Genomic DNA, 144,179 nt, shown 5'->3' with positions numbered 1-144,179 from the left:
ATATAAAATTGTTTGAATGTTTATCATCATACCGTTTTTCCCCCTTAAAACTGCTACTACTTCTATAAAAAATCCACCTGATAAATAACAGTTGTTGTTTGTTTAAATGCCTAGTCCTCACAAGGAACAAAGTCGGAAGCAGCGTAACCCTATTTTTAGCCAGACCTCATAGGGAAGCACCACGGACAGTATGAAATATGGACGTATAGTCTCCGTGACGTCACCCATAGGTTTCACAAGAGCCGTTGTGAAGTTCAATGTGGGTGGCTGCATCTCTGCAGTGAAGACACGGCTTGACTCGCGACCTATCCTAAAAAATGAGCAAATGGGTGGATCGACGGTGGAGCTGATGACGCAGCCGAGGAGACGGCACGTGTCGAGCGACCTGAGACGGCTCCCACCTGTCGCCCATAATCATGCATAACTTTAAGCCTTAATATACTTTAAACGAGTGAATTGTATAAAGATTAATCAGAAACCTATGGGTGACGCCGCGGAGACTTCGTCCACATTTTTTTTTTACAGTCCATGGCCTAAACCTAACCAAACCGTCACTATAACGGCAGCAGATTAGCAAACAGTGATATGCCGACAACAATGTTTTACCGCTGATAGGGGCGTGAGAATCTACAAAACTCATATGTGCCAGTTATGAAAGCGATGATGAACAGTGCCAAACATCTCCAACTGTTAAAGCAAAAGTTAAAAAAGTGATGAGAAAATGTAATGTTTACTTGCAGAACCCTGACAGTGGAGTAAAACAAAATGGAAAGTGAAGAGTCAGTACAATACATATTCATCGGCACATCTTTAGGGGCCAAAGAAGCAATCAGCAGTGTCACAGCTTTAATAATTATAACAGTATGTACTTCCCAGATTCTTCCGACCTGCATATTAAGTCAGCTCAGTCTTCGTAATGCATCTAAACAGCTCTGTCTCAGAGGCTCTGCTGATGCTGCTGCTGTGATTTAGTGGTGTAATGTTTTAATGCTCAGCAGGCTCAGTGAACTTAACATGATACTCAAGATTAGATTCTGCTAAATTAGTTTGTAAAAGCTTTTTGCAGTGGGGGAGTGAGTGTATTTCACAGCTGCTGTGAAGTAATTATAATTACCTTGGGTAATTTCTTAAGTAAAAAATGTGTTTCACAAATTAAAGCAGATCTGACATTGCTCTCCCTCGTCCCCTTGTTCTGTCACATTGGTAGGTCTGCAAAGTGCACTTGATGTGAAATACGTCAGTGTAATTGCATGTGAAATCTTGACTTGAGCTCTTCAACGCAGCCTTAATTGTAGGCTCTGTCGCCCAAAATCAGTGATAGTTGCTGTACATTTGGTTATAGTTAACAGAGAGGAATACATCTATTCCTCTCTGTTAACATACACATCTCTGTTATCATTTTTGAACAGTGAATTCATGTATCAGGATTCTGATCATATTGTTTATTTTCTGTGACTTCATTTCGGATGTGAGTGGGTACGTTTGATCAAAAGAGTTGTGCTTTGTCTTGTGGTGGCGCTTCACGTTGCTGCTTTTAACAATCGTCACGATCTCTGAACACATGAGACACACTGGTTTTAAACTGCCCGTGGTAAGAATAAACATAAGAGTCTGTCGATTCTTGGTTAAAGACTCTGGTCTCACTGACCACTTTTTTGGAGAACGCGATCTGAAATAACTTCTCGGACTCTCGTACTATTCTCCGACTACTTGGTCTGTCGCCCGTCTCTCCCGCACTCGAGTCGGGAAGTTTATCAGAATACATATATTTGATTGGCTGAGCAGCACCACGTTGATGTGATTTACAACTCATGTAATTGGTCGGTGTGTTTCCTGGACAGCTGGACGAGTGCCAGAAAGGCTAGAAAAGCTGAGCCGGTTAAAATAGAACCACTCCGCCTACTAGTGACTCCTGCAGTACACGCTGTCAGCTGACATGTTCGTGAAAACACATCTGTGACCTTAATACAATAAAACTTAAGTGTACTCCACACTTAAACATTTAAGCTATGAGCTAAATGATATGACTGTACTATGATGATACACATCAATGAATCAGCATTTCATGTTTGAAAATGGCTCAAAAAGCCATCTTAAGTTTTAAATCAACCTTAATCTTGTAATTCAGAGATAAAGTCGACAGTGTTCGATTAATCAGCGTCATGAAATAAATTAATTTAAAAGCCCTCTAATCAGACCCTGCTACACCTCTCCCCACAGTGTTTTATCATTTTTACTTTTTGGGTAACCTCTGTGTGACAGTACAATCACAGTACAAGCCTGTTTTCTCCTTCTCTGTGAACTGAAAATGAAGCTTTCAGCACTTTACAAGTGTGTAGCTCAAGCATACGTTTTTCTCATTTAGTGACTGTGTAGTAAGCTAGCTGACGCTTGCTAATTCCACCAGTGGCGGGCCGTGCATTTTATACCTGGGCCTTCTGTGCTGTCCTACTACAGTTGAATTACCTCCTAATAACCTCATTATGACACATCAATCCAGCAAACCTGCAGCGGATCCACGCATTCCACCACACAAGAGCACGAGCCATTCAAATACTATTCATACAAACGACACGATAGACAAATTAACAGTAGTAACGTTACTATGTAAAAAAACTGACGGAGTTTGTGACTTACCGAAATTTAAAGAGTTTAATCCCAGTACATCGGGATGTCCTCAGGTTAGCGTAGCATAGCTCCAAACCCAGCCATAAAATGTGCAACGCTTCTCCGACACTGTCAGCAAGAAATACCGTTCATACAAATCCTTTTCCTGGCTGAGTCAGGGCTGCCAGCTGTGGCATTGACTGACCATTTCTTACCATGTCCAGCTTTTCCTGGAATGTCTTTCTTGATAAAGACGTTGTCAGTAACTCCGCCACTAAATCCGTTTCTCCTTATTCAGCCATTGAGTGCTAAAAAAACAAAGCTAGGTAAAAAAATAAATAAACTCCTCCAACTAAGCTCTGCTGGCAAGTTAAGTTTCGTTTTCCAATAGTCACGTGCTCGCCCACTGACCAATCACAGCCCACACTGCACCCCATGCTGACTTAGTTGTAGGCCTGCAGGCCGCTCTGGCGCGGCTAAGAATGTTAAACTAAAGATCTGATTGGTTGAAGACTATGACAATCAACAATATCGTCCCCATTCACTTAAACTGCACATGGATTCACTGGTGAGTCTGCAGGCCTCGGGCCTCTCTTCTTACCTAGAGACACAGAGATGAAATCTGATTGGATAAAAGCTCTACTTAAAACAAGCTGCGCTGGAAACAGAGCAACTGAGGAGCACAGTAGCTGTGCCATGAGAACATAAGATAATGGGAAAAATATTTTTATAAATTATGATACATGTAGTGTATTTAAGAAAAATTGTTAAATTATAAAATAGCTATAACTTTGTGATTCTGTTTAGGCCAGCAGAGAAGGCTTTGCAGGCCCTGACGGCCCGCCACTGAATTCCACCATGTTTCCATGCTAACACTGAAATGAGTGGAACAGCGGGCTGGTGGTTAGCAGCAGCGTTGGGTTCCTGCAGCCGTGACGGTCTCTCTCAAGAGTTGCCGTGTGTTTCACCGTCTTTATGAGCTTCAGCCATATCATGGTCTTCATCAGTGGATGAAGTTTGCTGCTGAATTTCAACCCCTCATGAAGACGTTGAGATGCAGATACAAGTTCGAAAAATAGTAACTGGACCTTCACTTATTAAGAAACATTGTTTCCAATGTATGACACTATTAAGAAGCCAATACTTTTGAATCTAAGCTTTATAATAACGTCATTATATACATGGTACATATATATGAAATGTAATCTCTGCATTTAACCCATCCTGAGCATGTAAGGAGCAGTGGGCTGCTAAGAAGCACCCGGGGAGCAATTACGGTTTCTGTTTCTTGCTCAGGGACACATCGGCACAGAACACATAAGCCAAGGATGGAACCACCAACCTTGCGGTTACCGGATGACCGTTTGATGTTTCAAAGAATACTCAAACATCAACTGTAGATGCCTCAACGTAGTACTACTAGGCCTTCCCATCTCCGATGTTATTTGTAGCTTAATCAGCCCCTCTAGGAATTTTTTATCCTACAATTACAAGACTTTGAAAAAATTATTTGCAGAACAGTGCGATTTTGTTCAATTATTGTGAGGCTTTCTTTCCAGAAGGCCAAATTGAGAAGAATGCCTCCAAACATTAATATTCACCGCCGTCTTCACATAAAATGAACCAGCTCAGAATCACTGTGATCAAATATAATCAAATACATGCTTCAATAACCCAACATCTTTGTGAATGCAGTCATGTGTAACCGACTTTCCTTCCTCAAAAATCTGCTTTTCAGGTAGTTTTTAATCCCATGCTGCATACTGGCCTCAACATATTTACACATTTGAATCTTGTTTCAAACAGTTTCTGACCTTAAAATATAACAACAGCTGTCTCCTTCATGGACATCACTGGGAGAGTACATTCAACTTGATGACTACTTTCCACAAAACAGTTGTATTTACCTATCATTACCAATAACAATAAAACTTTAGAAAACTTTTTTCACCACGCTGACCCTAAACAATCAGTTATGGAGTGATAAATCTGTTTGCATCTTGATGATTTTTTATCATCAGTTGGAATAGACAGAGTGTCACTGGTTTCACCCTGTCCTAGCCTGCCCAGTGGATGATGGATGATACGCTCATCCAAAGCATCTGCCCTGTTTCAACCAGAACAGTAAACAGAGGCGCCTTTTGACATTTGAGCTGGCAGAACATTCTCACATGAACGGCCTACATTTTCTGTGGCTCCAGTATTTCTTTAAGATGTTGCCACGGACTTTCCAGTATGCCTCTGAGTTGAAGTGATAATCCTTTATATGTTTCACTATATAAACATTTGACTATTTTCAGATGCTGGATGACATAATATATACTTCCAGCTCATGAAAGCTTTTTACATGTGCTGCCCAACAACCTCTTGGTAGATCCTCTTGCACACGGGAAGGTTATGTGTATATTTCTGCCAGAAGCAACAAGGATTTAAATTAATAATAGCAAGCCATTAGCAGCCAGTGTTGTTGATCAGACAAAGGAAAGACCTACAAAATCTCAAACTACATCAACAGGAAATCCCAGGGGAAAGAAGTCAAGTCTACTGACCACAAAGTGATTATGCTCTCTTGGAATTGTTGTGTAAAACCAGACTGTTCACGTGAGTCCTTTTCATTTATATATAAATTAACACAAAACTGTCCAACACATAACAAACTCCTTTTCAGATACTTTATTTTTCTTCTAATCTCATTCTTTGAACAACAGCTGATACAGTGTTTAGACATTATTAGATTGTCAAGAGAACATTTTTTATTTTTTACAACCATTATTATCAATAAGACATTACAGCCGTCTCATCACTTATCCTCAGTCTCCATGGCTACAGGACATAGCACACTCTTTGTTCCCTTCTCTTCTTTTTGGAGACCTAATTAGGCATAAATACAGACGAGTGTATAGATAGGTCGACAGATACAAAACCTGAAGAAAAGAAAAAGAAAAGAAATTCCTGTAATTTCCAAGGAAACAACCTCTTCTTACATCTGGGCTGTATAGTTGACCGGAATGGTATTTCCATATCTTAATTAAGGAAATACTGTTGTTGGTTTTTAATGCATCGTATACGACAGCCCTGATTAACTAGGAAGATGTTTTTGAGTCTCTCAGTGGAACTGATCTGGTTGTTGATTTGGGTCAGCAGAGGAATTCAAGATGACCGCTTGTAAAATGTCAGCATTGGTGTAGTAATTGTTTGTGGTATTTCAATAAGTGCATTCATCTATAGATATTAAAGCAACATATATTAGTCATGATGTTGAGGAAATGGATTGTTGCTTTTTTATCATGAACAAACTCCGTCGTTTCAACCTGCAGAGTTACAATCTATCGGCACCAGACGAGGGCCTGAGGCATGGAGAGGCTCTGGTGTCTGCAGCCTGTGTGTGGCCAGCAGGGTTTTAAAATAGTTCCTGGGAAAGTGATCATCACTGCTGAGCAGCAGTGAAAACCATACAGATGACATTTCTCCTCCATATTAGAGTGAGGTGAAGACATATCGGGCCTTGTCAGCATTATGAAACAACACCGTGGATTAGCCGTTGAACCCGAGTCATTTAAAAGAGGATCTTTTTCTTCCACTGCAGATCGCACAAAAACAGACAAACAGGATGCACCGGATTCCTCGAGACGTGTAATGTTGTGTCTGGTGTTGCCACTAGATGGCATTGTTATACTTTGTTGTGTTGCGCCGCCATCTGAGGACAGGCATTCCCTCAAAGCAGGGGATGAGATTAAACATTAATAAAAAATAAAAACTTGCGGAGTCATCCGGTCAGAATGTATAGATCCTGAATAACAATGCGGTTTTGAGGCTGTGCTCCCATTGCATTGATGCAGTTGGTGTGGCCATGAAGTATTGATTGCATTGTGAAATTCACTTAGATGATAAGTGGTGTCTTGGAATATGTATATACATAAACAGAGAGACCTCCATTCCTTAATGGCCATTCATTTTTTAGCAGACATACAGCAGTGTGTTGAAGGTAGAGGTAAAATTGGATTGCATTGCCATGGGGAACGTTTTTTTTTCCTACTGTTCCAAGCCTTCATCGAGGAGGAACCAACACAAATGCTTTTTTAATTTATTTTTTAACACATTAACCATTTCTCATGTGGATAATATACTGGAGGTGACATTGAATGACAATTTATGAATTCAATTTGTATAAAATGAAAATATGCAGATTACGAGCTATCACAGAGCATTATTTTTTCTCTATATTGGGAATAAGGTAATCGTGACTCGACAAAATTGTTAGTTGTTGAAACATAAATCAACGATAGTAGTGTTTTTTTTTGTACTTTTGTAAACAGATCTACCAATGACTTATACGTTAGGAACACTCTCCAACAACAGTAAGGGCTTTGACAACTGCTGGATGAAAGGATTTTATTCCTACATGTCTTGAGGCAACATTTTGAAACATGAAGCTTCAATGCAGGACGTCGGCCACGGACATGATGAGGAAAAATGCTTTTTTAAGTTGCTTGAGAATAGTCGTGCTTTTACACTGATGTGTGATTAAACAATAGGGTGGTTCTTGGCTGCATCATGAATAACCCCACAGCACGCTTCCAAAAAGATTAGCATATTATTCCTTTCTAGGAAAATGACCTTAAGCACCAAACTTCAAAATTGTTTCCTCCTAAAAGCGTGAGGTAAATAGATATACTCAGGAAGTATTTATCCTCATCTAAAACAGTAGTTTACTGATTGGTGTAATTAAAGTACTTCTCTAACCTTCCCTGCAATCTGTTGAATCGTGTCAGACGTACCTCACCATCTATGTGAAGTGTAACATTTGGTCAATTGATGTGCGTTTCGTTTGCTGAAGAACTCCTGAAGGCATAAAGCTCCCAAAACAGCTCATCTCCCTCCAGTAGTCAACGTTATCAAGACCTGTCATCACAATTGGTGAATACATAGTAAATGAATAGCGATGCATTAAAAGCTGATAATAACTATTGAACTCTGATATAAACATTGCAAACATGTCATTCTCCAGTATATCAGATCTAGTCACGTGCAGTGCCATTAGGTGAGTTTCCATGAAAGTATCACAATAAAGTGTTGACTGAATTGAAAAAGTTCATATTGACAGAAATGCGACTAAGTGCAGTGAAAACAGATTTAGTGAATAACTCGTGATGTATATAAAGCTTGTGACTTATGTTTGCTGCAACTGTTTGATCTACAACATTTTTGAGGTTTGACTATCGCTCTTTAAATTGCATTATTGCCCTCCTTCATCTGTTGTGGTTTAATGGTATTCAACGGGAGAACTAGTGTCACCGGCTGTTTATCACAATGGGCACAATGTTACTGGATAGAAATGCACATTATTTGGCATTTTCTTTTGCTAATTTGACATAATACTTTATTATTGCCATGCAACAGAGTGGGTGGTAGTTTTTTGGTACAGCGTCTTCTGAAAATTGGGTTCCATTTTTTCTTTTTCTGTTGATTATTTTTGGGGCATTTTTCAACTATTAGTACAGCCGAAGATAGACAGGGAAAGGGAAGAGAGATGGGAGGACATGCAGTAATGGACTGTAGTTACATTTTAATCCCAGTTGTGGTAAGGACTCGGTTTTACCCAAATGGCGCTTTCGTTCTACCAGATGAGCTACTACTTTGGTTTAAATTTGTTCTACATTTGGATTGAAAATAGGTACTTCGTATATTCTTTAATATATTGCAAATATATTATTAAGTATAAGTCAGTATATCAGGTCTATAAATATCCACCTGTCTACTTTCTAAACTTTTCCTGCTTATTCTGTGCATGCCTGCAAGGAAATCTACATATATGTAAAACATAGTTGGCAGCTTACTAATAGCCATATTCATGACTCTCCACTAAAGGTTTGTTTATATCCTCTTCATGGTGTAGTGATGGATGATGGGATAATAGAATAGAGCACACCTTATATGTTAGAACCAGAAATGATCTTAACATTATGTTCTGTTTTTTTCACCCCCACCTTCTTCTTTCTCTTAGCTTGTCGGCCTGTCTGATATACCCAACCACCCTGACAGACTGTCTCGAACCTCCCCTGTACCGTGCCACGGCTTTTTAGTATATATCACAGCCAACCCTAAGTACCAGCAAATAAGCCCAGGCAAAGCAGTAATTCATCATGTGATGCTTGGCCGTTATATATCTCTCTGTCTTGGTCACCATAACTCTTCCTTATAGTAGCCGTTTGAGCACTGCAGTGTTACCAGAAACAGGAGCGATAACTCTGTTGTAATAATGGACCTCTGAGCAGCCATGATGATAGACGAGCCCCCCTTGTAAGAATGTATTCTTAATAAAACACACTTCTTTAATAAAGGTCCTTTCTGCTGGAAGTCTCATGTGGGTCAAAACTCAGGAGAAATGAAATCCCCACGCCCCTCCTGTGTATGTCTGAGAGGCCCAAGGTTGTCACTATATGCAGAATAATTTCCTGTCCAGTAGCGCTGGAGAAACTTAATAAGTGTATTTCATTCACCAGTTGGAGTCACATTTGAGCCTCACAGTGTCAGAGGTCAATTTTGTGAAGCTTAGCCATTATTTTCTCTTGCATGGAAATGTCGGTCCGTCTGGTCCACTACTTTGGTTCAGAATGATATAGCTAAACTACTATGAGATGTATTGCCATGAAATCTTGTACAGACATTCAAGATCCCCAGAGGATCCACCCTACTGACTTTGGTGATTTGATTTAGTTTTCATCTGCTGCCACCAGCAGCAGCTCACATATCCATGTGACGGATTGGCAGACAGTTTGGTATAGACATTCATGGTCCCCTCAGGATGAATTGCAACAACTTTGGTCATCCTTGACTTTTCATTTAGCGCATCATCAGGTCCTTATTTTACTTTGACTTTTACCTGCAAGCTGACATTAACATTAGCATCAGCTGTGGTTTGTGTTTAGTTCTAATGTGCTAATGTTAGGTTGCTAACATGCTATGTGATAACATAGTTTACATTGTACCTGCCAAAGATCAGCAAGTTTGCATTGTCAATATGAGCATGTGAGAATGATGCCATTCGCATTTAGCTCAAACAGGCCTACTGTTCTAAACATATCAAACATTGTCATTGTATTACATTTAAGCACATGCAGCAATATCCCTTAATCATCTTCAAAATATAAGAAATAAGGAGAAATATGCCAAACTCTTTTACAGCCACCTATTATAAATATTATATATTTGTGCTGCTGTTGCATTTATTTTGCAGCAGTCCTACCAAACAACCTTATCCTCTGCAGTGGGAACTAGTGGTCATCATTTAGGCTAATATCTTAAGGTCCCCATCTCAGGCTTTGCTTACGCTGACTGCCATTCTTCTGCGTGTAGCTGATGAGCTGTCTGATAAACCTTATAGCAATGGCCCTGTGAGATGCTTCCCCATCTCTGCCTCTTGTTATGGATCAGTTGGAGAAAAGGGCAATTGGAATATGAATGAGAAAATCAGATGGCCTTTTGTTACTTCACCTGTGAACCCCATCAAGCTATTCAGGCATGTGAGTCATCTTTTGGTAGTTACAGAGCATGTACTTCTGCACAGTCAGCCTGCAAGGAAAGTGAAACAACCATACAGTACAGCAGCTTACAATCACTCTGAAGAACATGAAAAAATCCTGTACCTGCTCCCTGTTTAAAACTCAATCTCAAACATAGTGGACTTGTGCAAAGGAAGCCTCCTTTTTTTCTGAAGTGTGATGGATTACCAGTTTAAGAGAATAAATATGGTTTCTGGAAGGAATTAGACAAGAAGAAAAACTCAACAATTGAGCTTTTATATGTGAAGTACAATTGCTCATTTAATGCTTTCTGCTGTCTATGCTTTTTTCTCACCTTGGAAACAGCCAATAAAAAAGGAAAAACAACACCTCTTGTTTGTGCAGTCTATCATCTTCGATCATAAAGACCATTTATACTGTAGCCTGGCCGATCCAAACTTCCCTCACTGCAAATACACAACAATACAAAAAAGCAGCAAGTCAGAGGAAGGAAAAAAAGATCTGTGCGATATATGATCAACCAAACTATCATATCAAGCATGAACATATATTTAAGATGTTACGTACATCCAAGTCCATGCAGTGTGAGTCGGTGAGAAAGACGAGCGTAGGCCTGAAGTCAGAGGGTATGAAACTACAATATTACACTATTGTAGAGAGCATTGAAAAAGCAGTCTCTCCAGGTTCACTACTTGTCAAACTGTGTCGAGTCTTCACTTATTTTTAAGCTCCTCAAAAAAAATAGGGGGGAAGAAAAAGTGTAACATTAATAAAGGAACTGCCCTAAAGCCAGGATTGGGGATGATTCCCCCTCAAGAAAGTCAGTATGAACTCATCGCATGACAACAGTAACGGTGGTACTGCTAAGAAGAATATCTGTGTAGAAGAAACACAAAAGTCTAAACTACCTTTCAGTGTCGACCGTTTCACTAACACTCACATTTCCTGTACATTACCTTGTCATCAGTGTTTGGGCATCATGTTTCCTGTCTGCAGTGCATGCACTTACCATTAAAGTTGTTATCATGTTCTCTCAGCCTTGATGTTCAGCTCTGACACATTTACTGTAAAGCATAATTTCAGAATATGAGACGGCACATGAGAATTATGAGTGGAGAGGTGTCTTGCAACACCTTTAGGACCAGGGATTTACAATGTGTTTTGAACCCTGATGTTCTGTTTGGGCTCCTCACACTCTAGTCTCTCTTTAACAGTGAATACAAAACATACTAAGCATTATTTTTACCAGATTGATACTTTGGGACATTGCCTAATGGTACAAGATTCACTCATAAACATGAAGTTGATCTGATCTCTAGGGTCTCGTGGAGCTTAGAGATCAGATCAACAGTATGGCAGCATTCTGACCTGTTTTGATGAACAAATTGAATGTGTATGTATGTATGTTCAGGTCTTCTCACATTTTTCTCTGACCGAGTATTTGTGTGCTATAGTCTATTCTAGATCTAGTAATCGCACAATGAAGAAATCTAACCTATTGGCCAGAATATTAGATGACCTTGTTTCGAAAAGTCAAACATTTAAAATATCACGTATATCACACAACCTTTGTGTAGTTTCTCACTATTCTTTCCCACTTTCTCCTGTCAATCTCTTGCTAGCAGTCAAACTGATTTCTACTTTCCTCATCACCTATGACAGCAATAATTCTTGGCTGCTTGAGTCTGTCTCTCGTCAAATTTTCACTAGACAGGAATTCATTTGGAAGCGGTGGAAGGAACACTTTGAGGAACTCTTGAACCCGACCAACATGTCCTCCGTGGAGGAGGCAGAGTTTGAAGACTGAGGGAAGACCTATCCATATACCTAGCAGAGGTCGCTGAGGTGGTCAAAAGTTCCTCAGAAGCAAGAAGAAGCCAGTTCACCCTGAGAGTTCGGGGACAGTGCCTGTAGAGTGGCAGACTGGGGTGGTGGTTCCCGTTTTTTAAAAAGGAAGCTCCAATCATCACACAGCTCAGCCTCCCCTGGAAAGTTAATTCTAGGGATTTGGAAAATAGGCTCTGACCAATTGTCGAACCTCAGATCCAAGAGAAGCAATGCGGATTTAGTCCTGGCTGTGGAACAGTGGACCAGCTCTTTACCCTTGCAGGGCGGTTGGACGGATCATGGGGAGTTTGCCCATCCATGTGTTTTGTGAAGAAAATGTCAAAAAAAAAATATTTTATTGTTAAATACTTAGTACCAGTAAGGTACAAATTCAGTTTTGTGTTGTTAATTTAGTTCACTTCATTTCAATCCAGCCTCCCTCTTTTCTTTTAACAAAATAAATTCCCTATGCTCTGCACCACTAATTACCACAACAGTGATGCTAATCAGACATGCATTATGTTTTATTTTCCAACAAGATTTTTAAAAATTGTATTTGACACTACAAAACAATTACAATCCCCCTCGAGATCGTATCGCTGTGTACTGTGGCCCCCCTGCTGAATAGGAACTTCAGTGCTTTCATCAAGGGCAATTTGACTAATTTCCGAGGAGAGGGACAGTATTACTCATTCGCTTCACCCACCTGTGTCTGTAGATTATGAATCATGAGTCCATCTGATGAGGTTCATTCATTTCACTGTGCATGCAAAGCGAAGGTGCATCTTCCTCTGGTGCTGTTTGTTTCCTTGTCAATGTCGTCAGTCATTAAAACCAGATTAAAGCAGTTTGTCAGCTTCAAGGACTCATGATTGTGCTAAAACAAAAGCAGCAGGGAAGGCTCTCCAAGGAGATGACAGGCAGTGCAGTGAATTACCCAAGCACCTGCAGGCTGTTAAAGTGATATACTCCACCCAAAACCTACAGTATATTTTGAAACACTTAAACTCTGTAGACTTGATAGGTGGCTGTAAAAAGTTTTCAGCCTGCTCTTTCATGGAGAAACGAGGCTGTGAACAGCTTAAAAGTCCAAAGAAATGTCTAAAAACAGTCATGCAGCATTGGTCTACTTCTGTCCACCCACATGCTCCCAAAAACTCATATTTTTATTCAGATATCTTTAAATACTCATCTTCCATCCTAGTGCTGACATAAAACACAGTTGACATCACAAGCCAACCCATTCTCACTCCCAATGCATTAAAAGGACGATGCCTGGTCAGTACCCTTTGGCGTCTGAAACAAACAAACAAACCGAGGCACCCTTTAGTATCTGGGCTTTTAACTAACTCCAATATTAACCTAATCCGCATCATTATTAGACGGTCAGAGCGACTGACATAGTATAAAGAGCGAGGTTGTCTGTGAAGAGCAAGTGGAAGGGAAGGATGGACAGGTCAAATTCAATTCAATTTATTTTGTACAGCCCAAAATCAAAAATCACAAATTTGCCTCAGAGGGCTTTACAATCTGTACACATGCAACATCCTCTGTCCCGGGACCCCCGGGGACTCCGGGGAAGAAGCAAAATTCATACAGAAGGAGATAGAGAAGAGGAGAGAGGAGCTCAGTGTATCCTAGGTACCCCCACAGTCTAGGCCTACAGCAGCATATCTAGGGGCTGGTCCTAGGCAAACCTGAGCCAGCCCTAACTATAAGCACTATCAAAGAGGAAAGTCTTCAGCCTACTCTTAAATGTGGTGAGTGTGTCTGTCCCCCGGACTGAAACTGGAAGCTTGTTCCACAAAAGAGGAGCTTGATAACTGAAGGCTCTGGCTCCCATCCTACTTTTTAAGACTCTAAGAACCACAAGTAACTCCGCATTTAGGGAGCGCAGCTCTCTAGCAAGGGAATATGGTACTATAAGCTCCTTAAGATATAAGCACAGACATATGTGTCCCGTGTGAAACCAGGTAAATGTTGGGTTAATTAGTTTTGTCAGAAATTGCGTACATACTCATTAAACCCAAAACACAATCTTTTCCTTAATAAGTACTTCTGTTGCCTAAACCTAACCAAGTAAATCTAGATTGTAAGAGGCTGTATGCATGTAATAAGCAGTAACTGACATTCCGTCCCTTATGTCCAAAACTGACTCTATGTCATCTTTAAGTACCCATCGTGTGGCGCACACAACACACTACACATGCTAGCTTCATTATATTTTGCCTGAAGCCCCAGATACTCACCAGTACTCCTTTGCTGGAGTATAACAGTACCTGTCACCAGGTTTGCCCCTTGCCAGATTGGTTTGTGATACTTAAATAATAAAGGTCTCAAAGGTAATTTGACGCGTTGGCCCCGCTATAATATAGGGCCATAAGATACGGCAAGTGTCCATAGAAATGCTATCCATATTGGATCATTCCACACCTCATCATTTCCATCAAGTGCCAATGCATGAAGTAGTTTGTTTTACATTAAGTGACAGGTGTGGAGGTCAGGGTGATAGATGTGCATGTAACATGTCAGACTTTCCTGCAGGATACTGTTGTTTAGGTCCAGTCCAGGGTTTGAATCTAGCCCACCAGCTATTTATAAACTATTTTCCCACCCTGATCCAGGCGCAAACCTGCAATCCATGTTCACCTTTTTATTAATTGTTTTGGCTTTCCATTCCATTCCTTCATTGCCTACCCTTAGTTGATTTACCATTATCATATTTAACAAACCTTAAAGGTTCTCTTAGCTATATTCAGTCATTTTTATAGCAGCAAACCACTATTTTATTACGTAAAGATGTAGTGGATTAATGTCGACCTTAGCAGAGAATGAAGTTCCTCACCCACTGTGTGTGTTGTAATCCGAGTTTCACTGTGCTTTGTTTACATAACCAGCCGCTTGTGTCCCACTGGCTAGCTCCAGGCTGCCACTCTGCACTGCTCTCATATGGTGGTTACAGCTGATAACGCTGTCACGACTGATAGCGTCGGCGCGGAAGCATAGCACCCACCTTCCGGTTCCCCCTCAGGTAAACACTGTAAACACTGTTGCAGTTGTTTGCAGTGTTAGCGCTGTTAGCTGCAGCAAACTGGATAATGATCTGGATGGCCAATCATGGCTGCATGCTCAAGGACCTCTCATGGTTGCGGTGATTTACACTTTCTCAAAACACCTTTTAAACTCCCATTGACTGCCTGCTGACCCCTCACTCACTACTCTATGCATTGCAGACCCCCTTTATTATGTATTCAAAACTTAAACTTTTGAGTTTGAATGAAGTATGTTTTTTGACCCCAGGTCTAATTGGTGTCTAGACCTGGGGTTAGCCAATTGTGGGTTGGACTCATTCAATCACACAATGTATCTGCACTCTACTGAGTACACTTTTCTTCCTATCGGACACATTATTATTATTATTCCATGTATTTTAATATGTCTTAAAAAATTCATGTCTAGAGAGGATCTGTGATCTATTATCACAACCAACTGCACACAGTCTGGAGCCCGAAGGCTATTGCCTGCCGTACCACGTTTTTTTATTTTTGCATGTTAGAGCATGTTTATTAACTGGTGCTCTTCTATTAGGTCAGGACCTAACTCACTCAGTGGGTATGTAGTTTAAGGTGAGACACGCTTCCATTATTTAGTTGTTTATTTTACTTCACTTTTGTTTCCTTAGATTTCTCCTAAATTCACCAGAGGTTAGAATTAAATAATGACTCATTTGCACATTTAATTTTGAGTTAAATTTAACATTTCAGAAAACACTTTTAAAACCTATTCACCTCTAGTGTCTTGCAATATGCAAGCAATCTTTAATACACATCTTTTAAGGCCAAAATTATTATTTGAATGGCTGACAGTACTTTCTGAAATGTGATATAAAGAGATCGCTCTGTTAAAATCTTTGATTCTAATATGTCACCAGAATGAAACAAGAATCTGAATTTGGCTTTATCCAATGTTCAGATTTCTGTTATGGAAATGAAAACATATTTGATAAGATAATGCCTCATTTGAATATTTAAACATAACTTTTCAGAGAACTTTATTAATGGTCTAAGAATTGTCTTAGCGTAAGTTATCAACTAGGGATGTTTCATGGTGATAAAACCCTATTCACCCAGTAACTCCCCTTAAAGTTGTATTCTGTTGCTTTTAAAAGGGTGTAGAGTTTACTTTTTAGCTACAAAATGTAGTTTGTCCATTTTCTTAAACACAAATGCTGCTCATTATTTTGGTAAGACAATGTATACATGTAGAGATGCTGTACATTATCTTCACAAGTAAAAAAAACAAACCGTTAAATGTTTTTACAATTAGGATGACAGGTTAAATCATTCAGACACAAACAGCATTGATTCACTAATCTGTTTGACAGAGCTGGTCTCTACATGGGTATAGTGAGTAATCTAAAACCTCTAATTGGACAGTGATGATGCTTTCAGACACTGGCTGTTTTCCACAGCTGGTTTAATCTCTTCTAGCAGCACTAAGCATACATGCCGTAGAAGTAGGCTGATGCAGTTTATCACCTGTCCTTCAATTACTGTATCAGTCAGCAGGTCGGTCGTGTCAGATCCCAGCAGATAGTGAGTATGTTGCAGAGGCAGAATGAGACAGTAAGGAGGAACTCCAGAAAAAACAGGAATGGAAAACATTTATTTTCTTTGGCCTCAAAACAGATACATCTGTGTCTCCTTGACACGTATTCCCTGTACTATCTTTTAAACGGTCTTTAGGAGGTAATATCTATTGGCAGCACAATTTTCAGGTGAAATCAGACAGAGTGAGAGTGCGAGGAAAACATTTGTAGGTTGTCACACCACATACGAGTGAGCTGCAATGATTTCCTGTGATATCTAAACTTCCCCACATATGCAGAGCCGTTCCCTAGACTTCCTTGAGTCATTTTAACAGTGAGCCCTGTGAGATGTGTTTGGCCTTCAGACTGTGTCAATGTTTTATAATCGTTCCAGAGTCTTCTTTAGACTTCTTTGCCCTCCTCAAGAATTCGGCTCAGAATCTTTTGAAATAATCTAGGTAGTTGATTTATAGGATGCTTAATTAAAAGGTACAGTTCACCCCAAAATCAAAAACAATTATATTCCTCTTACCTTTAGTGCTGTTTATGTATCTAGATTGTTTTGGTGTTAGTTGCACTCGAAAAACATACATTTGAAAAGCACAACAGCAATATCTTTTTCAAGTCATGACCAAGTCACTCGCTATAATGCACAGACTAAACCGTATCGCCACCCAGAGGAAGCGTCCATCTACACTCGATGCTGCTAGCTCATCCAGCACAACTGAGCTAACTAAAGTTACAGCTCAGCTGAGGATTCATGATTCAAAATGGGACTGATTTTAGAATTGTAAATTACTAAAGACATGACCGAGAGATTGCTTGATTTTTATTTTCCCCCTGCTTTTGCTTCTTCTTAGTAGCACTAGTATTTTAAGGAATTGTTCAACATGTTAGGACATGGGCCTGTTCTCTTTCTGTCATAGAGTTAGATGAGAAGAATAATACCACCACATGTCTGTGTGTTAAGTATGGAGCTGGAGCCAGAAGGCAATTAGCTTAGCATAAAGACTGGACATATGTTTAATCTGTGCACAAACCGAAGTGTAAAATCAACATCTTCCTGGAGTGGAGGCGATACAAATTGGATAGATGGATACACTGTTACACATAACTCTGAAACAACAAATGTAGCATTTTTTAAATTCTGTACACAGATTAAACAAACAAGATGCAAAGTGTTATCTAGTGAGTTTTGGAGGTTATAGACATATGTTTAGCCTTAAAACAGAGCCAGGGTAGCCATTTCTCTGTGTTTCCTATCTTTAAGCTAAGCTTAACTGACTACAGGCTCCAGCTCCACACTAGATTCACACAAACATTAAAGTGGTATAAATCGTCTTATCCAACTGTCTCCAAAATGTTGACCTATTCCTTTTAAAGCTGCAGTAATCTGTATTTTTATATTAGTGATGGGTTTGATGATAAAGGGGTTGTTTGTAGTGATAAGCCAACCCTTCAGTTTATTTTAGTCAGGAGTTGATGGAGAGATCAAAAGCATTCATCGGGTTGCCAGAAAGACGCCTCTACATGAACGATAATGTTCCTTAATGTCTGTAGGCATGTTACAATCCAGCCTCTTATTTCCCATTAGGTGACGTCATCATGTGCATTACTCTTCACATGGAGAGCAAGAACTAAGATCTTCATTGTATTATGAATATCTTCCTAATGCAGTAACCAACATGTCAACCCCTAATACACATCTTAGACATAGCATTGGTTCGCCTTATGCCACAGTTTGTTTGTCAGAGCTCATTGTTTAGGAATCTCCAAACAAATCGTTATGATTCCTCAGACACTATGCAGATGGTGGTTGATAATTAGGAGGCTGAAATATGTCACTTTCATGAGCGTTACATTTGGCTCTGCTGTAGAAACCCCGAAACCAGACTGCACGCTCTTATCCCTCACACTTAATTGACACATCAGTGAGGACTGGTGTGGTTAAGCTCTTGATGAAAGATACAGTGAGGCTGCAGAGAGAGTGCCCATTACCTCCACAGTAGATTTCTCATTTTAGCTCAGCGCCTCAGCTTATCGCTTAATCAGCTGTTTGTATTGGCTTTTGATTGGAAGACATCTGGTTTCATAAGCCATTGTCCTTTAACCAGCATTCGTGTTGTTTTGTCCAGTATGTCTTCCCATGTGAGAGTGGATAGGAACATTGACGTTTGTTTCTTTTCTTTTAAATTCTATTTGTTTCCGTGATTGTTACTTCCATGATCTAACTTTGTGAATAGCATTTGTCACAGATGGTTGAACATACACTTGGTTTAGCATTTGGAGACCTTGTTCAGACCCAGTGGGGAATTTAAAATGTACCTTGAGGCAAAAAGCAATAGTGTCATATTTTCTTGCAGCACAGGGGAAAGAAATACAGTATAAACTGTGATACCCGACAGCTATATCAGCTTTAGGTTTGACACTTGTACTGGAATTATAGTAACGTAGGAAAAGAAAAGCTAAAGTGTCTTTATTTTTGTCCAGAGTATTGTGTAGCAGGTTCATTATAAATTGAACTGTGTCCTTAAGGTCATGACACAAATCATTAAGCTAGAGCTAGGACTTGTAAGAAGTGAGTCATGAACGCTTCAGCTATGATTTGAAACATTTAAAATAAGATTTTTATTGAATGTTTCTTTACACAGAATATATTTCAGTTTTATGAATTATGTGTTTTGATTGTTTTCTTTTTTTGCTACCTCACTCGTACACACAGACCTTAACACAAGTAAGAATAAATGATAACACTTTGGTGAAGGGTGCAGGATAATTGTTCCACAGAGTGAGAAGAGCTACAAGCAAAGAATCTGTATCAACACATCAAAGAGTAATTGTGCAAAGGTATTTTAAGTGGAGCTGTATTTATGGCTACAAGGATATCCTGATCCAGAAAATATGAGCGTTTAATATTAATCTCAATAGAAGGTTTAACAGCCCATCAATCCAGTGAAATCGTCGTTTCTGGGGTATAAAAGTGAGCCTGTTGGAAATAAACATTCCCTGGTAGCTCATAATAAATATAGTTTGTTGCCAACCTGCCTCAATGGAAAAGCGTATTCCCTGTTGGGCTTTAATTCTTTCAGATGGGAAGGACAAAGCTTTGTGGACATAATCAGAGCAAGTTTTTCTCAACGTTAACCACATTTGTTGAAACGTGAGTCATGATATTTGATGGGCCATGCTGACTATTTGCCTAGAAAGTGGAACAGTACGTTAAAAAACGTGGAGTCATTTCCTTTTGTGCATCTTGTGCTCTCTGTGTACATATATTACTGTTGGAGCTGCTATCCTCTCCATGATCAGACACACTTCTCTGCTTCTAAAAGTAGAATGCTTTTTTAGCCTATGCGTCACATTTACCTACAGTGTCATCCACAGTGTCACCGGTGGTGACGGGGTTTGAATGGCTCACAATAAATCATGATTTTTAACGGCTTCAGGGACGGAGTTTGGCTCTATCTAGACTTGACCTACTTCTTTGCAAAGTCCACACAAAGTAAGTTGTTGTAGAATCCCTCATGGAAACGACAAATACTCATTGTCCAATTTGTCGTTTTACAAAGTCCCTTAAAAATATATAATTTTTTGAAGTATGGAGATTGCATGTATGAGTATATATAAAAAGAAAATGTTCAATGAAATATGATATATTGATATCTCTGATATTTTTCACCACTTATAAGCCTATAAAATAAAGTAAACAGAATTATATAATGAGTTAAGCGTCTGTATGGTAACTATTTGTGACCGTGTACTCGTTTTATGAGTGCTTCTGGGGGAACTCAAATAAGGTTTTCTTATCACCTATATTGTAAAAATGATTTCATGCTCCTGTAAAAGGACAGTTGTAATAGTTGTAATACTGAAGATGTCAAAAAGAGTTATTTCTAACATTAGCTGAGATGGACGCCCAGATTCATATCAGAGAGAACAACGGCTGTCTGTACGTCATATTTATTTTACAGTGTGGGCTTTAGCTTAGTCTGTCTGAAAATGTGTGAGCTGCTGATGTGTTGGAGCTATTAAGCGCAATAAGTAAATCTTGGAGTATACTGTAGCTTCAAATCAAGTGATCGAGTGTAAGAGTTCATTTTATTAAGATAATAACAGCAGTTGATTGTGTACTTATGTGCTTTTCATGGTGTTGGGGAATTCTTTTTCATGCTGAGTGAAGTGTTGTATTAGAACATCTCGTCCATTTCCTTTTGTGTCTTGCATTGTCGGAGATTAGCATGAGAACCGTGTACAGCGCCCTCAAAAATCAAAATGTCATCCAAACCAATAGTTGTTAAGATATCTCAGTCTGGACAGAAGTGGTGGACTGTCCGACATTGCCATTTCCTTTGTCAGAAGTGAAACAACGCCCTGTCAGAATCCCAAAGGAAATGTATTTACCATACAATATGATAATGCATTTGAGGTCCGCAGAGCGTAGAGGAGAGAGTGAAATGGTGCATAGCAAATGAAAGCAATATTGGCAGTGAATGTGAGAGACCCTGGCTTGCTGTATACCACGCTCTGTATTCTACTGTCACAGTCTTTATCATTCCTTGTTAGAATGGCCTAGTTTCATTGTAAAGGCTTTACCCACCTCCTTGCACTTGTTTTTTTTTCCTTCCCTGAGGGAAACATGTTACCCGAGTGTCTGTCTTTAACCTGGGGATCTCTACATACAGCACACGTCTGGTTCCTCTCTCTCCCTCGGGCTCAATTAGAAGCGTCGTTCAGTGGACTCAACATGTTGAGATGATCACTGGCTGTGTGTTAAAGACAGACGGGTGTGTACTCTTTAAAAAAAAACCAACCTCAGAGATAAGTCGACGAATGACATCTTTGTCTGCTGTGGATCACAGTGATATTTTGTTCTTTGTGACGGGAACACACATCTGCTACAGAATAGTTAACGAAATGAATGAAATCTAAATCAACTTAATTAGTAGTGAAGTGGGAGGAGAAGCCGATTGTTGTGACACAGGAACAAAAGTTTCTTATTGTGTTATTTACATACATCAAGACTGATGGTGTTATAATTCTAATAATGAGAATACTTTTTCTTAGACTATCCTATACTACAACAATAAGATACAACTTTCTTCTTGCCAAAGAAAATATATGGCCCCCAAGTTTTGGGGGCCATATATTACGTATACAGAAAATGTACTTTAAGCTCTCTCTGGTACAATACAGCCAATGGTAATGTAATGTCTAATATTGACATAGTCCATTGAAATCAATAAAATAAATAAATTAGAACAAATTAAAGTTTAATGTGAAATCTACATAAATACTTGGGATGCATGATATACCAGTTGCTGATGAATTATTCATAGATACATGAGAAAATGTATTATTCTTTTCCGTGAATGGATTTTACGCCAATAATTACGTCCGATAATTTGGATCCCTTACTATCAATAGCTAAGAATCTGCTGTGACTGTGAGTTAACAATGCAGGTATGATAATGGAACAGGCCGATAGATGAATAAAATGAATTGCATTACGGCCTGTTAGCATTTATAAGGAAAATGTGGTGATATTCTATATTTATTTAGTGTCAACAAATCGCATTAGACGACCAAAAACTATATTGAATTGGTTTTACTAAAAAGTCTGTGTAACTGATATTACTAATTTATCTTTGCCACAGCCCTCTATTGTTGTCCAAAAACCATTAAAACATGTAAAACAACTACACTGTTGCACTGGGCAACATGTTCCTTCATCCTGATGAACAGGAGTGCAGTAGTTCATTTAGAGTCAATCCCAGATGCCTGGTCCTACTGTTGTAAATACTCACTTGCACAAGAAATGTGTATTAGTCCGCAGCTGAAAATAGTCCCTGACAAATGTACTATTTACTCCTGTTTGAGAAATATTAGCTAAAAGCTCCAGTGCCCAGGTGTTTCAGGAAATTAAATAGCTTTTATCAACTAGTTTTAAAGATTGATGTCTTCATGAGTGCCAGAAATGTGATTGAAGTTGAAAAGTATAAGAGTCAGAAAACGCAGCAGGGCTCGACATCAACGCTTATGCTCCGGGCAAGTGGAATGCCTCCGGCAGTCGTCCGATTGGGCAAGTTCAAAATAAATGTGATCTTTATTAGGGATGCCCCGATTGATCGAGTAACAATTGTTACCGGCGGATATTTGGTTAATATGTTATCGATAGATGTATAAAACATTTCCATAAATATAAGGTGTGAAGTACAAATGGTGAATGAGGAATACACATGAATGAAAAAGTAGTATACTGGCTACATTGTCACACATCACAAGTAATAGATCTATTGTACAAAAAGGTGCATCCATGTTACCATGTCCCAATACAACCGCTGTGTTGGAAAGTGCATCTGTGTTATGCATACAGTATTTATAAATACATAATCACATAGAAATATTTATGTATGTGTTTCCTGTAAGGAGGTACCCTTCCAACATTTTGCTTTTTTTAGGCAGCCAGTGAACTATCAGAAGATTACTCCTTTGATGTGCAATAACTGCAGGGTATTCATGAGCTACTGTTTCCTAGCAACATAGTGTATAAGATGCAGTGCCACGTCTCCGATCACTCTTCACTATCGAAGACAGAAGGTGAATGAAATATTAGTTGAATATCTGAGGAAAATGTGAGACTATAGGCACAAACAGGTCGTCATAAGAGCACTGCTGCATTGTTTTCAGATACCTTATTTCACAAATACTTTTTTCCTTGTTATTTTGCTTCATGCATACGTTCAGTCACTTCCTTTGCTTCAATTCGCTCTTCTATCAGCATCCACAGCGAATTGCTAGCCTTTTGCAACCAGCGCTGTCTCTTCTGCTGGAAGATCACTCCTCTAGATCAAATGTTTTAACAGCAAAGCAGGCCCCGTCAGTGTTCTGTTTATGATGGTATACAATAGTGCACAGCTGAGAGAGCTCAGTCAAAGGACCCTTGAGAGAAACATCACTGCATTGCTTCTCTTAAACCTGCTCTATATTGGTGCTCAATTATAGACAAATGTGGTCCTGTGCTCATTCTGTCATCTGAGGGCAGTTGTATTGTATTATCCTCAGGTGCACAAGGAAGAAGGACTGGATACACGTTGTATCTGCTAAGCTATTCATAATTTCATGAGGATTGCCTCAACATTGGTGCTTTTTTGCTGAAGATGGCTTTGACTCCTCGTTCCTAGCGATCAGACACAGTGTATTATGATTCATGAAATAGAACATAAATTGGAGTTTGGAATAATATTCCACCCACTTCATGTAGATATATTCATCAGTTGCTAAATAAAGTAATCTGTTGGTTTTATTGGCAAGGAAATGTTAAATTATATTGACTCTTGGCACTGTGTGTTTATTCACAAAATATAAATATACCAGTACACATGTATATCCAGGGTTACAACCTTCTGTATTCAAGTAACCTTATCAGATATAATGGATCTAAGTCTACCCTGCATTTTAATGATGATGATGATTCCTCTCTTGCCTCATCAGGTCATCAAAAAACCTTTTCTTTTGTGTGAAATAAAAGCAGCAAAAGAAATGCTAGTAATGAGGTGGAAATATCTTCATGATCAAATGAACCATTGGCTTTCATCATGTTATAATGCAGGCTGAGGAGCTCTGGCTATAGCAATGGAATATTTAAATCACAACTATAGCCACATTGTAGATTGTATAGCTATGCTGTGTGAGGATTATAGATGTAAATATATATACTGTATGTTTATATTCAGTTTTCTTGATTTTAAAGAATGCTACAAATGACACAAGCAGTCATATATACTAATATGATACACAATGTTATGTATTACCCTACATATGATCTACCAATGTAGCCCACTTGTCCATGTAGGTTAACACGTACATTTAATGTTCAAATTATGGTATACAGTAACCCTCAATATGTCCGTTTCTGTGTCTCCCGTATCGGTATTTAGTAGGGGGGGAACTAAACACAGAAGGAGAGGGGAAATAATAATAAAAACTAAGAACTCAGGTAGCTGGAGAGGGGCGGGAGGGTCAATTAGACAGATGGGAGGGAGGATTCACACCATTTTCCATTTTTCTGTGGGAACATAATTTGTATACATTTATAATAAATGTGATTACCTTAGTAAGTCATAATAAATATATATATTTATGACAAAAAGTCATACAAATGTCATAAAAAAGGCCTAGCATACTATAACAGAAGTAAATGGTGAAGTGTCATAAACGTTATGGTATAGTCTGTAAAATAAAAAAAGGTATATTTAATTATTATTCTTTATTAATGTGGTTAAACATGCAGTGGAGACCTGTGTCTATCCCTTCTGGCAGTGAGAGTTATTACAAAAACACTGTCAACATGTGGACAGCTTTGTGTACGCCAACTGGCTGGTCTCACAAAGCAAGTCGCTCCTCACAACTCAAAAACACTGGCGTTAATGTGTTATAAAAGTCATAGTAGAGTATGTCATAAACTTGTAGAATATTATATTCCACAAAGTCATAAGGTCATACTGTCGAATGTCATAAAAACTCATAGTATTGTTGTCATGGGTTGCAGATTCAGGGAGCAGGGGGAAGGGCCCAAATGCAGACTGCAGAGGGAGGCGGATGCATTAAACACTTTAGTGAAAAAAACGGGCTTACAGAATGAGAGTCCAGGTGGCAAGTAACAAGCAGGTAACAGCAACAAAGCAAAGAAAGACGAACCAACATCTAAAAGAGAAAAGACCATAAATACACAAGAAACTAATCAAACAGGACACAGGTGGGCAGGCTGAAAACTCTTGGGTGGAAAAAACAGAGGGAACAGAGCAAGGCAGACGAGACTATTACAACACAGGTGATGCACAGAAAAAAGGAGGGAAGTCAAACAAACACAGGACATAAGGGGCAAGGAACAAAACAGGAAACAGACTTAACAAAAACCCAGGATCATGTCAATAGTTTGGAATAAAAAGTGATAGGATTGTATGTCATACAAAAAGTCATAGAATAGTATGTCATATGTAGTATGTTATAAAAAAGGTCAAATATGTCACGTAAGTAATCAAAAAATCATCGTGTAGTATTTTTTGAACAAAGTCATAAAAAGTCAAAGTATGGTATGTTGTAAACAAGTAGTAGTGTATTAAAAAAGCATAGTATAGTTATCATAAAATAGTCAGAGTTAGCCGTCACAACTGTAACTGTGCCTCTGCATATTTCTCCTTGTCTTGCTGAATCACAATGTTCACACTCACAGACTTTGAGGTGCTTTCCTTCGAAATCTGTAAGGGCTCACGGCTGTCCCACTGTCAAATCGTCAATTCCTTGAGGGCTCTCTAGCAGACATTTTGAGCCCTTTACTCACACTTTCCGTCAGTCTGCACACTTAAAAAAAAAACTTTAAAAAAAAGACTGCCACCTGCAAAAGTTCTCTGACGACTCTGCAATCGTCGGCCTCATTTCTGCCAGTGATGACAGGGAATACATAGAACTGAACCAGGACTTTATAGGATGGTGCCAGCAGAACCGCCTCCAGATCAACTCTGGTAAAACCAAAGAGCTGGTGATGGACTCCCGCCGGGGTAAACGCTCTCCTCCGTACCAGTGAACATCCAGGGAACGGACATTGAGATCGTGAGATCTTATAAGTACCTGGGTGTTTACTTGAACAATAAACTGGACTGGACTGATCACACACATGGACTCTATAAAAAGCTTCAGAGCAGACTCTATCTGCAGAGGAGACTGAGGTCTTTTGGAGTGCAGGAAGCACTCCTGAGGACCTTCTTTGACTCTGTGATGGCAGCCATCTTCTGTGGAGTGGTCTGCTGGCGCAGCAGCATCTCGGCAGCCGACGGGAAGAGACTGAACAAACTTATGAAGAAGGCCAGCAGTGTGATGGGGTGTCCACTGGATACGGTGTAGGTGGTGGGAGACAGGAGGATGATGGCTAAGCTATCATCCCTGATGAACAACACCTCCCACCCCATGCGGGATCGCCCTGGTGATCCTGTGAATTTCCCCACTGCGGGACTAATAAAGGATTATCTTATCTTATCTTATCTTATCTTATCTTATCTTATCTTATCTTATATTATCTTATATTATCTTATATTATCTTACTTTCCTTTTTTTTTGTGTGTGGGAATTGTGTGTCAAAAAAGGTCAAAAAACATCCTTGTATAGCTTGTCAAAAAAAGTCACAAAAAAGTCGTATTATAGAATGTCAAATAAGATACAAGAAAGTCATAGTATAGTATTAGGGGTGTAACAATACACGTATTCGCATTGAACCCTTCGGTACGAGGACACAAGAGGCAGGGAACAAAATAAAACAGGAAACACTAAAGAAAAATCCAAAATCAGTATAATAGTATGTCATAAAAAAGTCATAGTATAGTATGTAAGAAAAGTCATAGTAGAGTATGTAAAGATAGTAATACTAAAGAATGTTAAAGTAATTCTAGAGAATACAACAAAAGTCAGAGTATAGTATGTTGTCAAAAAGTCATAATACAGAATTTTATAAAAATGTTTTAGTTTAGTATGTCATATAGTCCTGTATATTATCTCCTCTATAATGAATGTCACAAAAAAAATGATGAATGAAATTAAATGATTTAAAATGACTTAAACCAAATTACTTTCTTGGAGGTTTCTTGTGGGGAAAAAACATTTTCCGTTTACATTTTTGAAAGACTTTGACATGATCCAATTGTCCCTAGGAAAGTGTGCCAAGACCATTTCAAGAACGTATGACAGGATTAATTATTGCACTGTGATACAGTCCTCGTGTGATTGGTTTGTGTGGGTACGTATGCTCATGTTAATATTTCCCACTGACGTACTGAGGAAGCAATCAATTTGCTTCACTAATCTGAAGGAGCTGTCATTGTCACTGTGATCACACAGCGATGAGGAGGGGTCGAAGCTCTTCTTTCTTTTTTGCTGCATTTTGTTGTCTGATTTCACATCATGAGACCATTAGGTGGTGCAGCTTCTGGTGTAGAAGTCTTTAGCTTGTGTCTAAATCTCTCAATGTCATCGGACCTCTCAGCAGTGGTGTCAATGTAACTGCCCACAGAAGTGTGTTTCTGAATGTATTTTGCCATTACTCTGCCAAACAACGTCTCAAGTTGTGCTAAATATTCTTTAAGTACATTTGAAAATCGCTGGCTTTCAGATTCAGATGCATTGAAGCGTAGAGAGGCGAGCTGTGAGAAATAATGCATACTCACCTATCTTCTCCACAGTCAAGAGGGAAGTCCTTGGGTATAGAAACTGGAATCTCTGCTGACTGGAGCCGATGTGTACGGTGCCAATTCTGGTGCTGCCATAATTAAAAAGTTTTTTTTTCTCCTGCTTTCTCTAAAGTCCATCAATTCATAGAAATCTGTGTATCATTGAGGTCAAGTACATTTGTTTAATCATTAAATTGTAAACATCTGCAGATCTGATATTAGGACTAATTAAAATACACATTGTGTGCAGGACTGTGCTTTGACTGGTTCGTGCATTAAAAACAAACAAAAACACAGACCCACTCATACAAACATTGCTCTATATACCTACTGGTCTTCAAAAACGCCATAGAGTACATTTAATGTTTGCTGACATTGTGTACAAAAGCTGCTGGGTCAAATCGGTTGTATTGGTCACTGACGCATCACAATGGGTGGAGAAAAAAATAAATAAAAAAAAGGTTAACATATCAAGAAATGCAAAACTCATGTCATCCTCCCAACATTGTTGGTTTGAGTTTGTCTTTCGAACAAAAACAGCACATAATGTACAGTTTAACTGATTCATTATGCTCCCTTCTCTTTCCTACTGTTGAATGAAAACTCCGCTCCTCCCTGCAGCTTATTCACAGTAAGATGTTGCCTTAAGCTTCACTGTGAAGAAGCCACAGGCTTCGTTTGCATGACTGAGGGTCAGAATGATCTCATCGGTAGTAGCTTCACACGTACACCATCAGTGACCATCAGTGTGCTTCTCCTTATGTTGGGTCGTTTACTGTTGTCTCACTCATACGGGAAACATTGGAGCCCTATAATCTTATGACACTTTAGATTTATGTATTACGGTTTATGTTATAGCCGTCTCATTGGATACATTAACTATGTCAATAAAGTATTTTATTCTGAAGTGGAAGTGTATTTTTTGAGCTACAAACTGTATATGCTTTTTGTTAAGTAGATTTAGTAGATAAAATACAATGTTTCATTCTCCTTAACGTGTCTTTTTTAATCTGTAGATTTCTTCCGGAGAAACAACCGCAAATGTATTAATTTTGTTTCCCAATAATCGTGTCTGTAAGATTCATGTGGGACTGATTATTATAGTCTGTCGGTCTCGAGGAACAAGATAGTGGTTATTTGCAGCTTATATTGGCCATAGCCAAGTGTTATTTATTAATAATATATTGATTTACTGATTTATTTAGTTGGTATCGCACATTAGTGCCCCGCAGTGTCCCTCATACTGTATATAGATGTTTATTTGGCAGTCAGCCAAAAACTGTATAATATATTTCTTCCTGCCACAAGTGCCAGTGGTGCATTAGAAAGTGATTCTTGGCGAATAAATATGAAGACGGGACTTTATACAAAATGTGTCATCAAATACCGTCAAAAAACACCGTCAAAATTGAAATGTGATACCTAGTTTTTCCCAGGCTAGTAATATACTTTTAATGCTTGATCATTTACATACTTTTAATTAAACAGCTAAAAACAACAACAACAGTGTGTGTCATGCAAAACCCTGTAGTCTCATGAGACTAAACATTGCATCTTATTCTGTCTCTGAAGATGATACGCAGTATATACATTTGGCAACCTTGCTAAGCAACACTTGTTATTGCCCAGCCTTTTGTATAGCAGGCTCACAGTATGAGGGAGGCGTGGAGAAGCTGATGGCTCCTGAGAGCTTGCTGCAGGCAGAGGCCTTAGTTTCAAGTAGAGGCAAACCATTCATTTGATATAATTTCACGTTTCCCTCCACCAGGAGTGTTCTCCGCCTTTCTGCTGCTATTATCAGAGCAGTAGTGGCAACATATTATTCAGAGGATGGCAGCCATTCTCTTTTTTTCTTCAGGGCTGACAAACTGTTTTTTATAATCTGTATTATTAGTTTACATCAGGAAAAAAAGACACACACAAACACCAACACACACACACACCAACACACACCAGCCAATCCTTTAGCTGAAGATTATACATGTTTGTTAATGTACAATTCCGTATGCATTGCATGTATCGATAGTAAAAGAAAGTGTTCCTCTCTTCATGTTTAACGCTAAGGGTCGGATTAATGATGAAAATAACACCTAAAAAAAGAGCCTGAAAACGGATGTTGAAGTTTCGAAACATTTTTAATAGAAATAAAATTTTGTATAAAAAAAACTAAACATGCTTCACACACTTCATTAGTTTTCATGGGGTTTTACAAATACATATTCAGATAGCCAGGCACTGTATCTTTTTGTACATTTACCCCAATTGTAGGATATGTCAGGACATAAAGCAGACATCATCAATCTATTTAATAACATACATTAACTTGCCATTTAATTTGGTCAGCACTCACATTTTATTCTGCAACACAAATGGTGTTGAAAGTAATACAGAGGGAGGTATGAAGAGCAGCATTGAATTCACAACACAAATGACCCCATGATGTTCTTCCCCAAGACATTAGAGGGCTTTATACTTTACGAAGCCAACTATTAATCTGTTCAGCGAGCTGAGGGTGATTGATAGAGATATTTTATACTTTTGCAATTAGATTTTCATTTGTTGAAAAGCCTTACACCTTCCCGACACCTCCCCCTTATCATGAGAGTGCCGGAGGAGGACATGTGTAGTAATGAATTTTCTCAGTAGCTGGTCCATTATGGATATCACCTTCAGGTCATATTGCACAATCCTCTCAAGGGCATACTTCATCTTAATTCCCCTCCTAATGGATCTCTTCAGCTAAGCTTTACCCTCACACTACGTGTGACCAAGAGAGAAGCTGGTGGCAGTGATGGGAGGGTCATCCTGGACGACAGCTTACAGTAACATCTCCTGGATAAAAATACTGTTGATTTTAACCACGAGCCACTGTTTCAAAGCACATACAGGTATGTGGAGGGCAGTGGCAGCCTTCGGCTAGCTGGTAATACAAATCATGGCCTCACTTAAGCACAGATAAATAATCACTCACTAGACCTTCACCATTTGAGAACAGTTTTTAAACGTACAGTAGGCTTCGGGCCCAAACAATTGTTAACAACGCTGCAACAGAGTTTAAACGCATTCCAAAGATATAATTTTTTTTCATTTCGTTTTTTTCTTTTTTTTTTTAACAACACAACACAGGATGTTGAAACTGGCATGCTCAAAATCGGCAGAGACCATCTTATATGTGTACTCCTTATTGTGGAACAGTGGAAACCTGAAAGTGGGAACAAAAAAATAAATAGTCTGGCACAGATTTGTTGCATTGTTGAGATGATCACCATGTCCGGTCGTTTGACTCATGAGACCGGAATACATTTAGAAATAAAAACAAAACACAAGCCTCCTACCCTCTTCAGAAATCCATGGACAATGTGTTCATGCCTTTTTGGTGTTGATTGTTGATTAATCCCTTGTGATGCCTTGAGGGTTTTAAGATTAATTACAGTTTTCAAAACTGGCAGACGACATTGAGAACACCTGAACATATTCTTGATTTTAGTTCCGTTTCAGTCAGCACTGCTCACGATGACGGAGACGTTTTTGAAAGAGGGCATAGCTGAAATGTAAACACTCAAAAGGAAAGCTCCATCCATCGGCCTCTGCCATGCAAGTATTTTTTATTTTTTATTTTTTTTTCGTGTGTATTCTTGTGAGGCAGACAGGCAATTGTACCATTATCTGTTCTGGTCCCCTGTTTTGTCCATCCCTGTGGTCTCTCTCCTCGCCATGTCACGTCTTTGGGCAACACTTCTATGATCTCCAGCCGTTCAATGACACATCCATTTTTTTTATGCCGGCTGTGTCAAACTCCACCGCATGTTTTTCTCCCGTCAATGTGGAAATTATGATGACTACATTTGTCCATTAGATTGCATGGTTGCTGTAGCTGATGTAGGTCTGCTTTGTTGGGAAAGCTGAAAGAGAAGAAGAAGAAGAATAAGAGGGTATATTGAGATTAAAATGTAGTCAAGGATAACTATTGTACTACTGTACTATTGATGAGGAAGATGAATGAAGCGCATGTGGGGGATTTGTTTAGCCTTGCTTTCCTGATGCAACAAGTGGAAGATGAAATGTCAAATAATGGCAGAAAATGTGTCTAGTTGCTTTTTTAGTCCCCAGTAGATATTAGTAGTAAATCCCTCAACTCTCGAGGTATGTTTTTGTCCATGAATACATACATGCCTGTATTAACTAGCAGATGGGGGGGTTTCAGTGTAGCCAACTGTCCCCCATCACAGCTCCTTTCCCTTCAGCTATCAGGCTTCAACTTTCCAGTTGTCTCCCCAGCCTGTGTTAGCTGATTCGCTGAGGTGGAGCAGATAAATCCTGACATATCGCCGCCGAATCACGGCAGTTGTGGGAGCTGGCCCAGACAGGAATTTTTCAATTTCATCAAGCGATACATCCACGGTGGCGATGACAATGACAAATGGTGCTTATTCAAATAGCCATGGACTGTACAGCGCCTGTAAACGGTAACCCCATCAGGATAAATTGCCGCTGGCTATCAATTCTGCGCCTTTGCCTTCTGACTTATTGTACAAAAAGGCCCTATTAACCCTCCACAGGAACTTGAAGCAAGATAGGAATTAATGTTGCAATGTGTGTTTACATGTATCTATTCTGATGGGCCTCACCACAATATGCCATTGTTACTATAGTGCATTGTCACAGTGTTTATATTCATTTCTGTATTAACGGTACATACGCTGTCAGCTCTTTTATTCTCCTGTGAGGGGAAACATTTCTCACTACTGTTGAAAGGTAAGGACTGAACCCAGCTTTAAAATGTGTGACAAAAGGCTCAATTTCCCTGTTAATACTACGCAGAGAAAGCATGAACGTTTATTAAGAAGTCATTATCCAGCTGCTTCAGAAAGGATAGTTAGATGTTTGATTAATACGTATTTGATTTTCTCTTTATTTACATTTAGCTGCAACTCTACGGCTTAATTGATGAGTTGATTGCCAGTAATTTAAAGGGTTATTGTTTTGATAATAGATTCATTGTTTTAGTAATTTTTCAGCTTGTTTGAGCTGCTTAAATGTGAGGACTTTATGCTTTTCTTTATAACATCTGATAGAAAACCGAATACATATAAGGTTTTGACTGCTGGTCAAATAAAAACAAGCTAGTTGAATAGGTCACATGAAGCTCTGGTAAATTACAAGTCATTTTTCACTGTCTTCTGACATTTTATAAACGTACGTTATCACTGGATTTATTGACTGCAAAACGTATCAACATAAACACTTTATCTATGACTAACAGTACCAGGAGAGAACATTCTAGTTATTGGAGTTTGAAACATGTGACTTAAACTATTCAATTATCAAAATTGTTTTCTGACTGGTCAAGTAATCAACTAATTGTTTCAGTACTAGAAGTGTAAATACAGAGAGCAACAGCCAAAAAAAGTAAGGTACCTTTTTGGCATGTGATGTTAGATTTCAGGTGTAGCCGCTAAATTCAATGAAACGATGAAAAGAAAATGACAATTAAGGTTCTCCTGAAGTAGAATTAATCTATTATTGAACTGCAGAATGTGTTCTGGAGTTCAGTAATACGTAGTAAATCAACAGTGGTTACTGGATTCAATGAGGTGTTAAATAACATGCCACATATCTTTTAATAAGTAATTATTTTTTTACTCTGCTTCATATCTCTCCCCATGTATTGCGTATAATCTGCAGACACTGAAGGACAAAACATGGCTGAGAAATGACGGAACAGTGGGCTGTTAGCCAGAGGCTTCCTCATTTGCATTTTTGTACTTACTTTGTGTTTCGAGGCTTTCACACAGCTCGGTCTTGGCTTCTCCGTTGGGTCTGAGTCCGGCCTTGGGGTTGAACTTGTTGGACATGGTGGCGGCGGTAACCACAGCCTTGAGGCTGCGTGTGCGCTTGGGCACATTCTGCTCGGGGTGGAAGAGAACCACGTAGACCTTGGGCATGTAGAGCAACCCAAGGGACACCGAGGCGCTCAGGCTCACAGAGATGGTCAGTGTGGTTGTTTGGATGTACAACTGCAAGGGGCAAACAACAGACATGCAAAACACAAAGAGTTTAGCCCTTCTTTGGCACTGGAGATGGACGATTTGTCTATATATATGGGTAGTGACCTGTACGGTACAAGTGACATCTGCTGTGCATCGTTCTAATTAGATCATCCAATGACCCGTTAGTTGGCCAAGCTGTCGTGGAAGTACTTTCTATTGTGTCCGATAGAGGCTTTCAAAACTACATACTGCTGGTGATGTTGTAAAACTTGTTTTAAATCAGCATCTCATCTGCTTTTACGACGCGTACTGAAACAGCCAAGGCCAACTTGTTCGTTTAATTTTCTGCCATACTAGTTTTAATATGGCCATAACGTCAACCCGAAGACACATTTGATAACAGCAGTCGATTGGATCCTATTCTGACAACAAGCAAGCCAATAAAAAAGATACAAGCTTGTGAAAATGTTACACATGGTCAAATCCTCTGAATCACGGGGGAGGATAACGCTCAGTAACTCACTCATTCCATTTTAATTGTTGGCAAAGCTGCAGCAAATGAACGAGTCATCTTCAGGGAAGCATTGAAGTAGAAGGAAAGCTTCTGTCATTTCTATACATCCTATGTTGTCACTGCAGGACTGGCCATTTGAGAAGAATTACTTTGAAAGCTGCGGTGCACAAGTTACAGTTTAATGACTGCAGACTTCAATGCAAACGTTGACCTTCTTGACAGTAGTTCGGTCAAACTCAGTATTTTAGCAACACAGAATAAGCAGATTGAGTAGCTTAAGTGGTTGATGACGATCAATACTTATGACGAGTTTAGTTCAAAATCAGTATCCTGTTGTCCTGAGCTTGACATGGAGTGATGATGAAAGATGCAGCAAAGACAGACCTTTCAAGGTAATACCTTCACAAAATGGCAGATCGACAGCCTAAAACATTATCTAGTATTTTACTTTACAATACATTATTAGTTTTTGGGGCCAAATACTGTAACTTCTGAGGCAAATGTCTGGTGGCTATGTATCCGAACACTGCGTGGGATTTGAGAAATACTGCTGCGTGCGAACCATCTAATAAGAAAGTGTTAATGTACAACTGAACCTGTACATGACAATAATGTTTGAGGCAGAGGCTTCTACTTCCTGCCATGTGATCCGTATTCAGAGTTATGAAGACTTAGAGGGCTACAACACAATGTTATAGTATATTCACTTTAACACGTGCAGGAGCTGGCAGCAGTCAGCACCATCATCTCAGGGAAAAATAATTCTCATATGAAAACACATACAGGCTGTTTATATTCCACTCTATTGTGCAGATAAATGTATTGCCTTTCAGTAAACAGCACAAAATTGTGAAATTGATAATTGAAGTTTAAATGTAGTTAGTTTATCTTGCTTGTATGTCTGAAAAATAAAATAAAATTGCCACTTCTAATCCAAAAACTTGACGTTCCAGCATCTGGTCTGCATATGTTGCTATTGTAAACAACATAATCTTTTTTTCCACTTTAGATTCTTACTCTGCCTCAAGCGGAAGCTGTTTGTTTATGACATATAAAGGCTTTTAATAAGGCACACGCTCAGTTCCTGTCTTCTAAAAGCAGTTTATTAAATAGTACAGCAACAGAAATATACTTCTTCAAATCAAAAAACAATTCCCAAAAGGGAATGCGTTTTATTTTCTCTGAAGGAACGAAGGACAAAGCAGATTTTCAATATGAAACACTGCTGCGGGAACTGATTTACAACTGTAATTAAACCACCGCTGACTAAAGTATTCCAATATATGATCTTAATGCGTGCTAGCAGATCAGCATCAACCATTTTCGGGGGCCATGATATATGATGCAACTCAAATGCTGCTCTCATTTAAAGGCTTTGTGCCTTTTACTGTAAATATTTGTATTTAATTATTTTAGGGTAGCACCTCTTCCTTTTTCAGCGGGGGAGGTTTCATCAGCCCCCCACCCCCAGTAGGTCCTTGCTGGTTTTGCATCAAAGCAGAATAACATTTAGCTCCCCAGATGTGACCTCTACTTGAATATCTTATCTGTTTGTTTATATTATTTGTGACTCTCTGTCGTGCTTTACCCCCAAAGAATGGCTGCAACTCATCTCAGCCAGTCCATGTGGGACTGCTGGCTGGAGAGAAGGATGGAAGGATGGGGGCTGTATGATGGAGGGACAGCTGCAGTGGTCCCCTCCCAGCTGTAGGGAGCGTGAACCAGTTCACTGCCGCCTCAGGGACAGACTGTTGAACCCGAGCTGCTGCTCGAATAAACAGAGAAAAATAAATTCTCTGCCGCTTTTCAACCAACAATAAAAGACATTCTCGTAGTCGCGGAGTGTAAACTGTAGGATAATGAGGGAAGAATGAAAAACATATTGGACTTAATTTAATGTGCAATATTCAGGATTCACAACTATTTTCTATGTAAAGATATAGTGGAGTAATGTCTATCTGAGCAGAGAATGAAGTTGTTCTCTCTGTGTGTTGTAGTCTGAGCTTCTCCCTGATCTGTTGAAGTTGTCGGGCCGGCTTTTACCACAGCTATCGCTGTTGAGTGCATCACAATGTTGAGATTCATTACATTACATTACAGTCATTTAGCAGACACTTTTATCCAAAGCGACTTACAATTCAGATTCTATCACAATTCTACACCGTAGGCACAGTTTACAGGAGCAATTTTGGTGGTTAAGTGTCTTGCTCAAGGACACATCAACATGCAGCTAGTGGAGCCTGAGCCGGGATCAAACTGATTAAAGGACCCTGCTATCCACTTCGCCCCAGATACGTTTTAAGGCAATCTAAATGCTCCAAATCTTGTATATAACACCTTTGACCCTAATTTGAAATATATTTTAAAATAGAAAATACTCACAATTCAATAAAATGCAAGCAAAATGTTTTCACATTAATGTATATTTAGCATTCCAACCATAAAAAAAGTACAGGGTACAACTAACAAAAACGACTTCATCATCAAATTGTTTCAATCTATTGTCAAGATTTTGTCAATCTATTGTCTACAAAACCAATTTTGATCCAACCAATAGTCCAAAACTCAAAGATATTTTATATAAAACACACTTTTACAAAAAATAGCAGTTGCTGATTCATTTCAGTCATTTGACTAAAGCATTACTGAACTAATTGTTTTAGTTTTGCTTAAAATTGTATTTTGTTTCTTCAGGAACAAGGGTCTAAAAACCAACCAGACAAAACTAACTTTACTAAGAAAATAATATAAAATCAACTAAAACAATCTAAATGTAGTTCAATACAATCAACTGGCACACGTTAGATTAGATAGACTCTTCACACATAAATAAAAACCCTGTTATTAGTGAAAGGTTTAATGCTAGTGTTGGTATTTATTTACAGGAATCAGATAATGATATAGTCGTTGATATTCATCCATTCTTTACACACACAAATAACATAAACAAACACTTTTCATTAAGATACTTTAAATCAGTTAATAACGAATTATGTCTAAGAGTGTGATATTGAAAAGAAAAGAAAAAAGGGATTTAAGTGAACAAACTATGTAATGGCGACATTGTTTCTAAATAATCTAAAATCTTTGCCATTCTTGTACTAAGTTTCTTGGTAATTCAGCACAAGAGATATGTGGCGATACAATATATCTGTTACAAACTAATCTTGGCTGATATACCGGCCTCGCTAATTAACTAGTTTAGCTCAAAACACAACACACACATTTGACCACATTGTCATTCAATCAGCATTCAATCCCCCCCCCCCCCCCCCCCCCAACAACAACAACAGAAACCCTAATGCAGTGCTTCACGGAGCTATAGTTCATTGTGCTTCATTGCTCGTTTTCAATCTAGTCATTTGTTTCCTCCTGATTCCGATGCACCCGACGTGCACGGACCAGACTCCTCAAAGCGAGCTGTTGTGTACCTCACACACTTATCACGTTGCAATCAGCAGATCTTGCCTGAGGCAGAACATAACATAGGAGCAGCAGTGTATGGCAGCATGAATGACTGAACTAGACGCGGAGGAAAACAATGGGGATCTATCATTACATATGATGAGAGGAGTTAATGACAGCCCACATCGCTGCCTACAGAGAGTGCGACACAACTGAGGGAGAAAGGCAGTGTTCACTGATAACGTAAGATTAATTTGAGGGTTAATAAATGTAAACAGATTCTATTTTCGACCAGCGACTCTAGAGAGCTTCTGCTGCAGGATGCAAAACTACTTTCTACATTCAGCAACTGCCTTATTTGTCAGCCTGCTATGAAAATGTTCAGCAGAGGGGCTTGCTACATGAGATTTCACTATAATTACACTCTAATTAAGCTAATAAACAAATAGAAGCCTTAGGGGACACAATATAGCTTCATGGGAGAATGTCATTTATAAAGATCACAATTCTCCGGCCTTGATTAGCTTCACAGCCTGTTATTATTATTATTGGAGCACCCAGGGGTCAACAGGCCACGACCCAGAGGGCTGCTCTGCTGTAGGCCTAATGAACGTAACAACTGCTCTCCGAGGTCCGAGATGTTGCTGCGCTCCCTCTGCGCTGAAGCATCAATCTTCATTGTGTGTTACTGGGCCTGCGGGACATTGCTGCGAATAATGCTGTTTACCTTTGTACTGAAAAGGGAAACAGAGAGAAATGGAAAGGGACCGGGGGAGGTGGTTACAGGTAGCGGGGAAGAACACGTCTTGTCTGACATCTGGTCCTGTTGAACTCACTGCGACTCCCGCTCTTTGTCTGACGAGTGCACTAACAGCAGTTTTTTGTTGCGGTCGAGTCGACAATGCCAATAGTGTGACGGAGACTTCACAGAGAAATAAACAAAACCACTCAATTCATCGGTCCATTCATGCACGGCAACGGCAAGACCTCTTTGTGTGGGCTGATTGCATTTGAACTTAGCCCATTGTGCTGAAGCCTCATTCCCATGCATGCTATTGTCCGTCGCCTCTCCCCCTGTCTTTTGAGGCAGCCGCTGATTTAGACCGTTTCTCCAGGTAAGCAGGTGTCACGACTATTCCCGATGCTAGCACAACGCTCGGTGATCACGCTCCCACAGATAGACCAGATGTCCCCGTTTGAATGATAGAGAAAGCCTCCCGTGGCATTTGTTACATCTATCCTGGCACCAGATGACAAATAAATGACTGTGTGCTTGTAATGCTGTGGCAGAGGCCCGCTTGTAAAGTGGTGATGAGCACATATAGCTCGATAAGGCAAATCAAGACCCGGAGGAAGTGGAGCATTTAATTGCTCTGAAAGACGTGTCAAAGTGGGCTGTGAGGCTTTGTGCGGCCTGCCATTTACAGTAAAATGATTATGAGGTGTGTTTGCTTTGACATGTTAATTCCTTTTTATGTAACCGCTCAACGAATCAGTCTAAGGTTGTTGTTTTTTTTAACACGAAGCCTATCACTGGCTACTTTTTTGTTAGGCAGTAAAAGGCAATGAGTCCTCCAAATAAAACAAGTAAATACGTTGTTACATATATATGACATATATATGTTTTCTGATCTATCCCCACGATGACACTATTTGCTCTTCGCTTCCCGCAGAAAAATAAATCAGTTTTCAGGGGTGGAAGAAGCACTCAGATCTTCTACGTGAGAGACAGTAGTGAGCAATACTACAGTGTAAAAATACTGCATTCAAAATAATACTTAAGTAAAAGTACACAAGATATAGCATCAAATTATCATTACAAGTAAGAGCAATACATGTATTCATTTAGCACAATGGCCAGTTTCAGAATAATATGTATTGTATTACTGGATTGTAATTATGAATGTATTAACGTTGCAGCTGATCAAGGTGGGGCTAATTTGTTTTTACTTATTTATGATAACTCTCTACTTGAAGGTTGAGAGTGCCTTTAACCAGTAATCATAATCATAATCATAATACAATTATCTAAATCGTATTAGTAACTAACTAAATCTTTAAAATAAACATAGTGGGGTAGAAGTATGAAGTACCATAAAAGTACCTCAAAATTGTACTTAAGTACAGTACATGAATAGTTCACCACTGTCTCTTTTATGGTCATTATGGTTTGTGATGAAATTCCTACTTTCTCGACGTGGTTACAAAGACAACCACTGGCTTAAGGCTGATTAACAATCATGGTTAAAAGAAGAGGGAAGTTGGACATAGGAAACAAACAGCATACTATCGTCACAATGCTTCCTCCTTTGCTTGGCTGTCACGTCAACATAAACATAAATTGATTTGTAGGGATTGAGGGTCTGTTTTCTTGCAAGGACAGTCTTCAACAGCAAAGTAACTTGCTGCATGGTCTGACTAGACAAAACCATATTAGAGTGGTTATATATTAAATATGATTATTCTCTCTCAAATGAGGAGAGGAAAAAATGTAGGACATTTCCCTGCAGCAAGATTTCCGTTTTGTCTTCCATTTCATGTCTTACCTTAACAACGCTGAGGGCAATGGCAGAACTTTTCCAACTGATAAAAGTAAAACTATCTCCTAGACATTGTTTGTTCAGCTTTCTGCAGGAAATAATTATTAACGAGGGAACAATATCTTGTAGAGTGCCTTATATTTAAGCAGGGCGAGAGAAGTTTCTCAGGGTTTGTAAGTAGAAGAAGAAGAAACAAAAAGGAGGACTTCACATAACCTTCAATTTACTTTTTCACTTCTATTTTACTATTCAAAGCCATGCTAGCTAATGGATTACCTCATCCTCCAAAAAAGCTGCTCACTCTTTGTGATTGTATAATTCCCTTTCATCTTCAGAGAGAGGAGATGGAATGATTAAACAAAGAACTCGCTGATATCCACGGCTGCTGTTGACATGATGTGCAACAGTCGCATTAAAAAATAAAGTGCACTTTGAACTTGGACTGCTTTTTATTTACTGTGTGTGCTGATTAAGAGATTGACATTTTACTACATTTTCCTTGATATATTTCAGTAAATGCAGCGTAACAAGCAGCATCTGGTGAGCGCAGCAGGTCTCTCATTGTTTTCAACATGTTGCTGCTGTTGCTCAGTTTTAGTGTTAGCAGCAGGAGATTTATGGGGTAAGAGAAGGCCAATATGCAGATTCACAGTAGTTTGAACTCTGTGGTTTTAACACAACATGCAGCATATGAAAATAAGTCATTGTGCTGCTGGTCACATACTACATTATTAATGTAATTCAATTGGCTGCAGTCATATGCAGATTTCCTGCAATGCAGTAGTAGACTATACAGTGGAAATTATTTTTGGGATGCTGAGCGTGACACAATGCGCACAATCGGTCTCTCTCGAGCTCTTTCCCACAAAGGTAACCATCACAGCCAGTTTTCAAGGCCAGCGTTTTGATGCATTGTTTGCTTTAATCCCTAAAGGGAGGAGGTACGGATTAATTTGTTGCATCTGTCAGACCCATGCTGGCACCACTGATATTGTCCATGCCAGTTTGAGGATTTTCCCCTCACCGCTGTCCTCCCTTGTAGCGACTGAGCCCGTTTTGTTGCTCTGCCAAAATACCTCTTTCAACTGGATCTACACATTTCTACTGTCATTGTTTTACCCCTTTGGCTCCATACCCAGACTGTCTCCACTGAATGCGAGTTCCAAGCCCAGCCTCCATTTCCATGCCTCTTTTGGATCCCACTTGACCTGTAGCCTCCCCGAGTTCCTACTGGATGTGATCCAGGTCCACGGTTCACGAGGTCAGGCACATCGATTTGACACGGGAATACGAGTGTGAGCTTGTCTTTGTGTCAACAGCTCAGGGGTCTCTAATGCACTGTGGCATATAGACATCACGTATACGTGAGTCATAGACGTGCATGCCATTATCAGAGAATGCACTTACAAAACTCTGTGTCCTCATTCGGTATGTTGTTAGTACATTTGAAACATGAGGCTTCTGCATGACATCCTGTGACATTGCTCTGGTCATCAAACAAAGGCAGAGTGAAGTATACAAATAAGAAACAGAACATTGGAGGTCTGCCTGGGACTGAAAGACACATGTAAACATTGCTGATTAAAAAAGTAAAAAGAAGTTGACTTATGTGCAGTAGTGGAAGAACTACTTATAACTTTAAATAATGGAGTATTTTCAAATTGTGGTATTACTACTTATATAAATCTGACAATCAACTTTTTAAGCAAGTACAAGTACAGAAGTATTAACAGCAGGATGTACTTTCTACTAGTTAATGTACTGAGTATTAAAGTAAAAACACTCATACAATACCAAACCCCCTGACAAAGGTATATTATATATTATATTATTAGATAATTTCTATTTATCCATCAGCATGTAAACATGTAACTGACCTAATTATAAGTGCCTACTATACTGTTGGGTAGTTTAATCCAACAGTTCCCAATCTGTGGTTTAAGATCCCCACAAGAGGTCATCAGACAAATGTGACCGGTCAAGAGGAAAGCAGAAAATAAAACAAGGATGTGAGTACTGGTTTTATCTTTGACAATGCTTCAAAATTTACTTGTTGATCATGTTTTTTTATGCAAAATACATCCTGCAAAGTAACTAGTAATTATAAATGTCAAAGAAATGTAGTGGAATTAAAAGTACACTGTTCTCTGAACTTGTAGTCAAGTAAAGGTATAAAGAAGAACTAAATGGAAAATGCAAGTACCTCAACATTGTACTTTAGTACAGTACTTGGGTTGATGTAGTTAATTAATTACTTTCCACCAATGGTGTTGTGTATTTCTTCTTTATCTGCAGCTGCACTCTCCTGCATTAATGTTCCAAACATTCTTGTGAACAAACCAAGAAGAAGCAGGAAGCAAAGAAAGAATTTGACATAGAAATAAAAAAGGCAACCTAATAGGTTTGGTATTAAAGAAGCTTTTGTGTGCCTGTGATGATTACCCTTTAAAGTACTTCTATGAGTTAGAAAAAAACTACAGGAATAGTCGCACGCTTACCTTTTCCGTGGACTGTGAAGTGCCAAAGAAGATTGGGATGAATGCCAGCCAAATAATGCAGGTGGTGTACATGGTAAAACCAATGGGTTTGGCTTCATTGAATGTCTCCGGCACTCCTCTGGTTTTTATGGCGTAGACCGTACAGGTGACCATGAGCAGCATGCTGTAGCCCAGCAGGCAGATGAGAGACAGATCAGAGATGTCACACTTGAGCACACCGCGAGCCATCACCGGGTTAGAGGTCCTCTGGTCCTCGTAGTCAATAATGGCCTTGGAGGGGTCCACGCCAAACCAGATGCACACCCCAAGCAGCTGCACTGAGGCCAGGGTGAACGTGATGGCCAGCTGGGAGGCTGGAGAAATTAACCTGGGTGCACTGACAGACATGGAACCCTGCTCAAAGATGCGGTAAATACGATTGGTTTTGGTGAGCAGGGCGGCGTAACTAATGCTCATGCCCAGACCCAAGAAGATCCTCCGGAGGGAGCAAATTCCCACATCAGGGGTAGAAATCATCAGGAATGTTGTGGCATAACAGAGGAAGATGCCAGTTAGCAGCACGTAGCTCAGCTCTCGGCCTGATGCTTTCACAATGGGGGTGTCGTTGTAGCGGACGAACGTGACCACCACGAACACAGTGGCCATGATGCCAAAGACAGCAATAAGCACGGGAAAGACTGCCCATGGAGAGCTCCACTCCAGCTTAACAATGGGGATTGGAACACAGCCGGTGTGATTCACGTTGGGCCGCAAATCAAAGCGACACATCTTACACGTGTAGGTGTCTGCCTGGTACTGATAGCCATCACAGCGCTCACAGTGCCAACAGCAAGGCATGCCCTTCACAATCTTCTTGCGCTCGCCGGCCTGACAGGGATGACTGCAGATTGAGGAAGGGATCTGACGGACACCGCCGGGCCACTGCATCGTACGAACCTGCGAAGGAGGCAAGGGGACACAGACAGACATTAATGGATGGAGAGAAAGATAGAAGAGGGGAGATTTGTAGAGAGCGAAAGTGTTCATATCCTTTAAAATGTTGTCATGTAGAGAAAGTGATGCTGTATTGATCCCCCCCCCCCCCCCAAAAAAAGATCCCTAGCACACCTGAAGGTCAAGGAAAATCTAACCGGTGGCTACTTGCTGTGTGGGTGTTTGAACCTGGCCCCGAAGTACCATTCTGTATGCTCCCATGATGCTTGGTTTTATGTATTTATTTGGGTGTGGGGTGGGAAAGGGCAAACTCGGGGTTAAATGTCTTCCAGTTGGAGGTCAAATTATCCAAAAGGTAAGACACAAGAGGAAACTGCAGGCCTGCAGGGAACTGACAGTGTCTCTCTTTGGTAAATTGTTGTTTGAGTTCAAAAACTTCAATACTCTGCCGTCTATGATCAGAAGAAAAATAGATTAATTCCGTTTCAGGATACTACCCCCCTTGTGGATTTTCCTCCTTTACAAGCATACTTGTACAGATAAATTAAATACGTAATTTCAAACGTGTCCGCTCTCTTTGATGTGTTATGTTATCAATTTTATTCAATTGTGGCTGTTCATTCAAAGCCGGTAAATGTGTCTCTAAATGTGCATTTAATTAAGAACTCAAAGAACACTAATTAAATACGGCTTTAAGAGTCAGAACTGGCGCCTTCCACAGTAGGTGCCCACCACAAACGTTGCTTTTTCACATGATGTTGAAAGAGGTAAAGAAGGCAAAGCTCCTCTCAAGCTGCTTCATTTGTTCAATTCTACTGTCTTCTGGCTGCCCAAGGCTTCCTCTTCATTTTGTCAAAACATAATTTGTTTGGTTCCTTTATGTAATTTACGGTTATAATACCGTTACTTCATCACACCCTCTGCCCACAGTATTGTTTTTTTGGAAGTCAGTGATGCCGTCTGGAGAGATGATATTAAATATGTCTATCCTTAAGCTCTCATGGCTTTCTTTTCATCACAGTCCGCTCCGTTAATCATTTAAAGCGCCCTCTGGATATTTACACCTTTGAAGATGGCACGAAGCGCTATCAAATGGTTTGGGAGGAGTCAGTGAGCAAACACGCAGCTGCAGAGCTGGAGAAAACAGTTTTTCAGCGAAGGACTTTAACAGCAAACACTAGCACAAACAAAACAGGAATGGAAAAGGCGACGCTTACGTTGAGATGGAGTTGATCCGTCCAGTGGCCTATTATTTTGTATTCGGCTGTTTGGTTTCTGATCTGGTATTGGTAGATCTCGTATCGTCCAGGAGCGTCTCCATTTTCATTAAAGAGCACTGGGTTTCCAGCAATGCCTAAATGAGAGAACAATCATCGTCATCATCATCATCATTTACTTCACATCATTGAGTTTCGTTCTGTGTAGTGAGCGTGAATCTTTGAGAGCAAACTAATGTGTTGTCATTGATACTACGGTTATTATTCCACTAAATTAGAAAGAAAAATTATGCTAAACTATTTTATTTTCTCTCTCATTTGGCAAGATGGCTGAGAACATATTGACACTGTGTCCTAATGAGAACATCCCGCATAGACACAAGGAATTATGTTGCTTTTGGACAGTTTGAGTGCATATGATTCATTTTCATTGCCAACTTGCAGAGCTCAGCTATGTTACGATGTGGAAACGTGAGGGTGGGGCTATTAATTATTGTCATCAAGTCCGGGTTCATGTTTTGAAATCACCACCCGTATCTCAGATTTGATCTGTGATTCAAATAATAATAGTTTTTCTCTTTGAGAACTGTTTGTTCCCTCTGGGTGGATGATTGTTGGAGAAAAAATCATCCACCCAGAGCTTTGAAGGTGGGATTGAGAATGACGACATAATCTTTCTAAACAGGTAACTATCAGCCTAGTTACCTCCATGAAAAATGGGTCATAAAGTCATAAAAATGTGTACCGCTCCTACTCATCGCTACCACAGCTTCTGTGTTGAATGAAATTGATGTCAACAGATAAATCAATTGTCACCTATTGGACAAAGAAGAAGCAAAACAAAACATCCCCCCTCATAAACAGAAATCAAAAAGACAGTTAAATCTGATTATCAAATTAGATCATACAGAATACTGTGGTTGCAAATTACAAATATTGTAGAAGGAAAGCAGCGTTGTTAAAAAATGTCATTGAAGATAATCATAGGTTTTAAATCAACAATATCTGGCGTTGAACTGCAGAAGAGCCCCCAAACACACACACACACACACACACCACTCATGTGTCCCCCTCCTTGTTATAACAATGTATTCTATTCCTGTGTGCCGTTTTTTTTGCATCACAGAGAAAAGCCCACCACAGATTTCTCTGTAACTAGGCGAACCCCACTTCCAGTAAAGCGATCCATTTAATAATGGTAGAACGTGGAAAGGTTCTCCTTCGAGGGAGAAGAAAGGAACTTCATTGTCGAATTGCTTTTCACATCAACTTTAACAAAACCTCTATACCTTCAAACACTGATGAAAGCAGCTTTATTAATAAGTAAGAACAAAAAGTTTAACGTGGCCAATTGCTGCTGATGGATTTCTGCTGATGAGAATTTTTTTTTTTCTGTTCTTGCTTTTTGTTTCGAGGTAGAAGGATGCAGCGGCCTAATCCATATCTCGATGAGTCAGCCCCGCTGGATTACAGCGTTACTGTTTCACTCAGCCTCGCATCTGGGACAATGCCGCCCACATCACAAAGCGGTGAGTGATCATGGGAGGATTACAGTGACTTTATAAAGCAGAGAGGCAATATGTTTACATCAAAATATTAAACACATCAACACTATTTGTAAGCCGTCATATTTTCTATCAGATTTGAGTTGTGCAAAGCTTTTTTTCTTTTTGCTCTCTTTCACCATTTCCTGTGCTTTTAAAAGCGCTTTGACACGCTGTCACGATTCGGGTTATGTGCTCGAGCCTGTAAGTGCTCACATGGACACTGAGAGAGGAAAATGGACCCTAAACACCACCATGGTGGTTACTGTATGATTATACTGTATATAATAGCTTTATGGGTCTTTTTTGTCATGCTTGCTTTTCAAATCCAGACCTTTCATAGATTGACAGCTCTCTCTCTCTCTCTCTCTCTCTCTCTCTCTCTCTCTCTCTCTCTCTACTGCTGTTATTTGTTTGTTGTATTTTTGTAGTAAGAGTTTAAAGGCCTAATCTTTATTTTCGGACCACAGAAGTTACAGGTATATGTGCATATGTAATGTAAGAGGTTGACCGGTGTGTCTGTTTTTTCTTAATTGTTCATTTGTTACAGGTTGTTGAAGACTGTTGTTCAAACACCGCTCATATCATGAGAGCTGCTGCTGTGTTACATCAGGTGTCGGAAATGTCTTTCCTGCGATAAGCAATCTTCATTACATGTACGTATGTCTGACAGTAATGACAGCAGTATAAAATAAATCAGTGAGGTAATCACCAACAGCAGCAATAACAACCAGAAATTGAATACAGGATGTATCACGCTGTTGGAATCATTTCCAGGAAGCGTAGCTTAAAAATAAAACAATGTCCCCAAATATTACACTTAGTAGTTATCAAATACGCATTACTTCTTTACCAATTTGGTGTTTTCAGCTGTAGTCTGTGTGTGTGAAATCAAAATAACTTTGTATTGAAAATGTGTGTTCATTTATCTTAACACAACAGATTGAGATGGTTTTATGTGAGGACAGACAAAAAAGTAGAATAGCTCTCTTTAATGCAACTTTCATATTTGAACACACCAGAAATAGTCGGACGGTATTGTGTGCTGGCACAGAACATCATACAGCTCCTGTGGTACTCAGAATGGTAAAACAAATGGAGAAGACTAATCTGGCTTCTTTGTCCACAGCAATGAATTGACCGTTTAAGGAACTATGGGGAAATACTGCCCCGGGTCGCTGTCATTGTTCCGGAGACAGTGGCGTTGTCCTCTTCATTAGGAGCGAAGACAGCGGTGAATTTTGGGGCATATGGTCAATGTTTTTTGTTGCAGATGAGGAATTAGGCCTGTCATGTGGCACAAATTGCTTGTCTAAACAGTCCTCTCACTAGTCAGGGGCATAATGAGTTCCACAGAGGCTTCTGCCACCGCTGCATTGTGCTGTGCACTAATGTGACAGCGGAGCCCGGGTTCGCACAGGCGGGTACCGCAGCACTCGTCTCCTCTCAAAGAAACGTTGGGGTTAATGAGGTGCTAGTGATTATATGTAATATTTAATGATTGTTGTATTGCCCCACCCCCTCTCTCTCCATTTCTCTCCCTCTCTCTTCCACACACCTGAAGAATTACCTGACTGTGATCATTAATCCAACCGGTGCTTGTTCCGCATGGATGCACAACCGGGACACCTTAGTGAATGACGGCACAGCTTGCTGCCCTCTACTCGGTCATTAACTCTTAATGACTTGTATGCAGGCAAGTCATGCAGAATTGACTACAGATACACTTCACCCACACACATAGGGGTGTGTCTTTCCTGCTGCTTCATCACTGTCAATACATTTGCATGATTCCTCAATCACAAGCTTCTGCTATATACAAGTGCTCTCTAACTGGGCGAACCATACATGACATGAGGTGAATTCAGCGCAATAATCTGGACATTTCCACAGCGCTAATTTCATCAATTTGCTGCTCATAGTTTCTCCTTACTGTAGATGTTTCATTTTCAAAGCCTGATGGGAACGGGATGATTTACACTCATTAATTCACATGATGGATTTCAATGTGAAACATCCGTGCAGGAGGCGTTGAGTTTAATTGATGGTAACTTAACGATGAAAAGAGTATTTTTGCTACAGAAAAAAAACTCAGTGCAGTTAATATGAGATGGAGTAGTGAAGTCGAAATGCACATTGTCCTACGACGACTACGTAAAGATAGATGAGTGCTCCTTTAATTTTCCAAGATAAATTTAAAGTTCTGCGATACAACTTTGTGCCACGTGAAAACGATGTCTAACTGAAACGGCAGCCCTACAGACTAGTTGTCTGTATCTGCTGGAGGAGGAGATGTGAAGCAAGGGTTGAGGAGGTGACGCGTTATGGTCGTATGCTTTAATAGCATTTTAAAACGAGGGGAGGATCACAAAACAGGGAGTTGCTACAAATAAAACATAAATATGATGAACTCCTATAAAACTGGAAAATAAAGGCCTACCTCTTATATAAGTGAGCCTTTTTTTAAAATAAAGTCCGGGTTCTCTCTTCTGTTGAGCAAAGTCATGGCCTTAGCCACTATTTGAGAATTTACAGGACTTATCTATATCTTTTTTGGCAATTGCACATCTTACAGTGTGTGTCCGACCGGTTTTAGGATACTACACTATGATGAATGAGCTTTGTATCTATTGCTGTCCATTCTTATCATGTTGAGATGCTGATAGTCACATTTTTGTGAATAACAGGCCTGGGTGTCATGCAAGGGAAAGAAAAACGTCAAAAAGATATTTTCTCTACCAGAAGCATCTTCTTAGTTGCACAACAATAAAGACTTTGCACATACTCGAGGTGAGAGAGAGGTAGGTGTGCAGCGGTGGGAAACCCTCAGATCTCGACTTTATTCCACGCTCAAAACAGCTGTCCCTCGTGAGAATGACGGCGGAAAGGCCACAGCTTTTCAGTCTGCGGCAGAGCAAAAGCACTTTTCCCTGACGTGATAGCAAGAGACATGAAACACTGATGAGAAGCTTCATTCAATTGCGGCTTATTGAAGTCTGAGCAACTCCTCGACACATCGAATGCCGAGGTGGGAACAAGAGAGAAGGAAGCTCTGAAGACAGTCAAACAATGCACAGAGACTGGCGGTGTTTGATTCTTCTGCTTTATCGGCTGCTGCTGAGTGAGCAAACGAGCACTTGAAAAGTTGAGGATTTAGAATTAAGCTACAACTTTAGAGACATCCAGTGGTGGAAGAAGTATTCAGATCCTTTATCTAAGTCCCAATACTACCACCACACTGTGAAAGTCCTGCATTCAAAATATTACTTAAGTAAAAGTATTATCAGCAAAACATACTTAAAGTAAAATAACTCATTATGCAGTAAAATGGTCAGTGTTTTACGATTATACATTATGTTTTTGGATTAATATCACTAGTGCCTCAATGTGTATGCTGCGTTCTTACTGCTGTAGATGTTTACGGTTGACCTCATTTTAGGTAAGGTTGACTCCTTTATTCATCGTTGGGTCTAAACCAGTGGTTCTCAACTGGTCTGGCTGCGGGACCCACCATCACTCTAAGGGGTGATGGTGGGTGATGATAAGCCACGACCCAAATCGAGGAAAATGTTCAACTTCTCAAATGTATTTAATGAAAAGATGGTTGCAGTTTGAACCTGAGATGAAAATGTCTTCTGCAGTCGTAGTAGTCGGGAGCTCTCTTGTGCAGAGAAATTGTTCCTGTCAGTCCCCGTCCCACACATGTTAAGGAGTGTGAATAGATGGCACTCTGCTGCATAAAAAAATCCCCTTCAAAATAAAAAAAAAACACAGGCAAGACCCACCAGTTGAGAATCACTGGTCTAAACCACAGCAATGATCATATGTTTGTAGCAGCGATGTCCTGTGAGCACCACGCACCTCTGAAAGAAAAACAGCCCTGTTTTAGCTTGTTGCCGATGCATTTTCCAGGTAATCAAAGCAGGCGTTTAATTAATTTCCTTAGGTTAAGAAGTAGGATAATGTACTCCATAAATGAACTCATTCAGCAGAAAAAATAAATAAATCAAATGTGCTGATACATGGTTTTCACTGGATGGGAAGGGTATGAAGGATTGTAATCTCAAAAGCAACTCAAGTTTTGAGATAAATGTACAATATTTGCCTCAGAGATGTGTTGGAGTAGAAGGATAAAGTTGCATAAAATGGAAAGTACAAGTACCTAGAATTTACTGTATAGCATTTGAGTAAATGTACTTACATATAAAGGCTCTTGAGAAAGCACACAGATAATCCCAGACTACTGAAAATATCCCAGCGGAGCCAATGCTTCTGTCAGATTACTTTTCATCTTTTCTAAAAGGTTATCTGTCACGAGCTAGCTTACTGTGTCCCCTGTTGAGACCCCTGACAGCCCACTGAGATATTAAAGATAAATGGTTTTGTGAGCGTGCCAGGTGTATGGCCACTGTGAGCACCTTTGGTTTAAAAAGAAATACAAAAAAAAATAGCTCTTTGGCATTTGACCTTTATCAACAGAGTTTCATTACGTATTCAACCTAAGACACAATGCATTTGCTGTGGATATAGTCTAACTGGACTCTTGAGGGCTGTGCAGCTTCTGCAGAGGAAGAAATGTGAATTATTTTTAGCAGATGTCCACTAAAACTGCTGACAATAAACAGAAATGTGTAACAATAGATTCTTGCTGGCTCAGCCTCAAGAATGACTCATCACAATAACAAAAAAATGACCTACTTTTACATGCATTTCTTGCGATTGCCATTCGTTTGTCAGAAAAAAGGGATGATTGCCCTGCGTGTTTACTGGTGCATTACATAATAACACCACAACACAGAGAGATTTATATTTTCTTCAAAAAATAGAATTCACAATCCAGCAAGTCCAATATCAGCAGGCTATTTTATGTATCTGGACAAGTTCAACATAATGAAGCGTGCTGATGCAGTTGTATGGAGTGTGCAGCCTCTCTGCTCAGATCAAAGCTCAAAGGGATCTACTGCACTGGAGCTTTATGTCCCTGCTAGGATGGGCACTTTAGAACAAGGCACCACTCAGTCCTCATTCTGCATTTAATATTGAATGAATGTGGATTCCTGTGATGGATGCAATTCCAATCTACACATTTAAATTAGATAGCGATTTCAATTCTTGCATCAAATACCCGGTGCTCTTGTAATATCTGTATTGTTTACTATTTTGAATATTGAATCCCTTATGTGCTAACTGTATGTACTTTTTTATTTACTTATTGATTCTATTATTTTTTGCAATATCTTGTTTTAGTTGGTCCAAAACTCCAAACACTCCTTGCAGAAGAAATCAAACGTCAGTGCTAAAAGGGAGGGAAAAAAGCGGCCATGTTTCCCCAGAGTGGTTGCAAACTCTGAACTTGTGCCAGGCTCAGTCGTGTAAAAACAAAATGATATATAGATGGAATAAAACATTTTATACTGTGTATGCGAATTGAAAATCAGCTTCGTAGACAGTATAAACCTAATTTATCTAGACAGAGACCATCAGAAACAGCAGCTTTGTCTGGGAAAAAGAGACGCTTTTTTACAACAGATAATGAGAACCAGTGAACCCAACATACTGCCTGTTGTGAACAACAGCCCATCAGTTGTTTTTCTCCCGTACGCTATTGGATTCTCAGCAGCTCGGTTGGTGAAGGTGGAGGTTAAGGGCATCTGAATGGTTGTTGTTGTCGAAGACGAGTACTTACTTTTTCTACCTGATTTACTCAGAGGCTTCACTTTGATCTGAACAAATGTTGAGTATCATGTGGAAGGGAGGTTTGTTTGGACTTTAAGAAAATTCCCATATACTCAGTATAATACACACACACACACACACTGATCTTTTGAGACGCAATAGCTTTCAAAATCGCCCATTCAATATTTTTACAGAAATACTTTCTTTTACTTGTCAGATATGAATTAAACATTAAATTGACATTTTACCAATGCAACAAGTAGATATTAGAATGACAAATTAGCTTGAAGAGCAGGAGTTCTAGTGAATAATTTATCTGTACAAACACTGAATACTCAAGTCTCTGAGACAGAATTTTAATTGTCTTAAACTGCTTCAGTGTCTATATAATGAAACTAAGGACCACTGCTCTTTTTGTCAAAGCAGTTAATTATTAATATGTCAGTCATGACTGTGAACTTGACTGATAGCGGGGTATAATGTAAGGCTACATGGAGGAAATGGAAAATGGTTCATGAGACAGCATAAAGTAACTACGGTGCTGGTTTGTGACACATGAGATGTTGATGACGTCTACGTGGAGAAAATGTTTGTCTGATTGTGCCAGAGATGCTTTACAACACCCTCAAGGTAACGTAAAGCGCATTAAATACATTAGGTTGTAATTGTACGATGGTTCGAAATGGTATTTTGCGAGGTAAACTGAGATGGTGAACGTGATAAATGCTTAACAAGCACATGTTAGCATTTTTAGTGTAATGCCTATAGTGCAGCATAACAGGAAGGCTAACGTGGCTGCAGACTCTTACTCTTGTTTTCCCATCATGGTAAAACATTTAAGACCTGATTTTGAGCCACCTTGATTATCAACTGTACAATCCGCTGTATCATTAATGTATGACCACAAACTAAACTGACTTGAGTGCCTTAAAAAGCTCAGGTAACAATGCCTCTTGAGTTGAGACAAACATGCACTCCACTATCAATAAATGTGACTGACCTGCAAAGTTTAGACGGCGGATGTGCTTCAGCAGATGAGTGCCATTGATGGGATCCATTTTAGCGCAGAGGCCCACCTTCCCTGGGCAGAGCTCCTGGTGCATACTGTGCAGGGCGTGAGCCATCGAATAGACGGCATCAATAACAAACTGCACCTTTCCTTCCTGCTCGTAGTTCGAGTCCTTTCCTATCCGCTCTTGATCTGGAAGACACGGAAAGTTGTAAGTTAGGCTTCTGCATTATTATACCGTATGTGTGCGGTTTTACAACTCGCCTACATGCAGTTAAATCATGGGTAATGCATCCTGTGTGGTCACTCGTTCAGCTCATAGTGAACCATGTCAAGTGTGAGGTTGAGTCCCACATTTGTATCCATGTAGTTCAACAAGCCAGAGGGGGAGACTGAAAAAGGATTTCACAAGTGTATTTGAAATACTCCCATCAGTAATTCTATCAGCCACATCATGCAATCAAGAAAAATGTGTTCACTCAAGGACTCAAGTGGTTTCAATGAACGGGTACAGCTTAAAGAATTATCTACTTGTGAGTTTGTCTCTGACCCTTGTTTGAAGTAGGCTGATGATGAATAGCATATTTAGTGCTTGTCCCAGACAGCTAATATCCATAATGGTAGCAAACATTTTTTTTTGAAGAGATCCATCTAGAAAGTCCATTATAGAATAACTTGAAGGTACTACTTGTGTTTTTTGTCACTAAAACCTATCTTTTCGACACTTCTACCCTCGCGTCACACCCACTTTGGAGAGCAGCTCAGAGAGCAGCTCAGGCTGGACAGGACAATTCTGTGCACTTGCAATGAGATGAACCTTTTAAATGGAGGGTGTGGCATCAGTCCAAAAGCAATGCTGTAGAAGAAAATGCATTGCTCCTCGGTGAGTCTTATTCTTTCTACGCTGAATGGGTCTTGCCTCTCGCAATTAGCTAGAAGGTAAATATCTGGACCGCTGCAGAGGAGCAAATCAATTCCAATATCTGGAGTGCAAGGTTTTCTCCTCCGGGAAATCTCATCAGTTAAAAAACAAAAACTCGTTCACGTCTCTCCAGCAGGAATACATGGATTTACCTCTGAGTGATTCTGTACACATTAGGACTCGGACCTACATGTCTATTCCATTAGCCATTACTCACAGTATATGCCTCATGCCATTTTTCAATAGCAACTTTAAAAAAATGGACAAATGTTCCATTGTGATCGAATCCTGACCTGCTTGACTGAGTGTCCAACTGTGAATTAAGTGAGTGAGGAATCAGAGAAACCAGGAAATGGAGACATCCATTCACAGGACAGGGGTAATTCCCATCATAGGCTCAATGTAATAACTTGTGATAGGAGTTCACTAATCCTGGCCCAGGGTGTTCCATAGGTTTTTGTGATTGTTAATTGCTGTGAGGAGGTGGGGCCTTAGAGGGAAATACAACATGCCAATCCCAACTTCTCCTTTCTCCTCACGAGCCTCAAATCGCAAAGCCGTCTCAATGCAACTCTGCTTCATGTGCAAAAGAGATTATTAAAAGCAGGTGTGTTCAGTTGAGATTAATAGTAGACTAATTACCAGGGATGAGCTAATGACAGAGCCGCGTACATTTATAAATATGCCAAATTAAATTATTAATTAAGCTTTGCAAGTTAATAAGCACACAGTGGGGAATGTGCTAGTTTCATTTTTTTAAATAAATGCTTTAATTGTGGGTGCAAAATTACCTGATGGTGTGTGGAGCTGTTTTCCATCATATTTAGCAAAACAATTTGAAATAGCTCCTATTGTGGTAAATAAGATATTTCATAAGCCTTTAGATGGATTACCATGAAATGTGGTAGAGATATCTATGGTGCCCAGAGGATGAATCCAATTGTGTTCAAAGTTGTTAATAATGTTGGTTTGACATTATAAATACGAACTTGATAGGATAATGTTTTGGAAAGCCAGAAAGCTTTTTTAAATTGACACTGTACAAAATACACGGCACAGCTATTTGACATAGTACAAAGTACAAAGTTGTACTTAATAGATCAGAAACAAGGCCAAAAAGAAAATTACAACTCGTTAAAAAATGTGTTTCTCTTTATTGGGGGATATTGTGAAAAATAAAAATGTGAACACAAATTGATGTGGGCTTAATCAGGGGCTAATGTAAGAAATACAAGGATGTCATTCTCTATTTATTGTTTTGCAAGGATTAAGTTACTCATTTTGGAAGTTATGAACCAAAATGTGTTGATTTCATCAAATGTAGTTTCTGCTTTTCCAGTCCTAATTATGGTACCTTCTTTGGGTATCGGCGATACTGAGTACAGATCTAATGATCTAATTTGTTTTTGGAAAAGTAGCAGGTCACAGACAGGCAGCAAAATACAGTAAAACCTTAAATTAAAATCTATGTTGTAAAGGAATGATTGATCTTGTTGAGTAAAACGTATACAGTGCCCAAATGCTGAATGGAACCATGTGACACCAGGAAAACACGGATTGTAAAAACATTGTAGCTGCTTTTTTATAATGACCATAATTACCCTTATTCCCTGCGGTGTGACATTAAGCGTTATTTCTATTGGTATAAGATATATTGAGTGTTCATGTGGAAATACTTTCACATTTTCTGGCTCAGAACCTTTGACAAATTATCAAATTTTTGTACATGTTAACAGCGTGATTCACTGTCAGTGTAGCCCAAGTTGATGTAAAGATTCATCTTTGTTCATGCTTCTGGTAAGGTTCTGGACATGTAGGTTCCAGCGATGCATTACCAAACATTTTGTGACAGATCAGTCATACTTTATGCAACATCTGTCCTCTTCAAGTGCAAGCAATTTTCAAAAGCCACTTCAATCTGAAAGAGTGCTATCCCCCGAATCAGCAAAGGTCTCCTTCTGTTAGCCATCTTTCACATCTTTAGCTCTTGCTTCAGATCAGAGGAGTTTTAATGCCCCCGATTATCTCATGAGCTTTTGAAATGCATGAATTATTGTTGGGGGTTACGGCTCAGTAATTAAGGGCCACAGGGCATTGATTGGACAGAGATTGTCACAGTTTGGCCTACATGCTTATGCCACGGGGGAATCTTGCGAGCCAGAATGGGAGTGAGAGTGATATTTCTCTTTCAGGCTTGGCAGGCCACCCACACTAACTTTGTGTTGTCTCTTCTCCATAAGACCATTTCCCTTTTCCCCCTCCGTCTCACTCTCTAGCTCCCTGCTCATTGGCATTTTGGCTCCCTCGCACACATTTTTCAGGCGGGCATTTTGCTTTCAGAGAAATCCATTAAGATTAAGCAGAAGTAAAATGTGAAGCAACGTGTGGGTGTCTTCCACTCTGAAGTGTCACACAAGACATTTTGTGACAGTGTGTGTGGGCTTAGACCTTTGACCATTTTTTCATCTTGCGATTGGCCAGAGGCCATCGGGTTCTTTCCTGCCAACACATTTGGGCTGCCTCTTAAATTAATCTGACACTGGCGCTGCGGCTGCTCTTCTTTATTTCATTATTTGGTTCATCTTACAATTTGACATTACGTTTTATATGAATTGACAGCTAAAGGTGCTCTTTGATTTTTAGGTCTTTTTAGGGTTGGGGTTTACAATTATTTTCATTATTGATTAATCTGTAAAAAAAAAAAAATTTATTAAAATGGATATTTATTGAGACTTTAAAATATCAAAAACAGTGAAAGATGTCAATCACAATGTCCTAGAACCAAAGATAACGTCTTCGTTACTTGTTTTTCCAATTAAAAGGCCAAAGATATTACATTTACACGGATCTAAAACAGAAAATAGCTTTATGTGAGAAGGAATCAGCAAATGTTTGGCTTTTTTTCTTCATGAATCGCAAACAAATAGTTTTCGATCAACTAAGTGAATAATCGATTGCACTTCTACTTTTGGGTAGTAAAAACTTACCTTTTTTAATTCCAAATTGGGTTTTAAAGAGTGCATGCTATTTTATAAATGTATAAATTACACCATTCATGTCTTAACAATACCTCTGGTCAGCACTGGTACGTAACGCCTGCAGGAAATACCCAAGATATTGCCCTCAAACACCTTAATTTTATGTTGTATTCATTTTCATCATACAAAAAAAAAATGCCCCATTTCTAACACAATGCATGGTGGGAAAGGCTCCAGCCTCCTGCAACCATGAACAGGATAAGCGGTTTAAGGAATAGATGCTTGGATGAAAAGGCAAAGCACATGCTTGGTTTATCTGCATTGCTGTGTTTCCTGCTGTGCCCACATCATTAATATGCAGGAGAAATAAGGAGCCTATGAGATAGGTCCCTGCTCTACCTCACCGCTCCTTTCCACATTAATCAATGTCAGTTTTACGTCTCCTTCATTCACATATAAAAGACAAGTCTCCCTTAGATTTTCCCCTAGTCACTCATGCCCTCCTTATCCTTTGATCTCGCTGAGCAGTCTAACTCTCTCAGGACACCGATAATTCTGCAGCACGCCCCATGTTGTTCTCTCACAGCTGCCTCCGACACTCGGCAAAGCTCCCCACCAGTGGAGAGGCACCGCGAGTGTCACACTTTGACCTCAAACAAATGCTGCAAGACTCTCCCTCCCCATGAAGCAGAGCCCATAGATATGTTTCACAGTTAAATGTCTGTAATGAGAACGGCATGACATAGACGAGCTCCTGACTGCATCGTGCAGGTACCTACCGCAATCTCTCCTGCTGTAGAGTGTTTACCATGTTAAGAGTCATAAAACTAACCCCTGCACCGAGGGTTTGTAATGAGTAAATTATGTAAAGTACATGAACATTTAGAGTGCAAAGATTTAGTCAAAACGTGTAATCATTGAAGGATCATTAACTCGTACATTAACTTTGACTGGGTATTTGAAGTCTTACAGCATTAGTGATCACTTCAGTCAATTATTTGGTTGAGTGCTCAAGATTTAGTTGCCATGTGTCTCATAATCAGTTTATTCAACATTGTGGCCGATATGTTCATTTTCCCTATTTGCAGTTTCATTCTTTTGTAATTAGTCTGATGTCGTCGTGGTGTTTTAATGCTTCTTATCTTGTTTACAAAACTGCTGATAAAACCCAAATCTAGTGAACCGCTTCACCTTTTCAAGCGGCCCATCTTTACTATACAAGATAGGTCTCGTGATATTTTATACTTCTCTCTCTTATTAAAGACCCTTGCCTTATTCTATTTTAGCATGTATGTATTTTCTATTCTCTCGGCTTATCAATATGTTTTAATGGTATCTAAATGTCATAATGTGTTTCTTGTGCGTCTTGATGCTTTTGATGTTTATTGTAAGGGGCTTTTATTTGCCTTGTTGCTGAAATGTGCTATATGAATAACCTTGCCTATGTAGCCAAAGTCTGATACTCTATATTTTAAATTGTATTGATCTTTGCCATAGCACTCCATAGTTATCTAAAAACTATTATAGAATTGTGAAATATGACTGCATATATGACAAAAAAAAAGTTGTACAACGCCTTTTGTGGCATACTGAGACTGAGCTACGCAAAGTCTGATTAATAGCCTCAAGCATCAGTTTGGGGCTGAAGACTACAAGTTTAAAAATGTAAAAATCTGGGCATGTGGACTTACCGTAGGAAGAAGAGAGCCTACAAGACCTCTGTCGCCTGCTCCTCATCTCAGCTCTTTGAGGCTCGTAGCCTGAGGCTACATTAGCCGCTACTAGTATAACTCCTCTAAATATCTGACTGAACAGTGGCATTGTTTGCTTCTATTTATCTACTATTTCATGACCTTTAAAACCTGGTGGGATGTGCATTAGTACATTTCACTGGAAAACTTGTTTTTCTACTTCACTGTTGTTATGAACTAATATAGATACTTGTAAATATTCCAGTAACCCTCTGTATTATGACTCCAGGGACAGATGCATGAAACTCTGTTTAAATCCAACACCAAAAGCTTATGCGTGCACAACAGAAATACCTTGTCCTCAAGCACAATGTAAGCCCCTGCATATGTTACACCTCAGTTATTGGGAAGATGTAAACACGTGTTTTGAGCGTTATCCAGAGTGCTGATGAGACGGCACGCTCATGAACCGTCACTGAAGCTCCCCAAGGAGCTCGCCGATGTTCTCGCCAGCACTCCCGCTGGCAGGTAACCAGGGGTCACTTCTTCCAATCTCTAGACTAACTCATCTATCAGCATTAGTGTATCCACCTGAGCGTTCCCCTACAGCACACATAAGCCTCTGTGTTCTCTCTTGTGCTTAGCGTTGGGACTGTGAAGACGTTGCCAGCAGTTGGTTTTGAAGCCCACCTCTTGAGTAAAAGTTGTAGTTTCTCTCCAGAGCATGTAGTGAGTCTGTACCGTTTCCGCATTACTGTGTTAGTTGTTTACCGTTTTGCCAAGATCTTCCTTTTTCAAATCATGAGTCTATAAATAAAAAAGCAACAAGACCCTCCTGAGTTTTGAATCTCTGCACAAGACTGCTTATCTCTTAATATTAGTCTTTATTATAGGCATCATTATAGCAAATACATGAGCGTAATGATCACTCCTACACTGTTATACTATTTTTAGCAATGTAAACGCATCTTCTAGAAGCTTGACTGACAAATATGTTTTATAGATAAACAATCAGATGGAAATGTGTGACGGAAGGGTCAAGGTTAACAGAAACATGGAGAACACATTACTGCCAGCTTGTGACATCTACATCTCATCCATTACTGGCGCATTCACCATTGTAAGGTAACGGAAGTCATTATGAAAGAAATATATGAACAAATGTCCTCTTATTTTCCTTCGTATACACAATTTGTTTTTTATTTTGTTCGTACATCAGCCACACGCCTCCGATTTATGATCATTCGGCACACCTGGGTAACAGAGAATTTGGACTGTTGTGCATCTGGAGTTGACTTCTCTTTTTTTCTCTTAACAGAAAATGAAGAAAAATTGAAGAGAAAATTGAAGAGAATGTTGCTGCGTGAGACTCAAAGTACACTCAGCTGCTAGTTTATTTGGTAGAACTAGCAAAAACAGCTGGAGTGTAATACATTATGATACAATTGATTGTGGATTTTTAAAAGCAGATATAAAAGCAATAGTTTGAAGCAAGTAAAAGCAAACTAACCGGCCAACACCCCCCCTTTCACTTATTACAGACTGTACAAACTGGGTAACTGATTAACTGAACATTCAAAAATCACAAATCAATCAATAAATCTAGATAACTGAACATCATTACCTAATGTTATTATGAGTTAATCACAGGCACACAGACATGTTCAGTGTGTGTAGGATGTAAAGTGGTGATGGCTGGTGGTAGCTGCACAGCCATAGGACACTGTCAAAACCCACTAACACATAACTATTGTTTGTCAAATGTCCGATCTGCGCCGGCCAAACTGAATAATCGGTCCTGACATGATGGTTGCAAGGTTCAGTTTTAAGAGAAAAACATTATCACATTATTTAATTGTTGTTTTGAATGCTGTAGATTGCGGTGCTGTGATTTGGATTGGGGTTTTCATTATCGACGTGTAGAAAGAAGAATGTTGCTGCACACATTCATGAATGCTGCTCTGGAATACAAACCATGAAAACATAAAAAAAAAAAAAACACATGTAATAACGCATGGGTGAACATACTGTTCGCATGGCATATCACGACATGTTCCTGTTTGTAGATACCAGTATCTGTGTGGGAAGTATGCAGATTGTGCATCCACACATCTGCCTCCAGGGCAGAGTGGTGGCTCAGTGGTTAACACTGTCACCTCACAACAAGAAGGTCGTTACTTTGATTCCCTGTGTGTGTGATTTCCACCTAAAGACACATTATTCAGCTGGACAAGAGATTTAAAATTGCCCTTAAGTATGAATATGAGAGTGGATGAGTTTGCAACTGTGTGTCCCTAATGATGTGCTGATCTATCGGATGTGTCTCCCTCTGCTTCTCCCTCATGTGTACGCCGCACGGGCCATGATTATGTTATGAAACAAAACTGTTTTTCATTATCTTTATTTGTTGCACATGACTCTGTTCTTGCTGTAAAGTAATCCATATTATTTAAATTTCAAATACATTTTGCTGTCATTTCAAATTCGTGTGTGCATAATGTGGGGCTCTATGTCATATACCCCAAGGCACGATCCTGCCATATTTGAAAAATAAATAGAACCGTAATTGAATTTTTTCGTAAATGTAAATTCAAACTTGATAATGGACTAAAATGCATTAGAATGACTGGATCTAGCTTTGAGATCATGGTATAAGCTCAGTCCTCAGCTGGCCTCTTCACTTTGGGAAGCAAGCATCAGTGATAAAAAGCAAGTCAAAGGTACACGACAGAGATCTATGATTCCAACAGGTAGCTCGGGAACTCGGAGAATCCAATTACCGAGCTTTAGGTTCTGTCGTCTATGTCACCTACTGCTGGGTTAAGTTAAAAGGCTCTGGACTCTGAAGAAGCTATACATAGATTTGTGCCTCTGGTTGGTGTCTTCTCTGTTGTATTTTAACATTAGTAAGGAGACTAGTGTGTTGACAAACATTTAGCTTCTCATTCATTTAGTAAGAAAAGTAAATTAGCATTTTAAAAATACTTTAAACTGTTAATTTGTAGGCAAAAGTCAGTCACTGTGCTAGCTAGAATGTGTATGTGTGTGGGGCGGAATTCTTTTAAATAATGACTACCGAATGTTTTTTTGTTATGTACCATTCCACAGAATTTGTAATGCTTCCAGGCAGTGGATGCACATCTCATCTAATGTCCAAGGTCCTAACTGTATTTGAAGTGTAAATTAATAGCTTTTGTTTAGTTTTTTGGGAGCATCTATACAATGTGCAAGTGCCCTTTATTGTTTACTTTGTGCTTTTACTTTAGATTAAACTGGGAGACTATTGACAGACAATGAACCTGAGGGAATTGGTGGGCTACTTTATTGGTACTGTAATTCCTGCCACACATACTGGAAACCTTGCACAGTCGTCAGTATCCTACATAAGTGGCTTTGTAATTTCTTTTTCATTTTCTTTCAATGATTTATAATGCGGGGTGTCTATATGTGGGAATAACAAAAGCAGCTCCAGCAGAGTGGAATAAAGAATACTAGTGCATGTTATAGATGTAATGTAAATGAATTGTGAGTGGAATATTTACTTTCATTATTAGCAAGCATAAAGGCTTGTTTTACAAATGTAAACACACAACAAAGTACAAAATCTACTCTTTTAAGTTGCCCTCTGTGAAGCTAATGCGCAAACAAGCCACTGAATGCTACGATTAACAGCTGTTAACATTAGCTACCCTGCTAGCTTCAAGTTGTTCGTCATACTGTACTATTTTTTTAATATATTAAATATATTTTTAAATAAATAAAGTAAAATGTCATTGTTGTTGCTGATTGATATGGTCGACCAGTTGTTTTAACCAGCTGCTTATAAATATGCGTGCATGGCTGGGCACAAATTATTATTATCATTATTAATTACAAATTAAAAGATATCTGGCCCTGCTAAATAATATTATCAGGAATATCTTGAATGTGTAATTATGTGATAAGCATGTTTCTCACATCATGACACCCAAATGGTTATCATGTTCACCACACATATTACGTTGGAGTTATTATTATGAAGCATCTTAATTATTAATGACTATTAGTGCAGGAAAGAGTAACTGATTTCAGCAGTTAAAATTGAGTTTTACCCAAGTAAGACAAGGGATCATTTTGCCCCCGGACAACATGTGTTTATCCCTCATCTTTTAAATATATGTTGTACTACTTAATTGATGTTTAAACCTTAATAAAATGCTCAGTGTTTTTTCCTCGAGACAGATTGTGCCCTCCACAGCTGTATAACGTATGGCACTGAGCCTGAAGCTTTAACCATGCAGCCCAGCTGAGCCATTCACTCGTTATAGCCATGTGGGTAAACACACTAGACTCAGCAGAAATACAGTGCAGCACTGAAATGAGCTGTGAGATTAACTGTGAGTTTGACTATCGAATATATAGCTGCTCCATTTTTCTTTTTTTTTTTAATAGGTGGGCAATGCTGTCAAAACACACCCTGAGCCAAATGTGTCCCTTAAGACATCAGAAGAATGTTTACACGTTGGTTAAAAGTTTGAACTCAAATTGTTGAAAAGCGTTTTTCCACGGCATGAGAGTATCTTACTTGTGCACTTTTTCAGCCCGGACCCTTTCTTCACGGCGTGACGGCTGAGTTTGCAGCTGAAGTTGTTCTCCCAGAACTCAGCAAACCAGATATTCCTTCTGTTGTTCTCCAGCGTGCGGCTGATGAAGTAACGATCAAACCCTAGAAAGATCATTTCATTGTCATTGGCACAGTGTGTATCAGCACAGTGTCGGGACCGTTTGTGAGCCGGCGCTCCGATGTGTTTTACAGTATAATTGATTCAATATTACATCTTATGTTCAACATACTTTGTAGCTCTGTTTGACAGAATTTTAGGTTTTTGACTTTTGATGATCGTATGATCAATGGTTAAGCAAATTACAAAGAATCTTTTATTCTTTTGCAAACAGATACAGCCCTACGTCTCATGAAAAGGATATTTCACTGAAATATGCACATGGTTTTATTATACGGGGAGATCTGATATATGCACAAAGCACTTCTCTGTACCTTTGATGGACTGCCGCTTGGGCAGGATGGTGACGGCTCCCTCTGCCATCTCCTCCTGGTGCACAACCGGAGAGATCTTTGAGCCCCAGCTGTCCGACCCCACCCAGATGAAATGACCTGTCTGGTTGGCCTTTTTAGCTGCATGAAGTAGCCGCCTGCAAAGGTGAGGAAACAGATGTTGCAACGGATAAGGTCAGCATCCCGACCAACTCCACTTTGATTTTGTTTTGCAATTGGTTACACAGCGGTCTGCTGGATGGATGCTGTGGCTCTGATGTTTTTCTAATCTTCCACGGTGTGTTACGTAGCTATCACTAGGACCTACCTGATATCGTCTTCGTTGGCAAAAAGTATGACAACTCTTGCATTTGGGTTTTCTCTGAGGCGTCGGATGACCTTGTCAAACTCTCCCTGCTTGGGCTCCCGGGGAATCTTGACAGACTGGGAGATGCACACCCCCCCTAAACACAAGGAAGTTTACAGATCAAGTCAATGTGATCATTTAGAGAAACTGTGGAAAAATGACATCACAGTTTAAAATAAAAAATCACAGAAAGTAAAGTTAACATGAATTAAACATCAGAAATGTCACTTTACATTTTTTGTTGTGTGAACTGAATTTAAATCTAATTAGGTACAAATAAACAATCATGGGCGAGGTAATGAAATCAAGGGCTTTGTGTTGTCAGTTTACCCGGGAGTGCTTAAAAAACTGAAACTGAGATGGTGAAAATCTGCATTGACCAACGGGAAGAATTCTCTCAGAATTTCTTTACAAAAGGCCTTTTCTTTATCTACAGTTTGCTGTTTAGCATTTGGGAATAATGTGAATATGTGTAATAGTCTGTATGTTGATTCTCTATTACTTTTACAGGGCATTATACATTCCATTGTGGATTTAACTGAGACTTTTACGGTACTTTTAACGGTGAGGAATGGTCTGTTTTTCATAGAAGAAGAAGCAGCTTCACAACCTCTTTTTCTTCTGGACTCTTCCCAGGAAGGTAAGCATTTTCTTCGCTCGGTTTACTATTCTTGTTTTTGCTAAATACGTGACACCAAGGTATTTAAACAAGTAGATAAATGTTTTTTTTATACATGAATCTGTTAATGAAAGCAGAACGTTTGTGGAGGAGTGTGTGCTGCAGGCTGCGCTGCTATACTGTACTGTTATGAGTATTTAATGACTCTCTTCATGGTACTACACCGGCACAGAAAACATGCAAGAATGTGAATGCTTTTGGCCTGAATCCCCGCTTACACCCATAATACAGTACACTCACAATAAGACTAACACTTAAGAGTCCTTGCAAAAGCAAACCCGAAAAGTACAGCAACGAAACAAAGAAACAAAAGGATGCTGGGTTGTGTTTTGTGCATTTGAAGCAATGTTCCCAGTGCTTCTCCAACAGGATTTCTTTGTGGAGATTTAGAGTGCCTCAGTGTGGCATGTTTATCTGAAGGATTGTTTCTTAGCATCCTGCGGCTCTCAGGACAGCGGGGACACAACCAAGACATGTCTTAGTACATCCTGTACACTCGCTGTAGAGCTTATATACAGTACATGCACACTATACCTATCAGCGCTGTAGATGGAGACCAGTTCAGAGTCAGGGAAGCTAAACTATGTAAATTATTCTTTGCCAAAGTGAGTTTGTGATTGCAGTGTCATATGAAAGATTAACTCTACAGCCCGACATGTTGTTCTCCAAAAAGCAATCAGAGGAAACAACCAATGAAAGGATTGAACAATTAACTGCAAATTAATTACAGTAACACCTCCCTCTCCATCAGCCGAGTCATGTCAACGACGTGAAGCATGAAGCTAACGCAGATAAAAAAAAATACAGCAGCAGAAAGGCTTCTATGGTTGTTATTTTAGTACTTGTAGATCATTGTCCTGTGTGCGTGACGTGCGCGGTGGTCTAGACTCCTGTCATTCTGTGGCCTTCCTCCCTAGTGCCCAGCTCAATGAGGAAACAGCCAAATCCAGATTTAGCTGTCTAAAAAAGTTTTGAGGTTTGAGACAGAGTCTGAAGTGGATGAAACTGTCTCGTTCTTGCACAGCTGTCACCAAACCTCGTTAAGTTTGAGAAGGTCGGACAGAATTTCTGACCCTGTCCTCGGACACGCAAATGTTTCAAATTGTGTCAGCGGAAAAACAGAACTGCAACAATCCTGCAATGAGTGCTGTGTATAGACACGTTTTGAGAACGATGGGCTGCAATAGTTAATGAGAGTTTGTGTAGAAATCAATGTCCCCGACTCCAAATGTATCATCTGGCACTGTCACGATGGCACAAAAACAAAAGCAGTATAAAAGGCAGGACAGCAGGATATCAAGGTCACCAAATCAAAACACCCTTTCACGCTTTCATTGCGTGACCCCCCACCGAGGCAGTATCTTTCTAGTATGTTTACCACTGCATCAAAAACAATTGCAGTCATGCATTTAGCTTCTTGTAGTTTTGTACTTTGCTTTACCCTCTTGAGGAGTTCCACTGTTCCAATAAAGATATCTTTTACCATCCCACAGCCTGAAAATTAAACCATTCATTTGCAGACCTGTTAAATAAGCTGTGGGCTCACAGTAAGAGGAACATATTGCATTGCTGATTTTAATAATTCAGAATATAATGCTTTTACACTTGTGTATTTGTTACAACAGTAGAAAATAAGCAGTTTACTTGCAATACTAAGATACAGGATTAGTGCCAAGATGTACCAAGTAAAAGGCCAAAAACATATTAAGGATTTATAGACTGTTAACAAGACGGTAGTGCCGTTTTTTTTTTGCGCCATTCATTCAGTTCATTTTAACCAGTTTCTTTTAGAAATGGGGGTTATTTTGCTTTGTATGGAATGTAGTTTTCAGAAGGGAAAAGAGCTGCGGTATAAGATCAGAAATGTTTTTTTCACAATGATCGAAGACATTTGCAAATTTAAGATGTGTTATTTATGTAACTCGACTTATAGCAGAGCTGCGTCAATTTCATCCATGCTTGGGATCATTTTAGTTGCTATCTTTTGGTCCCAATCTTTTGTGGATGTAGCTCGACAGCTATGTAGGAGGATCCCATCTGCAAAGCTCCGATTGGTCAATTGTTCCTCTGACTGAGGGAAACAGCCGTCAGTGACACAACAACAAGATTTGGTTGGTGATTCAGCTGTGAAACTGGGTTAGAGATTAGATTTGAAGATTCTTTATTCTTTATAAATAAACATGAATAGTTTATGGATTAATGGTTTCTACCGCAGCTCTATCAAGTCCAATGTTCTGACGAGGCTGTTAGGAACAAGGATTTGAGGTTGCTTCAGTTTTCTGAAAGTTTTCGTCACATCCGACAATTTTCTTTTGGATGCATTCCAGATTTTGAGCAGAAAGTGTTTGAATCCACGAAGGGATTTTTGGTATCCCTGAAAAAAATAAAAATACAATCACGCTTTAACTGTCATCTTTTATTTGATGGCAGACTGCTGCAGGGAGTGTTTGTCGTGACTGCATTTGTGAGAGCATTTCATCACTTCAGCCATTTGTGTGTGATGACCCACTTGTCCAGTTGACTCAAACATGCTCTATTATCGTCCATTTGGGGTGTTTACTCAAATTGATGGGTTTAGATAAGTGAGAAGCATGCAAACCACACCGTCACTTTGAGGTTGTCATATGCCAGAGTGGAGGACTATCCTGTTGTCATCTTAACAATGTGTTCACTAAAATGAATGGAAAGTAGTGTTGACAAATAGCTGCTGCAGTATCAGGGCAGCCGCAGACATGTCATCTGTCTTTGCCACAATGGCTGAGCAGCTTTCATTTTCTGCTTTTCATTTATATTCAGATGCCTTCCAGATAACAACAGACATACTGCGTGTGAGATCAGGTCATGGCATCAACAACCACCGCATTTTCTTTGTATTTTAATTATGTGAACACCAGATTCCATAACGCAAAATCTAATTATGTCGCAGCCGCACATGATCAAATAAGCTGACGATTAGATTTAGAAAGCAGAAAGAAGATCTGTTGATTCATAAAAGAAGATGAGAAACTGTCATTGATGTTTTTCATGACCTAAGGTCACCGGAGAACAAATTCAGGTACAATCTACCATTTCCTCTCACTCGACCACTGTTTGATATACTTTGCAACTGCAGAGACGATGTGCACAACATCTACTCTGTTTGCCCAGAACACTGAATATATCCTGCTTCCTGTGTTTTAAAGCTGTCTTTTGTGCTTCCTGCATATTTCTTGGACCTGGGTAAAAAATATACCCTTTAGACATATTCGAATGGAGTAACTACATACAAATTTAACTTATAATAAACCCAGTGGGAGGTCATTTCCACAACCAACAAACACAACAATTAATTCTAAAACCATACTGTCACTGTATATTAAAGTTAATAGTCAAATACTAGGCAATTAAAGCAACTTTAGTTATGGTTCACAGCAAGTTTGCAAGCAAGGTTGTGTCTCGTCAAGGCAATCCTTTGTAGTTTATTTTCCGCCACTGTAAGGCATATCCTTATATGTGGCAGAGAAGCTGCTACGAAAGAAAACACATGCAAAAAGAAGTAATAACTCACATGAGGAAAACATAAAAGATAACATCACAATTTGTACAGAAACAAAAGAGCAAAAGATCAAGACATATGCTGAAAATACAGAAAAACATAAAAATAAAGTAATGCTTCTAGCCGTACAGCACAATGAAACAAAGCCACACTCAGTTTATGGGGGATTCTAAAAACTATTACACAAGTAGTACTTATGAAAAGACATTTATTTGCTGATTTCTTTCTAAATGTGACATTAACCGTTGTGAAAATGTTTTCTTCTTTTTGCTTATAGTATTTGGTTGTGTTTTCTTAAAGTTGGACAAATTGGTATTTTTACATTAAGAATAAATGAAATGACTTTGTATAATGTGAAACGGTTGGTTGAGACTGTTTTCACTAACTCTTTACAGTGTTTTACCATCTTTTCGCTCATTGTATTGGCTTTACCGTCCACACATCATTACTCTTTTGGTTCAGTCTCGTCAGCGCTGTTTCCAGACGTTATTTTCCAGCTGTTATTAAGGTTACTCAAGTAAAAGTAGTAATCCAGCAGGAAAACAAGTAAAAGCCCTGCATTCAAAATGTTACTGAAGTAAAGTATTAGCATCAAAGATATACTTGAAATACAAAAAAGCAAAAAGTACTCATTATGCAGAATGGCTCATTTCAGAATAATGTATTACATGACTAAATTATAATTATTGATGCATTATGGTATGCCTCAGTTTTGAGATATTTTTTCAAATGAATTGAATAGTTCATCATTGAGTCCAGATGGACGTTTGAGCCACATTTGAAAACAATGCCCTCCAGGCATCCCTGAGATATCACATCCACCAGAATGGACTTGATATTGTTACGTCCGTCCGTCCGGTCCATCAAAATAACAAGTTCACCATCAACTTTATATGTTGTAAGTGGCCCAAAAACATCACTTCCGCCTCTTTAATGCTGCTTTAGGTTTTAGCACATTGTGAAATTCTCTTGGCTACGATCACGTTACTAAACCACCAGACGAGTTAGATACTGAATGTACGCATCACACAATCTCACACAAACAAAACTAAAAACACACATTCTGTGTAGGAATGCATGTATGTCTGATTTCATAAACGTTTGTATTTGTGTTTAAGAGGAACATTTAAAGTACACAGTATCTTGTGTGTATTGCACAGTACACTGTATGGCATCCTCTCCTTGTAAATCTGGGATTAAATTTCAACGATGCTGAACTCCACATGAGCTGACAAAAGCTTTTTATTTTAACGGGAACTTTAGTGTCACTTCCTTCATTTTGCCTGTATTTTACATTAGCAACAGCCCATTTTCTATTTCATGGCTTTCATGTAATAATTCAAGGTAAAACATTCTGTAATTTCCTGCTTAAATCAGGGCTTGTAAGAAGTGAGCGTTTTTAACCTTGCAGCAGTCCTACAACAAAAAAAAAAACGTCTGTTTTTTAATTCCATTGAAAACTTCAGTGTTGCTGCTCTGTGCTCTAATTTGAATGCATTATGTAAAGACCTCTTAGTCAGGGAGCAAAGCTATTCACCGAAATAAACACAACACGACAGATGTCCTCACGCTGAATACTGATGGCGCTAAATCAGCATTAACAATCAGTTATTGCTGGATTAGTGAGGACGTTTCTCAACAAGGAATTTGATAATATATATCTTATTTGAACATGACATTACACATGAGGTGTGAACTATTCCCCATTATAATGTTCTCAGCAGCTGAACTGTAGTTTTACAAATGAAATGTGAACTGTAGAAAAGTCACAAAAGTTCATGGAAGGTTTTGAGTACTGAACTGACAAAATTATTCAAAGCAGGAAACCGGATCCTGAGAAACTGTTTGATGTTAGAAAGTAGCTTTGTCTGTGATGGTTTTACCTTCCTACTGCATTTACAATACAAAGAGGAATCTTAGGTTTGCTGTTGGCTTGCTTTGCGTCAGGAGGTTGTTTTTGTGGATGTGTGAGGAGATTTGAAATAACCTTCTCTTGCAAATGATTCCCTTTTCTTGCCAAGTCTATACTGTGTAACTTCCACTGCCTATGTGGGTCTGATGTGCCAGAAAAGAAATTCCCGTCCAACGAAGCCATTTGTTTTTCATAATAGATTTCCAAGACAGATTTCTTCCTGCAAGCCCTCAGCGTGGCTGGTTGTAGACTTTAATCTGTCATGCTGTGTCCATGCTCAGTTCAATTAAACCAAAGAAATACAATAGTATTAAGTCTGAAAACACAATTTGTTGTGTCTCCGCTCCACTGGGTTTCCTAATTGTACATCTTTCCCCTGTTATTCGTTCACCACACATGTCTTTTTGTGTGTTTAGTCTGTGGAGCAAGTCAAGTAAATAATGAACCAGTTGGACATACTATCTTGACTCCTTTGTTTTCCTTTTTTTTTAAGCTCTAGATCAGGGGTGTCAAACATACGGCCCGCGGGCCGGATCCGGCCCGCCACGTCATTTTATGTGGCCCGCGAATCCGCCAGCAAAAAAAAAAAATGTAAAAGTCGGACAATTTACAAATATCCGTTGTATCGCGCACGGCGGAGCTCCTCCCCGATCCGCACGCGCCGCGCACACCTCCACCAGCGTATGTGGCAGCAGCAGCAGCAGCAGCCCCCCTCCCCGCCGACGAAGAAGTAGCAGCACCACCACCCCCCCCCCCCCACACCCCCCGACAACCGGCCCTTTGGGGGCAACCATGATGCTGATGTGGCCCCAGAGCGACAATGAGTTTGACACCCCTGCTCTAGATGCTTCTGACTTGTCAGTGTGTGAAAGTTGGTTAATCTCAGACATCAGCTTGAAATATTTTGTTAAAATCAAAGCACATACCAGTCGAAATGCACCAGGGACTACATTTTCAGAAAAAAGGAAGGATCATAATGTGCTATAAAATACTTTTCATCCCCTAGTAGGTTTTTAAACATTTGTTCATATTTCAGAACAACATAACGTGCAGTTGGGCCATCTTCATTAGGCCCATGTCACAGATGTTTCTGTGATCGGGTCCGTGTCAGAGTGCAACAGCTACTTTGAAAAACACCACCAAAGAAAAGTGAGTGAGGACTAGAAATCAATACGAGATTTAGTCATTTTTATCTCTGCCAGGGAGGTTGTGTTTTCAGCCTTGTTTGTTTGTTGGCAAGCTACCTCCAAAACTTAACAGTAACAGTTTTAAATAAAACTTGAGACACTTGAGATAGTTTGGTTTTTTTGGTGCAAATGTGGACCCAAACACAGACTCTGGAATGTTTCAAAGGAACTATTTAAAGGGAACATATGCTCATTTTCAGTTTAATACTTATATTTTGGGTTTCTACAAGAACATGTTTGTATGCTTTAATGTTCTGACTGACTTACTTTACTTAAACATAATCACTACTTTATCATTAACTATTGCATTTACTAAAATACAAAACGTGTCACTTTTTTATTTCCAAAACTTAATTTCCTAGCACATTTATAAATATTTAAAGATGTAATAATCAATATTTTTATATTATTAATGGCTTGAATTGATAGATGTTTGCTCACTACTCATCACATACTGTCCTGTCCTCAACACTTGTACCGTGTATTGTGTCCAATGGTTTGATGATATTGTATTTCAAATAAAATGGAACATCATCTTTCTTCAAGTTTGTGGTCCACGTTGAAATGTCAAAAATAAGAAAATAATTAAATTACCTTTTGTTCCTCTCCTTTAGTTTGATGGTACTTTGGCAAAAATAAAATGGAGCACTGTCTCTATCCATGGTGTTTAGATGAAAAGGACATTTTGACAAATATGGCAAATTACAGCAGTTACACACACACACACACTCCATTCTGCCCATTCTGACTTTCAAACATCATTTCAACACAGTTCAAACAGAAAAACACTTTGGAAATAACAAAGTGTGATGTCGGCTGTGTTACCAGACAAAATAAGAGACCACAGAAAAAAAAGGTTTCAGGTAATAGAAATCTGACAATGTTGTTTACATGCTTTGGATGGTGGAGGAGTCAAAACAGGTCATCATTTAAAATATGACCTTTAGTTAGTATCGCATCCATCAAGCTGATCACTGTAATGTTTTAAAACATCGGAACAAAGTGCCCGAATGAATCATCCCTCAACACTGCAGCAACATTGAATGGAGGTGGTGTCTGCCATATCACATTTATTAAGTAAAGCAAATGTGAATTGAATAACATAGCAATCAGTCTGCTCTTCTGAAATATCATCAGTAGAGATGCGTTGATTGCAACATTCTTGACAGATTCCAATATCCGATTTCTTAAAAGTCTGACAAAAATGATGTGTTAATAGAGAATAATGAGAGAAAACTTTATTCTAGACTCTGTATGTAAGCCTGTTGTAGATAATCATCCATCAAAAACAATGTCATTATTAATCTATTTATTCATATAAAACTAAATGAATCAGTATCTATTCACATTAATTAAAAGATATGTGTATTGTATTATGTGGACTCCTGCAGCGTGTGGCTTCCTCCTGCCTTCCCCACCACCTACTGACTGTGAACTCCCCACAAGGAGAGGGGGAGACCCCGCGCCGTTGACAATAGTCAAGTTACTGTCTGTGTCGACGCCAACCACCGTGCCACTGTTAATTTTCGACCTGCAAAGAATTGGCTATATCTAAGACTGATCGGCTGCTCGCCGGTCATGGCCGATGAAGCTGAAAATCGCCCCGATTCTGGTCACCGGCGAATCGATCGGAGCATCTCTAATCACCAGAGATATCCCACTAACAGATGGCTTGACACAATCATGTTATTGCAATCCTTCTTCAAAGTGCAAGAAAAAAAACCTAACATGGCTTAATAATGTTCTATTTTATTTTTCACCTCTTCTTTAAAGCAAGGGCAGCGGTTTCAATCAAACCAATTGACTTCTGCCTGACCTCTTTCTTTTGACTACAGTCCAGAAAGGCCTTGGGCAGAGCTGAGTCCGCATACTAAGCCCTACGAATAGGCGTACTTGACTGCAGCAGCCTACCTAATTGACTCTGTAATGGTGTCATAGTTCACTGCCACCAAATTAAATTGAGTTTTCAAGTGAGCTTTGGCAACACTCGTACAAATACTGATACAACTCCAAGTTTCCCGCCCTTAACACAACAAGGAGCATCAAAACAATGCCGATGTAGCATACTGGATACTAACTGATCAGTCCAAGCCAGTTACATCAACATGTAAATATAAATGTGATATATAACCATCTGTCATGACATCATTTTAAAGTGGCACATATTTTGATGTGATGTATGTATGTATGTAAAAGGGTCACTCGCAGTCAGTGGTTGCCTTCAGACTTTCTTGTTGTCGGTTATTTTTGACAGACAGGGTCGTAACAATTCCGCCATAATCTGTCTGTCTCGTTGTCAGACGTAGCAATCAGCTGATTTAGGGGAAAAAAAACGTCAGTGCACTACCTGCAGCTATGGAAAACAGGCAAAGTCAGCAAATAGCTGGTAAAAACAGTGAAGCATTTAGCAGCTAAAAAGCCTGACATTTCCCTTCGAGGTTGGTAGAGAGCAAAATGGAGCTCAAAGTGAGTAAATATTGGACTTACATTCATCAGACGGCCCAAAACACGACTCCAAATCACTGATTATGTTGTTTAGCATTTGCTGGATGTTTAAATAAGCAACTGTATGCTAACGTGCTAGCTATTTCAGCTTTGTAAGGCCAGAATTCAGTTTGTCAAACATATGTGATGTTTAGCTTGTGGAGATTTTCAACAAAGCGGGTATGCACTCGTTACAGTGGTAGTAATCAACATTATTGTTTAGTTCCGTTGAAGTGAGTTTGTATTATTGTTTTATTGAGACACTGCAGATGACTGGGATTTTCTTGTTAATTCTCTCTGGACCGCCTAGACCTCCTCCAGAGATTGTTTTTCACACCTCTGACATGCCCTCTGTAGAAAAGGGACCACTGCTTACATTCAAAAGGTGGTACTTAGAACAGGAGCCATACGGAGGAGGCTACCGAACAGCAGGCTCCTACTGTTTTTTGAATTCACTTTGCTGCTCTTCCCCGTGTTTCTGTGGAGATGAGGTCATCTTGAGTGACATGCTGACAATGATTAGGTAATAGGTCTTTACAGGCTGCTGGAGCTTTATAAATCTGCTCTGTTGGATCATGCGTGGCTCACTCACACATTTGGCTACACCAGTTTACATTTTCTTCTCGTCAAATCATGAAATGAAATGTCTCTTCAAGGAAGAGAAAAATAAATGTGTTGTTTTATTGAGAAGCTATTCTTGCAGAGTGAACTCAAGAGAAAATACCAGGCGGTTTGTATTTTTTGCTTAATATTTTATTGGCGCTATTGTGAGAGATACTGTGAGTGGGAAGGGACCTGCAATAGCACAGAAAACCTCTTATGAAAGAAATGTTAAGCCTTAACAAAAAAAATGATACACAGCTGCTCGGGAGTATTTTTGCACCATAATTGACGTGCCACAAGCATAATTTCCCATCATTAGAGGGACCTGTTGCCCGGGAGCACAGGAGCTTCCAAGGAGGAAAATCTGAGCCCTTAAGCTTCCAGGCCTGAGAGATAACAGTGCTGCAGAATCACAACTGCAGAGATATGGGTAAAACATGTGAGCAACAAACAAGCCCATTTTGCAGATTCATTATTTTGGGTTGTAGAAATCATATCAAGCATTCTGTTATACATAATGAATGCAGACCTGAAGGAACATTTGATTTAAAAAAAAAAATCTGCAAAGGGAGTGGAAAGTAAGTGCAAACTCAAGACTGATGTGTGGAGTAAAGTGTTTTGAATAATGTGCCCGGTCCCTTTTCTCAAAAATTTAAATAAAAAACCTCTTCGCTTTCCTGCCCTTGAGACGAAGCCTCCGATTGTTCCGGTCCTAAAGAAAACCTCATCTGCAGGAGATGAATGACCTCATGTCCATTCGTCATCATCAACTCCCCACCAATTAAACGCCGACAAAACACTGCAGAGGAAGCAGCTGCTTTCATCTTCTAATTGACTGATTGATTCGCCTGTTTTTCTATCACCCTATAAGATGCTTTTATGATGGAACCCCTAAAGTGTTTGATTTGATTTATAGAATGCAGCTCGAGCGGGCCCACTGATGTGGGAAAGTGAATTCATATGGTATGAAAAAAAACCCTGTCTGCTGAGGAAACAAAGCACACAGAAAAAAAGAAGTCAAGTGTTTTGTTTTGCTAATTTGTTGTTGCTGTTGAGTACCTCTCGAAGAGACAGAAATGATGTAAAACTTCATCTTCAATATGTTCAGAAATATCCTAAATCTGAGACCGACTTGTGTGGGAGTTCTGAAAAAGATTTTGTTGGCATTTTATTTGTCTGGAAAATACCTCTTGAACCCTGCCCCTATTTTTAGGCCTCTGCTCGAAATTGCATACCCATACTAAAAGGAGTGCATCTTTGCAACCACAATGTCTATTTGAATCATTTTGATGTTATAATAAAAGGGAACACTTGTGAGATTTGTTCAGATGTGTAAATATCCGTATATATGTTACTGATTAAGAGTAAATGAAGATGGCACACAGCTAAAATTGAAAAGTTTCAGGTTTGCCTGAAAAGAAAAGCACTTTTATTGATATTATTTCTTTGAAATGATGCAGGTCCAAGCCTAAAAACAATCCCAAATCATAGCACAATATGTGACCAGTCTCTCTGCAAAGTTTGACTTTGATAAAGTGAAGCACAACAACATGAGAGAGGTTTTAGTACAGAGAGTTTAGGCGAGAAATATGAATATTGTATTGTAGTAATTCTAATAGTTGGTGAGTGAGTTGTGTTTGGAGCATGAACAAATGGCATTCATATTATTTTAACCAAGGTTCTGAAGTTTCACGTGGTATGCGACATCATTATATTCGTTTCGTAATGAGTATTTCTTCGATGGTCTAAGATAAGACAGTACAGACAGCCCCCTTAGGAGGGGGCTCTAGTAGACAGGGGCAATAGCTCATCCTTAGGGCTGGACACATCTCAATACACAAACCTTTCATCAGGGATCTATATTCACTCCACCCTTCAGGACAATTGGTGTTGGATTTTACTAAGAATATTTTTCTTTAGAGAGCTGTTTGCCATTCTTGGGGAAGGATACGTTTGATATCATGTAGCAGCTTTCAGTTTCCACTCTGGGGGCAAAAAAGGAAAAACTGAAATTCTTTCAAAGAAAGTTTTTTTTTTTTTTTAGGGATTAGTGTTTGACTAACATGGTTTTCTAAGACTGCTATTTTTAGATAAGTGGGCCCTATAGTCAACATTCTGCACCGATAGTTAGAATATTTTAATTTGCTCTTTTTCGCTGAAGTTCAGGTCTCCACAACAATGCTAGTTCAAGCTTCACGGTTCAATTTATTCATCCATAAAATCACGTGTAAATTACACTTAATCAACCAACCCTGATTACAGAACATAAGAAACAGATACCCCTAAAATAACACAACAGATGAAGATAGATCTCTGAATGTGTGGTTGAGTCTCTGTCACGTTACACACAAAATACCAATCTGACATATTGGCAACCAAAGATACAGGGATGGACAAAATAACAGAAACACCTCACAAAACAACACAATCTTGCACAGCTTGCAATCGGGAGCTTATGAAGTAACAGCTTGAAGTTTGAGCTGTTTTTTCACAATATTGTTGGTGCTCTAAATAAATAAATATAAATAAATCACTGCACATAAACAAATGCATCTCTAAAACTGGACGATTCAGTCTAATTATTTCCTTTTGATGCGGACTAGGACTTGCTGTGAAAACTTGATCCACATGTCTGTACAGCATGTCTAGATTCAAACAGACACAATGTATGTATACTTGGAAAAGCTGTTACACATGCCAGCAGGAAACCCAGCAGGACAGGCAGTAGTTGCCCATTTCAGCACAGAACACCCACAAAGCATTGTGACAGCTCCCTAACTCCAGCATGAGCAGAGCTTTGCAGTAATCGTGCCAGAAACAGACCTGACGCATAAAGAGAGTTCAAGGTCCAGACTGGTTTGTCTCAGCTATTGGATAGATTGCGCTCAAATTTAGTAGAGAGATTCATGTTCTAAAGAGGAAGAATCCTCCCCATGCGTTTCCTTCAGCACCACCCGGAGGATTACATGTGTGGCTTTGACTGAAATGTCCCACCAGCATATGGGACAGATTGCATTTGGTACATACCTTCATTTTCCTTTTGAGAAGAACAGCAGTTACTTTGGTGAGTTACCTATCATCATGTCAAATCTTGTCTCATCCTTTGGGCAAAATAAAGGTGTTGAACGTGACATACCTTCTAAACTTCACCATGTCAACAATTCCACTGCAAGCACATGTGAGCGGGCTGACATTAGCATTATTATTTAAATGATTTAAATACACTCGACACTTTTACTTTTACACTACACTTACATTTCACTTGTTTATAGTCCTGTCATCTGTTCGTTCGTGCACTTTACTTTATATTTCACTTTATTTTATACTTTATTTTTTATATTTTACTGTACATTTTAATATGCTTCTACTTTTTGCACTGTGTTGATTGTTGTTGATTGTTAAATGTTATGCACCTCCCGCAATAAACGGTTCTGATTCTGATTAAGCTAAGCCTCGCCGATTCGCCAATTATTTTATTCACTTTCATTCATTTTCTTATTCCTAAAAACAAAGGGTCTACCAAGACCCCCAGACGTTTATTCTGAGACAAACAAAAAAAACGTGTGGAGAATGTTTTGGTTGTTTTCAAGTGATTATTCTGAAATGTATTTGTGTGCTTGTGTGTGTGAAGAAAGACTTGAGTTAATGGTAGTCTGATTACAGTCTGTGAAATTGTAATAGCCAATGTACACACTGATCTTAATACTGCACTTTTGAGATAACATTAGACAAAGACGTGATTACCCAAAAACAGGATTGTGTGCAGAAAGGAAAATATTTCACACACCCTGTGATGTTGTTGAGTGCTCAGCTGCACAAAACCAATTTTGCATCAAAGAAGCCAGATGAAAAGAGTCCAAAGCGACAGTGATATCATTTTCCCTGAAATCTGTTGCAGCAACATTTCCTCTATAAATGCAGCATTCTCGATGTTGGCACAATTCACATGTGCTTTTCTGCTCGCAAGATGTCAATAAATATCACAGTGTTGTACACACATGCAGTTAATAAACGCTGTATCCTTTAGCACTTTCCAAGCCTGACCTAAACTTCATAGCAATCTTTTGTAAAGTGCAGTTTGTTTGCAAATGTGTTCTCTGACGGCCTGAATGTGTGTCTGTCAGGTATTTTTGTAGGGAAGAGGAGGTTTCACATGATGAAAGCTGGTTTTAAATGACTCCTTTTGTATGTCATCATGTTGTTGCATTGTACAAGGAAAATATACAGATGAAAGATAAATACATGTACAGATCTGAAAGAAAGAGATCTTGCAGCTATCAGGTCAGGCACTGCTGCAGTGTTTTGACTACATCTGCTTGTAGTGACTGCCTCTTTAATACTGCATATTAATACTGCAATTCATGATTTATTAAGGTAGTTACTAGTCCTTAGTAAAGTATTTTGTGTGACCTCATCTAAAGTGAGGACTATCTATGCCGTACCATGAATTGCACTATTAATACGTGTTTATAAAGAATATATTAACATAGTCCCTACCATTAGTGCATATGTAAATCATTATATATATAAATGCATGAATAATGCACCTAAATAAGTTATTAATCATTTACTAACACTTTATAAATGATCTTATTAAGCATCTACAACTCCTTAATAATTGGTTTGTAAAATATATAATACTTAATTTACAAATGGGGAATCCATCATTTATAAAGTATGAAAACATAATAATGAAACACATAATAGACGAGCTTATTAATCAAGAATAAAACATTTATAACTTGTTATGAACTGCATTCTAATGAATTATTAATGTAGGAACAATGCTTTATAAATGAATTAAGTGTTTACTCATACTTAACTAATGCTTCATAGTGTGTAGTTATTATAAAGTGTTACCTCTTTTTTTTAGGACAAATGCACAATTTGTAGCCATTTCTGTTTCAGTAAAAAAGGGAAATATTTGAAGTCCGATTTTTGTCCTCATCTCAGAGTAGATAATAATAGAGTAAAGAATAATATAAATAAATAATGACTGCAAGTCTGAGGAAAATGTAACAAGCTTTTGATGTCATCTCCCCTCCCACCGCCATTGGATGCAACAGGATTCTCTGCGTGTGAAGATGCAACGGCAGCAGTTTTTATTTTTCTCCAACAAAACCTGCCACCAAAGGTATAAAAGCATAAAGAATCTGCGAGAAGTGACTCTCTCTCTATTCAGTGTGTGTGTTAAAGCGAGCACATGTGTGAGTTATCCATATACGTTTCGAATATGGTCAAATATTTATCTCCGAAGCTTCAAAGCTCCAGAAATGATATTCCATACAGCCCTATTAGATCTATGTGCATTTTCTTCAGTCAGTCAAGCAAAAAACTACTTATGATGGTTATTGTGCTTTTTATAATTATGGTAGTATAACCAAAAACCTACATGCTGTAAATTACATCAGTATAAATGGACTAACCTTACTTAAATATGTTAAGTTTCCTTTATACATAATGTATTTGAAACATTTGAAGAGAGAACACGTTATCTTACTGGCACAGCATTGCTTTATGTTAAATCTTAGTTGTTTTTTTTTACTATTACTTTAATAAAAAAAGTACATTATGCTGTGAGCACACAATACATTTTTTCTGGGTCAACGATAGACGCACTGAAACGGCTTACAGCGCCACTAGGGCATACATTTTTATATACACTGTCACTGTAATAGTGTCACTTGCTTAGCTTACAGGGCTGAAGAATCTGGCGTCAGTGTGTCGCTCAGGCGCATGCTGACAGTACTGTAGTTACAAAGTCAATTCAGCCCCCTACAGCCAGCCTCTTCCCAGCTCAAGTGAGTCTTCAAACTGGAACAATTTCGGTTACGATTCTTTAATCTTCAGGCTACCGCTGTAGTTAATTATTTAATTATTTAATGCACGCTGGCACATTAAAGAGTGCCCTCAGCTAGAAACGTCTCACCCGTCCCTTACAGACACTCATTTCATATGGTACAAACAATATGAGGAAAGTCAGATAATGATGAGAGTTTAATATGCCGGTGGCCTCGGGGCTCGCTACTGGAAGATTTTGATGTTCTCCTGAAGACATGGCATCACCCACTCAGCCAGCCCAGTATATTTTTATGTGCTAATTTGTGTTTAATATGCATATTGTAGTAAATATCCCAATCTTAAGACTGAAGGCAAACTGTGGATGAGCATTGTATTTAAAGATAATTTGGATTAGCTAAATGTGCAAAGCATATTGGCTGCAGCTTTGTTTAAAATGGGAATTTAAATGTGTGCAGTGCCTACTTAAAAAACGCCAGCCTTAATAGTAACCTAAAAAAGTTATTGCAATATACCATACATATACTTTTGCAAATTGCTTTGTGTATGTTTCCTGTAGATGGAGATTCATGTACTTCACAATAAGAGACAAATAAGTGGAAAAGGTACCCTCATTTGCGTGCAGACAGATATTCTACTTCCTCAATCAAACATATGGAGATCTGACTATTTGATGCCTGGGTTTTCTTTCAAGCCTTGTCAAGAATTCTGTGGAGAATTCACAGCAGAATGCACACATTGTTCATTCCCCAGCTCTGCAATAAAAGGAGTACAGGCAACAGAAGACTCCATGACATGTTTGTCCTGTGGTAAATTACTCTAGAAAGGATGTTCTTATTCCTTGAATGATAAATGACGGAAAAAGCCAATTGTTCTTTTTTTTTTGCATGTTGTCAGAAGACTTCAATTAAAGCTTTTGTCTTGTTTGACTTGTCAAATGAATGCAGTGACAGTGTTAACCAGTAACCAAGATACAGTATGCGAAAATATGAATACACCTTTAAACACTTCATTCAGACAGCTCTACAGACTCTTACTTCATTATGCTGCTGGAGGTACTGCAGATAAACTGAAGTCGTACACAAGGTGATGCAGATCCACTTCAGCCTTTTACTGCAGCATAAATGTGATGGTGATGGAAGAGACGAGAGCATCACTCCAAGGGTACATCCCAAGTCTCTTAATTTGCATCCCCGTTTCCTTCACTTACGTCTTTTCCTTGCATCTTCGTTCCTCCCACCAAAGGAAACCAGGTGAGGAGAGAGGAAACAGGTCTTAAGAGAAATGAGACGTCCTTTCCTCTGAAACGTCACGTGAAGCGACGTCGGTTTCTGATGACGACGGCAGCTGATCACAGCTGTCAGTTGGCTTTAACAGCTGGAAAGACTTTTTATCACTGTACTTATACTAATAAAGACACAATGATCATCACTGCTAGAGGAGAGATGTGTTCTCTCTGTAGCCTGTTTAACAAACTGCATTGAGTATTTATACTGTGTTCTGTGTCCTGCTTATAAGAGCAGGACCCATTTCTACTGACGGAATGCGTTTGTCTTATTTATGAATTATTTGCGTGTATGTTTTGAAATTCTGATTGTGAAGTCATTATTAAATAACCCAGAATATGATCGTGGTGTCTTTTGAAAACTGGAATTAATTCAATGTTTCGGGAGGAATGGAAATTATATAACTCACCAAACCCGAGACTCCGTAATGATCAGCCTCATGTGACTGAATGAAATGATGTAAAAAGTGTTTCGTCTTTCCAGCGCTCTCCATCTTTAACTGTATCCATAATAAAAGTTATTGAGGGAAATATCAGATCATGAAAAGACAAATCTTTCTAATAAATTAAGAAAGTTTCTTGTGGTCCTTTTGTTGTTCGGACCTACAATGAACATATATATTTTAACCACATGGTGAATCAAAAAACAAATCAAATTTAAAACTTGAGTTTAATCTGTGATCTGTCTTCACTCTGGTATGAAACTCCAGTGATATTGAGAAAAATCTGATCAGTCCGATCGGCTGCAGCGTCCAATCAAATAATTGATGAACAATGAGGGGGTGTGTGTCTGCCCTGAAAACACTTCCTGGAAGGCTGTTCTCGTGCATCCTCGCTCATGGCTCATCAGAGATCCCTCCACGCTCCCCAGACTAGAAATAAGAGCTTTGGGACGGCCGTCAATATGGCCGGAGCAGAACAACCTCCGGTTCAAGCGAGGAGCGAGGAAATGGCAAATAAGAGACTTGGGATGTACCCCAAGACCTTTGCGGCGCCATTCATATCAGTGTACTTCACAGCTCTGGGCCCAAATATGGAAATCCTGGATGTGGTATCCTCCCATGTGTGGATCAGACCTTGTCAAGCAGGACTACAATATCTCAATGTGCAGGTCAGCGCAGTGGGAGCTGTGTTAAAGTGGGATAATCCCACGGACATGGTACTGCACCATGAGGCCAGCACAACAGTGTAATCTGGGTAGAGACTGAAGACCTGAGAGCCATACAGAAGAAGCAGAGCAAAGATAACCTTGCACAGCCAGCAAAAATCCTCAACTGGCAGTTTTATTGATCTTGAGAGGTGATAATCCTCTCATCGTTTTATTGTATTGAAATCTCTACAATATTCTGTGAAGGGTTTGTGTCATTGCTTTTGGTTTATAGCCTGTGGATCGAATTACACTCAGTCAAAATACATTTTTTAATCATATCTCTTCCTCTACATTAATCATAAAGTAAAACAGCAGACCTTTATTTCTCTTATTGTTCATCTTTCACCCAGATTCCGACAGTTTAATTTGACAGTAGGGAAAATGGATTGTTCATTTGCGTTACACGACCATGATATTTGATTTAACAAAAACCTTTTCTCTTCAACAAGGCTGCTACATCCTGTGGAAACAATTCAACTGCCATGAAAAGCAGTGTGTCTCTTTCCCGGCTGTCTGATGCAGTAGACGACATGTTCTGTAGTCTCTCTGAGTGGGGAAAGATTGTTATCGACGGGGAATCTTCACTATACACGAGGATAGGCAGCACCTGTTGGTGGAGTAGCTTGTGTGCCTCATGGCTGTATCCTGTGTGACTGATGCTGTTGTCAGTCTTGAACAGGTGGATATACCTTTTAAAATTCAGGAAAACTCTATTGAGCCGCAGTAAGGAGGAGAGTGAAAGAAAGTGAATTAAACTGAGCCCTGCACTTTTCCTAGCTTTTAGACTTTGACTCATTCTGAATCATTTGTATATCTTGGCAGCCTCGCCGCAGAATTGATGCCATTCATTACATGATTGGGGGGGAGGGTGGGGGGGGGGGGTTTGTGTGAGGTGAGTGGAGGTAGCCAGACCATTGCTGAGAGCAACTTACACTGTGATGATTGATAGGAGGAGAGCTGCATAAACGCTGGAGTGTTGGTTCCCTAAATGCAAGTGAGTGTTCTCTCTCTCGTTGCCGGCTTGGGGCGAAGCCATTAATAAAGCCTGCAAATGATGATAGCTGCTGTATTGATTCCAGCTTGCACCCTCTATTCCACCAGCCCCTCTTTGCTCCAATGCTTTGCCTCAGTAAACACAGGCATTGAGACTGTTGACCCGGTATGTCTCTGCCATTGATCACACCCTTGATGTTGGGACACCGCGTTCTCTTTGTTTGCGTGGTAGCTTAATCCATCCACAAAGCTTGCTGATGGTAGAAAATGGATCAATACTAAAGGAAAAGTGGAAGTATGAGATTAAAAATGATAGATTTCAGAAAAACGTATGTTATGGATCGAAACAAAATCCTGCAGGGAAATTGTTTGCTTTCTAACAAACAGTAAAGAATGAACCGTTTCATTTTGATCACACCTTCCTCCGACTGACAAAAGAACAGATGAGTAATAAGAATTTCAGAGTTACAGCAGCCTGGTCGCTACTGGCTGATCAAACAACTGTCTCTATGCATTCTGTAAACATTTCCTTTTTTCCTGCCTTCAAATCCGATCCTGCTTTGTCTCACCCATACGCCTCTCCCTCGTTCTCCCTCTCTCACTCTCTCACTCTCTGTGTTTCAAATGACAGGAGAGTGCCTTGTCATTTGTAATGGAAATGACACGCCCTGAGTCAAAGTGACATAATGTCAAAATTGTATTCTGTAATTCCTGCCAGGCTAAATCACTCTTGCTCTATTCCTCATTCAGAATCAAATTAGAAACACTCCCACGGAGCCCCCATAACTCTAAAAAAGACTCCAGTGTAACACTTGAAATCCTGAACGCTAGCCAATGTCTTTGGCTCAAGTTCCTCTGAGAGAAAGTTGCCGGTTTCCATACCTCTTTGGTGAGTTTGAAATCTGCCGGAGAAAATGGGGGGGGATTACGTTCAACTTTAAAATGGAAACAGACAAATGAAAGGCTGTTTGTCTTTCTCCGCTTCAATGATATGGCTGTCTCTCCAAAGAAAGACTTTTATGGCATTGCCTCAACCGCGTGCTATTTTTCTTGGGAGACTGATGGGCAGCTTCACATTTTTATGAAGCTGTGAAAGATCGTTTAACCTTTAAGTTAAACAGGTGAATAAGGAATAAAAATATAAATGCCTTTGAATGCTCAGTTGGTCTGATATGCAAACCACACAGACTTGGTTTAAAAGACACATTAATCAGCATGTTGTGGAACATAAATCCCACTAGTGTGAGCTTATCCTCAAAGGAGATCATTTATTTTTTAACCAAATGCATCGAGGAAAATCCCGACCCGTAAAATGCAATGATACATGAAAGAACACCTCTGTTCAGCAAGTGTGGTCAGAAATGCTAATGCTTTTGATCAGGAATAACAATACTTGCTCCGACACTCCTTTCAATCAATTGTGGATGTTTAGCCGAGCGTACACATTTTCCTGATTTCATCTGGGCTAATGGGACAATTTGTGTCTCACTGTGCAGCCTATTACCATATGGAAATCTTGTTCAAAATACGACACCATGTTTATTTTGCTGAATCAAATTATCTCTCGACCATCCAGGTTATTTCAGCATACTGTGTATGGAGATTACTTGTCCCGGCTAGTCAGTGGTTGGTCCATGCCAATGTTTTCCCCTCACATAAAAGGCACTAAATCCCATATGCCTCCCCCATCGTAGTCCCACTGCCTCGCCAACACAAGGGTGCCTTACCATTGCTTCTAAATTGACCCTTCAAGGTCCTTGTGCAGGAATGAAATTGGATTTATGTTCCATTAGAGGAAGCATAGAGTTTTAAAGAAATTGTTGGGACTTTGCGACAAGGGTGAACACTGTAGAGTAATGAAATGATTATGGAAAGAAGGCAAAAGGTTGGTTTTCAGTGTTGCAAGAGACCAAGGACTCACTTCAGGGTCTCGAAGCAGATGTGTGACTAATCGTCTCTGCACAATATTAATTTGTCACTGTCTTTAAACTTTAAATACAGATACAAAGACAGCTTATTACCACTTCAACAATAATCACTCAGGTGATCTTGGATCCTTTTAAAATCATACAGTACAACAACAACTTACATGCACATTTCCAATTACATAATTGGTGTGGATGACTTATGGTCATCAATGATTTTTGAATCCTTTTGAATCTGTTCCAAGCCAGTTTCAATTAGTGGCTGCTCGTTTAAAAAGGTAATTTCCAATTAAAAAAATCTTTGAATCACCTGAGCCGTCCCACAGCAGTCGCAGTTTTCCGGACACGATTCAGAGAGAATGTCAGAACTTATACAAGTAAGCTAGAGAGCTAACCAGCTTGAAAGTGAGGGAAACGTATGTTGACCTGACCGGTGCATCTACACCAACAGAGGAGTGTGTCCCGCCCACACAGTCCTGAGAAAAGATCTATCACCACACTAACTTTCTGGAAAAGTGCTTATTTGTGTTACAGTAGAAGTTTGTTGTAGCTAAAGCTGCTGTCTTTGGAAGAGGGTCTTTATCAGGATGAATAATCTGATTAAAAGGAGAAGCTGACTAAACACTATTATCTTCCACCTGCTCATTAGCAGGAACCATCTTGAAAGGAACAATAGCTCTGAAGGGAAATGTACCGACAGATGCATTTGCCTTCATTTGGACTTTGTCATACAAGGCTCCATGCTGCGCGGTGCTTCACACACTAGACAGTGTACAACAGAGCTGTGAAGCAAAAGTCTGCTCTGATGCAGATATTGTACATGACAGAAACTCCCCTGCATAAATAAAATGGTTTAATCTATATCCAGTTCACAAAAGCCTTTTTTCCATTGTACAAATGTTGAGTGACTGTCAAGATGTCAATGTCAAGAAAGAGCAATGAGTGACAAAAACACAACGTTCATTAATTACTTCCCTACTTTATTTATTTTGAGCCCACCAGACTGTGCTCAGCTGAATTCCTTTTTCATTATTGAACATTTGTATGATTATATTATCCTTGTCTTTGCCTATGCAAATCGTATCATTTTGCTGCTGGAAGGACCTGGAATGAATGATGCTGGAATGAATCAATAACTCTAACTCAATGACTTAATCTAAAGATTAAGTCATTGAGTCGCTGCTCTATTCTGCCACTGGCTACATGGGTCTGGTAATCCAGATGTCAAATGTACAAATTAGGAAAAACTACAGATGTTACTTTGGAAAAGACTGCTGCAGGATATCACGAGTAAAATAAAAATGTGTTTTTTTAAGTTTTTGACAGCGGAGGCAGTTTAAAATCCCAACGTATTATCCCTGGACGGAGGTCCAGATGTAATAGTTAACAATGTCCAGACTTCTCCAAGTAGTAATGCTGCCACGATAGGGAGAAATCCAGGAACAGAACTCCTGGAAGAATGATCAGCTTTTGACAAATAATCAAGTTCGGGTACTGTTCCCAGAAAACATGTTCCGCTGTCACTGTTTTTGTTTTTGTCACAGCATTGGGTTGGTCGCCATCAAAAGTGACATGTTTGATTTCCAAATGTTACAAGATTTTTGTTCAGATACAGCCACACTGATGGATTTTTGTAGATTTATCATTAAAGAATTCAGTATCCAACCTGAGCAGCTGCAGCCATTCAAGCCAACCACGAAAAGATTTTCTGTTGATGTAAAGGAACAAAGGAAACAGATGTCACAGTACTTATTGATTGCCAGGTGAACTCTTGGGGGGTGCAGTGTAAAAAATACTACAGCTCAAAAAAGCATTTCTATAGGATAGAATTAAACTCAGAGCAATTCCTGATTCGAGAAATGACACAATATGTGAATCTGGTCAGAGGTTACTGTACCAAACTGCATAGGTGTCCTTTGGAGGTGGTCATTGGAGATATTTAATAAACAACATTGTCTTTCCTACAAAGACAAAAAGAGTGTATGCCTTTTGGTGAGCAGCAATCATTGAATGAATTCATTATTTAACTATATGCTTATTATTGAGGTTCTAGTTTGCAGTTGTGTTGCACTGAGTGCATTGTATTGAGAAGTGTTTCTAATGTTTTACATTTACAAACATGGGCTGTCAACAAAAATGAACACTGTAATCTTCCTAAACTAAGATCTTTTTTGTCCGATCAGTCGTACTGGATTGCATGGAATTGTATAGGTGTGCTCTTAAGTGGCCATGGAGTGTATGTGTTGTGTGCTTGTATTGTTTGGGTAAACCAAGAAATGGGATGCCAGGAAAGGAAGGATAAAAGAAAAACTACTACGACTCCATTTTTGTAGTCGTAGTAGTTTTTGTAAACATGTATGTACACATATGCAACAGATGTACTCAAAATGTCCTTAGTGACAGTAAAAACTACATAGCTCTATGCAAAACTATAATTTGGCTCGGTCAATCTTTACCTTGTTAATACAAACTTTGTTGTCATGAGATGTTTAACACAATTACAAAACACATATTACTGACATCGTTAACTCTCTTATTCATTTCTAATTCATTTGTTTAGTTCTCCCACAATATAATTTGTATTTTCAAAAGTCAAAGCTGTAAGTCCTTTCAATAACCACATAATTGCATTTTACTTGAAGATATCGGGGTCTACAACAGGTTTCCATCAAATCTTTATAATCCTGAATAATACAAAATGTAAGCCTCGTCCAATGATGATAACATGAAGCCGTTTAGAAAGTGCTTAGTGGAGGCTGAGGAATTCTTATCCTTCTGACAAAAGTGATAGATATGTTTTAATGAAGAGGAGCTGTATGGATTAGTTACAGAATTGTAATCCAGATTAGTTGCATGAGCTGTCCAATCTACATCATTGTCTTATGCTGTCTAATTGAAATCCCTTCCCTCCGAACAGTTAGGGAAGATAAAAGGTAGAATTAAGTATCTTTCAAAATCTAATCCTTTAAACCTTGTTAACACTTTTAAATAAGAGCTTTCCAAAAAGTGTCCAAAACATGGAGCTATTACACAACTGAATTAGGTTTGTTTCATCAAGTTCTACTCCACAAATATGTTTAATTTGATGCTTCTAATCATTCTTGTACAGTAAATTGATCATCTCCTGTTGCCGAGTGCAACATGACGCCCAACGACTTTCAGGCTCCACTTTTCGGCATGTGACAACACAACAGCCTATCGATTGGAAGCAAGTATTGATCTCTTTCAGTCAGTATCCTCCTTTCATCTCTTTTTTATTTTCCATGTAATTGTGCATATAGTGTATTAGCTTAGCAGCCACCAACCTTATCTGTACCAATTTGCATCGCTTTTTGCGGCCAATTTGTGCAGCATTCACCGGGTAGTTCAGGATAAATTAAGCCGTAGCATCCCCCGTAACCTCCCCCACACCCTAATCCATTGCTTTGGTTCCCTGCTCTTTTGATTGGATCGGCAACACACAGTTTATATAATTTTCTTCCTGCTTGGAATATTTAGTAATGTACAGTTGCATTACAAAGCACAGGCTGGCATATGGGAAAATGTCGTCATGTGCGTTTACCTTCCAGTTGAAGTAAAGCTCATGAAATACTGACAAACCATTTCTACTGGGTACTATATCTAATGCTAAAGATCAAAGTTCAAGCAGCGGCACTTGCTTCAGAAAATTGGCTTTTACGATATCTATGCATTAAGAGTGACAAATACCCATTAAATCACTGACAGGCTCTGAGTGAAAGAGAGAGAGAAAAGCAAGGGAAGATGAGTGACGATCATTCCGCCATTCGCTTTGCCCAATTAAGCAATGACAAGTAACTGTTTAAGCAAATTGCAACAGAACATATCTGAGGCACTTAGGGGTCATTTGCGTGATGTCAAATAATAAATAAAGACATAACTGGCTGACACGCCACACACACACAGGTGTGAACTAGAGATTAAAAGGCCATATGGACGGAAGCAGGAACATTGCTGAGTGGGATGTGATCTCTTTTCCCGGGTGACTGCAGCCATTTAGAATACAGATGTCCAAATGTCTCCATGTTGCTCTGTGTGGAGGCCTTCTTTTCTCTAACGCAATCATCGCATCCTGCAACGTTTTTACATTTATTTACCTTATAAAAGGATAGGTCTGACGGTATTTTACGTCTCTCATGACATCAAATGAAAAGACCAAAACCAGCAAATATACTAAGTACTCCATTTTTTATAATTAACATTTGCAAGAAATTGCAAAACTGAGCGGTTTTGGGAAGTTACAATGCCTTTTGAAAATGTGCTGTTTATAGAGACTTACGTCTTCAGTAGGAAAGAATGGGCCGGCGGCAGAGAAGTCAGAAAGTATTGAGGGATGGACTAACACATCGCTGGTTTTGTTCTTTTTTACAGGATTTGCTGACTACAAGAAAATATGTAGAATTTCTCCAGCTTCATTATTTATAAATTATTCAAAGAAACAACTTCTGATGAACCTCAAAAACTTTTCTTTTTAAGAATCAGTTAATAAAGTAGAATTAGTCTCTACCTTCCTCTTCAGATTTCACGTTCTGTTGCCAGGCATAACTTCAATCCAGTCTAATATTGTCTGTTCTCTGCATCTAGAAATAAATCACCCAGGAGCAATGCAGAGTTGTTTGTGTTCCCCTTTTCTTCCTCTTCCTTTTACATTCCCCACATGTGCTGATTCATCCCTATACTCTGTGGCTAATGCTTCCAATCCCACCCGTCAGACAGGGACAGCAGTTACTCCATTAGCAGTGTTTCTCATGTTGATGTCAAGCAGGCCATTGGTGTGCATGGGAATCTTGTTAGGGTTCTTATTGACATTGTGTTTCATTAACTTGATTAATGACATCTATTGGGGCAGGCTCCACAGTAATCAACATCTCTGCAGAGAGGTGCTGTCTGCGGTCTAGGATGGGACTCTCTGGTCTTCTTCTGCCCACACTTGATTGTCCACTCTGTGTCCTGTTTGTTTCCAAAAGGCTGCATTCAAAAAATTATCTTATATTCACAAAATGCCCAACTAGCATGCAGTGTGGGACCATTACTTAGGCCCCAGATGACCGTTATGAACTTTCCATTTCAGAAACTGAAAAATAGGCCCGATGAAAGTGGAGAAATAAACTGTGTATCATATCAGCCAGGATAGGAATACATCAATTAAGATGCTCCTACTAAATTATTTGGTGGTATAAGTGCCCACTGTCCTGCTGTCTGCTTTGATTTCTTTACCATTTAAATACAATTACAAGATGCACATTGCCAGGAAAGCCTTCTATAAGTCTGGAACGAAAGAAAGGTGAAGAAAAGGTTGATGTCCAATACAAGCTTTAAAATCATATACACTACACCCTTATTTCAATGTATTGCACTGTCAATAGGAAAGCTTCTGAGTTCATATTTGAAGGCCAACAGGCTCTTGCACATTTTTACACATCTGATGAATTCTGAAGTGTTTTCTTACAAACCAAAGGGATTTCTTTCCCTATCTCTATGCATCCTACATCTGCTCTTATATCTCCCTTTAGGAGGAGTCGCATCGCGGGTCAGCGCATGAGAGATGAGAAGCTGCTCGCCCTCAAATACCCTAAGATCCGGAGCACTGAAGGCCACCGATTCGCGGGCTCTAGGTACTGTATGCTGGAGAAGAGAGATTCAAAAGCAGACATTGAAAAAACCCCACCTGGAATTCATATTTACCTTTCATCATCTGCTTTTTGCCCACATTATACTCAGTTATATTTGTTCGCCCTCTTAAGGGAGAGACGGGAAAGCTGTGCTGGTGCAACTCAACAGCAGGTGGACGCTGGGCGGCCAGGGTTGCTGCTGCTATGGGAGCTGACTCAGAGCATTTTCGGCTTTTTCTGGCAAAGTAAGTGTGCAAGTGCAGCCGCAAAATAACAGTATACATAAAAAATAGGCCTTGTATATCACCATGCAATCTTTCCACAGTAAAGGGATTTGCTGGCTTAATATTGCAAGAGCACACTACTGGAAAATATTCGCATTAAGGGATCAAAGTCAATGCTAATCACTTGGCAGGAAAATGTATAATTACTCTTATTTGATAAGTTTGATTAGAGAAACTGTTATCCACTCAGAGCTGAAACAAACTTGGAATAAACTTTATGATGACTAAAACAATTAAAGCCTGGTTCATTTACGGAAGCAACAAAAAGAGAAACATAATGCTATGGAAAAGAAATGCAAACTCTACAAAATTGAACATGAAAAGTACATAATAGACAGTATCATAACATGATCGCTAAGTAATGCATGACGCAGTTGGTTATTAGCAGTGTTTTCATTGTTTTTCCTCATGTGTAACACTGTACCTCCGTTTGGGTAATATGTACGACTCACTAGATGTTGCAATTTGCAGAGACATGCATTGTTTGGATTTTTCAGGCCCGATAAACTCCCTCCCATGTTTTACCCAGCATCTCCATGTTTTACCCAGCATCTCCATGTTTTACCCAGCATCTCCATGTTTTACCCAGCATCTCTTATGCTCCATCCCTCAGCAGTCCCCGACGAGGCGATTAAGTGTTCAGAGAGAGACAGACATAATTGATGAGCAACCACAGCCAAGCTGGTCTCATTCTGTCCGGGCACAGTTCAAGTCGGAGACATGACTGGGACACCTTGAAGTCTCTTCTTTTTAATTACACTCGTACTTTGCCAACCAAAACACTCAAACTCATTGGAAATCCTTTAGCAGAGTAATTTGCTGGATTGGGGTAAAAAGGAAGTGGATCCAATCTCTAGTACAGCAGTCCAACTGAAAAGTCGTGGTGTATTACTTATGGGAGAAATTACTTTTCTCAAATTAGGCTTTTTTTCCCCCTTTCTTTCTACCACAAAATGCTGATTGAACCAGCCCCCGGGTTGATTTCTTAAAGATGTGGGTGTTACTCTTGGGTTACTGGGATCAATGATTTTGAAATAAAATCGAAGCTATTTCAAGCGTAATGGTTTGAAAATAAGTAACCAAGTTTTGTACACTTTATTTAGCCTTAGAAGCTATTTTTTAACACTAGATGACATAAAACTTCATAATAAACTCAGAAATACAACTCTAGCATACCGTCAACTTAACATGTTGTTAATGCTAATTGCTGCAAACCACTGCCCACTTACACATCCAGAACACACAGAGCCACATGAGCGTCCCATTGAACTTAAATCTCCACCAGCTCCTCGGAAAAACATCTTTTAGATGCTCAACTTTGTTCAAATAAAAAATAATTTTGGCTCTGTGTTGTTTTCGGGTGCAGGAAGTGTTCATTTTGCTTGTCTGAAAATTGCTGCCTGCAGTTTTATATTGGAGGGTCGGGTGATGAGAGCCACACTGTGCAGTTTATGTTTGAGCCAGAGAACCAGAACAATGAGTGTTGAGAAACCAACACTCTGCTACATTCTACACAAAAACACTGCATTTGTTACTTCAGTGTGACTGAACAGAACAGCTTCAATTTCAACCAGTAGATCCGTGACAACAACTTTGTCAGCATGTGATGATGAAGCACTATGAATTAATGTCCTTTAGTTCTCAGGTACATACGACATTTTGTCAGTCTTTAGTAATCTCTTAGTTAAATCAGTTGCCTCTGCATCTTGCACACTGTCTGTTTAACGTTGAAAGAGATGCATTCATGTTATAAAAAATCTGTCTTTTTGGACTTTAACTTTTAGTTCCTGATTTTGTCGTGAGCTTCACCGATTACGCTTACATGAGTAATATCTTCCCACGCCCGGTGCTCGACCCGCAGTCATGGTATATGAGGCCAAGTGTACTCACCGTCCTCCCGAGACTTCTGGATGAAGGCATCGACGCCGCTTTCTCCGTAGTTCCCCTCCGAGGCCACAGTGGAGACGTAGTTCCAGCGCATGGCCTTGACGATGTCCACCATGGCCTGGGCCTGGTAGGTGTCTGGAGGCACGACACGGGAGAAGAAGTCGTAGCGGGTGTTGTCACTGAGCTCTGGAGCTGTGGAGGCGTAGCTCACCTGGGGTATCTGCACAGGAGAGAATATTGATAATATGAGCTTGAAGTAGCATCTGGTGAAAATACGTATGGGTAGGGACAGGGAGTGAAGAATATAAGGGCAAGACAAGTTCATTTTTGTTTTAACAACAAGGCAATTCAAAGTGCTTTACATAATAGGAAAAAGCCATTAAGACAAGATATAAAAGAAACATAAATATATATTAAAAGACCATATAAAAGGACACATACACAATTAAAAATCTGATTAACTACAATAAAACTGATTAAATGGGAATACAAATTACAGAGCAATGCAAGCTATGAATAAATAGTCGGAAAAAAAAAAGACAACTGTTATTGTACCTTAACTTTTTGGGGATTTTTCTCCAGATATGTGGTGCATAACTAACTGAAAGCTGCTTCGCCCCGTTTAGTTTTGCCTCTGGGGACAATAAGCAGACCTGAACCGAACCAATCTGAGAGGTCTGGATGATTTATAATGGAGCAGCAGATCAGAATTGTATTTTGGTCCTAAAACATTAAGAGCTTTGTAGACCATCAACACTCAAGTCAATTATTTGACAAACATGACGCCGGTGTAAAAATCGGAGGAATGGTTTGATGCGATCCACTTAGCAGTTTGTAGAGAGAACAGCTGATTGACGTTATAGAGAGGCGCGTAAACACAACGTTACAGCAGTGGAGACAAACGCATGGACAAGTTTTTGCAAATCTTGCTGAGACGCAAGTCCTTTATTTCTCTATGTTCTTGAGGTGACGGTAGGCTGATTTTGCAAAGATTCTATTCTTGGTTTGTGGTCTAAAACATCAGCAACTGAAGCTGAGCTCTGGCTTTTAATCACTCTTCTTCGCCTCCGCAAGCAAGTATTTCTGTTTGTCTTTGACAAAGGGGAAAAAAAACAAGAGACAAGTCTGTGGGCATCCAGTAATCTTCATTCCTTTTGAGATTCAAAACGGAGATACTGATCCTGAACCCCCACCAAGCCTTTGAACACCCAGACTCTGAGAAGATGAGCCCGTCACTCAAGAGTACGGGTCCACTTGCCTAACATAAACAGCATCTCAGCATCTTAACACAGCATGTTTTACATACCGCAGAATGTGCTTGCTTAGCTGTAGCTTCCTTGATAAATACAGAAACAAAAAGCGATCCACTGCTACAGGGTACATGGTAGCAGCTTTTATAAGAGTACAGCTTTGTAAATGCAAGATCTTGCATCATGGCAGGCTTCTGTTGCTCCCACTGCTCCAAAGATTTTACTGATGCGTGTGCTGAAGAAAGCAGAAAGTTACATAAGAAGCTTCAATGGAAAAATATATAGGTCAGCTGAAGCACGACGCCAGTCTTGAGTGACCATATTTTTTAGATTTTCTGGTGGTGGTTGTTGTGTTTCACCACAGGGGACTGTTTCCACGGGGCTGCACAGTGTCAGTTTTTGTAATAGGTAAACTGTGTACGGGTAAATGGGATTTATTGCATCCCTATGGCTCACAGTGATTCACCAAACAGACAGCCGGGGTGTTTCCTGGTAATGATACACAGCGTGCCCTTTTGATGAGGATCTGTCGTCGAGTTTTTGTGCCCCTAAACAAAATGAGGAGAAGGTGCACTCAGTGAAACATGATCCTCATGAAAAACAGCCCTATTTTCGGTCTAGATGAGGTGGTATTTCATTATCACAGACACCAGACCTGTAGGCTGTCACACACACACACACACACACACACACACACACACACACACACACACACACACACACTCGCACAGATAACCCTTGTTATTAAAAATGTGACTTCAAGGCAAACTCCTCCCACCAAGATAAAAAAACACTGTAGCCAAACTCACACAATTGGGTAAAAATATTTATAAAAAAAACTGGAGTTTCATCTTGCCTGGGCCCTCGGCCGCAGGTTACATGTGATACAGTACATGTACAAAGAGAGGAGCACAGACTAGAAAAGAAGAAGAAAAACGTGTCGAAAGGTGCTCGGTTAGATCTAATAAATGATTTTGGGTGATACTAATGACAAATCATAAACGAGTCATTTGTGTAAGATTTAATGGCATGAATATCAACGTGGCAATAGACACGTTTTTTTGCTTTAACTTATCATATGTTGATAACGTTGCACAATGTAATGGCTACAGGATAATGAAACCATAGGCGTTTAAATTGGATGTCTATAAGCCTCGCTTTGACGAAGCGATTCTTTCTGCCACCAGGTGCGATCTCCCGGTAAAATGAAGGCTTGATTTACGGCACAAAAGGAAAGGAGTCAAACATTGAGCGACCAAAACAGTGAAGATGAGAGCGCTTTTGTTTTCCCCGGTTGCTGTTGGTCGCTCTCCCCAGTAACCAAAGAGCATAAATGTACGTTTTTTTGCAGTAACTATCTCCAGCAGCGGAAATAGCGGATGCTGGGACAAGTAGCAGTGGAAAACAAAAACGCAGTGTGTCCTCTTTGTACCCTGTTGGGTTTTTTGCTCGGCTTTGAGGAAGACAGAAAGCTTTTGTCTTTGTGACAGCAGCATCAAAGTTAATACTACTTAGGAAGGCTAAGAGGGGGGGAAATTGAATTGCGTCACACGCATTGTATAATTTCCTGTTGGTGTGAAATGTTAAAAATGTGTTGATATTATTTTATACTAAGTGATCAAACAGACAATGTGACAATGATTATGTTGTACGTGTCGTATAGACTTAGTATGGATTGGGACAAAGCTTGCATCTTTTGTTTGTTTGCTTTTTAATAACCAATAGTTTTAAATATCTCGACCTCATTCAACGCAGAATGTGGGATGAAAAGTTCAGATTTCTGAGACCAATTACATGGAAAATAAAGAATAAAGAAAAGAGGATGTATTTTTCCTATTTGTTTGTTACATGGTGGTTTGTTTGTGGTATTTTCAGTCGCCTCCACCACGGCTTGTCCAAGCCAGCCCAGCTTGGTTTGAAATGTATTCATGAAGACAGGTTAGAGGCCAGAGTCCCTGAGGTAATTCACTTCAGTACAAGGACCTGAAGATGATTTGCTGGGAGAGCCTCAGCAGGGGAAAAACATGAAATAATGACATAGAAAACATATTGTAATAATGGAACTCTGTATTTATGGGCTGGAACTTCAAGAGCTCGCCAAACAAAGCCTAACATGCAACTGATTGAGGTTATTTCGGGAAGAAAAAAGATATCCTTCATGTAACTAAAAGGCTCCTTGAGAAACATTTTGAAAAGTATTTCCACTGCACCGTGCTCTCTACTACTGTGGCATTTATAATAAGGTCTCTGGGCCTTTAAAAAAAAACAGCTTTGTTCTGTGAAATTAACACACAAGGTGTCTGTGTCCTTGTAATTCATATCATTGTTTTGTCATGTTATTGTAATTAAACATATTTCTACTAATTACAGACTTGGGTTTTGCCAGGTGTGTTGCCCTCCTTTTCATCCAGCTGTCTTTTTCTTGTTCCCTCACATATTAGGGATAACATGGACCTGCACTGCACTAAATGAGCAAGAACAACTCTTAAGTTTGCACAACACGACGCATGGATTAAGGTCTACTAACTCTTGTTGCATCTCTGAGTGATTTATTTTAAGGAGGTCTTTAAATCATAGGTTAGGAGTGAACGGGTTTGTTCTCCTGCTTGGCATGTGACTTTGTCATCTATGACACCCAACACGTTGCACTCTGCTGAGGACTCAGCAGAGTGCAACGTTAATTTAATTGTTGTGATTAGCAGGTACACTTTTGGGACCAAAATAGCAGATTTCTGAAACACTGTTTCTGTGAAGTTGCTGTTTGCAGAAAAAGTGTAAAATTGTCCATCTTGATGAGAAGATCACATGACCTGTCCTATCACCGGAGTTTGTGAATGTGGGAATAAAAAAAGTAATGTAAAATTACTTTTCTTAAAAAAAATCGGTTTTAAGAAAAGTATAGTTGTATGTGATGGAACTTAACCAAATGCATTTCAGAGAGAATCATGTCCCAGTGACACATATGTGTATTTGACTGGAAAAAAAAGACTCTTCCTGCAGCACCCGTCTCACATTACATGACATTCGAGTCTCAAGACTTGAATTCACTGCAGCACAAATAGCTCCTATTCAAATATAATAATCGATTTCCTGAATATATGTGGTTTTACTCATCAGTCCCATGGACAATCTCCAAGATTCGACTACTCCGAAATGCCTGTTTTCTAATTAAAAGTTTTGCCCTATTGATATCAAGATATTTAAATTTAACATTTTCAAATATCATAAGATCGCCGTGGGTCCGAAAGCCTCTCAAAAATACATCCTTTAGTGTTTTACAGTAGAATTTAAGACTTTTTAGTGTCTGGCTGGCGCCACATTTATCCCCCTCGTTTGCTTTGCTGGGCATCTTGTTAAGATGGGGAGCAACTTAATGATGATAATGTTGGGACCCAAGGTGTAGGTGAAGTATCTTTCTGTGCAAATTATGCATGCATGCAAAATAGCTGACTATATTTGCATCTGTAATTCAGGCACCTGACAGATCCTTGCAACCTGCAGCGCCGTGCAAATGCAGAGCATCTGCTTCAATCAAGCTGTATATGGAAAACATGGATGGGTAAACACAGTTTATCTCCACTACTTGGCAATCTTATTCCAGCACAAAATAATGCAGCTTTTAACACAGCATGAGCTAAGCCAAGCTGTTTTTCTTCATGACCCAGCCATATGATAACAAGAGTAGAATAGTAACTAAACAAAAACTGTTTTCCAATTTTGATAGTCAGAATCCATTTTCACATTACATATCAACTTCATTACAAACATGTAAAAAAACAACAAAAAAACACATTACCATTGTGATAAAAGCTGAAAAAAAGCATTAATGGATAGAATTTACGGATGCAGGTACACACCAATGCGATACAAACTCCTCAGAATGGGTTCACACTATTCCATTGACTTAGAGGTGTTGGGTGTGAACATACGCAGCAATTCTACTTTGACAGTGTTTCATGTAGAAGTAAATGCATTCAACACGTTTGAAAGGATGATCTCTTGGTCTGTTTGCAAATGTATATATATATATATATATACATACTGTATATATAAAAATTCACACACAAAAAACGTCCAGTCATATTTCGACATCCAGCTTAAAATATCCAGCAAGTATGCTGATGTTTTGACAAACTGTCGTTAATTTATGATCAAATTTGCAATGATGATGCAAAAGTTTGGAACTAGTGGAGCCTCCTTATGTACGATTTCCGTTTTACAAACATGGTTTGAAAAATTGTTAGTTGCAGCCATAATTCTAAATGAAAAATCAGGGTTTTTTTCTACGTCCTCTTGGATTTTGGCGGTCGCCATCTTGTCTTTTTGCAACCGGTGAGCGGAAGCGACCATTTGTGGACTGTAGAGGAGTGACGTAGAGATGCTGTATACCGCTCAATCACAAGGTGGCCCCCACCTCAAGCATACTCTGCTTTAGGGTCTATTTGACTCAAAATGAACCATCATTTACTAAATGAACATCATGCTGTGTTGAAGAAGACTTGAAACTATCGAATGAGACAATAAACTCATGTTTACAATGTTTACTGAGGTAATACAGTAAATCAAGTGAGAAGTAGGGTCATTTTCTCATAGACTAGATGTTTACAACCGGAGGAGTCGCCCCCTGATAGCTAGTAGAGAAAATGCAAGTTTAAGGCACTTCCGCACTTTACTTTTCTGAACCATAAGTTGCCGCCTGCTCACCCCACTGGCAGATTTTAAACTTCTAACTTCAATTTCTGTCTCTCTGCTGTTATCTGGTCTCATAAAAAAAATGAGTTTTTTGTAACTTTCTTTTCATTACTCAACATGTTTTTGGTTCATGATAGTCATCCATTTATAACAAAACTGTACCAACATAAAAAAAAAATAGCATTAAATTGCTCTGAGGCCACCTGCCAGCTTTCTCATCAGATTATCATATATTTCACAGAGTAACGTGAAAATGTTTTGGGAAAAATGGGGACATGTTTTAACTCGAAGAGCAATGCACAAAACGAATTTCACCAACATCATCGACATTTAGCCGCTCTGTCTGCGGTCTTTAGAAAAGTGTAAAAGTAGAAACAAGAAGTCATGATAATCAGACACTGAAACATCTGCCAGGCTGCAATGTCTAAATAGTTCAAGGTCTGTTTTTTGCACTCCATGAACAGTGGGGTTTGGCTTTGTTGTGCTCTGTGTCAGAGAGCTGCCGAACAGCAGAGCTCGCACTGCGAAAGCTCCTCACTGTAACAAAGCAGGAGCTTTGTGTGTTGGCTGCAGTACAGCAACAGCTGCCTTATTATTAGTATAGATAAGTATCAGTGGGCAGAACGGCGGTGTACTCACTATATTCAGGCCGAGATAATGCACGCAGTTTTCTGCTCAAGCTTCACGCAGATTCAATTTACTGCAATTACGACCTCTAATTTATGTTGTTTAACTATATAATGGCCACTTACCACGAAAATAGAATCGGCAATGAAAACAACAATAACTATAATTCCTTTTTTTTTTTTCATGCATGCTAAACATCTGCACAGACACAGACAATAGAGACACACTGAATATTTTCATTCACATGAAATTTAATTCAATTTAAGGGCCTGAAAAGAAATTTGGGTCTGGGCAGCGGCTGCATGGAGAGAAGTCGTTTACATTTTGCAGTGAGGGATACGGGTGAACTCTTTGAGTCAAACGCACCCCTTCAGTATCCACGCTTTCTCCTTAATTGCTATCAGCTGCTGTTGACACTGAGGGGAGATTAAAGTTTCACTTTGTTACTGTCAGGGTAAGTGGAGCAGCAAATAGCTGAGCCTCCTGAATAGAAAACCAATTCCTGCATGATGATATAACAAAACAGATTCTAGCTGCTCTGGGAATGAACAACGAAACACAATGTGGCTATGACTCGGACCGATGCCATATCACATGAAATGCAAGTATAGCAGTGGAAATGAATTCATTATCTCCATTATTTTCTTGGACTTTCACAAAAGCGGCAACTCATATCTTCTGTCCCCTGTGTTTCTGTGTATATTTTAATGTACTGCATAGTAATAATGAGTTTAGGTCAACAGTTAATTGACTGGTTGCTAAGTCCCGGCTAAGTTCTGGCTGGTTTTGTCTATTTCAAGCTAGTCACGTTTTATTAATGTGTAATAGTAATACTTGTTACCCAGAGAGGTTGGAAGGCTATGGGTAAGGGATATGTTTCTAAAAGTTTTTACTTAAAAACCTGTGGAGTTTACAATAGCAGAGTATGTTATCTATGAATCTATGAGATTAATTCGTTTTCATAATATTTAGTCAGGGAGTGCAGTTAGTGACAGTGTGGGCTCCTTGTAGCTCTGATAGCTTGATGGAGTGGCAGCGGGGGGCGGGGGGGGGGGGGGGGGGGGGGGGGGGGGGGCTTAGGGAAGTGTTGACTGAGCTTAACTTGTAAACTGCGAGGCAACATAATGCTGCCTATTTCCAGTGCAGTCGGATACGGCTGCACAGCGAAGCCACACTGTCCACTGTCAAATGCTCAGCCCCAAGAGGCTGCCAATAAAATCTCTGGGCATGCTTTAGACCTTTTCATTATATTTCCATCGCGTCGACCTGACCTTTAATATTTTGACATTCCGATGAATTGAGAGACGAAGGCAGAGCCAATCAAATTGAACTCATCCTGCATCGTCTTCCACTGAGACCGATATCAGTCCTGCTTCAATCATGCAGATCACTCTGGGGAACCAAAGTCTCTCCACTGAAGTGATGGAAACTCTTCAGTTCAGAAAAGGTTTTGTGAACTAAGCAGAACATGCTGCAGATGTGACCATTAATGATGCTGTACAACGGGGAGGTTGCCTTAAGATGTTTGTCCTCAAACACGGAAAACTCAGCTAAGACCATTTCATGCTATATTATACGTTTGCATAAACAAATTAATTAGATTTTCTCCAGATTATTACTTTTATAACAGAGGCATGGTTCAGTAATGATGATAACTGTTGGGTCAAATCAATATTAATCTGTGGATGGTACAATGCAGTTAGCAGCGTAGTAAAAAAAAATCAGAGGTGGAATGTAAATAAGTTCATTTCATAAAGTTCAAGTTTGGGGTATTTGAATTTGAGTTCTGCCATATCATACTTCTTTATTCTTCAACTCCATTACATTTGGGAAGCAAATGTATGTTTTATACCACTATAATTATTTAATACAACTAGTTATTAGTTACTTTGTTATTAGTTACTTTGTAAGTTTAGATTAATAATACAAAATATAAAATAAATGATAATGTATTTTCATAGATTAAGCTACCTGGCAGTATATAACGTAATTAAAATACCTTTACCAGCCACAACATTAGTGATACTTGCACATTATTGCTGCACTAATTATAATCCAGCCACATTATATTTATATACTATTCTGAAATAAGCCATTCTGCAAAATTAATATATTTTGGACATCATATATATTTTGATGCTGGACATATACTTAAGTAAGATTTTGACTTAAGTACTTTTACTTGTAACAAGAGTATTTTTACACTGTGGTACTGCTTAAGTAAAGTATCTGAGAGCTTCTCCCACCTCACGCACCAGGTGAGCGTGACTATCACACACGATCGACCCGGATAGCTCCCTCGCACACTGAGGGTGTGTGGGTGTTTCTGTGTGCATATCTGTTTTCTGTTAGAGGACTTTCCAGATATTGATTTTTGTGTCGCACCTCAGCTTTGCGCGCTCCGAGTAGCTCAACAAGTTGTCAACCTTTTGATTTGGTCTGGAATTGATGAGAGCGATGACCTTACTGTTGCTGAGCAGAGCTTTGTGTTTGACCTGAAATTGATTAAAAATAAATGTTACTCACATTAGCCTGCAAACTAAAAACATATCTCCAATTTGAAGCTTTTCAGTATTATATAGAGCTTCTTGGAGAGACTCCAGGAATTTCATTAAAAATGTTCCTATAGGAAAAGAATCTGCTTTGTGCTGCAGAAAATGCTGAAGATGGAGAACTTTTAAATGCTATTTGAACCTGTGGCAGAGCTTCAAAGACCCCGTAATGAGCTGTTCAATTCTTCTGCAATATGGAGGAGGAAGTCAATTAACCCGTACAATAATGACGGATAAATCAAGTTGTCACAATGCAGCAATATTTAATGTAGGTTATTGTTCCAGCCTGTAAGTAAAGAATGTTGTTTCTGTTTATGGCAGTCAGTGATAATGTATCAGTGCTAGAGAATATATAAATCTGCTTAAAATGTGTCCTGTACAGGGTTTAAAGCAGCTAAATGTAGGTTGTTTTGTTTCTCTTTCACATGTTCTTGTACATCTTGTAGATTCAGCCCAGTTTTACACCTGTGTCCCTGCGTTAAATGTTCTATTATCTCGGTTTATATGTCAAAATAAAGTTAACAGCATGTTCATAAGCATGCACTGCTCGAGCTGCAGCGACATAAAGCCAGTTGGAATTTGGCAGTTTCCCTTTCTTCTCTCCCTCCTTTAATTAAACAACAGGAGAGGGAGGTGTGTGTGTGTGTGTGTGTGTGTGTGTGTGTGTGTGTGTGTGTGTGTGTGTAGACCAGAGCCAACAGTCCTCTGTAGCTCCGTATAGCGCTAAAGTCTAAGCCTGCCCACTTTTTAGCGGTCCAATCACATGCGAAAGATTTGATTTATATCCCTAAAGACGCTCTAACTTCTGCTTCGCTGGGACTTTAACCATATTGAAGTTGGCATATGCAGAAAGTGTGAATTGAAAAAATTTGGCAATGGACATAAAAGACGTTAAATTTAATACTGGATTTGGCATAATCCTCCAACATCATTGTTGGCGGTGGATTGGTTTCATAATATGCTCTCTTGGTTCATGTCTTCAGGACGTTTGAGGCTGGAAGCAGCTTCATAATTATATTTTACCCAAAAAAGGTAAATCTTATAAATCTTGAAATAGAAAAATTAACTTTGTGACGAGTCGATCCAATGATTAAATCAAGCTGCAGTACTTCCACTTAAGTAAAACATATTAACTTCTAATTTTTTTAACTCTAACTCCATTGTCCCCGAGAGTAAATGTGGCTTGCTACCAGGTAAAAAATATGACAGAGACGTTGTACAGACATGGATTAAGTTACATAAAAACATAATAGAAGACATTAAATGTGAATACGTCAAGTGACAACAAGAAACTTTGTTTGTTTGTTTAACCAAAAACATCATTAGCTCCCGTTAGTTATATGGGAAACTAATCAGCTGAGATAGCATGAGTATTCAACCGTTTGAAAGATTTGTTCACCCTTTTAGACCTGGAAGTGTAATTCTCCACCCAGAGAGGAGAAGCTCAGACAAAGGATGAAGGGGACACTGTAAAATATCTTGATCCTTTGAGACTATAACTCCTTCCAACCCAGCTTGCATGATGAAAAGCTCAATGCATTAAAAGAGGTCTTTCCTTTTGTTTTTATTCTGATATGTTAAATGAAACACCTTTAATCCCATTACTAAACCCCGGCGGTGGGCACTTTCTTCACTGTCACCGATGTCACTTTCGGCCACTACATGGATTTTGTAATAACCGTGAGACACACACACACACACACACACAATCACACACACACACACGTTTTGATTAAATCAGCTTTCCCTTTCTTCAGAGATATAAATTATTTTAAGTGTAATGCAATTTCTATTTTGGCTGTGGGGAAAAGAGGTGAAAAAAACCTATGACTGCACATAAATATGTAAAAAAACATTCTTCATTGCTGAGATTCAGGTTGTTCAGCAATAACGCTCACTCTAAAGTCAAGATAACGGCATGGCTAGGCTAGTACCTCTAAATGAATCATATTATATTTACATAAAAGGGCAGGCTCCTCCAAACACACAGTTTTTATTCGTATTTGGAGCTAATAAAATACAGTTTTTTTAAATATGTTTTGCTTCCTTGAGATATGGTCCCTTACATTACCGATAGAGGGAAAATTGGTAGAATCAGTGGTGTGTACATATTCATTTTGTGATATAACACAGCCAACACAAGAAAAAACCCAAATACCTCAATATAAGTTGTAGGTCATACCGCCCAGCCCTACTAACACCTCACTACTTAAAAAAAAAAGAAGCACAGACTCACTATTAATACGGAAAACCACAATGCAGAGTACATGCTGAAGGTCCAAACTTCGTCACATGGGTTCCCATAGATCCCTTTGAATACACAAAGTGCTCCAAGGTTCTTTGAAGCACTTGACATCAGTGCTAAACATAGCACCCTCCATCTGTTGAAGACCTTATGGCAAAGTGTGTGAGGAATCGACTCCCTGCTATCTGGGTCTCTATCTCTCTGCTCTCCTCTCTGTGTGCACCAAAGATGGCACCTTTAGCAACCTTTTACTCAAGCTGCTGAAGTTTTGTAGAAAATACACTCGAGTCTATGGATGACACATGAGAGGGCCGACTGCTGTTTTAGAGAGCCGAAAACAACTTCACGCTCTTGGGGCGCAGACGAAGGCGGATAACCTGAAACATGTTCAGCATCCTCTCCATCTGTAGTCACAAATGTGAAAACACAGCACAGGGGAGCTGCTCAAACTTCTTGAGACAACAGGATTTCTCCAATCTGACAACGGAGGATGTTACTCCGGCACCATTTTTTTTTTGCAGCACAGTGTGTCACATTCAGTCCTGGTCCAGTATTACAGATCCATCATTGAAAGCATCCTCACACCATCCATCTCAGTCGGATGTCGCTATGCCTCCCGTCGCTCCGAGGGAACGCATGTCATTCAAACCTCCGAGGGGGTTATTGCACGGCATCTCACACACACACACACACACACACACACACACACACACACACACACACACACACACACACACACACACACACACAATAACAGAGCAGGGAAAAATAAAAAGATTTCCGCCAACTTGGACAGCCACCTGTTTGACCCGGTTTGTTCGCTTAAATCATCTGCCGCCACCTGGACAGTCTCTTCAAATGAGCGGATACTCTTCTTTTCAGACATGAGAGTCAATAAGAGGAGGTTACTGACATTTCAATATTTACATTAGAGCTCCAGACTGGTGGTTCAGGTTGTATAAGTGAAGATGACGCTTTCCACCATTTGAAAGCAGATCTTCTATTAACCCTGAAGCAGCTGTCAGGGGCTCTTAATTTTCTCAACGCACCATTTGATAAGGCAGCATGTCGAGGGAATGAGCGAACGGCTTCGCATAGGCTGACTGATGTTGAGGATTATCTCACAAAATGAAATTAACAATGTAGAAGATTGTTTCTGTGCCCGAGGAAATTAAAGAAAAAACAGGTTCCTGGGATCATTTAGTTACACAATTTTAAAGATTTTCTGAAAAGTTAAAGCCCTTTTTTGTTTTACTTAAATCTTCTGATATTTTTCTCCACCCAGTGTATAGATCAAAGAGGGATGACTTATTATCAGAATAGCCCTCAGTACTATTCAGCAGCACCACAAACTGTTGATTTAAGCTGATTTAACGCGTCTCTAAAACAGTTTCCAGCAAAGAGCCTTCATGAGGACTTAAATAACATTAGAGTGCATTGGTTTCAGGGAAAGTGTAGCAAATAAACTGACAACTTTGTGTATTTTATTGTTTTAATTCCAATAGTGTTTGTTATCTTTTTTAATGTACAAATATCCGATTATAAATGCTGCGATTGTTTAAAAATAAATAACTATGGAAGCAAAGAAAGGCTGTAATCATTTAAATCTTAGAGACTGAGAACCAGTACTAAAAACTTATGATGAAATTTGAAAACCACACAGTGTACTTTCAAAACCCTTTTTTTTTAATAGATAAGGTTTGAGCCTAGTACAAGTACAAATTCCCTGCTGTGAAAAAGGCTCAGCAGCGCACAGATTTAATTGTGAGGAATTATATCAACAATTAAAAGCTGATGTTAAGTTAACACTTGCGCAGTGGCCAGCTCCTCCACTGGTCACGTGTCAACCTTCACAGGAGTAATGGACTTATTTGCCAGAGAAAAAAAACAGTAACATCATCCAGCGAAGCTGGAATTGCTTTCAATTTCTCCACTACAAATCAAGACAAATCCGAGCAGCGAGGGTACAAAAGTGGACACCAGCTACGTCTTTGTGTCCTGTTGCACAACATACAGCGCATGGGGGAATCCTCTGCTGTGCATGGCTGATCATCTGTCACTAACGCTGATGCAACCAGTAAGACATAAACTAGAGCCTCGCCTGATGAAAGAGCGCCACAAGCACAAAAGATAACGCCCCGTCCAACATGGCAGGAGCAGAGGTTCCCATATCCACTGAGACAGCGGCACATGACAACCCACCATTTGAAACCATACAGTGGTAGAAAACTCAAACACGGAGAATCACACACACACACACATCCTCCATCAACACTTCCAGCTGGTAGATAATGACTAAACAGTTTTAGGGATGGTTTGGGTCAGATAAAAGACAGGTCTTTCTCTGCAGTGTACTCACAATAAAACTCCACAAACACAGACAGAGAATGTCCTCATAAAGACACCGAGATATCATCAATACCTCGCCATCAACGTGATTGCTGGGATTATAGCGACAGGAAGAGGCAAGATGTTTGCCTTGGCCCTCGATCTGGACAGACCACAGAGCTGCACAGGGTGTCACATTCACTGACCCTTAAAAAAAGGGTTGTTGCTTGTATGTCATCCTTTAATCCGCGTGACTTTAAAACACACAATGTGGAGTCAGTCTACACCCTTATCAGTACTGGCAGGTTTTGTTATAAGGTTCTGTTTTTGTTATCTTATGTCTATTCACCTCCAGTATTCATTTCAACTCATCCAGCGGATATATCGGTTGCATTTGAGGGTTTATTTAAAATTCGGTGTGATTTTCTGCTCTTTAATGTTGATGTGCCGTGTTCCTGAACAAACAATAAAATGCTGCAGTCTACCTTTGCTTCAAACATAAAAAGGGCAAAAAGTCATAACGTTGCGCTCAAAATGTCTCTGCTGCATCTTCTCTATAAAGTGAGTGACATATTTACACACAGCTCATATACAAACAGCAAGCATCCAATTACACTGTAGGATTTTTCAATTTTTTTCACACTCATTTTGTGAAATAAAAAACAGATGAGAGGTGGTTCAAGTTGACAGGGAGAGTTTGTAATTAGAAATGCCTTCACAGCAACATCAGTCTCACTTCACTGATGGTCAATAACCTTTTATGGTCCTCTCCTAAAATCACTGAACATGCACGATTGCCCATGAATCATTACTCTAGCATGCTGTTTCTTTTGTTTTGTGTGACTGTTGGGAGTTTTCAGATTGTGTCTTTATTCAGAGTTTGTTGATGAATAGCATTAAATAACAGCAAGGCAGGATCAAATTTAAACTAAGTCCACATACCGTACAGTAAGACAAACATTCTGTTGGCTTTGCAATTCAATTAGCTGATGGAAATGTCAGATAAAGAGTAAGTGGACTAATTGCAGTATATGATTTCACAGTAATGGATCCACAGTGACACACACTAGTAGTTTTTCCATCATCATCATCTTTGAAAGAATTTCATGAAAAGGTTGCGTGTGTTTTTGTCATAATTAACGTATGAATTCTTGAGTTATGGCCGAAAAGTGTTTTGTCAGGTCGCATTGATCTTGATCTTTGAAGAAATTTCCTTACGGTGTTCCTACGATTTCAGAACAGGACGGACGAGAACGATTATTAATAGTCAACACAAAACCCGTAAAGGTGCAATACATTTTATAGTTGAAAATACACTGAGCTGAACTGTAGTTCACAAACTAGAAAACATCCAAAAACAAACCCAGTGCAAAAACCACACACACTGCTTGGCCGCTGTTCCTCGCGTAGTCAATGAAAATAAATTGCCTAAAATGAATCTCACAAGAACAAACAGTAAGTCGCTTTGTCATGATTTAAGGTGTGTGACTGAAATTGTGTTTGGTTGTACTCGGGAAAATTATTGTGTTTCTCTTTCTGGTCAGTGATATAAATCACACTTACAATGGCCTTGTTAGAAGTTCTGGCCCCGAACAAACATAGATGATAATATGGGCGATGCTAAAGACAATAACCATTTGGTGATATTTGCATTACAATATGCAATGGGGCTGAACATCTCTCATTTCAGAAAAACAGCTTTAAGTGAATTTCCCGCTTTGAATAAAATCATGCAAGAAAAGTGCAAGGCGACGCTGCCACTTACTCACCTCCCCTCCCACTTCTAAGTATGGTCTTTTGAAAAATTGTCCATCACCAATTCATCACCGAATGCATTGCAAATTAATTAATTCAGCAAAACGTTGCTCAGTATTCCCCTCAAATGTAAGTATCACTTTGTACAGGCAGGTTCAAGCAGAGCTTTGAGTAGAAAAAGGCTTCTTTCTTAATTATTTTCTCTTTTTCATGGGATGCGTCGCTGCTAGCTGTTAATAGTGAATAAATTGGGAGTGCAATAATACAAGTTCTTCCCATGACTTTCATTAGTATGCAAGGTGCTGATGGCAGCAGCTCTGCATTTGTTAACAATATCCACACAGCGTTTGCACAGCCACGGAAAAACGCAGTAAAAATACTTGAAAAACCCAAACTAATGGAGGGATACTCGCAGTCTTTTATTGTCTTTAATAGCTATAAAATCGTGCTGTTGAGCAGCTTTTGTCTTGGTCGTGAACAGGAGTAGGTGGGAGATAAGAGTACTTGAGCTTGTATCTTGCTACACAATAAAACACACTGAAACACAGAAAATGATACCTTCCAATCAGGACAGTGTGAACAAGTTGGTGAGCCAAAGAAAGATCTAAAATACAGAAGATTGTATATTTCAAACGATAATTGACAGTAAGATCTTTTACATTTCTTTTGTTTTTAAATGTATGGAGAGGGAGTAAAAAAATTGGATAGCCCTAACTGAGCTGTCAAACCGAAAGCCGATTATCTTCATAAAGTGCCCAGATGACAGTTATCGCCAGCCCAATTATCCATACCACATATCTGTCATCCTACTGGAGAACCTGTCTGCAAACCGCAAGAGATATAACTCCCACATTGTAATTCATAAACTTGTTTAGTCCAATCTCCAGTTTCAAGATCAGGCTTCCCTGTCAGCTCGGGAAAAATAGTGCAGAGTCGTCTTTACTGACTCTGCCCCTGTTGCTTTCCTTTTGTTGTTTAATGAATAAACGGCTTAATTATTGATGATCTCGGAGTTCCTTAATTATTAAATAAGCCTGTAGTTGAAAGCAGTTCCGGGGTTAATGTGGGTGATAGTGGCTTGGAGAAAAAAACACCCCGTGCTTAATTGTGATGATTAGTGCCGGGTGCACACTGATATGGTTCAAAGTGTCACGAGGTAGAAAACTGGGGGGAAAGGAAAGTCTGACTCGTGGCCCTGTGCCCCCCCCCCCCCCCCCCCCCCCCCAACCAGTCTCAAGCTGTCCTATCTTTTAAAGGCAAAAGGCCAAAACAAAACAACTGCATTTATTGATTTTTTTGGGCTACTTGGAGGCACATTGGAACAAGATGTAAACACAACATTGACATATCATCACATTATGACTTTGATATGGCGAACAGGAACAGACAATATTGCCTATTTACAAACCCAGCAGACACAAAGCCACATTAGCATTTGGAGACATGTTTCTGTCCACCTTATAAATTTAGGTCATCCACTCTGCTTTCAGCTTCACTTTGCTCCCCATTAACTCCTGGGGGAAATACCTGTTTAGTTGCTAGATGCTCCATTATGTTCACCAGCTAGTCTCTGACTTTTGTCAGGCTATTATTATATGTTTGGTGCAGGGCAGGTAATGTACAGTGGGATTATCAGAATGGTTTTGTGGGAAAAACATCTGCCTGTTGTGGCTGCTGATAACAACTACTGTCCAAGTGAACTAAACAGTAAAAGGTGTCGGCCAGAACACCCAAAATATTAGCTTAAAGAGGCTAAAAGCAGCCAGCAGAGCTGCAGCGTTGCTGATAATTCTCTGTGGGCTTGTCACTACACATCCTCCCTCAATTTCTTCATAGTCATTTGATCAACAAACACATTGATAAGCGCAGCTTTAACATTATGAAAGCCTGTTACTGTAGACCTATAGATGTATATTTTCGGGCTGCTCCCTGTTAGTCGATAGTCCACTAATCGATCGGTTTAGTTGACTAAGATTTCTTTTCATGCTGAATGACTTATTTTCAAGAAACTTATGAATGCATCTTTGGTGTTTCTGCATAATTCTTTGTGGAAAATCTTAGTTTTACACATCTGCTGATTAAGTAACTAACTAATTGAACTAATTGATTAGTCAACAAAATCGCATGAGTATTGGTCGCCTAAGGATTTATTTGGTGGAGGACAGCCCCGGTAGCCAACATTACTCTCCTCTGTGAGCAGGCAGGTGTCTTGTGCCTTTGCTAATTGGCATTTTGGCAGTATTGAGAGCCAACAGGCAGCTTCTCAATTACTGGGTACTTTCCCTAGCAAACTTGCCAGCATGGCACCTCAGAGTTTCCAGTTTGCCTCAACCTTTGTAATATTAGATGTGTGTCATTACAATGCAACAGGCACGTAGTACATAGAAATAGGTAATTAAATGAGATGCAACTGAAGCAACAATGCCCAGCCTCTCTTCTGACACCTTAAAGGACTGTTGCACATCAAAGCAGACGGGGAGACAATATTTCAGAGTGCCAAACACCAGCGAGCAGCACCAACAACAGGAAACAGCTGCCTTTGAATGGTGGATCAGGATGCTGGATTTATCATGCTCTCAACATGACCTCCTTTGCCTTGAAATACACAAGTCCTTTGATTGCTTCAGCCTCCCTAACACAAGCTTTCAATCAGACCCTTTGAGAGCAATTCCCTGGCCAGGCTTTGTCATCTATATTTCCACAATTGTTTTGGAGTCCTGATTTTGAGGAGCACTCAGGGACCAGTTGTACCTCCCCTGACCTCCTCTGTTGTCTCCAGAAATGAAGAGATATCCAGTCCCTGTCAAATACCGCATGAACACTCAACTATCTACAAGACTGTTTATAGTATGCAAACTACCTTTGGTGTCAGACCGTAAGGAGACAATATCAAATCGAAGGGTTATTCAGTATTCTGTATTGTTTAAATGAATCATTATAAAACTAGACAAATACTAAATTAACGTGTAGACCTTTAACTCTTAAAGCAAAGTTACTTGTTTTAACTTGTCTCTGTTTAAAAGCTCCAGCTCAATAATGTTGTTTCAGTAATTGACTAAATTCTTCATATGCATGTGCAGAGGGAGGATGGGGTAAAAGAAAACAATGAAAAAGTGCAATGAAAAAGAAATGGAAAGAAGCATGAAGTCAGCAGAGGCATGTTTAAGGTAGATAAGGTGAAACCAATTGGCAGTTCCTGCTCTTTTCCAGTGGCAACAGACATTTTATTGGCAAGTCAGTCAGATAGTCTCCCTGGCCCCAAGAAAAAGCTAGAGAATTGCAACAGCTGGGGAAAATGCTATTGGTCACAGCAAGTCATTCAAAATGGAAGACTCCAAGCGGTGAGCTTCTCCCATGAAATCCTGCTTTTCCTCTTTAGAAAGGTGTGGCTTATTTCTCACGAGATCCCTCAATCGCGCTTCGAGTCAGAATTCACAAAGTAATTAACACGTTCAGAGCGACGCGCAGTCTCTTCTGTTCAGCCTTCACCAACGTGTCAAGATGAGCGAGTTCACATTTTCTTTCCACTCTCTCTGATTATGTGATTATCTTTTTTTAGCTCGCATCATGACCCATGAGACTAAGAACTGCACACAGCAGACCGTGCATTTCAGTGGATGGCAAGTGGAGTAACTATATTCACATGGCCCTAAATCACAAATTAACCTCAAGGGGCTTTACAATAAGTACAATATACAACATCCTCTGTCCTTAGACCCATGACTCCCAAAAAAGGTGAAAAATGGAAGAAACCTCAGGAAGAGCAAACATGGAGGGATCCCTCTCTCATGTGTGCAGGTTTAACCAACATAGTACAATTACAGTATGAACAATCAGAATGACAAAATCATAGATAAATTGAAATCCACGCAAAATACCTCGCGGTATGCATGGGGACATCTTATCATACATTACTAGAGAGATTGGTGACGGGTGCCTGTGGAAGTGTGCCAAAGCGAAACCCTCAAATAGCCCTGGGACGATGCCCCTGGACACTCCCTTTCTGGCACATGTGCTCCCTGATCAATAGGCTCGGGCAGGCTGGCACATGGTGGGAGGGATTGGCAGTTCACAGCCTGCTTTCAGGACTGGTTGGATAAATGATTATAACAGCATGATGGCCAGCTTTGTAACACAGACAGCAGGGTCACAGAAGGCTGGCAAGTCACTCACTTGACAGGAAGAAAAAAGAAGAAGAAGAAGAAGAAGAAGAAGAAGAAGAAGAAGGGTAAAAAAAAAGGGAATCCACTCTCAGAGCCATGAGACCCATGGCTAATTAGATCTGACGGGCCAGAAGAAAGTGAGTTAAAATGTAATCTATTCATAATCATAATGTTAGGATGAATATCAAATTTGACATGTTGCAATAGATTCAGCCATGTCTATGAAGTTTGAATTAAGGTCACAATAAAAGTCGCTCCACAGGGTTAGAGTGGCTATTACTGAACAATACCCCAACTAGAGCTGAAACTAAAATTCTCTTTCTTTTTTTAATCATCAGTCGTCTAACTGATTAAGTGACATTAAGTGACATTATGTGTAATGTGAGAGTGGTCGATCAGTGAGAGATAGAATTCAGACTCGACTGTTGTTTGCCTCAGCTCCAAAGAGCGTATTAGTCTTTCAGCTCTTTATTTTGCGTCTACATCTTTTTACTCTAACCAGCGTCATTCCAGCAAGCTGTTTTCAGCAAGAAAAGCTCTGATAACCGTAACCGTAAGCCTCCTGCCCGGTACCAAACTACAGGCGGACAAAGTTAGCAACTAACTGTTGAACATAGTGAGGTATATAAAAGCTAAAGAGCAAAGAAAACTACTCCTGAGCTAGTAGAGACCAAAACAGAGCTAAAAGAAACACAACCTCAAATAAATGCTAATAATGCCTTGTGATTGCTGGATTTGTAAATTAGCCATTGTTTGCTGACAAGCTCACCATATCAGCTATTAATATGTTAATGTCAATGTTTGTGTATACATTGACAACAAATCTGTTGATTGAAGATAAAGTCTATAAAGTAGCCGATAAACAATATAGCAAAAATCAATATTGTTGCCATTGCTTGATTAATCGATTAATCTAATCTCAACTCTAATGGCACCATTTATTTTAAAATCATTAAAAACAGACATTGTAATTTAACATTGGTCCTACTTTCTCCTGCATAATTCAGGAGATGCTTCCAAGACTCTGTTGTGTGAGTGATTACTACATTATTACTCTACCTAATTATGCAGACCGGCACTTATAACCCACCCCCAACCCCAACCCCACCCACCAATTACTGTTATTGTCTCTCCTCTCTCTAATATGTTAGGGGGGTGTTCTGCGATGGTTGTCAGCTGTAACACTAAGAAATACATGCCGACCTTGAGATAGAGTGTAGTTTATCCTCATATTTAATTTCATATTCTAAATCAGCTTGGGGTGTGTTCATTAATATTGAGCGCTGTTTCTGCCAGGAACTTATGATTTTCATAAGCTCATTAGTGATCAGATCATAGGGGTCGGGGTGAGCAATTACTATGCTACAAGTGGAGAAGCCATCTTATGAAAAATATTTTACTCAATAATGGCAAACTGGTTCAAGCTCTAGAAGGCTAATAACACCAAGTACCAAATTGAGTTATTTTTAACTTTAATTTAATGAATTAAATAAGGATAGAGAATGTGGATGCTCTAAGCCCACCCTCGATTCCACGTCGTTTAGCATTACCAGAAGAACAATTATCAAAATGAGCATTGTAGCAGAGAGTGGCTGTGAAGTCCCAATTGAAGCCAGCGAGGGCATTTCTGTTCCTTTTGCAGTCATTTAGATAACATGACCTGGAGAAGTGTTTAAATGAGGCACGGCAGCAACAAGGAGGACCATGGATTTCTTCTGGCCGGCCTGTCTGAATGATTAGTGTAGGAGGTCAGGGAAACACTAAAAGGTCCTTGTGGAAGCTGAACCTGATCGGAGGGTAAACAATAGCATTTTGTGATACGCAGGCCTCCTTCATAGTGTCACTATTGAGAAGGAAGAGTTCATGGCAGTTTCTGCAAGCTAAAGTGTCTTCAAGGTTATGGTTTTCTATGAAAAGCATCGGTTATTTTGGTATTTCATTTAATTCATTGTCCAATGTGTGCATGTATGTTTGGAGTTAATAAAGTCAAATGAGAAGATATAGACAGAAGAAGAAGAGAAGACATAACAGTGATGTTTTTGCTTTTGTTTTCACTTGCTTTAAAATATGGAAGCTCACTGGGGAGAGCATGTTGCTTGTATCCCCCCATCATCAGCTGGTGATCTTTTCCCTGCTTGTATATGAGAATGCATTAACTTTTCATGAGGATGAATTCAAGGGTAAAAAGCATGCAGTGTGAGAACCACAAAGTTTTATAAAACCCAAATGTCAGATCACAATTTCATCTAGAAGTCAGAATGGTAAAGGAATGCTGAGAGATGGAGAACTAGTAACATGCTGCTTTTCTGTCTAGTTTCATTTTTCTTGTAAAGTGATGCCACGTTTTGGAAATGACTCTTGGGTCACATTCAGCCTAAATTTAAATATATTTGGACCACACCAGAGACAGAAAAGTATCAATGTCACCTTTATTTCTGGTCCGGTTTGTGTTCATACTGACTTTTTTTAACGAAACAAAGCTTGTAAATGTGAATTATTCTCTATTAAAACTCACTGATTGGACAGTTTTGGTGACTGTCATCCAGCTTCATCAGCGCTGCATGGACCAATGACAGGGAATCAAACTGTGATGATGAATGTCAGTGAGTCATGCAGCACTTTAATGTTTTCATATGTGTATTTGTGGTGACTGGTGTCACAAAGAGCTAGCAAAAAAAAAGAAAAAAAAAAGATAATTACTGTGCGGTCGCTATGATTCGCTTACTTTTTAATGAAGAACTGCCAAAATACAGAGAGACGGACAAAAGTGCAAAACAACTTTGTTTTAACATCCATTTACTCCCTGCACTCACATGGTGACGTTCATACAAATCAGCAGAGGGGTTTAATAGTAGCTTACATTCTGACTCAATACTATAAATGCCTATCTACTATCACAAAATCCCCTGGTAAGTGCATTTGGCTTTCACACCACAAACAAACCAGACCAGTTAGAAGTGGACCAACAGCCTCTTCTTCAGATGGTTCGAGACCTCGAAGAGGTGGGTCTCCAAAGCAAATTCTTGTGTTTTTTTATAGTGTTCACAGGATTTCATGACAGTAGATCTGAGATTATAGCACAAATTCAAAAGATAAGTTTCTAAGTAACTATTTTGAGACTTTGGCAGGGCCTCACAATACTGCCATTTTCAAATTGCAAATATTTGTTAAAGGCAGAATGTGTGTCAAAATACCATTTTTAATTAAATATTGTCGTGCAAGATGTCCTAGCTTGCACATCATATTAAACAACGTATATTTCTCCACATTTAACAGCAAGTTTTCTCAAACAAGAAAATAACATATCCAGCAATGATTGATGTGGATTTACTTTGTTCTGATTGCTTTCAATAAAAGCTTTTTGTGACATACTGATGCAGCTTTTACAAAGTGACTCTGCTGGGCTGGACAGTTTTCCAATTTCTTTTTGAAAAACTCAAGGTGCCTGTTCACATGATCGGGGCGGTGGGTTTCCAAGTGTCTTTTCAATGTCGTGGGCTTCATACTGTCTGCCGCCAGTATTTTAAGACACACAACACACTGGGGTCTCTCTTCTTGGCCGACCATGGTGCGTGTAAAGCCCAGGGACAGATATGTCTCGTTAGATTTTCTCGCTTTTACCTTTTTTTGTGTCGTTGTGTTGTGGAGGTCGCGTCGCCTGTTACAGCTGTAACAGGCTTGCCATCTGATTTGCGCTTTATACCAGTCACAAATCTGTCCATCCTGGTACATCGCTTCCTTCCTATCTCTTATCTTTTTCTCTTTCTCTTTCTGTGTCGCTCTGTGTATGTGTGTGTGTGTGTGTGTGTGTGTAGGTGTGTGTGTGTGTGTGTGTGCCTGTGTATGTGTGTGTGTGTGTGTGGGTTGGTGATATGAAGCCGCGCCCCAACCTGTAGTTCCACTGTTTGGGAACCACTGCTCTAACTGAGCAGTATATCCTGCTTGATCGGTACTGCACATGTGCAAACTAGCAGTACATATTAAACACAATCGTGCAAAACTTTCCCATATAAAGTACATTGTGAACAACAAACCTCAGTTGAAATCTGGAGAGCTAGTAACTTTAGTTTTTAGCAGACGGTGGGCAGCAGAGTCGGAACTAAATAACAGAGTAAAGATTTCTATTGAGTTAAGTTCAATTATAACATTAACAGGATGTGTTCAAATGCCATCTTGTAAAATGTAGTTTTTGGCAAGAAAATTGTATAAATACAGTTGTTTGAAGATGTTTTCACAGCAACATAAAATAGATATTAGAGTGAATTAACACAATGGTACTGGATTGGTACTCGGTATGGCCGATAGGCAAGTTCAGAAAAAAAACATTAGTATCAGAACAGCTCTATACCTCTATCAATCAGTCATCATAATTGTATTTTTGCACCGATGATGCAGGCAAACATCAACACAACACAACACTTTTCCATTGGTCTGGACCAAATGAACGGAACTACAGACGCTTCTAGTCAGAGAGGAATCAATCGCAAAGATACGACGCAGTCATCCATCTCTTTTGCTGCTCTCTTCCTGTCTGTTGTGTGCCATGTGAGCATTCCTCACTGTATGGATTATGTCTAAATATAAATAACATACTACTTTGATCTTAGAGTAGGTCTGCAGATGCTGAAGCTTTTTATGAAAGCCTTTAGAAACACATGTTTATGCTGAGTAGCTTCATCTTTAAAGATTATATTTCCATAGGCTACATACACTTAGCCTGAGCTCAGCAGCAGGATCAGCTCAAGGAGGATATTCAATACCAGCCATGCAGCCTCACAAAATGGTTGTTCCTGTGTACTGTAGTTACTAATCTCATTACAGTTCATTCAGCCCTTCGGTCCATATGGCTACACCCACCAGCTCCAGTAGGCTATCTCAAGAGATTCGGGCTGAGCGAATTAGAGAGGGGCACTTAGCTCTGCTTACTCACTCTCCTCCCCTCACTGTCAAATCCCCCTTCTTTAGAAAGACACTGTGGAAAGATCAGATGGAATAATGTGAAGACCATGAGAGTGAACGGCTCTTTTTGATTCCCATCTGACAGGCTCTATTAAAGCGTCACTGCTTCACAATTATGTTTGACAGAAGCTTATCAAGAAAGAAAGAAAACTGTGCAAGACTAGCTTTAAGTTGACGCTTCGGTGTAAATACTATTTGTGACGTGTGCTGCCAGGATTGTTTAAAAAAGGGGGCCGAGCTACGTGTCCGACGTCTAACAATTCACAACACACAATTTTACTTGAATGCGGGTCGCAGGGATTGACCACGTCCTGCTTTTTCAGGCCTCCTACTGCTTTGACAGTAGTGGCTGCGGGGCAGAACCATTGATCCAAGGCCTGAATGTTTGAAATGGAAGAGATCAATCAAAAGCAAAAGGGTTATCAGATTGTATGAAATCTAATAATATGACTTGCACACGGAGAGCTCTATGCATCAGTGTAGCCATCGATCCCTTGCACAACTTGCTGTTTCAATTAGACAGCTCTTATCAATGGCCTGCCGAGATGGAATAACACCAGCCTAAATAGATCAGTATCTTTTATGTGCTGTCCAGTATTACAAATATGTCCAATATTGTGAACAGGGCCACCTGGGATGTAAATCTTTGTATCACCATTTGACGAGGACTACAATATTGTACAAACATTTAGCTCGACTGGGTGACAACTTGTCATTTTGTCGTGGTGTCCCCTGCTGTACCATCAGACATTTGAGAGTGATGGGAAGCCATACAGACGTCGACAGTAACAATGAAGAGCTCAGGTCGTATGAAGATTTCTTTTTCGGGGTAGAAATTTGTCTTTTTGTTTTACTTGGGTCTTTTTAGCATAGGCATAGACATTTTGAAAGCAAATCCCTGAAGACGGTGAAATGACATCATGTCTTCACCCACGTAACAAAATGGTGCGCACTTCACTGAGCAATACTAAAAGACAAGATGGCAAAGTGTCTCGCCACAGATCCCTCAATCATTTTGTCTCTGATGAATTTTTTACGTTTCTCCAAAAGCATTCATGTGCCTTTTGAAATCTGCCACAATAGTTTGGGATTCATAGCTGTGCAGATAGCCTCATGTAAATCCCCATTTAATGTGACCTTCTTTTCCTTTCATGGAACAGGGATGAGTCACCAAAAAGGGCGTCTCAAATTCCATTACCAGGCAGGCTTTGGGGATGAGCTAACAGTGAAAGCATGGCAGCACCCAGCCAAAATCAAACCCAAAAAGATTAGGTAGACTCGTATTACAAAAAATGTGAAAAATAGGTACTTCTGTGAAAAAATGGTTTGCCAGCTGATTAAAGCCAACAGCTGCTTTTTTTCTCCCTTTGGTAAAATATTCATTCGCTGACATTTGGCAAAAATGTAATGTTGCATTTGACTGCGCTAACTCTTTATCTTTTCATCATTTGGAGTTAATTTCACTCTTTTCACCTCACTAACTTGCTATTGTTCCCTTGATTCACTAAAACACAGTTGAGAATATCTGACTAGTTTCATTTATTTCACTTTCATAGATAATGTCTGCCACAGCAACTCCTCTCCTCCTCCCAATCGGCTTTCCTCACCTCCTGTAGCTACTGCTTGTATCAGTGTAGAACCAAACATGCAACAGCGGAGTTATCAGCTCAGCGCGGTCTGGTTAAAATAGACCATGACTATCAGCATTAGAGGGGAAACCGACTTAATATCGGCCTGTTGGCTCTTCATGTCTTTCATGTGAGACTCTGGCTTATCAGCCCCCCCATGCCGTGTCAGCCCTGTGATAACTGTGACCACAAAACTGTGTTACAGGAAGACATTACAAGAATTCATTTATTGCCTCGTTTCATACTTCAATCGCTCAATTTGATTTGGAGGCCCTTGTTTTGGGGAATTGAGGTAAGGGGTTCCAGATTGAAAGGTGGTATTTCATAAAGGGCTGCAATTATATAGTTTTAATCAATTGAGGTTCACTGGAGGAATACAAAGCAACATGTGTCACTAAGGATTATAGCAGAACCCATCTTCATAGTCTGACACTGGCAATTGATCAAATACCAATTTCCATTTGGTGATTTGCTCCATCTTCTTTCTTTATCCATAAAATAATCTAGGACCACATGCCACATTCAAAGAAAATAATCTTTTTCTCTTTGAGAGGTTTTATTGGTCTTTTGTCTGATCGATCAGGGTTTTGTGTCAGTCCGCATGTTCTAGAAGATTTCAATGTCCCGGACAAATGAGAAATTCCGGTTACATGTTATCTGTGTCTCTTGAGCTTAAAAAGCCGGCTATATAAAGCATGATGCTCGTTTGATTGTGGAAATGTACTTTTAGCCAATAGAAATTCAAATTATGCCAAGAGGGAATTATTTTCACCAAACATTATAACGCTAGAGATCAAAATGTGTCCGATTCAACAGATTGTCCCAGTAAAAAACATAAAACTGTTATAACTGGATAACGGAAACCCTGCTCACAATGTTGATTTGAAAGACATGAGGGGAAGATGCAGCATAACAATCCATGATGAAGCATGAGAGTAGAACAAGAGGCAGCCTGAGTGTTTCTTCTTGTACATGTTTTGGGTTACTGTACTCAGAGTTGAAGAAGATGCAAGAAAAGTCCCTCTGAGGTTTTGGTATACAACTGTCTGGGCCTAGAGACCATCCCCACTGAGTCTGTTTTATACATATGATCACGCAACACACCCACACATTCGTTTAGATACTCCTCTTCCGGGTAGTAGCACTGACATATCAGACCATTGTTTGTCACTGTCATATTTTCCGAGCCTCAGCCTAAGTAGGCATCCATGTGAAGCCGGCACTCGTGCATTTTTCATGAATACCCACTGGAGTTCCTTTGGAAGACTACATTCTATAGACACCATCAGCTTTTGTTTTTTGTGCCTGTGATCTGTGGTAGAGGGGAGAAAATTGCATTGCCCCCTGATATAGGCCATAGAAGAAGAATACACGTCACGGAAGTGGACCCTTTCAAAGTAGGTAAGATTAATTAGAATAACTATGACCAAGTCTCCAAAAGTTCAGAAATAGAGAGGGAAATAAGATGAAGCTTCTTTTTCGATATAATCACTCCTCCTGCCCAAGAGGTGTATTTCAAATAATGCCCTTGCTGACCCACCAGACTTTTATTATTTCACAGCAGAAGCTATGGTTCAACAAATGCTATCAATCTCTGTAATACGGCGGTCTGCACCAGACACCCGCTTCACCGCCCGGCCCCTCAGAGACTCCTGAGCTGAATGGGACATAGTCAGCAGAAGAAAGTGAGGATAACAGAATGGGAGTGAACTCATTCAGCCAACGAGAGGCCCATCAACTACTACATGAAAAAATACTATGAAATAGAAAGGGGGGGGGTGTCAATTTAAATGGAAAGGGAAACTGACAAAACACATTTTCAGATAAAGACAACAAAAAGGTCGACACTGAAGCCGCGACAAAACGAGGAAGAAAAATGAAGGCAGTAATGCAGAAGTGGAGGAGAGGAGGGATTTTATTTTCTCAAAAAGTTAAATTCCTCATCTTTTTACTCCCATAGGTTTAGATGCACGCCGCAAGGAGGGGACGCTTAATTAACCTCATCTTGTTCACCTCTGAGCTCAATTTTTAAAAAGTAAGCTCTCCATGCAAAATGTCAAAAATACAATTATATGCTACACTTATTTCTGACAATTCAATTATCATCAAACACAAAAAGTCTTAATTTTTATACAAAGAACATTTTCAACGGCGCCATCGGTCAAAAGCTATATGGTGTACAAAAAACAGAAGGGTTAGGAGTCATACCCGTCAGCAAAGATCTTGGAGAAAAACTTCTACCATGCAATGAATTAAAATGACCTAAAGCAAACAGGCTTTGAGTAAGAGACTTGGGCGATTTGATGACCACGTAACTGGTTGTTTATGATCCTCACTTGTCCACGATAACAGACAATATTCAATTATGTGGCGACTGTTATGAATGCGAGTTTGAGAGAGAGCGAGAGGGGAAGAGAAGGCGGAAGTTATTAATAATAACTCAAATGTCAACGTCATGAATGAAGCTTTGAACTATTCCCTACAGCTCTAGTAATAATACTAATTGGGTCTTACTGTAGCTGGAAAGATGTTCAGTATCATTAGCAAAAAGAGGGGAAAATGGACCTATTTTCGCAATTTTTGGGATTTAAACCAAACGAAACAAGAGAGCCAGAGAACATGAACAAAGCCATTCGTGAGCTGTGCAGGTAACACGTCAGGACTAAAGCTGGAAACACCCCAAATCTCCGCTCACGTCTTACAGTTTACAACTGCCTGCCACCAACTCCATCCACAAAGAGCAGCCGGACCAAAACTCTGAACAAGGTGAGCAATCAATCCTCAATCAATAGACAATATATGACAGGCAATGGTGGCGAGACAGTATGCGGGCAGTCACTACCACTTTGATTAATCGGATTAATTAAAAGTGCTTACTGCCTCCACATAGTGGCATTGTGACACTGATATTTTCGTATATATTGTATTTCTTAAAGAAATATCGTCAGTAGGAGAATTTCAATATCGCCCAACCCTACAAGGAACACATAGCATTCCCACCTCAGACCATTTTCACTTATGTCAGACGTATACCAGTGATACGAGCTACTACAGGAACATCTCCTTCCTCTGCATCACACTACACAAAGATTTGATTCACTGTAGCGTATAAGTGCAACAAAGTGATAAACATGTCTCCTTCTAGTCAGGGGTTTCCTTCTCTTGTCCTTGGGACATTGGGAAAATTGGGGAATTGAAGAGGAACATGGAGGATAAGCAAGAGGATCACTACTGTAGCAAACACAATAAACTGGGTTGGGTCTTAGGCGTAGTGACGCTCTATGATGCCTGCAAAGCTGACCAATCTTAGTTTGGTATTTCATGTATGGTACATTTGAATTTCCACTGCAGTGAGTTTGCATTGCTTGTTATTTTAAGAGCTCTAGGCACGTTTGATATAAAACATGATTATCAAACGTCATGGCACTGCTCAACAATCAATAAAACAGCATAATTACATATTTATTTACATTAAATAATTAATGCAAGTTCAAAATAAACTTCATGCCAGAGAACTACAGCTGATTAAATTTACATTATTTTGAGGCAAAAATAAAACGACTTCATATTTAATTGCATAAAAATTAAGCTTTCATCTTTGATCTCATTAATGTAATGCACCATTCAGTTTTAATTGTATATCAGATCAGATGTAATGATACAATCGATACAGTTATTTGTATTTTGATTAATTGCTGTTGAGAAAGCAGAGCATTATTTTTAAACTGTTAGCAATAAGAAGTACAAAATTAACGGAAATAATTAGTTCTTTCTCTTGTGAGTGTAAAGAAACTTAAATGAACTTTGCTTCTCCTTATCGATTTGTGGGAGATGAGCACAGAATTGTGTTCACAATTTGCAGGATCACTAAATTCCACTGTTTGGATTGTATAACAAATGCACACACTTGACACCACCCATCCACAAAGCTTTACATGTGAAATAACTACAGTTAAAGGAAGGGCTTATTCTACATATTTCCTTTCAGTTCATTTCATTTTCTTTGTATAGCCCAAAAACAAACAGGAGGAATTTTTCATCTGCATATTAATCTACATTTGGTGCACTTGTGAGTATTAACAGCAGGACAGTGAATGTGGGATTGATTCGAAATAAACTACGGTCCCATGTTTATTGTAATAGACGAGCATGTGTCCCAGTGCAACAGTGTGGCTCATTGTTGTGTTGACAATAGACAATGGAGGTCTGTGGCAGAGAGCATTAAACTTGTTAGTGGGATCGAGTCATTTTTAGTTTGGGTCTTTTGATGGCATTGTTGACAATAAAGTAAAAATTGAATATCACCAGATAAGGCAGATAAAAGAATGTTATTTAAGGTCAGGTTTAGGTAAAAACATGGTTCAATTTGAGTTGGAAAGCAAACAGGTTGTCAAAGTTCTTCAAGTTTATTTTTGTATAACTTCGAACTTTTGAATATCTTGATTTGGTTTTGGGGTGTTATGTGCAGCTGTGGCGAAAATGTTTAGCTGAAAACTTCGAATGGCTTTTTTTTCTGAGAAGAGAAAAAATGAAGCAGCAAGCCTGCTTGCTGCTTGCCTGCTTCAACAAAGATAGTTAGAAAGAGCAGCTTGTACTTCTGGCTTTTTTTTTGCTTCATGAATAGGCTAATTATTATGATTACTTATTTACCATTAGTGTGGACAATGTTCTGCTTTCTCTTGTCCCGACGGGCCTACTTCTGCACTCTTCTGATAGACTCGTGGAGTCTGAAGCCGAGCGAATGGAGTGGGGAATTGTTGAAGAGGTCAGCATTTAAAATGTTTATAATTTTATGAACAACTAATGAAAGACTCCCAGTTATTAGCGATGTATCGTCAGTTGGGTTCATCCGATCCCATGAGTTCAAGGGTAAGAGCAATATTTGTATTCATAAAGATATTAAAAACATTTACAATTGCCTGTTTAGCTGAGACGTGTTATGAGTCACAATATGCAGGTCCAAGGAAAGTCTCAAGACTCCCTATGAGTTTAGACCTAATAAGGTTATTTCTCCAAATTCCGCTGCTAATGAATCCCACTGTAGTTAGTAATTACTGAGGCTTTGTAGGATCTGCAATCAGATTACTTAAAAGCATGTCATTAAATTACATGATAATTCAGATTTATCGCAAGAGAGATCTTGTACTGTCTGTTTTTAAACAACAACCTGGTTAAAGTTTGACCTATAATACTTGCTGTAGTTGTGAATAGAAATGAAGTGGTAGATAACCGCTAAACTGTTGGCTTCAAGTGACAATCACTAAGACTTTCATTGAAATAAATGTCTGTTAGCGCACTATTAATTGCCGAATGAGGAAACACAATGGCAACAGCAATGTTGTTATTGATACTAAATCAAGAGGATGCAGTCATTGAATATATTACTGTTGAACAAAAATAACTGAAAACATATCAATCATCATGTACAGTAATGATTGCAACAAGCTTGATAGTGAAATGTTTTCTTACCTTACCCTAGTTATTTCTCAGGGTCTCACATCTCAGTTATATGAAACAACAAAATCTGTTGCCGTGCTGACACTGAAACAAAACCCTCACACAGCCTAAAATCTGTGCACACCCTTTGTATCCACCACCATAACCCCACCAATTCAAAGTCATGCTAAGACCTGTTCAGAGTCATGTCTCTGTCATGCAATCCTTTCATTCCTCCAGTCCCTTTCCAGGGCTGGTTTAGCATTATCGAAGTGATACGTAGCCATAGCAGCTGCGCTATGAGTACAGGCGTACATTGACACCGTTGTATTATATTCAGCTCGGTAACAATGTCTTTTTTTATATTTTGAGTTGTGAACAATTGCACACCTTGCACCAGCGCTCTATCAGAAGCTGTTTTGCTTGCTGTGCTGCGAGTCGCTGACTGTGCTGTGTGTGTGTGTGTGTGTGTGTGTGTGTGTGTGTGTGTGTGTGTGTGTGTGTGTGTGTGTGTGTGTGTGTGTGTAGGTGTGTAGGTGTGTAGGTGTGTAGGTGTGTAGGTGTGTGTGTGTGTGTGTGTGTGTGTGTGTGTGTGTTTGACAACGTGCTGAAACTGAGAAACTAAAACACCTTTGATACACAGTATTCACAGCCTTCAATTAACACTTGGGAGAGATAGAGGCAAGCTTCACTTTGGCAATACAAGTAGATAAGGCTGTATGATCATCTCACATAGATTCAAGTCATTTTCATATTAGTTTAAAGGGATAATTCTGGTTTATGACACATTTGTTGCAATTGGATGAATGGAAAAATTAAACCCGTTGCGTTTAACCCTGGAGGACCTGTATCTCCACCCAGAAGGGAGAAGAACAGAAGAGGGTGGTCAGAGCTGATTTAGATCGACCGTGCCTTAAGCCAAGCTAGTCTGTCATAGACATTGCTAAAGAAAGCTGTTGCCTAATTGTGTTCGCTTCTTTAATAACGTTGAATAAACAATTTCTTTCCTGCACTGTAAGGTTCCCGTACCAGGAGATCTAAATTGTAGTAAACCAGAATTTACCTTCCAAGGGGCACGCCAGTCGGTCAGTATTGCACATCCAAAAAGTTGGGAGACTTGCAAATGGCCAACGAAAAAAAAAGGTTTGGTCTAAATCGAAGCGGAAGAGGTCATGATAGCGGGGCCTTATAGGCCTTGTCCGCACACATGCTGGCTTGGCTTGACTTGGATTGACTTGGCCACGTTGTCCCAGCACGGCAGGGATGTGCATCTTCATTACAACAAGGCTGCCCGCCTGAAGGTGAGTCTTTAAGTAATGACACGCTTGTCTGGAGTCCATGATGTTAAAAAGCAGCGGACTGATCCATGGCCAGGGCTCCTGACTGCAAAACAAAATTGTCGCATATGCGAGTTAAAATTTCACGTGGTCCCCTTCATGCAAAATGCACGATGATCATTATCATCGGTGGCCCCGCCGGAGCGGAGACATTGATGGTCATGCTTGCATTCGTCACAGCCCTGTGCTCGCGGGACCAAATTTATGCATAAGAAATGTTCTTTTTCGCTCGCTCTATGGGCTTGTATCACGTGCACCTCGCCTGTTCATGATGTGTGCAGGTTGAGACTAATTAAATGGCATACGAGTGCACTTTGCGATGCACAGCGTGGGATGCTTGTGTACGTAGCGGCGTCAGACTATATGAAACGATCCATTTAGCGGTAACTGTGTTTAAAAAATGAAGCGGTCTATAGCAGATTTTTTTTTTTAAGCAAAAAGAGGAGCGAGAGATTTAGTTGAGACAACGAGAGGTTCCGACTCATACGCCACTGATGATGAAAGTGCAGGCAGAGAGAGACCGAGTTAGCCAGTATCATTACATTACAGTCCTTTAGCTGACGCTTTTATCCAAAGCGACTTACAATTCAGATGCTATCATACCGTAGACACAGCTATGGGAGAAATTTTCGTTCACCACATTCAACCAGTGGTGCCGGAGCCAGGGTTTGAACCACCAACCCTTTGATTGAAAGACGGCCCTGCTCTCCACTCAGCACAGTCGCTCATTGCTTAATGCCAGAAAAAGTACTAATACCACAATTTAGAAAAACTTTGACACAAGTAAAAGTTCTGCATTCATAATCTTACTTAAGTAAAGTATATAATCAAGAAAATGTACTTAAAGTATAAAAGTTAAATAAAATAATAAAATTATTAGTATATCCTTTAAATTCACAATAAAATTCCTGTATTTTATTATTTAAAAGCTTTTATTATAAAACTTAACACGACTCCTATACAGCTGACGGTAAAATAATGCAGATATCTGAAAGTACAAACAGGGACACAGGAGTACAACTGAACTTCAAACCACAGAGATGCAGTTAGAGCTTCTCCAGCGCCACAGAAGACATTATAGTGTCCCTTTAAGTTCCCCCAAAGATATGTCTTAGATATGTCATCATCATTTAGTATTACAGAACTGACACTAAATTTACTGACAAAAGGGAGATTAATTTTCCTCTACTTTACATGTAGCCAATGATGCAATGACGCAATATTATTACTAACATGTCAGTCCTTTTTTTAAGCCAAACTGTAAAGTGTATTTTCTATAAAAAGGAGACTTTTTTTTATGTAAGCAATCTAATCCAAGGATGGCATTTTCACTATTCCAAAAATGAGTGAGTATCAGTTAAATTGATTTACATTGAGAAAGCTCAGTAGAATGCATACATGTGGACCCTTTTTTGATCTCTTCAATCGGTCGGTTTGGTGCTTAAGATTGTTGTGATGCTGAAAATGGAAATCCTTCTTCCATGTTCATTTTTGTGCAGAGGGCAGCAGATTTTTTTTTCACAGCTTAGCGTATGATGGTATTTGGAGCTGTTCATTTTCCCCCTCCAGCCTGACCAGACCTTTCGTCCCTTTCTGAAGAGAAACACACAGCATGATGCTCTCATCGTCCTGCTTACCAGTAGAAACTCTGTCCTTTGGATTTGAAGGGTGTGAAGTGATTAATCTTGTCTGGCGCACCCACAGAGTCACAGTGCTCTGACGGGCTGCATGCCAAACTTTTCTTTAGTAATTAATACCAAAAGTATTTGATCTGGCGTGTATCAGGCTATAGAGCATGCCCCCTCATTGTTTGTGGGACAGATGTCTTCTTACACAATTAAGACTGGTCCAGCCTATATTTTCCATCTTACACTCAGCCCAGAACACCCAAAACGGATTTTAAACACACAGAGAGGCGAGACTCTACCATACTGTGCTGCCCTTTTTTTAAGGTTGCTGTGGCATCCCTGATGAGGCTCCCTCTTGCACTGATCATCCATCTTCGAGGGACAGCTTGATCTACGCGAGGTCCTGGTGGTGACACATTTCCTCCACCTTTTGCTCATGGTGCTCACTGTTATAGGGTTTATTTGTGGTACTTGAAATCTTTTTTCCCCCCCTTTCTTCTAATGGCACAAGTGAATTACCGCCTCGGCGTTGTATGCCTCCACTAATCAGTCAAATTGCAGTTAACATCCATTTCTGTACTGAATGTCATCAATTCATCATTTTGTCCTACTAGATATGTGTGTTAAATTGTCATTATTAGCAAGTGAATTATTGAATTGTGGCAAAAAAACCCGTTTTGTGAGGGCACAGTGACCTTGGCCTTAGACCACCAAAATTGAATCACCACCGCCGGGTCATAACAACATCTCATGTTAGCATGCTGATGCTCAGCAATATGGTGATTCTTCTTCCTTCTAGTAAGAATTTGTTTCGTTGGTGTCAGCTGAAATGTGCAGCTTTCTACATGCTTTGGAATATGATTAGTCCTTAAAGAAGAAATATGTGGGCGTACATAATCAAGAAGTTTTCTAATTTTATTAATCACCAACTAGGCCCGTCACAATGACTAACTTTGTTGGATGACATATTGGACGCTAGAAATATTGGCAATACACGATATTATTGTCATTTTATGCCATACATATAGTGACAATATAATAGCATAATATTGCAAGTACACCCTTCAGAGAGCAATTAACTTTTACTACTCAAAGATGTTCAGACTGGAATTGGAATCTAAAAAACAGTCAATAAATCACACAACCAAAACACAAAAGAAAAAGGACTCTCAGGATCCATTAGCAAACACGGGCAATGTCTGCGCAATGCTCAAGCTGGTGGTGACGTCACTATGAAAGCAAACACAGATGTAAACAAAATGAGCAACATCAAGCTCAGTAAAAAAGATTGAGATCAGGTTCTTATATATTACGGTAAGTCGGAAACGTAAAAATGATTGAGGTCATGTCCATATATTTTACAATAAGTCAAGATAGTAATTATTGTAAAAGGCTTATAAACAAAAATTGTATTACATTTACAAACTAAATCCATATTACTATTGTCATCTTATAGTCATTCAGTCTTTTTAGAACCAGATCAGACATGGGCCATCAGCAAAGCACACTTTTTAGGATGATGGATCCTCTTTTTGTGGTTTTATACAAACCATCACTGATGTTTCCTTTACAATTCAGGAGTTGTACCGCTTTTAATGATCAAATTGAAATTTGTCAACATATATATAATGAAGTAGCATTAGATCTATCATACGACAACAGTTCATGCTCCCATTCTTGTTTGTATCTTATTGAAATATAAAACGGTAAATTATCACTTGATTGCCGGTTGTGTATTTGTCATTTTACAGGTGGACCAAACCAATCTGGGGATACAGTTAACTTTAGTCACTCAGATTTGACTCCAATCACAGGACTGCTCCTTATGTTTCAGATCCTCTGGTAATTTGATGTCTGAGTTTTTTTTATTTAAAGACGAGGGCAGAGCGAGTACAGCTGTTCTTTCAGACAGAGACGGAGTTGTCAACAGCGGGCTGGACTGTCCTCGGTCTGTTGCTCTGCTTTGTCCAATAGTGTGTGTGTATACACACACACACACGCACGACATAGCACAACACAGCGTCTCTCGGAGGGACAGCTGAGCTACGACCATCTTCGTGGTCGAGACAGCGAGAAAAGCAGCGAGTGATGACGAGGAAACAGCTTGTTGGAAAATCAGTTGATGCTGTCCAAAGATGACAGCTGCGCTGACTTTTTTTATTCACGGTTCACAATATTGCCGGGACAAAAGACTCACCTAATGGAGACGTAAACATGCCATGCTAATGCCTAGTTGGCATACTGTTGTTGTGCTTGAAAATCAAAAAATGTGACAGTGAAGGAGGGAAATAAATGCTTTTTTTTGTCTGTGTCTAGATAACCCACAATTTGCAAAAACTCCTGCCAATCTTGCTGCCCGACGACCTATCCCAACTTCAAAAATGACAGTTCTACCAAACACACAACTATAGGTTCTATAGCAGTGCTGATATTAAACTAAATGAATTTATTGATAAAAATGGAATCAGTTGTTGATGCCGGAATATTGTAGAATTTGCCAAAATGTGGATGCAGTTTATGAAACTTTTTTACAGAATATAAGCTGAATGAATAGAAAGACAACCTCTGTCACTGTGTTTTGGTGTCATTTTCAGGCATGCTGCTTCTCTCCTCTGCGTCGTCTGTTAAGTCATTCAAAAAATAAGAGGAATTTTGCCTAAATCATAAACAGAATCCAGAAAAATGAAAACGGAAAAAACAGATTTGATATGGCCCTAGGGTTATCTTTTAATAGCTAGGTCATGATTTCTGAAAAGTGACCTTGCTGCTGAGATTTTCCATTTTTTCTTTTTTGGGTTCTTTGAGCACCACAAGTCTAATGCCATCTAGTCCCATTATATTCAAGAGAAGGCAGACATCTCTACGGCCGATATCTCCATAAATAGGCATCTCACACCAAAAGAAAACCTGAATTGATAAATAGCACTACAGGCAAGAGGAAAAATAGGTAGTTTTGATTTAGGGTTGAACTGTCTCTTTAACCATTCAAAGGCAATGTCTATGAGCGTTTCGCAAATTGTGGCGTACCATCTTGAACATTGAGATGGATAGAAGATTAGTAAGATTGGTTTGTTTTTAAGACTGATGAATAAACAAGAATCATTATGAATAGATAACTGCTCATTCTGCCAAGAACGGTGTTTTGTCTTCATGGGTTTTTAATACCAGCTCAAGCATTAAGGTGTGAATGCAGGTTTTAACATTGGGAAAAAGTTTGTTATTGCAAAATGTAAATACATCTTTACTTTATTTTTCATTATAGTCTAATTGACGCCAAGTCTAATTGTTGTCAGTGTTAAGGAAAAAGAATGGAAATCATCATACATCATAGTAATAATCATAATAATCACAATGTCTTTTGATACTATCAAAACACACTGAATCGTGAGAAACTTCAGGATTCCCGCTCCCAGCCACATAGGGCGGATGTTGCCTCTACTGAAGCAGCTGACGAGCTATTGGTCAGAATAGATGAGACAGACATGCTTTTTGACTACTTAACACTTCCGTGCAGCCACAGTTCCCCCAATTGCTTCATTGATGCTGTTCTCTCACACAAAACATAAGCCCGGCATTTAACGTCACCGCAAAGGTAAGTGAAACCCAAAATATTTTTGTAATGGGTATTCCCTTTTCCTCTCAACAATTTTACTATAAAAAAGATATATCAATGACTAAAGTGTATTTATAGAGACATTTGCATGTTGCAATCTCGAAATAGATTTTAAAAAAATTACCAAAGAAAGTATAACTTAGTAACATTTTTTACAAGAATTATTCTTATTACAGCAAATACTTGAATGGACCACAAAGAAGGGGGTTCCGGCTTTCTGTGGACAAAGTATTTTCTTCATGCTCTTCCCTTTTGTAGCCCCGCTAAGAATATATAAATATATTTTCTGGTGTGTCTTTCAACCCTTTATAAGAGACACCTTTTGTATTCCCATTTTCCTCTAGAAGCGGGATCCCTTATCATTCCATTTAATTATTAACACTAGAGTGTGACACAGGCCCGTCTTTGGGTAGCTTCCACCATGTACATGTTATGTCAGCAGAGCCTGGCAAAGCTTGGCTGTGGCCTGTATTCGCAGCATGCACCGTCTCGGCCAGAGGCAGTTTCCACGGGAGGATGGGTTCACGGATCTCTTCATCATTGAAAGCGTGCCAGACATGTGTGTAATGGTCTCTCTCATGCCTCGCTGCAGACTGTCTTCAGTCTGCGAAAACTACATACAGAATTGAAAACGCGGCGGGTCAACACACGCTCCTCCACAATTCCCGACTGGTCCAGTGGCCTTTTCACAAACAGACACCCAGACTGCATGCACAGGTTGAAGGCACTTAAGCACAAACACAAGCACCCACATGACCATGTACATGCACACCAGTGCACTGGCAGAGAGGGGAAAAAACACAAGCAGAGTTTGTTTGCGGTTTCTCTCCACCGTTTGGCATTTTTCGACTCCAGTGTCAGACTGACAATCACTATAGGTCAAACCAAATTGCGTGTTATCCAAGGTGTCTTGAAAACAAGCTTCTCTACATAATTACTCACTCAACCAAACTCCAGCAGCCGAAGGTGAAACACTGGGTCTTTTCATGTTTAGAGAGGTTACGACATGTCAGATTTTATGAACCAGATGTCACTGTAAAAAGATAAAAAAAATATATATAAAGGCCCATAACAGGATTTAACTTCTCTCTTCGCCCTGGTCAATCAGATATTACAACATCTTGACAATCGATCTGTGATGCTCAGCCGAGCTGCTTGATAAGAAGTGCTCAGACTTCCCATAGACAGCTGATTATGTTTTGTGGGCAGAGCCTGGCCTTTTCCCTGTCGGACACCCGTCTATTACAGCAGCAATCTGTAAGGAGCTGTAATCACTTGTATAGGTGTTGGTGTGGGTATGATAAGGATGAAAAGAGCATAGCTAAGCCACGGAAGACTGGCCTTGACCATCAAAGATCAATACATCATCTTGTCCAATAGTAAACCACTTCAACCACTTGCCTGTCAACAGATATATTAGGGGCAGGGGGGTGATATGGACCTTTCATGATAAATTGACATCTGCAATGAGAAGTTCCAAATCATTCCATACCATGTGTTAACCGTGATACTGTATGATAAAACATAATTAATTTGTTTTACAGGGGTTTTCCTGTAATACTGGAGACAGTCGTTATGATGCTATCACATAGTTCAGTGATCTGTAAATCCATGAAAATATGTGATCAGGCTTGTGCAGCTCAATAGCAAATCAATGCACTTCCATGTTTCACAGGTAGATTAGCACATGCCAAAGATCACCATGGCTACAGGAAAGGCCTCGACTTACTGTGAATAACGCTCTTTGCATTCAGTTGGGTGACGTTTCTCAGTGGAAAAATTGTTCAACGGAAGGTTGGATAATCGTGGGTTTAATCGTAACAAAAAAGTATTCAACACAAAAACGTATGAATCACAAGTCCATGAAAATAAAACATCCAAAGAATCAGGGAACACGGCAAAGGGGCACAGACACGAAACGTACCAGGAGGCAATGGCCGGTAGACGACCGACAGACCAGGTTACACCAAAGACGAACGACCGCTGAGCCAAGGGACACACAGGGTTTAAATACACAGGGAAGGTGCAGGTGATTAAACACAGCAGTTTTCAATTAAGGGTGGAGCAGACAATCACGAGAGGAACAGACGGGGGCAGAAAGTGAAGTGAAGCACACGGAGGAGGTGCAGGTGATTGAACGCAGCAGTGTCTAATTAGGGAAGGGCAGACCATCACAGGGGTAAGACAGACAAAGGCAGGAAATAAAGTGCAAGACACGTGGAACATCTCAATAAACAGAATAAATAACTAAATCCAAACATAAATCGTGACAAATGTAGTATGGCCGGCCTTTTCTATGCTCGGATTGGTTATCAAAGACTGAATGTAGACCTGGATGAAAAAGCATTCTTCTATGGCTGCAACTAACGATTCCTTTCAAATTAAAGGTAAAGATTAGTCTGATGATTTTTGGAATCAATGGAATAATCATGTGTCTATATAATAGTAAAAAAGCCCATAAAATAGTAAAAAAAATGCTGTTCACAGTTTCCCAATAACCAACAGTCCAAACTTAAAAAAAAAAGATAAATAAAATCTAAAGATGTAAATGTTTGCTTTAATATTGTCATTTGCTTAAAAACACAATGCAAATGATTAGAAAATAATTGATAATGTTTTTAATTAAGTATTTGATATATTTGAGTATTTCATTGAAGTGTCTGATTAATAAGAATTGGCCCTCGTAGTTTTAATCATGTATGATAGATGCTTGGAGCTAGTGTGAGGAAGTCTAACAGGTCATTATTATCGTTCTAACATCTGCTTCATATTTCTGGGAAAACATCTCCATTAAACAACTGTATTATTTAAGATTCTCACCAAAAACTTAACTTTGCAAGATTACAGAAAACATCTCAAACGTTTTAATATACCTTCACCCCAATACCAATTCTTCCTGAATAGAGCTTGAAGGCATCAGGACGTGACTCAATTCAACCTCCGTTAACAACAGCCGTTAGCTCCAGCGTTTTGCTCAGCAGGACATCCTACCCACTGCTGCTAACCACTAACTAACTGCTCCTCCTGCTAATTTCAGCACAGATTTGTTTTGTTTTTCACAATGTAGCAATATCAGGGATCAGCAACTAGAAAGCATTAAAGCTGATATCCCGATTGCATGATTACTGACTATCAGCCGATAACAATCTGCAGCCGATCGATCGGGGCATCCCGAGTAAAGATCATTTCATTTTCACTTGCCCGATCGGACTACTGCATATTTTAACTATTCAGCTGCATTTTTGAATAAAAATAATACAGATACATCTGTAATTATTATCTGTATCAACTTACAAGGCAAACATTCATACATTCACAGTCTCTTTTCATGTGCTTATGATTGAGCTACTTTGCTTTTATAATGTCTTCATTCTATTTGATGTACTTAGTATTTTCTTTTCTATTGTATATCTTTTAATTATATTGCTCTCTGTTTAATTACTTTTTTTAATCTTGTAATCATATTCTATTTATTTTTGTTTATGTAAAGTGCTATAGAAATAAACTTGCAAATGCTATAATGACTAAAGGCCTTTGCACACTGCCTGTGATTTGTGAGTCACAATAGTTCTCATGTTAAGTCCAGTATGTTTATAAGACCACTCCAAAACTGTCGCTGCCTTGAATTGGTGTTGGTATATTTTTGATTATCGTCATTTTTCACTTAAAATAATAGGGTCGTTTTTGAGGATGTGTGAACTTTTCATTTATGAAATACCCTAACCTATGGTATAAATATGTATGAGCTTTGTTTTTTTTAAGATAATGTTCCCCCCAGGCAACGTGCAGTGTAGCCAAGTGTGTGTCAGTCATACTGCCAGCTGCTGTGCACGATCAGCTGGATTGTAATTGGTCCCGTTCTTTTTGATGTGTGCTTTCAGCATTTTGAGTAATTTACCAAAACCAGATTCCGATCTTGAGGTGTGGATTGTATTTCACAGTTTTTGCAAGTAAAAAAAGTTTAATAAGATGCAAACAAGAAATTTAGACTTTCCTGAAAAGATGCAAGTAAACCACTAATAGCTATTATAACCTGTGTTAAAATGTTCGGAGGCTAATGCTGCCAAGATTTAACATTTATTAAAAAATTCAAATTAGTCCTCTGGTAGTTGACTAAATTACCATTTCGTTCACTTCAGATCACAAAACAAATCGAAGATTATTGTGATCGAGATATGAAATGACCTATATGGTGATTTTGGTCATAATTCAGTGGTCTGGATCCAGGCTAACTGTAACTCTAGTGAAGCAGCTCAGGAACTGATTGCCAATTCTTCGTTATAGATTAGCATTAGCCTACATGGGTTACGTCTGAGTAAACATATAAATGAACCATCATTCATTTAAACTCACTTCTGTCGTCCCATTCAGTGGTTTACAAACAGCCACACAAATACACACGGAGAGAGCGGCCGCATAAAAACATTGATGGATTCTGTGCTGTAAAAATCGTGCTTTCCGTTGACATCAAGTTGAGCCAAAAGGGAATACAGGCAGTTTTCACAGTTTGTTTTATCAGAAATATGTGTCTATTGAATTGGAGGTATGTCCATATTGCTAAACAGATATACACAGTTAAATATGTAAATACACAGCCTGTAAGACACACATGCACATATGTGTTCAAACCCACCCGCACACCCACACACATCCAGACAAACATTAGAGTGTCTGGCATGTGAAGGAAGCTGACAGATGGTAGAAGGTCTGGATTTGGATTCTGGATGGACGTTTGTCAACTACTGAAGATACAGAAATGTTGTTACGTTTGATTTCCATGAAGAATCAGTCGCTAACATTTGGTGAGATGAGATCACAACAAAGGAAAAATATGATTATAGAGCAAAACAACATAATTATACAGTAACACACAACATGCAGCACACAGAAATCCTACAGAGGAGGCCAAAACCTGCCAGCAGTAATTTGTCTCTTTAATGCAAGAAAAACAAACGGACTGAAGAGAAAGAAAACATCTATCACAAAGGATCACAAAGAACGTAGTCAGGAATTGTTCCAGGTTTCAAAAATATCTAAATCACGTAGTCTTTTAACTTCATGAAACCTCAGAGACATATTTGTCATACGGTCTTACAGTTGTTATTATAAAGTGTCTGTCTTGCGGTCTCGTGTGTTGCCGAAACGTCTTTTTCAGTGCTAAAATAGCTAACAAATAAACTATTTTATATACCGATATATTGTTATCAGATTTTTAAAACTTACAAATATCAACATCTGTATAGGCCTCAAAAAGACAGTTTTGCGAGGGGTATAGGATTATTCTTTTTTTTCAATTTCCAATTTAAAGGGCTTATAGTGAAGCGTATGTTTATCAAAAGGTGCACAGCACTATGATAATCGTATCCTCCCAGTGGAAAAACAGTTTCATGGGACAATTTAGTTTAAAATCACATATTGTAAACAGGTAGAAACAAATACATAATATTAAGCCCAAGGTTGCTTTAGGATATGTCCTATGCCATCAGGTCCATTATTTAATGAAGGATGAAGGATGAAGGATGCCTCGTCAGTATAAAAGAAGTCAACAAGTCTGCCCTATAAAGTCATGCCAACTATAAACTGTGAAAATCATTATTGAGCTTCACTTAGTAAAGGCAAAACATGGTTTCCATGACAGGCTGTTGTTTACACTGACAATCGGATTTAACCTGAAATATACAACTGAAACTGCTGAGCCCCACTCAAAGAGTAGTGAAATAAATCGAAGGGGTTCCCAAATGAGAGGAAAGCTTAAAAAACGTCCACTACTTCAACACAAATACTGTTCATCTTTTCTTAACTTAAGTCAAATCTTTGCTTTGTGTCTCAAGGGTTTCTGGGTCCAACTGGTCACAACTAGTGTGTTGCTGGGGACAAGGGGTCACAAGAAGATATTGCTTCAATTCAAAGGGTCACAAGCCAAAAATATTGGAAACCACTGACTTAAAAACAAATCAACAGTCAGAACCAATATACCTTATCAAACTGCCCCTACACCTTCACAGGTCTACAGGGCCTGCAGAAAATAGCCCTGCAGCATATCCATCCAACAAATCTGAGCCATTCTGTAAAAGCTGATTTTCTTTTAGAGGGGGAGGGGTCCAATTTAGGATTTGGTCAAATCAGGAAAAAAAACATTTCCTCAAAATGCCCCTCTCATGTGTTGAGACAGACTTGCACTGAAGGTGCAGGCAGTGTGTGCATGAGCAGAATGAAATGACGTGGATGATGCTGAAGCCCCCTCAGTGGTCAAAGAACAACTGGTTGCCAAGTATAATAATATCTGACTGAAACTTAAAAAGCGACAGATCAATTAAACAGTCAGTATTTTGTTAATGGCATAGTTGGAGGACACAGAGGGCAGCGGGGGGGGGGTTACATGGCATGGTAAAATACAGAAAATGGAAAAAGTATTTTCTCCCTGAACTGAACAGGATTATTATCTGCAGCTCACACAATGACTTACAGTACTCTGGCCAAGATGGCTCTCATTTCAAAATTACAAAGTAACAATGCCCTATACTATCTTTCCATGTGTGCTGCAGCTTTCCTGCTTAACGCAACACTGGTGCAGTCCAGCTTTCTGTTAAATAAAGAATGTAATATAATCTCTGTGCTTACATTGAAATCTTTAAGTAAATCTAACAAAATTAGAACCCAAACAATATGGAATAGTTGAGGCCATTCAGATATTATGGAGTAAAAAATAATAATCTGCTGATATTCATCTAATGATATATATATATATTAATCTGCATTTGATATATATATATATATATATATATATATATATATATATATATATATATATATATGTACATATACACATAATTTGTTTTCATCTATTTCAATCTATCTATATTGTATTTTACCATAATTTCTTTGTTGTATTTTTTGAAAAAAGTGATAAAATATATTATATTGATATATATATATATCAATATACAGTATACATACACAATTGTGACAATGTAAAGAAGGCAGGATATGTTACAGTTACAGTACAGACTTTAGTGTTTACCCTAAGATTGCATGAAAGAAAGAACCAAAATATTCTATTTACTAGATTTATGTGCAGTCATTTTAGTTGAACACATTTGAAGAGTCTTTGCTCGATTCTCTCCTCTCCTGTGATTCAATGAGGGCGGATGTTTGAGCACACCGTGAGAACAGAGAGGCAGCATTCAAACCATAGGCAGTTCCCCAACTTGTTGCCCTCGCTACCAGTCGGCTGTATATTAGCTGGACTGTTTTTAGGCTGAAAAAAAACTGAAATTCAACAGTGGTGTCAACGGGTGGCCATGGCTCAATGGGTAGAGAGGGTTGTCCGGTAACCGCAAGGCGGTTCGATCCTTGGCTGCTACATGTCCTACGCCGAAGTGTCCCTGAGCAAGACACTGAACCCAACTGCTCCCCGGGCCCAGTTAGGGGTTCAGTGTAGCCCACTGCTCCCAATAAGCTAGGGAAGGGTTAAATGCAGAAGTCAAATTTCGTAAATGTGTATATGTATATGACAATAAAACCCTAACTTAAACTTTTAAGGGAAGGGCCGCTAGCCACTAGGCTAATTCAAGCAGTGTAAAATGCAATAGCCTTAAGCTAGTGGTGACTAGCGTGTATTGTAGCGATAGGGATGGCCCACTTTTCTAATCGTGTCAGCCTAACGTCTAGTGCTGGACTGAGGAGTTGGTTAAGTTTGCTGTGTTTTGCGACGCCAACAAAGTTCTTGTCCTCTATGTTGTAAAACATTGGGTTGACATTGCTTCTCATGCCAAGCTGTCTGTCACTGTATTTTGAGTAGGACTACACTCTGCTGGATAAACTATGTGATGGCACCATTCCCAAATTACTCAAGCAGCACTTTCCATATTAGATTCTTTAAAAATCAATATCTGTGCCAATCAGACAGGATATGCACGGATACAGATATATCTGCGATAGTCCAATATTGGCCATTTAAATAGGCCCAATATTGCTCTTTTTTTCCCCCGGCAGGACTCCAATGCGTCTTGTAAGTTATGCACATTTGTCACTGAACTACATAGTATTTGGCAAATTGCTCTCACCAACAATTATGACTAACATTAAAAAATAATACCTTCTTGCATGAAATTGAAGTGCATGTACTTCAAGGAAGAAAACAGTCTTTAATGGCTTCATAGTGAAGCAGTCCATGTGAACGACTGCATTGTCACTGGCTCTCTGAACGAGTGGGTTTGCTTGAAGTGAGATGCCTCGATGGGCTGATACTAGTTTATCTTGATTTTAGCTGTCATTCCCCCAAATGAGCTGCTAAATCAATTGTGACACAGGGCCGTCATTCCACTGTGTCACTAGAAGGTTTATAGGGGAATAAAAAGCATCAGAACAAGGCGAGATGAAGCATGAAATTTCATGACATGAACCCGTTTTCTCTTGTTTTAAGGGTGCACCATACCAGGTCCACAACGAGGTTACAATTTAAAGAAATGTAATAGATATGAAATGATTGAACCTATGCTATTTATCGGGCTTATCCAGAGTCACTAAAAGTTTGGGCAACCACGGTGATAAAATGCAAGAAACAGGGCAACTCATTTTCAACCATGAAGTGATGAAACACAGTGTAAAGAAAATGAACAAGTGCCATATAAAATAAGGCCACTCATGCTAGATTTCAAGGACTGTCAATCTTTAAATCCCTTTTATATGCACAGAAAAAAAACGGACCGAAATAAAACACAATTCTTAAGCAAGATTAACACCCTATTCTTCAAGTGGATTAAATTATTTTACCTCTGATCTAATTCTGTCTAAGAACAAACTCTAAATTAACATGAAAAGCGTGTATTTAAATTAATACATTTGATTACATTTTCTCCAGAAGCTCTGCCCGGGTTATTGCTTCATTCCAAGTGAGGACACGTCCAGCGGCTGAAAGATAAAATGTAGCTCAAATGAGATGTTTTGAAAAGCTAACAAAGAGGAGATGGTTCTCACTAAGGCTGGGTTTGGTCCGATGATACTTTTGTGCGAACCAGCAGAACCGACATTTGTCATTATGACATGTTCTGGGAAATTAAAAAGTAGCCTACATCAGCAATCTGTGCCGACAGCGTCACAGCGCCAAATTCAGCTTGTATTAGCAATACGCAATATACCAATGTGATTAATACTATGTTCGTTTATAAAACAGACTAATGGAGCCACTAGTGTCTAACAGGCCCTGCACAATTCCCTGCAGAAAAAGTCAGCAGAGGTGGGAGAGGAGGCGCACAGCACATGTTGTGTTTGTTGTGCTTGTTTGTCTATAGCTGTGAACGAGTACAGCACAGTGTGTACTGTGTACAGTTTACGCCATCTGTTGATAAATCAATGCTACCCATCAAGACCCAAGCCATGTTCCCATGTCTTGCTTGTAGGGATCTGCATGTTAAGTAGACTAGTCGATTAAACGCCTGCCATCACCTCCTCTTACCGAAATTCAGCAGTCTGGTTCTCTCCTTATCGACTGGATTGGCCAGGCTGTATCAAATGTCTGACTGAGCTTTTCGAATGAAACTTCCAATGTCCGTGGTGCTGTTACGGGAGGTAGAGCGGGTCGTCCTCCGTTAGTAAGATCGGTGTTTCGATCCCCAGCTCCTCCAGTATGCATGACGAATGGCTCTTGGGCAAGATTCTTCACCCCGAAGGCCCTGCCGTCCGTGTGTGTGTGTGTGTGTGTGATTGTGTGTGATTGTGTGTGTGTGTGTGTGTGTGTGTGTGTGTGTGTGTGTGCATTAGTTTCGATCCTGATGGCCAAGTGGCAACATGTTGGGAATTTGAGAAATTATTGCATCTCTCTTTTTTTCAATAAATGTGGACTTGTGGACTGAGGACTGCGACAATTAATGTGACAGAGATGATTGAGGGCTGAGTGCTGCGTCGCTTGCTGTGTGTGTGTGTTAGAGAGAGAGGCAGAGACAGAGAGAGGGTAAGAGAAGGTGAAAGGTAATAAAACTTGCACACTAAGATACTAATGGTAGCCTATAAGCCAAACCAGGACTCCTCTTAGACCACAGTACCGCCTGTCGTTTCATTAGATATTACACCACACACTGGGGTTGTGAGGTGCATTCCTAACAGGGCAACCAGAGCAGCCACTGGGGACACATTTGATTTTAGCAGCATTTGATATGGTTACTAAAATAAACGACTTCAAATGGCTTTTATATGCAGTGTTTAACCTTGTCGATTAAATTGACATAAATTTTGACTGTTTTCCGTCGACTAGTCTAAGTTTTAACTTCCGTTTAAATGTCAGGGAAATTAATAATTACGGACAGCTGGCCACCTGCTGATTAGATGATGATCACTCACTTAAGGTGGGCTGACATTAAAGGTGGACCAGCTATTCTCATTTTAGTGGAAAGCCGTTCCTACGGGTTTTGGCTGCTGAGTTTACCTAGCGGTAAAATCTGGTATACCAGTCCAGTCCGGTGCTTGGCTTAATATCAAACCAGTATGACATTTGTTTTACTCTGGCCCAGCCCTAGTTCTCACAGAAAACCTATAATGAAAATAATGTTAGTTATTATAGTTAAAAATTAAACAAACAAATCAAACACAGATTGTATTTCTTTTGGTACACTTGACAGCCGCTATGAGTTCCCTCATTGTTGCCAAAGAGAGAAAAGAGAAATGTTTGAGATTATGCGGTACATTAATACTAACCTAACATTTACACATTTTACCAAGCAGGTCTGAAGCAAAAATGTTAACAGTAGAGGATCCACTAGGGGGAAATAATCGTTAGCTCACTAAAAAGACGTTGCAACAAAGCAGATGGTGAGCACCTCTGGGAAGGAGGGATGCGGCGGAGCTTTGACCACAAAACAGCTGCAGAACGGATCGGCTCGCTCGTTCAAGGAATCATGAAAGAAACTGTCAACTGCTAATGATATCTGCCATCCTGCTCTCGGCACGCTGGGTGGCCGGGTTTCTGCCTTATGCATATATTTTGACTGAGATTGACACTGATAGCTTTTACCTTCACAGCTGTCATGTAATTGCAGCTTTACTATGAGTGATTTTTATAAGCGTACACGTGCTCCGGAATGAGTCACGTAGGTGGCAAATGCATCAATAACAGCAAACATTAGCAACTCCAGACTGTGAATTCGATTTTAAAAAGGAACTTTGAACCACGGTGTCTTTTTTTCATACCCAAAACGAGTTTCTCTTCTCTACATCCAACAAGTAAAGATGCTGTTTGCTTGCCAAAAAATACAGCAAGAATCCCTTCTACAATCTGGTTCATTGTATTAGCTCATCGTACTTGAATAATAGCCAGTATATTCTGCTAGTCTGCCTTAAAAATGTATTATTCAACACCGTGGTTCATTATGCTTTTTATCAGCAATGATATCATGTACAAAACCCCAAATGATTCCATGAGGAAAAAAAGGCTCAGAAAGGGCAGCTCAGGGCAATCTCTAATCAACTTTTCCTTCCATACAGTGTTTATCCAGCACTAAATATTATTTGCCTTACTTTTTGTTGACAATTTGAAGCACTTAACTAACCCATGAGGGCTTGAGGCCAATTTAACTGCCAAACACTAATTACAGCAATGCCATGCTGAAGCGGTGTAGTAACAGCACGGGTCTGGATCAAATGTGAAAAAGAAATGATCACGAAATTGATGTTTTGTATTTTGCCTCTTGAGACCCTCTGACACACATAAGATGGTTTGCCATTGTAAGACAGCAGAGAACGGTCCTACACAATGTGAAGGCGCATAAACAATAACTCTGTAGGTCAGCTTCTGTGTCTCCAATGTGAAACTTAAAACCAAGGGCATGAACTAAGGGTGAGGGAAAATGCCAGAATGAGTGGGATGCTGAAGGCCTGTGTGCTCTTGCATGAATTTTATATTTTTCTTCTACTTTCCTTCCTCTAAATGGATCATTTCTTCACTCTTCTGTGGCCCCCTTTACCACTGATACTAGCCACTTCAGTGAATGCGAGATGCTTTGTCCAGCCAGCGGTAAACTGGAATGTCAGAACAAGAAATGCACCAAAATGTTTTCCATTGAGCAGTGCAGGCTAGAAGGCTTTGAGCTTCTTATTCCTGGGTCATTGCCTCTCTGTTGTGCTACTCGTGTGCATTACAGAATGAAACAAATGAAATAAAAATTAAAAAAATACTTTTTCTTTTCACTGAACACGAGCCAAACCTATCAAATATGGTTGATTTGGAAAAAAACAAAAATCCCTGTCAGGATCACCTGCTGCTATACTAGACAAGAGGGACAGACCTGGTAGTGCAATGCGTTGTAGGTGACGTGTGTCAACTTCATGAATGCATCTGGTACGCAAATGAATAATGTAATCATCTGACATATCGTGTCTGTGATCATGAATTATCTTTTTTCCCCCCCAACTGCTTGTCACAGTGGCTCCCACCTCCTGGCGAACTTAAACTTAAATGTTCCAGAGCTCCGGCTCCTGGTCCCTGTGTTACCATTACATAAGGTTGGAGTAAAATATTCATCACGCTGCTCTGGACCGCATCT

At 39.4% G+C, this 144,179-nt stretch overlaps 1 protein-coding gene across 1 annotated transcript; it reads right to left on the bottom strand.

Moving 5' to 3' along the window:
• Positions 1–31,613: 31,613 nt before the first annotated feature.
• Positions 31,614–93,545, bottom strand: grm4 (glutamate receptor, metabotropic 4; the record flags this gene model as incomplete). The annotated part of the gene is made up of 9 exons (XM_079157103.1): positions 31,614–31,663; positions 33,532–33,778; positions 42,709–43,644; positions 44,859–44,995; positions 53,079–53,279; positions 63,243–63,383; positions 63,714–63,868; positions 64,039–64,174; positions 93,434–93,545. 9 exons carry the CDS (start codon positions 93,543–93,545, stop codon positions 31,614–31,616), a joined length of 2,115 nt encoding a protein of 704 aa, XP_079013229.1.
• Between the last annotated feature and the right edge of the window lie 50,634 nt (positions 93,546–144,179).

Source organism: Pholis gunnellus (assembly GCF_910591455.1).
Source record: "Pholis gunnellus genome assembly, chromosome: 3".
NCBI lineage: Eukaryota > Metazoa > Chordata > Actinopteri > Perciformes > Pholidae > Pholis > Pholis gunnellus.
The sequence above is the reverse complement of the archived record's forward strand: the minus strand, read 5'-3'. Positions and strand labels throughout refer to the sequence as shown.